Below are 126996 nucleotides of genomic sequence, written 5' to 3' on the forward strand. Positions count from 1 at the left end.
TCTCTTTGGACTACAAGTTCTGATGCATCCGGTGCGTGAGAGTGGCCCGATACACCTTGTCCCGGGCAGCCTCCTCCCCAGGGTGAGCTCCCCAGGGCTCACCCTGCTGTCACCCTGTACTGGGAAGGGGGAAAAAACCCAAACCGACAGGGCGAAATAGGAGTAGAAAAGAAAATTGAACAAGTACAAAAGTTAGCATCCCTTGCAAAAAAAGTAACTAATGGAAACCATGTGGAAAATAGCCTTCATGCAAAGCACAAATACTCTAATGAAGGTAACTGTAAAGAAGAAGTTAAGGCTTTGTTTTAACACAGGAGAATGGATTATTCTCTTTCATCTCTTCTAAGGCAATCTCCTCTTTTCTGCCAGATATAGGAGTCTACATCCACTTAACATCCACTGAAAAGGAGAAAAAAAATATATTCCCAAGATATATGTATATATATTTTTTTTTAAAAAAAAGAGGTGGAACGCGGCATAATTTCTGTGAAGACATCATGAAGAAGAGGCCGTGAGCTTTTTGTGAAGAAATGAAAACATTCCTGAGACAGACTGGCCGTGTTTTATGCAATGTCAGTAAGCCACTAGTTGTCGAAAAATCCACTAACACAGTTTTCACAAGATAATAGCTCACACTATTGTTTGACTAAAGTTTCAGGAAAAAAACGACTTTTCAGAATCACTAGCACAGAAAGAAAGGTACGAGATGGTGGTGTTTGGGAAAAAAAATATAAAGTGAGGACTGCTCGTATTAGAAGCAGGATTTAAAAAAACATTTTGCCAGGCTGCGAGAGTGACAGGTTTGGGAGAAGGGTGGGGAAGGGAGAACGGACTGAAAGGCGAGGAGGAGGTTTCCAGGGTAGGGACTTAAGGGGGTGCATTTAGAGGGTAGCTGGTGGGGCCGGGGCAGCCCCCCGGTCCCCGAAGCGCTGCAGCACCCTCCGGCAAACCCACGCGGGCGCCCCGGGGCAGAGGGAGCGGAGCTGCTGGCAGGAGGTAGGTTGGCGGCGGCGAGGGGCGCCCGGGGAGGCAGCGCAGCTCAGCCAGGCGGGGAGGGCGCAGGTGAATGCGCCCTTTGTCCAGCCGAGGCCTCAGCAGACTCATGGCCGGGCGCTTCTTGGGGCGGCCGGGTCGGGCATCGCGGCCGCGGGCGGTGCCGGAGGGGAGACCCCGAGACCACGCCGCTCCGGCGCTCCCCGCTGCGCGCCGCGGCTCGGGACGGGCGACGGGATTCCGGCTTGCATCCCGCCGGCGCGGAGAGGAGCGGGATGGGCACGGAAGGCGGGGCCGGGAGGGGAGGTGGAGGGTGCGGCCAGGTCTCCCCTCCCCCGCCGCTCCCCTCCTTAGAGCCCGGCCGGCGCTCCGCGGCGGACCCCAGTCCGCTCTCCTCGGCGGAGACACGCCGCGGTCGGACACCGGCTCCTGCGCCGCCGCCGGCGGGGGCTGCTCCTCTGCCGACTGAGCCGAGCCGAGCCGAGCCGAGCCGGGGCCGGCCGCTGTCCCTGACCCCCGCGAGGGGGCCCGGCCTCCGGCGGGAAGAAGCGGCTGCGCTGACGGCGGGCTGAGGTGGGTGAGCCCCGGCGCGGCGGGGGGCGGCGGCCGCTGGCGGAGCCGTCGGCGGGGCGTCCGCGCGCGCCCGCGTGGCCAAGCCGCGGCCGGGTTCCGGCGCGGGGCCCCGCTCGCTCCGCGGCCGCCGGGACGGGGCGGGACGGGACGGGTCCGGTCCCCACCCCGGGGAGCGCAGGCTCAGGCTCCCCGCGGCGCCCGGCCTCCCCCGGGCAGCGGCGCGAAGCCGCTGGGCGTCGGGCTGGCAGCCGCGGCGGCGCTGCCCCGGCCGGCGTGGTGCGGCCCGGGCGCACTCTGACCGCGGAGAAACGCTGAGTGACGCTGTCCCGCTCCAAACCACCAGGTTTGTATTAGTTTTTCCACAGAGCTCAGCAGAATTTCTGAAGAGCAGGGAAAGTTATTTACTCGTGTGCCGAGCGCTGACACCGTCCTGCGGCGCGGTGCAGCAGGCACTTCGCAAGCGACAGTTCTCGCCGACACTTTCCCGCTGTCATTTCCCGATGGTGCCAAAGGAGAGAGATGTAGTCGCTGTCCCGTGCCCCGTCCATCACCTCATCCGTATTATCATGGCCAGTTTATTTTGCCCATTTTTCTTTTTTCGTGGAGCCAGCCCTGAAACCCCTTACTCAGGAAAACCTCTCATTGACTCTGGGTGATGTTTTCTCGGGGTAATGTCTGCACAGTGTGGATCCCTGTTGAGATACGTAGTGAGCCTGTTTTCTCGGTACAAAATGCAGTAGCGTACTTGCAGCATTGGAAACTTGGCTTTCCGCAGCTGGACATCCTCCACCTTTATTCACTGCTGCCTCCCAGAGCAGAACGGGTGTGCACTGAGCATGGACATTACTAGAACCGTTTTCTTTCATAACAGTTGTGACTTAGATAGGGCTGTAACGGATTAGTTTCTGACTTTCACCGGACTCCTAAATTTTTTTCTTTAGATGTATTCGGAAAAAACACATGATGTAGATGACTCCTTTCTGGCAATTCATAAGGCACTGAATAGTGGAATTCCAAGTGTCTCGTATTTTGGATTTTCCAAGACTATTACTGTGCTTTGTTACTGGGTGTACCCAAGAAATAATTTTGTGTTAACTCTGGTATCAGAAGCCAAGTGGACTGTTAGAGTTCAGCACCAGTTTCCTTGCATGCAGTCGCATGGCTGTAACCCATCTTTCCGTGGATGAGCACATGCATTCATTCACACATACCTCCTTTTTTCTTTCCGTTTTGATTTCTGCTGCATAAACCATTAAAGCTGTATTTAACATTGTATTAAACATTATTTCCAGAAAGAACCAATAAATCAGCTGTTAGGATCAGCAACTGGCTTCTAGCTCATGGATTTTTTTTTCACATCATGATATCATTAACTATATCCTCATCAATACAAACCTTTAGCTAGAAGCTGTTACTAGACTCTTAATTTCTAAATTTTCTAAATGAAGAGTGATAGCAGCAGGGGAACCAGGCGAGTCGAGTTCTTTTACACAGAGCTTCCCAATCTAAATTATGTTTTTGGACCCCCAAGATAGTGTGGTAGCCAGAAGAGGAGAACTATGAAGCAGCTGGGATCACTGTGTAAGCTCATGTAGACTGGTGATATTAACAGTTGAAAGCTCAATGGTTAGATCAGTATAGGAAAAAAAAAATGAAAAGCAGCAAAGATCTGATCTACAAGCTGTTTTAACAATTTTAAGATGTTGATCTCATTACCTAAAAGGGTAAAAAGTCAGTCTATAAGTTTACATCCTTTTTCATTTTTTCCACATCAAACTTCAAAAATCAGAGGGTAGACCTCAAAAACAGTGTGACTGCCCTTCATATTCTGAGTTCTTTCAAAAACAGATCTGGAGCTCACTGTATTTATTATTGTTTTTTTCCAGGTAAGTACCTTATGCTGAGTTCTGTTTATAAACTATTCTTTGCCATTATAATTGCTAGAAATACAGTGTATTAAAACATATAGAAGTTCTTAACTAATGATGAGATTGCAGGAGCTGAGGTTTCATGAAGATATCTGATATTCCAAAACTTGTGATAAAATCACTGGGACTAGTCCTAGGAATAGGGGGAAAACCCAGAAATGTGCTTTCACCAGTCCAAGCTTTCTTGTGTGCAGGATACACAAACCATCCATTAGCTGGTATAGGAAAGGGTTAACAGCCTGACTTTCAGACAGAAGCTCTTGTTGACCCTACTCTGCAATACTTGACTGAAAGGTTATGCCCAAAGGGAGAGCTTGCTAGCAGGAGGGAAAAATCCACCGAGAAATACTTAGGAAAAGAATACTTTGGCTTCAGGAGTCTGGTGGCCTGGCAGAAAGCCAACCCTCATAGCAGACAGTACAAGACTGTTGGACTCATCCACTGAAGGAACCAGACTCAGTAAAAACGGTCAAAGTCTGATTTGTCCATACAATTTCCCAAAAGGTTTATGAATATAAAAGAATCAGTAGTTAGCAAAACAGTTTCATATCTAGTAATTCAATTGTTCGGTAGGAAGGTACGTGGAGGAGCTACCTAGCCACTTCTGAAAGGTAGCCACAGAAGGTCACCACGCTGTGGTATGGCACCTTGAGCTTCCAGTGGTGTGGTGCTAGTGCCTCTCCTGCAGTGTGCGGAAGTGCGATGCACACATGGGAAGTCCTTGTTGCAGGGTCCTTGCAGTCCTTGCAGTTAGTTATTGTACAGCCTTTAAGATACTGTCTTTCCTGCTATCCTAGGATTTCCAGAAACATCTCTGTTTATCCATTCTTTTCCTTTTTTTTTTTTCCTGGCTTCTAATTTCTTGTATTCCTTGATAGCTGAGAAACATTTCTACTGGTACTTGTGAGTGATGAGTGTTGCCAGTGTACCTTGGAACAGCATGAGTGAAGCTCCAGCTGGAGTTTCCTGACAATCTCAAAGGGAGAATACACTTCTGAAGCCATAGAGTGACTGTCAGGTAGACCAATCCTAAAACCTAAGTCCTAAAACCTGAAACATATTAGGAACAACACATTTGCATGAGTTTCTTTCATCAGCAAGTCTCATGAACTTACCAAAATCCATCTTCGTAACATTTTGCATGTTATTTCTGTAAACTGTTTCAAACTGATTGGTTTAATTTAAAAACTTTCAGCCTGAATTAATGCATTCGTTCCACTGGTGACATGGGCATTTAGCTTAAATATTATTTTTCATCAGTGATTTTGTCCTGTTGATTCATATCCTCTTTTAGTCTCTGCTTTACTTAAAAAACAAGCCGAGCTTTTCTGTTCTCTTCCGAGGGGGCAAACTTTCCTTTCCCTAGATTATTGTACCTTCTCCAGCAAATCGGTGGAGGAGAGGGAAGAAAACATTCTGAGGGAAAATAGGGCTGAAAGTTCCAGTAGGGCATTTCAAAACCAGTTTTACATCCTGTGATTGTTTTGCAGGGAGTTTCCGCAATGGAGAAGAGGGAAAGTGATAATCGTGCCATTGATCAGAATGCAGGTCAGAGCATCATGCTGAGAAGAAATACAGGAAGCCTTAGCAACCTGGTAATGTTTCTGTAAAAAAGCAGCTCATATGTCACACAGAATATTGCAATCTTTCGTTCAATTCTGTCCAGAAACACTTTGTTCCCGTCACACTGGCATATCATCAATACATCTGAAGTCTTGTCACAATATTGACATAAAGAGATAAAAAGATAAAGAGCATCTCATTCAATTTAATCACAGGCCATGCTAAAAAATACACAAAGTTTGGGTCAGCTAAAAACTACATGAGGTTAGTTGTTAGTTGCATTTTACCAGATGAGTAAATCTCTGTAGAAATAATTTGGGATTTTTATACAAGAATATAAAATTTATCTTCGGAGGAGTCTTCATCATTGCCACATTGCATTTAATGTCTGCCACATCACACAAAAAAGTCCAGCAAAAAATCCACTCCAACAGCATTTGCCTCTGTGACTGCTGATGCACTGAAGTAGCTCAAGCTGCAGCTTTCAGTTTTGACGTGAACTGTCTCGCAGACTGTGAAATACTGAATGAGGCTTTATAGACCATCTCCTCAAGAAGCAAGTATGTCTAGGTGAAACTTGGTTCAGACGTGAATCTCAGTTTGTATAATCTATACCAGCTTCTGATTCTGCAATGCATAGACTACACTCTACTTTTCTTCATAAATTAGAGAGTAAGTACTCAGGCTACACCTTCATTATTACAGAGGTATGGTTTTATCATCAGATAAACATGTATTAGCTATTCAGCTAAAAAATGCTAATGTCCTTTAATTTTACTGCGCGGCACTGTAGGCAAGTCAGTCAGACAAGTGGTGGGAAACAGGCTACCTTGTCTCCATTTAGGATTTTACAGCAAGATAGCAGTGTACATTTTTTTCTCTCTGTTAAAACAAAACAAAACAAGACATCTACATATCATCGAAGACAAACACAAGACTTGAACCCACTTACTTGCATTATTTACGAGTAGTACCTTGTTTGAATTGACCCCTTAATCAGCTTCAATGCCATATTTTATTCTTAAGAATAAAGCCAGGTGATATTGGTGAGATAGGAAGATCTCCTGTATCCTAGCAGAATGCTAACCTACAACTTTCAAACTACTAATATTTGCCTTTCTCAAAATGAACAGTGCCGTTTCGCTTTTGAAGGTCTGGACATCTGCCACATCAGTCATTCTGAAGCTGAGCCATTGCAGCATTAGTTCAGTTTTAATTTATATTTCACTAAACTATTAAAGGATTTACATGTTTATTACCTGATGTTGTCAGTTTTCTGTTCTCCACCCCTGGACAGGCGCAATGTCCTGCTGTTGGAGCATGTATTTTCATTTTGTATGTATCCTGATCATGTACCTCTTCCATGAACTATAACTATGGGACAATCTTTAAATATATTATCTCAATGTAAAACAGTTTATAATATTGCACTAAAATTTTATACTAGCTTAGCTCCCTCTATAGTCTGTGATAATTCTGCCAAGATCTTCTGTAGGACTAGAATCAAGCCGTGCCTACTTGGCAGCAGAAAATTCAGCTTTTTAAACTGAAGTGACTCGGTTTCACAAGGTGTCATAAAAGTTAAGAGGACACTTTTACATTTGTGAAGGAGAGGAAGAACAACACGAGACTTGATGCTGAAGTTGACAGATGTGCAGCTGGTCTAATATGCTGGATCCCAAACATTTCTACTTACAACCTTATTCACCCAATTAAATGTCATTAAAATAGCAGTGACTGAATGAAATATTTTATTGTCTTGACTCTAGATTCTGTTATTTTGCATATTATTTGGGCTACCTCATTAAGTCTGTAGCTGAAATTTGACATTTGAAATCTGTAGCTCATATCATAAGAAGCTATAATGATGGTTTACATAACACAATTCATCTTCCCTTGCACTGTAGTTAAATTGCTGGAATTAAAATCTGTTTTGAAATCACAACAGATAATGAATGAAAATGAGAAATCTATGCTAAAAGTGCCTTGCTCTACTACTGACTATACTGTTTGAAACATGTTTTCAAGCTACCTTGTTTTTAATAGTGTGTATGTTTAATTTGTGGTTTCAGTGCAGTATATTGTGAAAGCCATGATGGTAAATACTGTTATTACTGAAGTTTTTAATCTTCTTTTGAACTCACTAGGTAATTCCTTTCTGTTCTTTGCAGAATGTGGATATGCAAGCCAGCAATCCACCAGAAGCAGCTGCACTTTTTAATTTACATCAAGCACACCATTTTGGTGAGTTTGAACACTCTTCAGAACAACACTGCAAGCAGGATCTCTTCCCCAAGTGGCACTTGCCAGTGAAGATAGCATCTGTGGTCTCATTACTAGCATTTATTTACACTTGTGTGAGAGATGTCATATATCCTTTTATAACCAGAAAAGAAAATGTTTTCTATAGAATTCCAATCCTTGTCACAAACAAAGTTTTGCCAGTGGTTTCAATTACCCTTTTAGCACTAGTATATTTACCAGGAATATTAGCTGCTGGCTTCCAGCTGTACTCTGGCACCAAGTACAAAAGGTTTCCCCAGTGGCTGGATAGATGGATGTTATCAAGAAAGCAATTTGGACTTCTCAGTTTCTTCTTCGCTGCAATGCACGCCTGCTATAGCCTATGCTATCCAATGAGAAGATCATACAGATACAAGCTGCTGAACTGGGCATTCCAGCAGGTATGATGGGCACACAAATGCCAACCCTTCTGTATTCAGAAAGTCCTTGTTTTGGTCATTCAAGAAAAGCTGGATTGGGGGAAAGCTGTTTTCATTGCGTTCATGTGATTTTGAAGCAGATGCCCACAGAGCGCTGTTAAGAGATGGAGCAGGACCTAGTTGTTAAAGCACGTAATAGAGAGTCAAGAATCATCACAGCTGTGATCTATTCAGTGTCTATTCAATAAGTCATTTTCTTCATTTGGGATTTTTTCTCTCTCTGTAAAATGCACATAATTACACCTGCCTCGCAGGAACATTTAAGTCTTTGGCACACTATTAGTTTAATGCGGATTAATCTTCTCTGCACCAGTGGAATCTAACTGTCTGCAAAAACTGAGCGCACACCTTGTTTAGACATCTTTGTAAAGTGAATCAGCTAGCAGTGAAGGAGAGCTGAGCTAAATCACAATAATCTGTATTTGCAGCAAACTAATTTTGTGAATACTGATGGCTCCTTAATTGGGCTGCTGCATGCTAATTGTTGAAAGATAGTATTTCAGTCGTGCTTCTGAATCATGGGCAATAATTGACTTGCAAAGCTCTGCAAGATCCTCTATGACTAGAGAGTTCCTTATATTTGCATATAGCCTTGGGTGCCATGAGTATTGCAGTACAGGAATATTCCAATATAAGGTATAGACTGCAAATGTACGTTTTTATTACCCTCAAAATCTAATCTGATTTTATTAAAAACACAGGAGGACGTTAGCAGCTTTGTAAGAATTCTGTAAACAGTCAAACTACTTGTTGACAACTCTGAAATCAGCCTTACCAGTAATCTGACTTGAATGGGTTACCGAAATTTCCTTGAGATTCCAGTCCTCCAGATGAAGAAATTGATTGCATTTGGGGAATATTACGCCATGGCGATCACTAGCAGCATGAAAGGGCTGTTGCAAGTAGTTGTAAATAGAGAAGCTTTGACACTGGTTTATTAAAATCACAACCTTTTCATCCATACTAACCATCATATTCAGTGCAACTGAATGTACCAAGGTTTTGGTTTTAAAAAAATAGAGGTAAACAACTATCCGGGCAGGATACCATCGTTAAGAATACCTGCTGAATTAGCTCCCTAGAACAGTGCTGTTAATATTTATTTCCTGTTGTTATAATCTCCTAAATAAAGTATTTAGCTACAGATGGAGTTGTTTTTTGTCAAAGAATAAGATCTCTTCTGCTGTGAAGGCAGGCTAACAGGCCTCAGAACCAGTCTGTCCTGGGCCAAGATGCTGATGAAGTCTGAATTCTTCTCACTTAAAGCCCACCTTTGCGCTGCGCATACTAGTGGAGACTTTGTCATCAGAAGTAAATAGCAGTTACATTCAGAGACATTCAAAAAAACAAAAATACTGTGTTTCTTGGCTTTTTTTTCCCGAATATTATACTGAAAATAGCTGCATTTCACACAAACAGCTACATTTGCCAGTCTCTCACTTTAAATATGGTGTTCTTTTGACAGGTCAAACAAAAAAAGGAAAATGCCTGGATTGAACACGATGTTTGGAGAATGGAAATTTATGTGTCTCTAGGAATTCTGGGGCTTGCTTTGCTGGCCTTGCTGGCAATAACGTCAATCCCATCTGTCAGTCATTCGTTGACCTGGAGAGAGTTCCACTATATTCAGGTATGTATAAATGTCATTACTGCATTAATAGTCATTAGTTCTCATTTGTAGGATTGTATGTTATCAACTAAGACCATTAGGAGTTAGAAATATCAAACAGAGGAGTTGGTGAAACCAATCTAAAAGTTTGTTCCATACTCTTTGTTAATTGCTTTGCAAGAAATGCTCATTTCATTTGCTATTTTGTCAGGAGAAAAGGCTGTCAGGTTCAGGGTATAAAGTGGAAAGAAAGACAATTCCAAGCCCCTTTTTTGCTCCTCTGACTTTGTCACCAGCAGCAATTGTCCCTTCTGGACCTGTTCTTAGGTCAAAGACCTCTGGTGCTGAAGGCATTTCGGTCATCTTCTGGGCACCTTACGTTTCAGGAATGCCTTGTGTCCTGCTGAATTTGGAGTAGGTGGTATTGAACCAGCCAGTGCTGTTCCCGTACAACATGGTATTCCACTACACAAGGAGAATTGCTTGTTGCTCCCTTGGAGCTGTTCTGACAATTGTTTACTGCCTGAGCAGTACCAGGTGGCTGGAAAGTCCAGGAGAAGGCTTCTGCCCAATAATACATGCAAAGGTTTTCCATCTGCAGCATTATTACCTTCATAAGCCCCTCCAAAAACGTGTACTCTCTTAGAACAGGTGCATAATCAAATCCACCCAGCCCTGACTTTGCTACAGATGTGCTTGTTTCATTCACCTAAGTATCTGGTTCGCTCTAAGTTTCCCTGTATTATACACAGTAATAATCAGGGGTGGTTCTGCTGACATCAATATGATCACACTTAAGTTAAGCAACTGTTGAATTAGGTCCCTGAACACCAAAATCTGAAACTTCAATGACCTACTGGCATTTGAAAATTTGATCTTAATTTGAAAAGTAGATATGAAATGTATCTCTTCCTATAATTAGTGATTTGAAATTCTGCCCATTCTATGAAGTGCATCATTTGTAAGAAGAGTTTTCAGCTCTGTATGAGCTGAAGCTGTATGGATAGATCTAGTGCATGATTGCTTTCAGTATTAAATTAGCACAGTGAAGAAAGCCAGAAGAGTAATAATAATATATTGGATTAGTTTTATAAACAAATAACCTTTGTACTTGAAAGTCAGGTTATGTAGATTTAGCAGTTGGAAAAGCAGTGTTTGACTTCGCTGATGACTAATTCCATTTTTCTAACAATATCAAGATTGTTATGACACAAGAAACTCAAAATTGCTAGTAACTCTAGCATAACATTTCCTTTACTCCTGAATTTTGTAGACATCCTAAGCCAAATTTATCACTATAAGTGGAATGAAAGACTTCAGTTTCCTGTATCTGTGCAATTGCTTTTGTCATAGTACTAGACTTACTTAGTTTCTGATTTTAATTGACCTTAAAATTTTTCTTTGCAAACAATCAATTAAGCCATTTATAATTCTGCTTTTCAACTCATAATAGTTTATCACAGAAATGAAGGATACAGATGACATCTATACATTGAGATACTGAGAACTGACCCTTTTTCAAGAATAGCCTGTAATCCGTGATCCCTTCTGTATATTAGCTAACTGTCATAGCAGTAGCTGAAAAATGTGCCTCGTCTGTTTTCTCTTACGGTAGCATAGAGGGCTACAGTTGGATTCTTGAATTATAGTTCTTAAATTTTAATTCAAAGCCAGTGGTCTCTTTTCTTTGACTTAAGTGTGTTGGTTCAGGCCCTTCCTGATTTCCATATTTGCTTAACAGACTACTTGTTGCCACGTTGGAAAAAATAAATTGCTTACTAATTTCTTTCTCTTTTCAGAGCAAGATGGGATATTTAGCTCTGTTGCTATGCACTGTCCACGCACTGGTGTTTGCTTGGAATAAGTGGGTTGATGTTAACCAATTTATCTGGTATACACCACCTTCATTTATGGTAGCAGTTTTTCTTCCTATTGTAGTTATGCTTTGCAAATGCGTACTGCTCCTCCCATGTTTTAGGAAGAGGATAAAAAAGATCAGAAGAGGTTGGGAAGCTAACAAACAAACCAATCAAACCAGCATGACTTCCAGACTGTAGATCAAATATGGACATTTCCTGTCTGTGTATGTAAATATACTCAAGGCCATTAAATGTTCACTCACAAGCTCTGTTTTCGTATTTTCCATAGAAGTTCCTTTTTCACTTTTCATTTCAACTTCAGGAGTATGGAATATTTGACACAAATTGGACCTTTGCTAAGACAGAAGGGGGAAACGTTAATTTTACACTTCCATCTGTTATAGTGTTTGATCACTTCTTTCTTCTGACTCGCTGCTTTTAAAATCCAAGGGCTTCATTGCCTCAATCATAATTCTTTCGTAGGCAAAGCAATCATAAATCATTGCTCCAGGTGATCATGGAAAGTAAACAAATGATTACACCACAGAACAGAGGAACATTTTTTGCTTCCCATAGCCATGTTTGTGTCTTCTTTAAATCTCAGTATTATAATGGGACAACAATTAGAGTATTTATCATCCCATTCCCCTTATCACCTGCATCCTATGTTTCACTCTGCAGAATGGGGACCTTGTCACATGAGCCAGACAGAAACAGTGTATTCCCACCAGGTCTTGAACTTAGACAATTGGGCAAGAAGAATTGTAGGGAACTTTACAAGGTAAATCTCTCCTGAGGCTTGGGCACAGTCTAAAAAAAGAGGTTTTAGACTCAGATCTCCATCTTATGCAGGACTAGGTGTGTCTGTGTTTACTGGAAACGATAAAACATTTCCCATTTTTTATTCCATAAACACGTTCTTTTGTTTCTGATGCTGGAAATTTTCCATGCTTTTGATATAAGCCTGCAGCCCTTGACACGTGCTAAACTTTATTCGCACAAATTATTCCAGTGGGATAACTCACGTCAGGTACATGTATTTTAGTCTTTACTCTAGGGCCAGCACAATTGTGTGACTGGAAGAAAAACATTAAAAATAGACATTTGAATCTTGACATTGATCTGGTGAGATTTTTATGTAAAATGGCTTCTGAATGCATTTGCTTTTACAAACATTTTCATATGAGCTAATTAAACCTCACTTTCCTTATGTTGCATAGGTCTGGCTGAATGTTTTAAATGAATAATTCATTTGTAAGTTTCTATTTTTAAATATGTTATGCAGTAGTTAATATTTTCACCCAGCATCAGGAATATTTCTGCCAGTCTCCCTGCATGAGTCGACTGCAACATGGACTGATGATGCCACCTATTGCTGGGATCATCTGAATGAGAATTGTAATTGGTAATGACTGTGGTATTAAAATAAACAGGAAAACAGTATATGCGTAAAAAATACATTAATATGTGGTGCTAACGATTCTGCAGCTAATTATTCTGTTGTACGTTTGTGGATGTGGTACACTGAGCATAAATAACAGACAAATTAAATAGCTACAGGGATACTACATTTTGTATTTTCCTGGTTATAACTCCATTCAATTATTGCAACTTAAAAGTTGGCCTTGTTATTTGCACTTAATGTAGTACTGTGAAAATAACTGGGGACATGGAGGCCTGTATAATGTAGACTAAAGAGAAATGAGCGGCATTGGGTATCAAATCAGTAAAGCACGACAGAGACAAACACTCTCTAAAACACAGGAAGCTAGTCTGTAATGTGAATCTAAGAAATTTCTAACAGAACAGGAAAAGTGTGGTTATCAATGCATTAGTGTTTATGTTTCTATACATGAAATAAACAAAATCTTTTAGAATTCATATTAGGGATAAAGGATAATATTTGCCAAAAGCTTATTCATATTACCTGCACCTGCTTATCAGGAGTCATAAAAAAATAATATTTTTTTTTTTCTAATAGAATAGGATGAGGAAAGTGCAATGATAAAGAAATCCCTTTGTCTTCTGTATTGTCCAGTAGCTACCCATAAAGTGTCTCAAACTTATTACTTAGGACAAAGCTGAGACTGTAAGTACTCTGAATAACCCCTGTATGCATCCATTGAAGAGAACAACATTTGTTTTTATTGAAATATGTGTTAAATTGTGCTCTCCAGAATCAGCACTGCTGCTCCCTTACTTAGAAAGTCAGGAGAATTTAATTCAGTCTCCAACTTTGTTAAATTCTGGTCAAATAGTTGGATTTATTGTTTACAGCTGGTCATGGAAGCCAGTGCTTTGACACAGAGGAATATAAACAACTTCAGGGTAACAAAGCATGTGGCACAGAGAGCAGAACCTGACCCTTGGTAACTGAAAACTGAAAAGAGGTGAATGAAGACACTTCTTGGAAGAAGACATTCAAAGCTATTTGTATCGCATGTATAAAACAAAATCAAGGCAAATTAATATGTGTATGCATTTGGAAAGCAAAATAGTTCAGGGAAATTATAATGGGCTTCAAGACTTTTCACCTTATTATCAACATTACCAACTGTAATCTTTCGCACAAGCGCTCTGTCATGGATCACCTAGATCAGTAAGTATTGAGTAGAGGACTATGGTCAATATGGTTCTGAAATTAATAGAAGCTGAAAGTTGAAGTTCTGTGCCTTTGGAGTCTGCATCTTACTGCACAACAGTAGGATTAAGGCCACTAAGCTGTTTCTCTAGAAAGCACCATTGAATGCTTAGAGCCAGAATTTAAGACCTTGTGTCAAGTCTCTTCCCTGCTTTGTAAATCTTCAGTAAACTACTTCACCTCTAAATAACTCATTTCCGAATCTGCAGAACTAGGGTAGTAACAATTTACAAGATATTGCAACAGTTATGTTCAAGCTTTTAAGGCATTCAGTGAGGGAGTAGGGTCATGTAAGGGCTATAAAGGGCTACAGAAGAAGATGCTATTGACAGTATTTTATTCCTCGCTTTGTCATAGATATTATTTAGTTCAACACTAATTAAAATAAGTGCATATGTATCTTTTAATTTATGTTTATATGCCTATTTCAAAATTCATTGTACTAATATGCCTATACATGACTGTAATACATAAAATCAATGTGTGTGCAAATTTTACGCAGTTGTTTGTATAACACTGATTACTTTTATAAAACTATGCATCATTAAATGCTTCAATATATGCTGTATCTGCCGTTGTGTCATATACATCCAGGGTATAAGGGTAAAAAGACACAGCAGACTCTAGATTGTGGAGCTGCTGCCATGAACAATAAAAATGGCTTCAGTCAAGGGGAACCACTCTCTCCATGCTGGTGCAGAGCCTGGAGTCTCCAAAGGAGAGAAGACAAAGATGTGAAAAGCAAAATAGATACTTTCATAGGGGGATGTAATGAAAGCACATTTTTCCTGACAGATCTTTTAAATGACAGACTGCATCTTCTAGCATCCAGGGAAGATTTAGTGAGAAGGAAGAGAAAGTGGAGCTAGTTGTGGAGTGCTTTGGAGGGATACCTAAGATCCCTGAAAACACTGATCAAAGACCAGGAAAAGCTCAAGAATGATGGGGGCATTGGGGAGAGGAAAGGAATACAGGCATACTTTTGGGAAGAATCCCATCTCGCTCATGTAAAAGGTCTTGCAATGCCTCCACAAAGGCTGCAAAGTACTTTCTTCAGTTATTACATGTCTCTGATGTATTTAAATCAGAGACAGAGAACTGAAATTCCGGAGAGGTAAATTGTTGAAGAGACTTGAGGAGTTTTATGCCGAGTTTACCTGGGGTAGCCAAATCCCACAATACAAGAAGTGGTACCAACAGTCAGCGCCCAGGAAGCTAGAGGCAGGGCTGTGCTGGCTATGGTTTAATGTGAATTTCTATTGGCAGCAGCATTTACTGTAAGCAGTCCCTCCCTTTGGTAGCTCTTCTCTGTTCTCTCAGATCTGCAAGTGTTTAAAGCTGTGTAGTTAATCAGACCAGGGAATTAGATCCAGTTGAAAAGTAATGCAGGGAAAAGAATGATTCAGATAGATCCATACACTGGTCTGATTCACGCAACAGCCATGCACGTACGCCAGCAGGAAAGACAGGAGGAGGAACGGCATAAAGGGGCAGCTTAACTTAAACCAGCTTAAACTGCACAGTCGCAAGTGCTCCTAAAATTCAAAATTTAAAAGTTATTTCATCCTATTTCAATAGCAAGAACTTTTCATTGCTTCCTTTGTCATGTTCTTAGTTTTCCATGAATGAGTCGAAAAAAATGTATTCTAGAAATTGTTACCAAAACCAAACAAAACTGACTGACCTCTACATGACTATGGACTGTGTGGCTTCATTTGTAGAGACGATGATCATCTTCCCCTCTTTTCTGCTAAGTAAGTCTGTAGTTTCTAGTATTGTCCCTTGCTAACATAAAATGGTATGTTAACCATTTTTGAAATTCAGACTAATTTCTTTTAAGCTGATTTTCTTAAAAGGGCATTAAAAGAATCATTTAAAAGAAGAAAAGAAAACAAAATGACAGATTTTTGAAAACATGCTGAATCCACCCCTGGAGAGTGTAGTCAAGTGTCTGGCAATGGCTGATCACTGCCACTGATTTTTTTCAGTAGTGCCAGGATTTCTTGATCCCATCAGCATGCTCTGTTGCTGATGGCAAAATAATTTATTTTGGCAAAACCCTGGACTCCATAAAAAAATCTCACTTAATTCATTTGCCTCAAGGTTCAACTTTGCATTGTTTGAACTTTTCCATAGATTGAATGTATCATTTGAATGGGTGTGGTGAGGCTAACTTATTAAATATGCATAAGTTTTCAGAGGTTTTCAAATCACCAGTCAGTGAACCAAACTCTATATAAAAAAGAAGACCACAGCCACTTCTAAGAAAGATGATGCAACAGAGGATAGTTGTTTTGTCTTTTTGCTTGTTTCTTTTTATGAGTATTTCATCTTTGTAGTGTAAAAGTATATTACTGAGATAAATATGCTACATCCTTGACTTGGTTGAAGATGGGTAGTCCCTATGGGACTGTGTAGTCCCTGTGAGAATACTACCACTGCTACTGATGAATGTATTTGGTCCTTAAATTTCATCTTGTGGGCTCACTATTAAAAGAGAAGCAAGGCAAGTGTGGGTTTTTTTGAACTGGACAGTCAATCTTGTAGTTTGCAGTCGTGCAGTCTTTATATACATGCTTACACTGTTTTGTTGGATGTACTCTACTGAAAAAGAATTTTCCTTGTGAATGTCTCCATTACTGGAAATGCTGAGAAGTATCGTATTGCTGGACTTGAGGAATGGCCACATAACCCATATTTCTCTGCCTTTTTTTCTAGTCCTGTGACTCATATACAACTGAATGGCAGTTCTCTCTTCCTGTCCACCTGTACATGTGCATACACCAGAATAACTTTTGAACAGTGCATCTCATTGATTCAAAAATATTCTAAGTGTTCTAACAGGAAATCCTTAAAAAGAAAAAAAAAAAAAAACAAAAAACAAGAAGCTGGAATGGGAAAAAACCAAACCACTGCAGGATATCTCAAGCATCTCTGCAAGGGTTTAGCAGTCTAACAACTGTTTGATGGCATCCATAATTAAAATGATGGCTTTCTCTTGTGCCTTCTTATTTGCAGTAGACTTAATACATTCACAAGGATATGAACATTCTAAATTACTTATTCCCAGATAATTAATGACAGACAAAAGGGTATTCTGAGGGAGAGGAAGGCCAGGACTATGAAGCTATGTAAAGAGTCAATAGCATGGAATGGGAAGGAACAGAAGAACTGGAGATTTGGGACAAAAAGGAAAGGAGACATTGCAAGCACTCAGATTGTTTTATGAAAGTAAAGGCTAAAGGAGCCCACTGGATGATACGAGGAAAAATAAGTAGGTGGAGGATACTGAAAGAGATTAATGCAACATCATCAAGATAGTAGGGAACAGAAATCCTTAGTTGGGGAGATGGGTAAAATGGAGGACGAGTGAATGCCAGATGGAAGACAGTCTGAAAAAACTGACATGAATCCTTGAAACAGAGAGAATGGGAGGGTTGTTTATCCACATAGAGCTGGGGAATAAAATGAACAAATATAAAGAGCCCAGGTGTGTGCAGAGTTTGGCTTACAGAACCTATTAAGTTGCAACCACTTCTCCATTTCTGAAATACCATTTGAGGCATTTCTGGGGAAATCTGTTCAAATTCCACTGATATGTATGAACACCAGAAAGGTTTTAAATGGTTCTGTGACTTGGAGGAATTACTCTCTGAGATGTAGCCCTTCAATTTTATTATGGATTAAGAACATACTGTTTCTGAAGCTGGGGAGACATGAGTCATAGATATTGCTCCACTTTTCGTAAATATCTAAATATAATCTAAGTTATAATCTAAATATAAATGGAGTTATCTTCAAATAGATTGCGCTTATAGTGGAGCAGGCATGGCTGCTTTACTTCCTGGTAAAGTATACAGTATGCTGTGCTAAATGAAGGAAAATGTTTACGTAAAACAAAATGAAGCTAAACCATTTTTAAACATTACTTATGCAAAATAAGGAACCAACTGAAACCAGAGAATTAGCTGGTGCATTAGACTATATTTAGAAAATTAATTCCTAATAACTTCAGTTTTATCCTTGTTCTAATATCACTATTTTATTGCAAATACCTAATCCTCACCAGTTAGTTCTTGCAGAGGCAAAATTCCCAGTGAAATCAATGGGACTTCTACTTAGCTATTCAGAGTCAGATTTATCCCCTGCAGTCACATAAATACTTCAGGTCTGCCTTCTCCTTAACACAATTGCCAATAAACTGTTCACCTTCTCCAGTGTTTGAGATGGACTCTATTCTGCCATGCACCCTCCATCAAGGGAACAGCAATAAAATTTATTACCATTTTTCCATTACCAGAGCCTGGTCTGGAGCATTCCATATCACAACACAGCAGCTGAGCCTCAACAATCTCCTCACCAACTGTCCAGCTTCATTCAGCCCTGTTTTAATATCCCATGCTTGCTGGTTATTTCCAAGTTCCTCCCTGAAATCTCTTCCATATAATTGGGTTCTTACACCTTTCTGACACCAAGGTACTAAAAGAATAAAGGAAAATTAGTGGCCAGGAATGTCAGTGGTGAGGAATAGGAAAATGAAGTACATAGGGTAAGTGGGAATGGGATACATACACTTAGCTACTAGAACGAAAAGAGAGTGAGTTAATCAAGCAGGAGGAAACTAAGAGCCTACAAAAAGTCTGAGAGATGGAAGATGGGGTATAATAATGTACCAACTGGCCCTTTTAATGCCCTTTTCCTTTTCTTTTCTCATTCTTATTCCTCCCTGATCCACCTTGACCCCACCCTTTCCCCACCTTTGGTCCTTCCCCTAAACGTCCCACAGTAAGTCTTGCACATTCTCACAATCCCCTTAAAATAGTCCATAATAATTTTCACACAATTCTTTTCCCCTTGCATACCATAACAAGTCCCACATATCTTTAGGAAAACAGCTCTTTGGTCAGCATCACATTTCAGGAGAAAGAGTTTCTTCCCTTGATCACCTTGGTGGGTTTCATCCCAGGGACAATGATCTAGTCATTCCCCTTGCATGGTCTTGGCAGTAGGTAGCTTGCCTTCATTTTAGTTGATTAGCTTGCTAGGGTTCCTTTGCCTGTTATAGCTCCTCTGACCCTCATTGTGTCTTTGTGTGCACCACAATTGGCTTGGATCATTTAACCTAACAGTATAGAGAAGAGCATCGCAGATGATCAAGGTGTGGAACAGCTGCTTTACAGGTAGAGACTAAAAATGTGGAAGCTCTTCAACTGAGAGGGGAGAAGGTGGAAGGGGACAAAATCAAGGTTTACAAATTATCGAAAACAGTGGATAAGATAAACACAGAGTTGTTTTTCACCAAATCCACATTACCGGGACTAGAGAGGCTTCAATGAAACTAGTCAGAGATCTGTTTACAACTGATTAAGAAAGCACATTTTTATGCAGTGGGCAGAGAATCTCTGGAGCTTTCTGCCATGGAGGGCTGTGCAGACAAAGAGCATCAGCAGGTTCAAAAAGGGGTTAGACAAATTCAGAAACAACAGCTCCTAAACGACACTAAAAGGACTTTGCAGGCATGTACCCTATGACATCACTAAGACAAATATGGATTTGGGGGGAGAATGCAAAATACAGGAGCCAGGCTTGCACAATCTCCTTAACTAGCATTTCGTTTTGCTGCCCTTGATCATGTTCTAATTGGTTATATAGGCTATTGGTCTAACCAAGTAGGGTCTTTCTTATGTTCCTATACTTCAAGAGGAAATCTCTCTGACTGATACACTCCTCTAAGTTTTGCAGCTGGAAAACACATGTGTTGGGAAGGACAACTTAAATCCTGAAGAAAAAGCTATTGCCTTGATCTTGAAAAGTATTGCCTAACTCTCAGGCTCTGTAGCAACTCACTGGCCTCAGTTCATTTCTGTGGAGTTAACTACACAAATCTTCACAGGACCGTGAATAGAATTAGGATTTCATTGTTCTGTAAAGATACAGATTTTCCTCTCCCAGTGCTAAGTTGCTGTTGAATTATCACAGTTTCATTTTTATCTGTCAGGGAATATTTTACACAGCTGGCATGGTGAAACAGAATGTTCAGAATAAACTAACTGAAGATCTAACCTATGACAAAATACATGTAAGAAGGTTACAAATATTTTACATGTTAAATGACATATTTCTACGTTTTCACAACCATGATGCTACATACTACACAGTGTGATCTCGATTAATGTTCGTTTCGCTTCTGCTCTCAAGAAAAATCTGTGGCCTGCAGCTTTCAAAAGGAAATTTGAACTCAGAGTGCTAAAATCCTGTTAGTAAAACAAACGCGCTAGTCTTAGGCTGTCAAACGGTGTTCAAGCCAATCAGGCAAGTATTAATGAGTTTTACATGAGTTTTCCAGCTTTGCAATATCCATGCTTCACTAGGAAGAACGTGCATCTGTTCTTGGTTAACAAGTCAACTGACTGAAAGTTTTGCTCTGTATTTAATTGTTTGCATTATAAAAATAATCTATTTTTCCCCTGGCTTTGCATCCAACAGTTATTGTAGGCACAAGATCACACTTTTAGGACCTACTGTCTCACTTTATAGATGCCTTCTAAGACGAGCAGCCACAAACCAAGAAGAAAAATTCTGACCTTCTATAACTTACACCACAAAGCAAATGTTCTTTCAGACTTATAGGGAGAAGTGGAAAGGTAATACATGACCTCGTGCTCCATACAAAACCAAGAACAAAGGTCCTGAAACCTCTTAACTGGGCTTCAACAATAGCTATGGAAAACCATAGTCAGAGAAAGCTAGGAGAGGTTTCCTTCCTTCAGCTTCTTTCTGGTGAATAAAATTAACCTTCTAGATCATAAAAGCAGAAACAGTCCTCACTGTTTTTCTACTTGGATTGTCTCAGAAATAAAATTGTAAGCCTGGATCTCCTGTACATTTGGTTCCTTTGAGTTTGTTGGTTTTGTTTTTTTTTTTTTTTGTAGCAGTCCTCTGTTTTCATCAGATCACCCTTAATTTGTAATTCCTCTTGGGAAGAAGGAGATACCCTGTCTTGTTTCACATGACTTGCTAGGATTTCTCAACTATGGCTTATTAAATGTGGTCTATAAAGACTTCATTTCTTTCCTTCATTGTCTTTTTTTTCCTTTCCATTTTCTACTTTTTCTCTCTTTTCTTCTCTTCGCCCCTCATCCCTTTCCTTCCCTTCCCTTCTCCTCTCTCCCTCTCCTCGAAAGAATCTAAATGTTTTTATTTATATATTTCAGTTTGTCCTTCTTTCTTTACTTTTGACTACTGAAATTCAAATCCTACAGTGCCTGAAAGAAGTAATGATACCTGGACAGTTAGTGAAAAAGGGACATCATAAATTGATGAAATCCAAGCACTGAAAAAAGGGGAGATTTTAGTTGAGCTGTTTACCATTCATTTTTGTTCTTTGTTTAGTTAGTGGTTAGCTGTTGGGTTTTTTTTAAGAGTATCTTTATTAAAAAACATCTTTTCAAGTAAACAATATCAGATTAACTAAAAAATCAGAAAGAAGCAAAGAACAAAGCTACAATTTGTTTTTACTAAAAATTAGTTAAAATATGTTTCAATTTTCTAAATCTCTCAGATCCATTTTGCCCTTATAAAGAATGGGTAAGAAGAGTAAGTTTTATTTTTAGAGTAATTGCAGGCTGCCATAACAAAAAATTAGTTGGCCTGAATGTTCCTGGCTGGGAAATACTGTATTTTTCTGCTAAGTTACGAAATTAGCTTTGTTGAGGGTAGTATGCCAGGAACGATTGTATTTGGTTTTGTTGCCCTGATGATAGGAAACAAATTTTTGTGTGTTTGTTTTCACTCTTTTTCCACAAGGAAATCCCTGGGGCTTTGCTTTCCCCTTGCCAAGAGGAAGAACCAGAATATCTGTTTCCATTTGCCAATTGGAAACTCCTTTGTTGTGTTCCCTCCCTTAAAGGAAGAAATAATAGTGCTGCCCTGGAATTTGCTAAAGAAAGTAAAACACTTGCTAAGAGAAAATAATCTTTTTTTAACAGATTGTTTAAGACAGCCTTTTAACAGGATATCTGAGAATCATGTTGCCCATAGATCTTTGTATATAATTTGAGACAAATGTAACTATACAATTTCATCATCTCACTAAAGAGACATGGTCCAATTTTGCAGAGAGTTTAAGTATATAAAAGGTATGTATATACCCTTGCTGTCATGCTAAACTCCATGCAAAACCTGAACCTCTTTATTCTTCCTCTGCTTGAATGGATCAGTTACACAGCAATGAAAGGGGGGCTGTAGTTGTTTAAGTCCCTATTTCAAACAAGGATATTCAAACTGCAAAACCTCAAAAGGGTGACAGGAAAACATAGGATCAAGTGAAATCCTCCTAACTCCCTTGATTTTAATTTTTAAATATACTAGATATCAAGTTAGTGGTGTCTGTTCAACAGGCTGGTAAATGACCACGACTCAGAAGTCTCCTGCTCTACCCCTGTGCACAAAGACTAGGTACATTTGCACACAGTGAGAGGAGAAACAACTGGAGGAGAAATGACCACAATGACTGGTGAGAAATGACACTGAATGATATCCATGGAAACCCAGGCATGAAGGAGGCGGCACACCCTACATAGCACAGGCTGGAAGACAGAACCTGTGATGCTTTCGCATGGAAAACACAGTTAGTGACCAATGTCAGGCCAAACTGCTGCACAAGAAACAGGTAACAGATTTCAAGGATCATCAACCATACCATTTGTGTAAGAAAAAAGCCCTCTCCTCATCACAAAATGAACACAAATCTTCTAATGCATCATCTCCTAAAGATCTAAGTCGTCTGTTCAAGACTTTATGCTGCAGTAATAATATAAAAAAATATCTCACAGGAAAACAATCACAAACATTCAGATTTACAGCCTTCTTATTAAGGCTGTAATTCAAATAAATTAAGAATTATACGATTGTGACTAGTCTTATTATGTATGACACATTTACATTTCGAGGTGCATGAGTTAGTCTCATGACTAAATATGCCTATTTTAATGTACATACTTTTATGGCTACCAGAGTCATATAAAGTAGCATACAAGGAGAATCAATCACAAATAATACAGAAAAGAATATTCCGCTTTTTTTCTTTTGATACATTTGTTGGTTGGACTAAAATTTTTGTCTTCATACTACTGTAGTTGTACTGGCTACAGAGACAACTTTTGATTCACTAGCAAAGGAGAATATAAGAACAAGCAAAAAAAACCTACAGAATTTTTTCTTGTCGCCCGTGATGTTCCTGGCCAGATTTAATTCTGTCAGGGCTTTAGCTTTCCTAACTGATCCCTGGTTGCTTGGACAGCTTCTCTGAATTCCTGCTAGGCTACGTGTCCTTGCTTCCACCCTCTGTAGGCTTCCCTTTTGTACTTGAGTTTGTCGAAGAGCTCCTTGTTCATTCATACAGGCCTCCTGGTGCTTCTGCCTGACTTCCTCTTTGTTGGGATGCACCACTCCTGAGCTTGGAGGAGGTGATCCTTGAATATTAACCAGCTTTCTTGGGCCCCTCTTCCCTCCAGGGCTTTATCCCATAGTACTCTACCAAGCAGAGCCCTGAAGAGGCCAAAGTCTGCTCTCCTGAAATCCAGGGTAGTGAGCTTGCTGAACACCCTCCTTGCCACCCTAAGGATCGTGAACTCCACCATTGCATGGTCACTACAGCCAAGGCTGCTCTTGAGCTTCACATTCCCCATTGGCCCTTCTCGTTGGTGAGAATAAGGTCCAGCATAGCACTTCTCCTCATTGGCTCCTTTATCACTTGGAGAAGAAAGTTGTCATCAACGCATTCCAGGAACCTCCTGGATTACTTACATCCTCCTGTGTTGTCCCTCCAACAGATATTGAGGTGTCTGAAGTCCCCCCCTGAGGACCAAGGCTTGTGAACATTGAGGCTTCTCCTATGTTATCTATAGAGCGCCTCATCCACTGAGTCTTCCTAGTCAGGTGGCCTATAGCAGACCCCACTATAGGGTCAGGTGTCCCTGTCCTCCCTTTAATCCTGACCCATAAGCTCTGGGTCAGCTCCTCATCCATCCCCAGGTGCAGCTCCATGCACTTCAGCTGGTCTTTGATGTAGAGGGCGACACCTCCTCCTCACCTCCTCTGCCTGTCCTTCCTAAAGAGCCTGTATGCTTCCATGCCAACACTCCAGTTCTAGGATTCATCTCACCACATCTTCGTGATGCAAATAAGATCACAGCCCTGCAGGTGTGCACACACCTCTAACTCCTCTTGTTGATTCCCCATGCTACATACATAGCAAGTCCTCACTTAGTGCACTACAGAAACAAGTCAAGCATGCACACACAGAGGATGGAAACAGGTGCATTCAGTGTTTCCCTGCGATCATATGGCTCCTTTTCAACAATCTGTGCATGTGCTAGTTCTTTGCTGCAACATGAGCGACATACATCATAGTATGTGTTGGTCCATTTTAAACATGTTAAACAGAAGGGACAGAGGATTACACATTGCTACATATACAGCACGGTTTAATGAAAGATGGAATTTGTTTGGTAAATCAGAAAACGTCAAACTTAGAAGCTACACTTTTTCAGGAAAAAGCTCCATTTGTCTTCATCTAGAAATTCCCGTGGCCAAGCAATGTATAATTCAGATCCTGGGGTTTAGCTTCGCTTTTATGTGGTTGAATCCCGTATGTCCTCTCATTTTGTGCAACACCGAAATCAGAGCACAACGCCCACCCATGCAGAGAACACTGGGTGCACAGCAAACATGGGGAGCGACGCCCCCACTACCTGCACCCAGGGCAGCCAGACTGGGCCGTAGGGACATCCAATAGCCCCTCGGAATGATTTTTTTTACAATGAGGGTGGTGAAACACTGGCACAGGTTGCCCAGAGAGGTGGTAGACGCCCCACCCCTGGAAACATTCAAAGTCAGGTTGGATGGGGCTCTGAGCAACCTCATCTAGTTGAAGATGTCTCTGCTCACTGCAGGAGAGTTGGACCAGATGACCTTTAAAGGTCTCTTCCAACCCAAACCATTCTAACAGCCTATGACTACGATTCCTCACCCACAGCCCTGCCGCCGGCACCAGCTGCAGGCGAGAAGCATCCTTCTGCCACCAGAGAACAAGAAAAAGCGGCCAGAAGAGGTTTCCCGCTGAAGACCCACCCCGGGACGGCGCAGCAGCGGCGGGGCAGAACCCAGCACGCAGGGTGCGCTTCGCCCTCAGCGCCGTGAGCCCGCCGGGGGACCCGCGACGCCCCTGCGCGGTGCCGGCGGGACCCGGGTCTGGGTCTGGTGGTGCTGCGCGGGCCCGGGAGGTTCGTGGCCGGAGCGCAGGGGCCGGGACCCTCTCCTTCACCGCATTCCGACCCCGCTGCCGCCGCCCCGCCGCCGCCTCAGCTCCACGATAGTCCCCGGCCGCTGCGCTGGCGGAGCGGCCACAGGGGGCGGGGGCAGGAGAGGCACCGCCTTCCCGCCCGCCCGCCTGCCACTGCGCGGACGGAGTCAAGGAGAAGAAGCGGCGGCGCTGGTTTTCCTGGCGGGCGGCAGGAGGTGAGCAGCGCCGGGGCTGGGGCGGGAGCTGGAGGGAGCCCCATCCGCGCCGGGCTCCTCCTCAGGCCAGCCGTGCCCGCCGTCGCCCCGCGGGGTGCCCCCGCTGCCCCTTGCCGTGGCGGCGGCCTCGCGCCGCGGCTGCTCCCATCGCCGGCAGGCTCTGGCGGGCCTGGCGGCGTCGGGGACCCCCTGGAGCGGGTCAGGCAGCGGGGCGGGGTGCGGCCCGGACCCCGGCAGCCGCGAGGGGCTTTGTATCCGGGGTGCCTCCGCCCCGCGGCGGCCGGGCCTGCCCGAGCTGCCCCGGCTCTGCTCGGGGAGACGGAGGCGGCCGGTGCGGCGGCCGGCCAGGTGGGGGGGTCGCCGCGCTCGTCACGGGCGGTACTGTTGTTGCAGCTGGACATGCCGGCCCGGACCCGGGCCCCGCCGAGCTCCCGTGGGGCAGATACCCGCACCGCGCTGCCGCCTGCTGCCCTCCCCAGCGGGCACCGGCCTGCGCCCGGCGCCCGGCCAGCCCCTCGCCTCAGCCCTCAGCCCGTAAGTTCCCGCCCGAGCCGGTGGTCACACATACAGTGACTGCCCGGCTTTCTGTCTGTTTGCTGTGTTTCTCCTCCAGTAGTTATTCTGCCAAGAGCAGTTTTTCACGTCCGTGTCACCTTCTGGCTGACATAGCTTTGTAGTGTTTTCTTAGCTTATCTAAGGGCAAGTGTCAAATTTATGTTGTTTCTACTGTTTTTTTTTTTTATATCTGTGAAGCCAGGTATTTTGTAAAAAAAGGTTGTTTTTTTTGCAGCGTCTTCCTGAATAACCCACCTTGGCTACTTCTTATCATCTGCTTCCCATCTATTTACACACTGATTGCTCAGTAACTTGTAAAATCTGTCCAGAGGCTGAAGTTAGGCTAACAAGTCTTTGCTTTCCTCAGTCCTCCTCCTCCCCTCTTCTAGAAGTACATGCTAGTCTACCTCTCTTGTCCTCTTTTGAGTTCTCAAGATGTCACTTCGACAGCATTTTAAGCATCAAGGGTAGATTTCCTAAGTGTCTGCTGACTTGAAAATCTTTATCTTACCTTTAACTTTATCCTTTACTTTTAACTTACCGTTTTCCACTTTGACCTCACCTTCTGTCTCCTTGTAAAAGGAATTTTATTGAATATCTATTCACAATTAACCTTTCTGCTGAGGGCTGAAATAAGATATTTAACACTTTATCCTACTTTGTGGTACCTATAATTTGTTCCTTTTCCTCTTAAGTTATAAACCTTGCCTTCTGTCCTTTACTGTATTTATGGAACCTTTACTTGTTACCCTTTATGGCCTTCACTAGTTATAGCTCATTTCTGTACTGTTGTTGCGGTGGTTTTGTCCCTGCATGATAGCACTGTCTTTTTATACTGTTCCTTAGCCATGCATGCACCCTCTCTTTTTTTTTTTAACTTTTTATGTTTTTTTTTTTTTTCAGGTCATTAAAGCTCTCCTGATGCAGTTAAAACAGTCTTATACACTCTCTTTCCTCTGAATTACTGTTGCGTATTTAATATAGTCCCTTTCAGTAACTGCCAGCTCTCTGATCTCTTTGATCTCTTGGATTATTTGCCCAAGAATCATGTCTGCCTGTTCCCTGAGGGTTTTTTATGAAATCCGGTAGTTTTATTCTGTTCCTCACACTCTACTTTCCTTAGAACAGGCAGTGAGAAAATTTGGCCAGTGGGCCAAATTCAACTCACCGGAGCAATTCATCATGTCCAAATCCCTGATGCCCACTCTCCTAAGGATCTTTTGGACAAAAACTGAAAGTAGGCTGCGGTATGGTTAAATGGTTCTGGTAGCCCGTTTCATCGTGGCAGTTCCCTTTCTATCCCAAAGTTCTGCAGCACCTTTATATCACATGGCATGAACTGAAATGGACCTCTGTAATCACATTGTGAAAACATACGTGTTCTGACATACCCATTGATGTATATCTCTTATCTGATCAAAATACAGCTATTCTTGTTATGTTCCTGGGTGCGAACTCATCATGGTACAAGAAATACTGGTATTTCGGTCGTGTGTTAGATACATTGCAGGTCATGTGGTAAGAAATTGGTAAGAAATAAGTCAATGTTTTTTCAGTGCATACATAAAAATCTGCATGGTTTTTCTCTGCAAGAAAGATTCATTTTTAGAATCTTTTCTTAGAATACTGATTTTGTGGTCACTTTCACATCTTGCTTTCTGTCTTTGGAGTCTCAGTCCAGTTTCAGTGAGTTCTTCCCTTCTAGTCAAAGCTGAAATGAAAAAGGCCCATTCTTCTAGTAGCTTCCTTTAATTTCTGAAACACAAAGTTAACTTTAATTGTTGGAAGCTGTTCACACAAACTGTATTCCTAGTCAATGGCTGGGTAAAATCCCCTGCTGGTGATCAGTTATCATCCCATCAGCTCTTGGATGGTGGCTCAGGAAGAGGTTCATTCAGGTCCTCCTTTCTGTGTGGTCTGTTGTTGATTGCTCCCAAGATAGCAACCTCATGGTTTCTCTTTGCTGCTTCTTAGCCTGCCTTTCCGTCTTCATTTTCAGAACTCATTCCTGTTCTACAGTGCAGAACCACTTATGTGGTAACTGTGGTTTCATGTGAAGACTTCTCTCCTGGGTTGTTTTGTTGGTTTTTTTTAATGTCCTTTTGTCGTTGTTACAGCGTTACTGCGGTTCTGTGACCTCTTCAAAGCTGTAGCAATATTTCTTTTAATTTTCTGTAAGCCTTAGCCTCTGTTCTTCAAAGCCTCCCTCGCAGCAGTGAATTTGAGTCCTAAAACTCTCTTCTCTTTTATTATTGCATGAAATCTATCTGTTCCTGCCAGTAGCATTTCATGGAAAGCTGTCCCATGTGTTTGTCTCTTTTAATGGAATTCAGCTTCCATGAACTTACTGTCCTTGTGCACAGGTGAGCCACCTCTACCTTATAAAATTTTCCATAATTACCCAGTTTTCCTTACATGTTTATTCTCATTATTCCATTGACCATTAGTTTCAGGAGCACAGAGTTATCTTGTGGTCTAATATTCCTGAGCAGTGGAAGATAAGGAATAGGAGGAGATGGAAAAAAATATAATTTACTTCTGTGATTGTATTATTGAAGTGCTTGAATTATTTTATGTTTCTTCTTGTATTCTATGATTGGTGACACATTGCAGGACAAAATTGATTAGCACATACTTTATTAAGGACAAAATATAGCATGAAACCTAGAACCACTATTTTAATCCCAGAGATGTTTATGGATTCTGATGTCTTGTAAAACTGTGGGGTGCTGCATTTTTCCTTTTATTGCTTTCTCCTTTTTTTTTCCCAGAAGAAATCATTATAGGTTTGGTGCCTTGGAAGTATGGAATCAATCTCTATGATGGGAAGTCCTAAGAACCTCAATGAAACTTTTCTACCAAACGTTGCCAATGGCATCAAGGATGCCAGTAAGGTCACAATAGGCATCATTGGAAGTGGAGACTTTGCTAAGTCATTGACAATTAGGCTTATCAGATGTGGCTACCATGTGGTCGTAGGAAGCAGAAATCCTAAACTTGCTGCCGAGTTTTTTCCCCATGTAGTTGATGTCACTCACCATGAAGATGCAGTAGCAAAAACAAACATCATTTTTGTAGCTATACACAGAGAACATTATTCCTCGTTGTGGGACCTCAAGCATTTACTCGCTGGTAAAATTCTCATTGATGTCAGCAATAATACAAGAGTAGACCAATATCCAGACTCCAATGCAGAGTATTTGGCATCGCTTTTCCCAGATTCTCTGATTGTCAAAGGATTCAATGTCATTTCAGCTTGGTCACTGCAGTTAGGACCAAAGGATGCCAGCAGACAGGTAAATATTATATTTGTATTAATTTAACGTGTTTGTAAGACAAAAATGACAGGAACTGAATGTAAGCAGCCAGAACTCATGGGATTCATCCTGCCTGACTTGATGTACCTAAAAATGTTGGGCCTTTAACTAAAGCTTTAGTAGCCAATAAAACTAGTAAGAGTCTAGTTCATCCACTGTACAACATAGAGAGTAAGTGGTCCAAATTGTCCCCAGGGATGCGTGTTTATCTTGAAAGATTGCAGAGGAAAAGTGGATGCTAGCTTAGACTAGACAGCTGACCTTTAGATGACTACAGACAGAGGAGAGGAGTTGAGTCTTAATGTCTCTTTTCTTAGGAAATAATGTTAATTTTTATCTTTATGCCTTATACAAGGACAGAGGCAGTATTTCCCAGTATATTTTAGTTTCAGTATTGTTTTACGTGGGGTGAATTATTGAAAGAGGTGCTGATCACAGGTCCTGATCCCAAGGCTCAAGAGTCAGCTGCCTAAAAATGCTTTCATTCAATGTAACAGCGAAGAATGAAAAGAATGAAAGAAATTATCTCGCTTTTAGAATACCCCGAGATCATAAATGTGAGGAAACAGAAGGAGGCACATATGTTTCTAAGTGATCATTCGTTTGATCTAGGACTGCTTGGGAACATCATGTTCAAATTCCTTCCCAGTATGTTTCCCAAATCCATCCTGCATATAGAAAAGGCAGCTTTATGTTTTTCCTGCTTTGCTGAAGTGATGTAAAGGATTTAAGCCTATGCAAGAATGCAGTCTGTCACAGTTTTCTGGACTCTTGAGAAACGCATGAGAAATGACTGGTGTAATGTGACTACTGGAGACTAAATTGAGTTTTCTGACACTTCAAGTAGATTTTAAGTTGAATGCAATTCATATAGAGTTAGCACAGTTTAAAAAATAATCTCACCGTACTATTTTTATCCCCATTCAGAATAGCACCGCACTGTAAGTAATTAACTTCTGTCAAAACCAATCATATTTACTCTAATGCAGATGATCAGCAAACAGCGTTGGGCGAACTATAGGTCACTGTAAATTTAAAAAGAACTTTAAAGTACTTTGTAGCAGTGCATTTCTTTCACTATGTAACAAACGTATTAGGAAGGAGTTATTGTTTGGATGCTAGTCTTTCTTTTCTGTTAAACATTCAATTTTTGTGGAAGTCCGGATTGTGAAATTAAGCTAAAATTGTTATATATGGAGAGGTACACGGGGATTCTCTGCTTTGCATTCTGTTTATGCTACAGCTGGTTTAGAGTCATTGTTCAAGATTCTTATGTTTTTGAGAGGCTTGTGATTTTCTGAAGTGCTTTTAGCCATAGTTTCAAGTTCAATCCAGTCCTGTAGACATTTCTGTGATGAGGGTTTGGCATGCAAATTACCAGGGCATCCCACAATCAGCTTATTATTAACTCGAAGAAAAAGCCAGTTTTCTTTTGGTTGCTCTGTTAATAAACCAGTGTGCATATTTTCACTTTGGCTGGATTTGTATATGGTTTTGTTCTTGTCCTGATGATATAAGCTGGGATAACAGTGTACGGTTTTAGCAGTAGTGCTGTGGTTTTGTCCTGAATGCCTTTGTTTTTTTTTGTCTTTGTTGTGGGTTTTGTTTGGTTTTTTTTTTTTACCTTTGATTCTCTTTCTCTGACTCCAGACAATTCACTTGACTTTCCCAACAGGTCTATATATGCAGTAACAATGTTCAGGCTCGCCATCAAGTTATTGAGCTTGCCCGCGAGCTCGGTTTCATTCCTATTGATTTGGGTGCGTTGTCGTCTTCAAGGGAGATTGAAAACTTACCTCTGCGACTGTTCACACTGTGGAAGGGGCCTGTAGTGATTGCCATTAGCCTGGCAACGTTTTTCTTCATCTACTCCTTCGTCAGAGATGTAATCCATCCGTACGTGAGGAATCAGCAGAGTGACTTTTACAAGATCCCCATTGAGATTGTGAACAAGACTCTCCCGATTGTTGCTATCACTTTACTTTCTCTAGTGTATTTATCAGGACTTATTGCAGCTGCTTATCAGCTTTGCTATGGTACTAAGTATCGGCGATTTCCTCCTTGGCTGGACAACTGGCTTCAGTGTCGAAAGCAGCTCGGTCTGCTCGGTTTTTTCTTTGCAACAGTGCATGTGGCATACAGCCTCTGCTTACCCATGAGGAGATCGGAGCGATACTTGTTCCTCAATATGGCATATCAACAGGTAAGCCAATCTTTAGTTCAGGAAGCCAAAAAAGCCTTGGCTGTGCGCATATGGTTCATGAATGCAATATACACATTTGCTTAATCTGTTCCACTGTTTTTAGCAGAAAAAGTTGTGGATTATTTTATGTATAGCCAGTGCTGAGTAAGAAGGGGGATTAAAAGAAACATCTGTGCATTGTGCTCACCTCGTGGGTCAAGCTGCAGTCAAGTTTGTGTGGTAGGAGGAATCAAGTATGTGTCCTACTTAAATCCCTGATACTAATATACACAAGGAGAATGTAGGGTAGACAGGATAAGAGCAATAGCAAGAAACTTCTGAGTTTCTGAGGTATGTTACTCTGTATGTGTACTTAACATATGAGGGAAGTATGTATATCATAAGTGCATTTACAGGTGTGAAAAAAATGTAAAGGTAGATACTGTAATAATGCCTACAGATACATCTATGTTTGCAAAATGAAAATGCCATTACTTTGTAACGTTTTGGACCAGTGGTAAAAATATTCATTAAAAATTCTGTGAATATCATCTCTTACAGGCAACAGAAATTGACTCACAGTTGCCGGGAGCAATTGGTCTTACATAACCCTGAAACAATCTCCGTCAAATTTTTCATCCTTTAGAAGAGGGTCTGATGCTCTTGTCTGTCAGTGAGGTGGCTTATTGTCACCTTTAAAGTAACGGAAAATCGGCATTACCAGAAAAGCAGCATTGTCATTCAGCACACAAAATCTGCAGGAAAGAGAGATGGGATGGAACAGAAAGAAAAGCAAACTAAGGAAATCAAATCAATTGGAACAAATTAACAGAGACTGGGTCCACAAATTCTAAAAGGGCTAGCATGAAAAACTGAACTTAAGAGAAAGGCAGAAAGAGCAAAACTATACAAGGCAGCAAGAAACTGTAATTGTTCACACTTAGTAAAGGACCCACTGATACTTTTACTAAGAAATTATCTTGGTTTTAATAATATTGTAAAACTCTCACTTGCTAATATTCCTTGTGAACCTCTTTCAAGACATGCCACATCACAATAATTCACCTGAAAGTGGAAAAATAATTGAATATCCAAGCCTCTTAATTGTCAAGGACCTGAGGTGTTTCTTTTTTCTGGTGGAGCTCTCCAACGGGAACAATCTTGGATGTATCTGATGTCAACAGTAAAAGAAGCAAAATAACTTGAACTCAGCATAGTTAGCTGAAGCAAAAACAGGAAATGAGGCTAAACTATTTCTAAATGTAACAAACTGAAAACAAATTGCAGGTTTACACAATTTGTGTTGTATAATGTAGGTTTTCGGGGTCCGAAGAACACAACTGCTTTTCTACAGTATATAGGAATGCACAGATTTATCTCTTTTTATAACATAATTGTTATAAATAGTATGTAATATTACATTTTCTTTTAACAAGTCATGTAAGTTTCTATGTTTAATATATTTTTAATCTAACAAGAGGCAGTACCAGCAGTAAGGAAATAGTTGTTTTTCTTCAAGACATGAGGAAACCTCTGAAGTATTTGACCTCATTTTATAGTTATCCTGTGACTGTAGAGTTTTACTCAGCAAAATAACTTCTGTTGATATTTTAAATATTCTGTAGAATAAAGTGCTTCCTTTCTGCTCTTTCATCAGGTTCATGCAAATGTTGAAAATTCTTGGAACGAGGAAGAAGTGTGGCGAATCGAAATGTATATCTCCTTTGGAATAATGAGTCTTGGATTGCTTTCTTTGCTGGCAGTAACTTCCATCCCTTCAGTAAACAGTGCCTTAAACTGGAGGGAGTTCAGTTTTATTCAGGTGTGTTGCTTTTTAAATAAGGGGATTTTATTGTTACCGAGAATTCCTTGAGGATGGTCATGATGATCAGCAGCAGCATGATAGTGATCACAGAAAAAAGCAGTTTGCAACATGATGAGTGCGCTTTTTTTTCCCCTTTCTCTGATGAGTGAATAAAAACAATGTATCTTTACTCAGCAGATGTATTGCTATGAAGACACATTAAGCATTTCATAGGATAGGAGTTTGCGTTTTACGCTCTTGGTCTTAAATAACCAACATAGCTAAGACCAAATGAGCTCTAATCTATTCCTCTTCCATTGTTACAATTTCTTGCTAAATTCAAATTAGGTAAATTTGGACAAACTCATTAAAGGCAACGAAACTGATGAAATACCACTGTATGCTGTATATAGATGCATACAACTTAAAATTGAAGACTTAATTTGTCCTGCAGGATTTTTATTGCATAGCCCTCTGACAGCCATGGTGTCACTGATTCAGTTTTGCTTCCCCTCCACTGTGTGAGGAAGTGATTTGCTCTCCTCCCTCAGGGAGGGAGAGCAAATAGAAGCTCCTGTGATCCAAGAGGAATGGGTCAAGGATCTGCTTCATCGGCTGGATACCCACAAGTCTATGGGGCCTGATGGTATCCACCCGAGAGTCCTGAGAGAGCTGGCGGATGTCTTTGCCAAATCCCTGTCCATTATCTTTGGGCAGTCTTGGCTCACTGGGGAAGTTCCGCTGGACTGGAGGCTGGTGGATGTTACCCCCATTTACAAAAAAGGGCAGAAGGAGGATTCAGGGACCTACAGGCCTGTCAGTCTGACCTCGGTGATGGGCAAAGTCATGGAACAGGTTATCTTGAGTGCTATTAATGAGCACATAAAGGTTAACCGGGTGATCAGGCCCAGTCAACATGGGTTTATGAAAGGCAGGTCTTGCCAATCAAACCTGATCACCTCCTATGATGGGGTGACCCGCCGGGCTGAGGAGGGAAGGGCTGTGGATGTAGTTTTCCTTGACCTCAGTAAAGCCTTTGATACAGTTTCTCATAGTGTTCTGGTGGAGAAACTGATAACTGCTGGCCTGGATAGGCACACCCTCCTTTGGGTTAAAAACTGGCTGGATGGCCGGGCCCAAAGAGTGGTGGTAAATGGGACTAAATCCAGCTGGTGGCCGGTCACCAGTGGGGTTCCCCAGGGCTCAGTGCTGGGTCCAGTTCTGTTTAACATCTTTATCAATGACCTGGATGAGGGGATTGAATGTACCCTCAGTAAATTTGCAGACGACACCAAGCTGGGAGGCTGTGTCGATCTGCTCGAGGCTAGGGAGGCCCTTCAGAGGGATTTGAACAGACTGGATCGTTGGGCTGAGGCCAATGGCATGAGCTTTAATAAGGCCAAGTGCAGAGTCCTTCACTTGGGGTATAAAAACCCCAAGCATCGCTATAGGCTCGGGGAAGAGTGGCTGGAGAGCTGCCTGGCGGAGAAGGACCTGGGGGTGTTGGTTGACTACTGGCTTGATATGAGCCATCAGTGTGCCCAGGTGGCCAAAAAGGCCAATGGGATACTGGCATGTATCAAGAATAGTGTAACCAGCAGGAGCAGGGAAGTGATCCTGCCCCTGTACTCGGCACTGGTGAGGCCGCACCTGGAATATTGTGTCCAGTTTTGGGCCCCTCGCTTTAAGAGAGATATTGAGCTCCTGGAGCGAGTCCAAAGAAGGGCGACTAAACTGGTCAAGGGGCTGGAAAATAAAACTTATGAGGAGCGGCTGAGGGAGTTGGGGCTGTTTAGCCTGGAGACGAGGAGGCTGAGGGGAGACCTGATTACAGCCTACAAATACTTGAGAAGGGATGGTGGGGAGGTAGGGGAAGGGCTCTTTACATTAGTGATGGGTGATAGAACAAGAGGAAATGGGTATAAGCTTAGTCAGGGGAGATTCAGGTTGGATGTTAGGAAGTATTTCTTCTCTGAAAGGGTTGTCAGCCACTGGAATAGGCTGCCCAGGGAGGTGGTTGAGTCCCCATCCCTGGATGTGTTTAAGAAAAGGGTGGATGATCTACTTGAGGATATGGTTTAATGGGGATTAGGGATGGTTGGACTGGATGATCTCTAAGGTCTTTTCCAACCTAGAAATCTATGAATCTATGATTAATAGAGCTCTCAACTGTGTTATTCCCATTAGCTGAAAATACCCATTAGTAAAATAGGAAGCTTTGTTTATTAAAAGCAGAGGCTTTTCCAGGTCCTGGAATGCCTTCTGCTGCTTGCCTTCCTCAGATAAATATCTATAACAGGTAGACCTAACCAGCATAAAATACTGAGAAATACAGGCTTTAATAAACATATTAATGTTTGCTTCCAAACAAAATTGCTGTTAGTTTTTGCTCTTAATCGAATTTTCTGGTGCAGATCTGCCCTGTCTAAACAAAGCACAGGCTGCAGAATGCTGAGTTGTGTGGAGGACTTCCTCTTTCTGGCTAAGCGATGTTATTACTGTCAAAAGTACAGCACAGAAATATGGCCGTTAAGGGCCTGGTAGAAGAAAATAGGACAGAAGCTCCTGTAGGGGTGTCTTTGTTGTCAGATTTTTAGATGAGTGGTTGAAATGATCCAGTACACACTAGCACACGCCCTACCAGCACTTCAAAGAAGCATATGGCAACTTTCCACAGGGAAAAAAAAACAACTTCATAGAGGTGCATCATATGTTTTTCTTGTCCTTGTGCTGTTAGTTCAAAATGTACTGATAAATATACTGATGTACTTAGTTTCCATTTTGGCCATTAGATAGAAAGACATACATACATAGATGTCTCAAAACTGTAGTTTTGGATGGAATTTAAATAGGCATTAAAATTAAAAAAAAAAAAAATGGGAAGAGTGTGTATAACACTTCCCTCCTGTTTCTTTTTCAATAGTTGTTATAGTTCTCATCAGTAGGCCTGATGAAGAAATAAGGGATATGGTGCCCTTTTCCCTGCTGGCAGTGATATAACAACAATGATTTCAAGACAGTCATACCAGCAAAATTCTGCAATAACATATTCAAACGTCAGGTTTGATAGGATTGTTTGCTGTCCAAATTTCTTACCAGAACTTCCGCTCACATAACTGAATATGCCATTTTCATATCCACAAGTGGTTGTCTGATTGGTCTGTTTCCTATGGCATATTTTGGGAGCAAATTGTTCTGTTTTAAAAAGGGGTGCAGCACATCTAAAACGTACCAATGTGGCTCTGAAACCATTGGCAAAACAATGCATAAATATTGGCAAGTTAAAAACATGGTATTGTTTTCTAGATATTAACAAAAGTATTTTCCTTTTCCTTTATCTGTGAATCCTTGCAGATGGTATTAGCTCAGACAGTCTCCTTCCCTAGAAACTGGTTAATCTTGAAGTAGAAAGAATTATTTTGTTCACTCACTATCATAGACCCTTAGGCTGCATTTTTCTTTGCCTCTCTGTTTACTGGAATTAAACCTAACTTTGGAAGCCAGTTACCTTTCTTCATATTAACTCTGTTTCAATGATTTTCTACAAATGTTTCCCAACCAAGTTAGTCACTACATGAGTTTTGGCCAAAAAGAGTTTTTCTTCATTTGCTTACCACCAGATTTCAAAGCACAGTAGTCTTTTTCCTTTTTTTTTACCATGGTTTGGGAAAGTCAAGGTTAATAACATTTAACACAAGTCTGCAGAGCAATAAAACTACAAGGTTCTTAAAAGTGCAGATTCATAGAAACGGTGAATGGCCCCTATTAGCATTACCTTCTGTGGCATGCTCTAGATGACATGATATGAGGTCCTCTGCAGGGTGCAGTGGGAACCTTCTACTTCACATTTCATTCAGCACTACCTGTGTATGATAAACTACATCATTGCCTTGTGCCGTTATACCCATTAACCAGCAGGCAACAGCTGATGGAGAAAGGTAGGGGATGGTTTACGCTAACTTCAGACAAGTGAGTGTAGGCCATCATGAGGAAGAAGCAAACCGCACCTCTCAGAGTGATAAAAATCTGGAGTGTTAGGCTCAGATTTCTTCCAGCAGAATTGCATTTATTCCATAATTACAAATCTTGGAAGTGATCTACCCTCATAGTTAAGAAACAGGGAACTTAGTTTTGAGTCACAACTGATGTTGTTCCAGTAACTTCACTGGATTTGTTCCTTATTCACCTATGTATCCTGAGATTACTTCCATTGCTTAGAATTTAGGCAAGCAGGATCTTCATTTCAGCTTTGACTAAGGCCTATAGATGCTAGCAGAGATATGTTGTAAATCAGCGTTCAGTTGAGTCCATAGTGAACTTAAAACCGCATATTGCTAATTTTAAATAGTGTATAGGTAAGAGATTTTTAACATGATGTCTAGTAGATATGTTAAAATAATGGGTTAGAGCTGTTGGATGAAGGACTAAGTACTGTTATCTCTTCTTTTTTCCGTTTTCTTTTTTCAAAGTCTACGCTTGGATACGTTGCTCTGCTCATAAGTACTTTCCATGTACTGATTTACGGATGGAAAAGAGCTTTTGAAGAAGAGTATTACAGATTTTACACACCACCAAATTTTGTTCTTGCCCTTGTTCTGCCTTCCATTGTAATTCTAGGTAAGATCATTTTACTTTTGCCGTGCGTGAGTAGGAAACTGAGAAGAATTCGAAGAGGATGGGAGAAAAGCCATGGTATAGAAGAAGCAAGTGGCTCTGTTCCACATCTCTCCCCGGAAAGGATAACTGTGATGTGATGATAGATTAATATTTGTTAGCACTGTTGTAGATGTTTGGGATTGGTTTTTTTGTCTTAAACTTGTATTTTTAGGAGTTTAGTTAAAGAATGAGTAAAGTCACTGTGCACTTGCTTGGCATATAGTACAAGCTCTCAACCAAACTATGAGAAATTTATAACTAGAAGACTAGTACATCAGATAACTACAAAAATATTTTGTTTTGAATTACAGAGGGCAGATGATTATGAAATCAGAATTTTTTTAATGCTCTTTTGCACAGTTATATTACAACAGTACTTTATTATAACCATGCTTTCCAGATATTTCTTTGACTTAGAGCGTATGTGTCAGAGTGCTGTTTATTAATACCACATTTTCTGGGCAGTGTTTCTTTTAATAAAAAGCACGCTTCTGGGTTAGTGAGTTTAGAATACAGAATAATAGAGTTAATAATTTAGGAAATAATCTGGTTTTGAAACAACTCAAATTAGTTCATAATGATATATTGCACATATACAGTATATTTATTTGTGTGTGGTCTTATACCATTCCATGATTTGAATATGCAAAACCAGTTTCAATTATAGTGTAATCATTCCTCTTGTAAGCAAATGTTATTGTACTAAGAGTCAGTTTTTGTTGTTTTTTTTTGCAAAGTATCACATAGGATTTTAGACCTTTGGCATCTCTTTATTTCTATACATCATATAATGAAAATTCAGAACAGTGTTACACATTCTATACATAGAAAGACTTGCAGATATGTGTGCAAGCAACTACGTTTTGATTTTAGAATGATTTCAAAATACCAGGAAAAATTAAAAAAAAAACCCCTGAGAAATCTGCAACAATAAAAATCCATTTTCACTGTGAAACTTCCAATATGTTGATAAAACAGGGAAGCATCACAATACTCATGTTCTATATGTTTCTACACTGGCATTTCAGTTATTACATATGAATTTCCCATAGTCTGTCTTAAATGCTTAGTATCTTTTTCTGCAAATCCGATCTTCTATTTTATATAAAAGTCTTACTTTTAGAACAAGCGTCTCTGGGATATGCCTGGATTTTTGAGAAACAAAATTACTATTCTTATACTTAAAAATGAATTTATCTCTAAAACTTGACGTTTGCATTTCCTGTGGGATTCAAAAGAATGTTCACAATTACTTGTTACTACTGCTTTGTCAGGTTCTACTCTTCTCTAACAAAATAGCCAAGCTCAACTCATACCTTCAGGCTGCTCCTGCTTAATTAGCAGAACCTTTATTTCAGTGAACCAATGTGTATTGGTCCTAATCTTCTATACTTGTATGAAATCATATTTTTCTTATCTATATTTGCACTGGTCAGGATCTCTGACTTTCTTACCTGAACCTTCACTTACTATGTATTACTTTGAAAGAATTTGTCATCAGAAATAGAGAGCACTTAAGCTTGAATTTATCCTTAAAAATCACTAGTCCTGTAAACCTCATTACTTGTTTGTAACGAAACCAACACCTCCACAGAACAAGAAGAAACTCTGCTCCCAGTTGCACCAACCTAAACCTAAACAGTTCACGTTAGTTGCTTTTAATTTCATTTCAAATTCAGAAAATCTACAACAATTTTATTTTCATTGTAGCATCTGTGTTCCCCGAATTTATACATCAAGCCTGTCTATATTCTGGGTTTGTTGTAAATCAAGAGGCGGTTCAACTTCCTTTCATTTTAAGCATTTCAAACCTAGAGATGAAAACTAAAATATTTGCATTATTTTTTCCAGAATTAAAGCATTTTTATATGTCTTCAAGCATCTTTTGTATTGAATGAGAGATTAGTGAATAATTTTTTTATCAACAAATTTGAGAATTTTTTTTTCAGTTCATGAATTTTCAGTTTCAAATAATTGGAAAATTCAATTTTATCCTCTTTTTTTAAGCTACAGGGGGAAGCAATTGGAAAGAGAAAAATTCATTTTATTTCACCATTTTTTGAAAAGTAAACAATAACAGCTATAACTGGTCAGACTAAGGTCTTTGATACTTGTCTCCAATAGATGACAAGTGGCAGATGCTTCCAAAAAGGTGTGTGTCCAGTGATTATCCTCCTGACATAACCTCTCAGCCTCTTGCAAATCAATAATTCAGGACTTATTTGAGGCAGGTGCTGCCTCTGGACTATTTTATTTAATAGCTACTTCCTCCAGAAATTTATCTTAACTTTTTTAGAAATTTGAAACTTTCCCAGTTTTTTATGGGAAAAGAAGGGAAAAGGTGGAAGAGGGAAAAAAATAGTTTAATAAATCTGTCGAATTAATTTAAAAAGTTTGCATTCTTTCCATTTTCCGAAAACAAGTCATTCAGGTTCACGGTATTAATTTTAATGTCCCTCCTCCACTATGCAGCTGTTTCAGTGATACTTGTGGTAATACACAAGTAAAATACTATTTTATCCAACATTCTAGACATTAAGTAAAAACCTGTCTTTGTTGGAGATAGACAGGAGCCTAAATTAGTAGGAATGAGATTTTCACACAAAAATGAAGAGCGAGTGACGATTACAACTTCTAACTTACTTTGCCTGTCTGTAAATACATTCCAATACAGAAAGCTGTGTATTCCTTGAAAGGTTTGCAGAATTACATGTATTGCATGCAATTTCTTGGCCTGTTGCCTATTCCGTTATTGCAGAGGGAAACCTCACAAACAAATAAAAATCAATTTAAGAAAATCTTGGAATATCCAAAGTCTTGGAGAATTTTAATGGGATAAATACTATGCTGCATTCTACCCCGTCCTGTGCATGAAACCCGATTAAAATCACTAGAATGGGATGGTATAACTGAGAGCAGAATTTCATACCTCTGACCAAATCAGGGGCAGAAACCATTACTGCTGACAATCTGATTACATTTCAAAATTAAATATGCTGCTATTATTTTATAGTAATTCTGCACTTCTGTAGAATAGGTAATTAACATTCATGTTCCCTACAGTTACCTAATTCGTTTGATGCAACAGTGATAATGTTGCAGAACTAAGACATTGTACTAATTGAAAATTGCTATCAAAGTCCATATGTATATATTGTACTGTAATGCAACCGCTGACAGTATATACAGAAATGTATTAGCCCTCTTTCCTATGCAAAAAGTTGTTTCATCATTAAATTTCTTCAAGAATGTTTAAACACTTAAATTTTGAACTGCCAAAGGTGTCTGGAGACAATAATGATGTGGTGTTCCTTTTTCCAAACTGCGTGTAGAAAATGAAAAATGTGGTTTTATTTTATAAGTTACTCGAAAGGTTGAAATACTGAAGGTACTAATAAATAGATTATATTCTTAGATCAAATATATGAAGAGGTTTTGTGAAATATTTGTGCTACAGAATGACGTATGGTTTCCCATTAGGCCATGCATTTACTTCTAACTGGAATAACAAGTTGACTTGTGATTTAATATTTTGTAGTGCTCTTTAAGGACCAGTTCACTTTAACAAGACACGATTGAGTCTGAAAGTAGAATGGCACTCATGCATTTACTGCGCATTATGTGTCACATCATGCGTGTGTTTAGTCACATAAGGAATCTTTATTCATGTGATCAAACACAGTGATTTCTATAGAACTCACATTAGGACTTCTCATCGGAAAAAGACCTGAGGCTAAAGGTTTAGTTTAGATTGCCTAAATATAACCAACTAAATTCATTTAGATGTCTTATTTACTTAGGAGAATAAATACATATTTTGAGGAATAGCCTGCTATAAAAATATTTTTGTGTAGCTTTATATGAATTGCTTACTGCCTAATGAAAAATGACAAAATAAGCTTCATTACTCTTCATTACTGTTCAGCTTAAAAAAAAAAAAGTGCTTCATATGTAATACAGAGCCATACACATCATATTAGAAAGTGGAGACTTCTGTGTATTTAGCAACAGGTTATTTGTTTTCTATGGATATACCTTCTTAACATTGTCTAAAATACAGTTCTATGACAGGTTCCATATGTGTCTTTAGTTTTATCTTACAATTCTATTAACTGTGGCAACTATGTACAAGTCAATTCTTGAATTATTTAGAGATTAAATATTTTGTAATTGTTTTGCAAGTTCTTTGCATATCTAGCTTGTGGTAATGGTTGCTGTGAATTGGTGCTGCATTTAACTTTTTGTTCCAGTGTTGCGCATTATATATATGATGTGCCAACATGAGAAAGGACATTCATAGCTTATTTGACATTAATTGCCTATAAAATACTGTGTCTCTGTGTGTGTGTCTGTGTGTTATTAGCTATACATGCTGCCCAACTAGCACTAAGGGAAATTACGTAATTAATAAAAGGCCATCAGTTCCCAAGTGGCTATAAATTTCACAGGTATGAATATAGTTAGGAAACAGCTTTCCTCTGAATATGAAGATTTCCTCTGAAAGTTAGATATATCAGGTGCATAAAAATTAGATAGATTGAGGTTTTCAGTATAATATTTTCATATATGCAGTGGTAATAGATGCATACGCATAGTTCTTCCAGGTAGTGCATCTCCTAATACACAAGTTTTTGATTTCTTGGCTGTTCATCCTGCAGTATTTTCTATCAATGTAATGAGTAATGTTGCAGTACTGATATTGTATCAGTATATGATACTGCTTGAATTAATTAGATTGCAGCCTTTAAAATAAGTGATACATTGGACTGACTTGAACAGTGATCTCTATCATCATATATTGTTTCTCATGCCTTGCTGACAGTGTCTTGCAGTGAGCATAGTATGTCTCCCATGCGCAATATTCTCTTTGTAGTTGTGTTTGTCAATTTGTTTGTGCTGTCTCTCTGAACAGGGCTATTAGAAATTATTAGTACTGCTTTTATCTATTTTTCCATACACTTGTGTTTTATACAAAAAACAATAAAAAAAGTCAATGTCAGGTGTTTGGCTTTTTCTTCTGTGCTTATGCATAATAAATTTAACTTGCTTTTCTTTATAATACATGTGTGCTCTGATCAATGTTTCCTCTGAGAGGTAGAAATTCAGTGTGAGTTCATTAAAAAAAAAAAATTCTAAGGGGCAATTTGTTTCTTTTGCAATGGCTGCATAACAGGTATTTCACACAGACACACTGGAATGCTATATCCCATATCCTACTGTAAGGTATTCTCCATGTTTTCAAAACACAGAGTGAACACTACAGTGCTGTCAACATATATTCAGTCCACTTTTCATTCGACAAACAAAAAGTTTGGCAAAAGTGAGGCTGCTAGGCTCAAGTAAGTTTGCCAGGTGGAGACACTCCTCCTGTTTGGTTGTGTGTGTGAGAAAGCATTACTGTTTAAATGAGAAAAACAGGTGAACCACCTTGCAATCCTTCATTTGAAATGCGTAACTTTTTTCCAAAGAGGCTTATGCCAACATAAGAGGAAAGAGGAAAAGAATATATGAGAGGTGAAATCCTGCTTAACTAGAGGTCAGCAGCACAAACCATTCTGAGTTCAGAGAAGTCAAGATGGACGCGTCAGTGAAGCTGGCAGGATTAGCATTGCTTTCACATTAAGTTACATAGCCTTCCCAAATTCCCAAAAGGAATTTAGGTATTTTTAAAATTAAAAATATTTAATATCTAGTTGTGCCATGCCTGACATACCAGTAATATTTTAGTCCTTGAAATCTGTCTTTTCTTAGCTTTTTTTTTAAAATCTCACCCTCTGTCACCCTTACATCTCTGCATCACAGTGCTTGTTTTGCTGAGTGTTGATACTACGCTAGCAGCTGGGACCCCAAGCTTACCCCTTTGTCCAGCCATACCTTGTACTGTAGAAAGTGTGAGTTCTGTCTACTGTCACTTACTGCGTTTCCTTACAACAGTAAAGATCATCATGAAAGTCCCCCTCAAATCTATACCACCCAATGACTTGAACACTGTATTTAACAGTAGGTAAATCCAAATGTTGCAAGCTCTGTTGACTTTACAGGTTTCAGGTTGAGCCTGCTGCCAGCCACTTCACAGGTCTTTTTTCTATGGATATCAAACGCAGGAGGTCTGGCAGGACGGTTCTGCACTTTCCTGTTCCTATGCTCCCTCTTTTTCCCCTTCCTACTGACCAGAAAAAGAAATGAGAATGAAAAGGAAGAGAATGAGTAAAGAGACTGATTCTTAGCAAGACTCTGGTTTCTGTACTATAAAGAGCTCAGTGTCATATGTGATAAACCATGCCGGTGGCTTTGGAAAACATCTACAGGTTCAATACTGCCAAGGAAAGGACATCCCTTGGTTAGGGCTGGCAACCCCCACTGCAGCACATGAAAGGCATATCCTGTACTGAGTAATAGTCCTTCAAGACCTTGCAACCTCATTTGTAAGACAGCAAATATAGAGTGGTAGAGGAAATAATAATCACAGAATGTGAGGGATTGGAAGGGACCTCAAAGGATCATCTAGTCCAATCCCCCTGCCGGAGCAGGACCACCTAGATCAGATCACACAAGAAGACGTCCAGGCGGGTTTTGAACACCTCCAGAGAAGGAGACTCCACAACCTCTCTGGGCAGCCTGTTCCAGTGTTCTGTTACCCTTACTGTGAAGAAGTTCTTCCTCATGTTTAAGCGGAACCTCCTATGTTCCAGCTTATATCCATTTCCCCTTGTCCTATCATTGGATGCCACTGAGAAGAGCGTGGCTCCATCCTCATGGCAGTCACCCTTTACATATTTATAAACCCTTTACATGTTTATAAACATTAATGAGGTCCCCCCTCAGTCTCCTCTTCTCCAAGCTAAAGAGACCCAGCTCCCTCAGCCTTTCCTCATAAGGGAGATGCTCCACTCCCTTAATTCACTCAGCAAAGTCAACAGGAGATTAATGGCAGACCTAGATGTGGAACCTTGATCTTCTAACGCACAGCTGTGTCCTACATGTTTGACTACACAGTCCTGTAGTTTTATGAAATTTAACTTCACCTCAAGAATAGAGTTTGCTGAAATGTCTCTTCACACCAAAAGATCTTGTCCTTGGTCAAAACAGAAATCCTCTCTACATCGAGTCTACTTTTTAAACATATTTCTTAGCTTTTGTAACACGTAACATTTAATATGTGTGAATTAATACTCTCAGCAGTAAGATACTACAGCCTTTGATATCTTGCATGCTATTTTTTACCAATAAAAGAGAGAGATGTGATAAAAATACAATATAAGCCTGTTTGGGGCAGAAAACTGTTAAGTAAATATTTTCACAGTTGATTGCAAGTTTCTGAGGATGGACATTTGCCAAGGGCAGCAGAATCCCTGCAATCAAACTTGCACAGTGTAGCTTTCATTCCAATTTTTTAAAGCTGCATTTATGAAGAAGCTGCACAGTGAGCAAATGAAGCTTTGCAATACGATCTTTGGAACTGTCAGCCAATAAATGGCATGTGACCTGAGCTTATAATTTACAGACCAAATTGCCCAATTTAGGTATGTTCTCTATACATTGGTCACTCACAAGCAACAGAACTTAAAACCACTTCAACCACAGCAAAAGTAAATTTTAGTGCCTTTTTTTTTTTCATAAGCTTAAAAACTTTATGTACATACAGGTTTGGTAAGTATCTGGGCACCAAGCAAAAAAAAAATATGCCATCCAGTTTGTTCACCACTAACTGCTTGCAGATATATAGGCATTGTCATTGCAATTAATCTCAAATGCTTAATAAAAAAATCTTGTTTCATCCAGGGTAGGCCCAGACACAAGACAGTCACTGAGAACGTTCACAGAAGTTTAAGTAGAACATGGAAGGGCTAGTAAACTGGTTAGAGGAATGGGGAAATGTGTGTACATGGATGAAAAGTGTCGTGGGTTAGGTTGAAAACTCCCCCCACACACACACAGCCAGTCACTCTCCCTCCCCCACCCCCAGGAATGAGGGAGAGAATTAAAGGATAAATGGGAAACCCGTGGGTTGAGATAAGAATGATTTAATACAGATGATTTAATACAGTGTAGGTGCTCACCACCCCCTCGTATGCGAAGCCCGTCTCGTCCCAAAGCTGCAATCCCGGACAAACGCGAGGCCCCGAAATAGAGAGGGGCAGAGAGAGAGAGAGAGAGAGAGAAAAGAAAGAAAAACAGCAGAGCAACAGCGCAGAAGCGCGAAAGAGCAAAAGTGCAAAAGAGCCAAAGCGCCAAAGCCCTTCTTCCCGGCTGACCCTCACTTTTATACTGGGCATGACGCTGCATGATATGGAATACTAATTGGCCAGTTTGGCCCTCAGTCTTAAGTTCCACCACAAATCACAACGGGAATCGTGTCCCCCTTGTCCCAGCTATGCTCCCCCCTTATCCCGCCATGTTTCTGCACTCCGCACACTGAAAAGTCCTTGGAGTTTCACTTCCAACCACAAACATCAGCTTGCTATCAACATTCTTCTCAGAGTGAGCCTCTGAGTAAAACCAAAACATGGAGCTCTTCTGGCTGTTAAAAACTCTGTCCCAGCTAAAACTAGGACAAAAGCGTCAAACACAGCTCTGAGACTGGCAGCTCTATCATTGCATTAGGTAAATGCACTATAATGTCCTTTAGGTCCTGCTTTCGTATGGGCTGTGTTCCTGTGAAAGCAAATCAGGGCGTTACGGGTGTCAAAGCGGTCCATTGCATTTTCCAAACGGAGTCCCATTCTATGCTAGGCTATATTTTTGCGATCATTCTGGGGTGTGTGCAGGATGAACTTCTACAAAATGCAGAGTGTGGATGGGTACATGCGGTATTGTGTACTTGCCCTTTGATGGAAGGAGATAGGTATAGCACATGTGAGTGCTAAACATGATACACATCTTATTATTTCTGAAGAAGCCAGGCATGAAATGGGAAGAGGCATAGCGTGCCAGCTGGGAAGAATGAAAGCAACTGTGTTGGTTATAGTTGGAGCCATAAAGGTTTCTTTCTTGTTTCTGTTATCAATCACTTCTTTTCCCATAAAAGCTGTCTGGACAGTCACACAGCTACCTTAGTATTAAATAAATTTACTAATGTATTCAAATGTTTCTTTGGAAGTTAACAATTATTTATTAATGAAAACGGAAGTTGGTATCAACAGTGCCTGTAGTAAAAGACTTGGGACCTTGGGACTTGTGCATATCCAAAGCTGCGTATGTGCAATTTCTCCAAAGTGTATCCAGACCTTGTGAAGGGTGGCTGAAGGGAGCAGCTCAGCAGAGTGCCTGCGACCACACCATGGGGGGCCATCTTTTGCTGCAGCCACTTTGGGATACCCAGTTGTCTTCCTCTAGGCATAAACGCAGCAAAGGGCCTGGTGTTCCTGGAGTTTGGTGTTGATGGGCTCAGTCACACCCCTGTCTTGGAGACAGTGTTTCCAAAGCCGGCTGTGCACCCATTAGGTGTACATGTACCACCACAGGAGCTGCTGTGCTCGCAGCCAAGAGATCCCGTAGCAAACCTGAGGATGAAAACTGTGAGCAAGTAGAAAATGTCCAAGTCCCCTTATGCTTCTGTCCCCACTTTATTACTTTCCAGGCATTAGCCAGCTGTTTCGTGTCGCTCTATGCAGCGAAGAGATTCCTTTCCCCCACTTCCACCCAACCAGGCTACCCCAAACAGGGCCGTCCCATCTGCCCTGGGCTTTGCCACGGTGGTCTCGCATGGTGGATTTTTTCATGATCAGGAGTTACGGATCGACCAGTCTCTCTCTTCCAGCTCCTTAGCAAGCAGGAAAAGCCCACCCTGTGCGCTGCACGTGCGTGGGGAAACGGTTTTCTCACTGAGGAAGCGTTTTATAACGGGGTATGGAATGGCATTACTGGTAGGGTGGAGGAGAGTATAAAACACGGGAGCGGCAGGGGTGTAGCTGTGGCACGGGAAGGCGGCAGGAGGGGCAGGCCGGGGGAGGCGCGGGGCGCTCCGCGGACGCGGCTCCGCGCACCCTGGCGGTGCCCACCGGCCGGCGGGACCCCCGCTGCCCGCCGCCCGGCAGGGGGGCCCGGCAGGCGGCGCCGGCGCGGCGCAGCGAGCGCGGTACCACACGCGCGGCCGCCATAGGCCGGGGCCGCGGCGCCGGGAGGCGGCACCGCCCCGCTCCCATGGCAACGGCGCGGGGCGGCGAGCGGCGGCGGCGGCGCGGCACCATGTCCTCCTTGGCCGGGGCCGAGCCCCCCCGGTCCCGAGCGCCCTCTCGCTCCCCGGCCCGCTCCCCCGCGCTGTCGCCGGCCTCCGGGCCCTCTCGCTGTGGCGGGGAGCGGCGCCGGAACGCCGCGGGCGCCGGCGCGGACTTCGGCGCCGTCCAGGTGAGCTCTCCCGCGGCCAGGGGTCACTCGCCAGCCCCGCCGCCTGGGTCGCCGCCGGCCGGTAGGCCCGGCCCGGCCCGGCCCCGGCGTGCCCTGGCTCCTCTTGGCTTGGGCGCCGCGCTGGGCCGAGAGCGAGCCCCGGTTCGTGCTCCACACGCAGCCCGGATTTTCCCGTCCGTGGGTAGATCCACGTTGGCTCAAGGCGGCGCTTTTACGTTTTAAAGTTTTAACACTTTTTAAGCACAGTCTGAAAAAAAAAACAGTTACAACTGTGACTCTTCCAGGACACACAGTTAAGATCAGTGGATCTGGATCACGTCATCAAACTGTTGGGAGATTCAGACTCAGTAAGTAAGCCTGATTCCTTGTTACTTCAGTTACACAAGTAGGAATGGGGCTCAGGAAAATGTTCTGTAGACTTCAGCACCTGCCCTACATAAACCAGGTTGCGCTGGTGGCTGGTGCTACAGAGCACAAAGCCGAAGTACTTGTACCAGTATTTGAATACTTCTTCTAAAGATGGTCGTTGTAATAGAGAATGGCATCAATGATGTTTTTATATTAAAACATATATGTCATGTAAAATCCAGTATGTCCTCACACAAGCACCTTCCTCACCCCCCCCCAAAAAAAAACCACTCAACCAACCAAAAGCCTGTGCATTTACAAACCAGATGTGCAAAATTTCTAGCTTATCTAGGAGGTTTTGAGTGCTGAAACCTACAGATGAGAAACAGAAATAAATACACAGTTACTGAAAGTATGTCAGGAATTTATGTAATTGCCCGTGTTAACTGCTAACGTTTCTCCAGGGAGGTGTTTTTAAAGGAAGGAGAAATACACAAAGTTCAACGCTGAGGAGCAAATTTGACTACCTGGGCACAAGGGAGAGCAGCATCTTGCGGACTTCCACAAGACTGTTTTTGGTCTCCACAAGATTTGACAGACTAAATGCACTAAGCAAACAGTTATTCTTGATCTAAAAACCTAATAATTTATATTCTTAAAACAAGAATTTGATTAAACATACCACATTTTAAGTTAATGTCCTACAGAGAAGTAGTTCGTGTCCTCTTCCCCCCCCCCCCCCCCCCTTTTCATACAAAGCTGATAGAATAAACTTACTCTCAAGAGTATAAGATATATGATAAAATGCCATTAGGATTCTGGGCTTAGAGATTTCTGAAAAAACTTTCTGGCCTGCCTCAAGGTGCAGTGCTCTTGCCCAGCATGGAGGTACTTAGAAGAGCTGCAATGAATGCCATGTCAGTGACACACCCTGACGTTTCCCTGCTTCTGTTGTTTTCAACTTTGAATTTGCAGACTGTTCCCTCGTGGTGGCAGAGCTCCACTCTAAGCCACTTAGATCTACATTTTTACACATTTATGTCATGTGTGACATTGGTTTAGTTTTCTTAGTTGTCTTTCACAGAATCCCAAAGAATTTAAGAGAAAGAGCCCAGCATTTGAACAAAAGATAGAGCTTTAAGAAGCCTCTTCGGTTACGAGAGTGCAGATTCTGTAGTTGGAAATGAGGCTTGATCAAGGAGCTAATCCTTCTGCAAAGCACTTTTAGAATTTAATTGTGTCTTGTAATTTTTAAATCTGGTTTCCGCTTTCATTTAAACTTACAAGGGAATAAAAATAATCATTTAATGTTCTAAGGCAAACTGCAATTAAAACCTGTTTTTTGTTCTTTTATTTAAGAAAGACTTGGAAGAAGAGCAGCTGAAGACTCTCAAGAAGGTAGTCAAGCATTTTGAAAATGGGCTTGTATCCTTTTTGCCACTGTGTAGAATTCTGGAGTCATGGTATATGTATGAATGATAATACTCTGACTTTTCAGCAAAGCATTTTATGATGTGCTCTGCTTCCACAGGGAGAGCATTGATGGTCCACATACGTTCACATCATTGTTTGGTAGATTAGCAAGATGCTTGGATGCTAGATTCATCTGCTACGAAAGTCAATACAGGGATCTCACCTGTACAGTGGTTGAAAGTGTTCAAAATTTAATTAATGGACTTTCAACTCAAAATAGACAAGCATAATAATTGTCACTACATAAGAAGCAGCAGATAAAATAGCAATGACTTCCAGTGAGGAGATGTTTGAAAAAAAATAAAGTCAGACTAATTTATCTTAAACTTTTTTCATATTTGCGGTACAAATTGAAAGGCTTCCAATAATCAGAAGTACTAAGGAAGGTGTAGGAGTAAGGAAAAATGAAATTAATTTCGTACAATTCAGTTGATTGCCACAGTAATTTAAACTATCATATTACTTCAAAACTGAGTTGTGACTAAGCACTTACAGGCAGTTTCCACGAGCCAGTGGATTGGTAGTAACTTCTCAGTCTCAGTAATCTGTTCAGTTTCGATCTCGTGCCTCTGCCCTAAATTAAATAATATCTCAGATCATTTTGGGTCCAGATTTTCCAACTTTAGTTGGTCACTTGGAACTAGAGTAGGAAAGAATTTGAATATCTCAAGGCTGTCTCAGAATTTAGATAGGTAAATCTGACACTGTGATGTAAAAGATTTTCATCCTGTATTTTTAGATACTCAGTGCTGAACTTTCAGTGAGCTCAGCTAATAAGAAAGCTAAATCAGATTTGCAAGAGTTGTAGTTCTGTACGAGTGAGACTACTTTGAAAAGCTTAAGTATCGACTCATATGCTTCATTTCAGACATCTGACTTGGAAAGCATTGGCCTTGTTTTTTCTTGGTTGTGTCTTTGAAGTATGATGAATACTGTTTTCAACTTTTTCTTCTGATTCATAGCAGTAGAAACAATCTGATTTCCTTAACTTTAAAAGCCCCTTAAGGATTTAGCACAAATAATTGAAATTCTTAACCTGTGTGCAGAAAAAATGAATGAACAAGAAGCTTTCACTGAGCTTTTATGTGAACTTATTAAATTATGTGGGTAAGTACTTCAGCCTTTCTTTTAGATATTTAAACGCTGCTTATTAACATGTTAATTCATTTTCTAAGGCAACTGACATATCCATACAGCATCTATCTACAGGACATCTATATCTGCAAGGCATCTATTATATCTCCCTTCCTTTTCATGAACTGTTTTCCTTGAGTCCAACACATGTTGGCACGAAGGAAGGACCCATTTTAGCAGTTCAGCGTCCGTGGAGCTACGTATTACATCATTCGAAACCGTATTGTAATTGGCCCCAGTTTGCTTGGAAGCAAGATTCCCCAGGGTGTCTTACTAACTGAAGTTGTTCTGGGACTGCTAGCCTCAAAAGATTCAGCAGCTAAGTCCTGCTGAGGTATGTTTGGCTGTTTCAAACAAGCTCTCTAATTGAGTTTAAAAACCTGCGGTTACACAAAGACACTTTAATACTTGAAGATAAGCTTTACAAAATGACAAGCCGTATTGCAAGAGAGAAAGAACCACAACAACTGGAGGATTTGAGATTTATAATTAATTAAAAAATATAGTGCATGAACTTTTGGGCCTCTTCCTTGTCATACTGTACTTTATATTATTTGTGGAATAGAATTTAGATGTTATCCACACTTTTCAGTAGTTTTCTCCTCCTCAATAATTTAATAAGGTTACTTACGGAATGCTTGTAACCACAGTTACTCTTGTATTTATTTGTAATTCTGTATAGGAGAATAAGGAGAGAAAAGCTATGCCAGACAGAAAATGAGTCGCATAGTAAACCAGATATTCAAATAGGTTTTTGCATAGCCGCCTCTCAGCTGTTATGTTCAATGAACATAGAACTTCTCAGCTGAATCTTTGAGTTCCCGGAGCACATCAGTTGTACTGCTTTCCTTTGCTGCCACACAGTGGAGAACGAGAAAGTACATCATCAAGTTTCATTTTCTTCAGTGTTTGGCAGAAGCGTGACAAAACTGAGAAGGAACATATAAAGTCAATAAAATGTAGTTGGTAAGACTTTTCGTCTCTTACAGCAGTTGAGCAATAATTGTGGTTTCTGCAATGAATGTATTTTGGAAGATTGCATCCTTTGGTTTTGCTTTAATTTCTCTGCCATGGAAATTTCCCCACAATTCACTACTACTTCATATGACAAAGAGAAGTCTGTAACTAGAGGGAGGGGCTGTTTGTTAAAATTTCCTTTCAGATACTAGAGCTCCTGTAGTAAAATTTTCCGCTATTTCATAACTGCTTGTTTACTTGTCGTCTTCTCACTATTTTTCAATGTCTGCTTCTTCCCCCACTTCCTGCCCCTATTTATTCCATTATTTGTTCTCTCCTTTCTTTTTTTCCAGCTGTGTTTACAGTGGGAAACACAGCAGAAAGCTGCTTCTATACTATGAGCTACAGAGACCTGAGCATAATATTGTAATGTTTACTGTGAGAGAATTTCTAGCACTTACATGTTTGTGTTATATCTGAGTATTTTGCAAATGTTATTGGATATTTCTTAATATCCTGTGTTTAAAAAATAAATTTGCTGTTGGGCTATTGGGAGTCAGTTTATTTATTTTTATCAGTTTCAAGAGGTCTTGCCCAGGGGTATGATCCTTTTTTCCCACCTCTGCACATGTCTATACATAGTCTAGCTCTGCAATAGCCTGATGGTGCCTAGGTTGCAGGATTTAATCTTCCACAGTTAAATAACATTTGTTTATTCAGTATTTCTTATTGCACCAAATATGAATTATGAAAATGTTTTCTATGCATGGGTACCAGTAATTGTCAAAATGTAATTGCCAGATTATGGAACTGGAACTTTCAGTGTAGAATCAGCATTGCAAAGAATGTATTTGTATTTGCAAATAAGTGTCCTTATCTGCAAAAAAATGTCAAGGAAGAAGAGAAAAGCTATTGAGCTTTTCTGGTGACTTGATTAAAATGTTCTTCTGCAGTGTTTTAATATTTTTAATTTCATTTTGCAGGTTCCCATTTCAAAAAAAGAAATTATCTGATGAAATAAGCTATTCCATGGCAGTTTCAAAATCCATTGCACAACTGGGTGAGTGTGAACTGATACGCTGCAATAAAATTATTATTATGCCATAGTAAAATTAACGGTATTATCAGCACTATTTTATTTGCTTGTTACCTCCTTAGTAAATGTAAGTAATTTCTTTCAATTATTCATTCAGTCCTCTGTGCTTTTTAGTAGTAGAAACCATTCTTACTTTGCTGTGCAGCTAACCTGCAGATTAGCTGGCAGAATCACCTGTTTGCCAATGTCAGAAGCTACGTGAGATAACTTTATCAGTACAGCTAAAGAAGTAAACCTCTCTATAGCCTGTTTCATTTCATTTTGCTCTGAGAAACTGGTGCGGAACAAGTGAGAAACAGTAACTCCTGACTCCCAACTGAAACCTTCAAAAACCTGAGACCTATCACCTACTAAGGCAGAACACAGCAAGCCAGTTTAATGCCCTTACCCCCTACCAGGGGTAGCAGTTTCTGACTTCAGCCTCCTGCATCTGAGCTATAAGCTTCTGTCTTTCAGGAATCTATTTTAACAGACCTGTTGAGGAAAGGGTGCCAAAGCAATGTCTTAATGTCACTGGACCTCTTAGTACCAGAATATCTTTTTACGACCTTCGCAGATTTCATAGATTTCATAGATTTCTAGGTTGGAAAAGACCTTAGAGATCATCCAGTCCAACCGTCCCTAATCCCCATTAAACCATATCCCTAAGTAGTTCATCCACCCTTTTCTTAAACACATCCAGGGATGGGGACTCAACCACCTCCCTGGGCAGCCTATTCCAGTGGCTGACAACCCTTTCAGAGAAGAAATACTTCCTAACATCCAACCTGAATCTCCCCTGACTAAGCTTATACCCATTTCCTCTTGTTCTATCACCCATCACTAATGTAAAGAGCCCTTCCCCTACCTCCCCACCATCCCTTCTCAAGTATTTGTAGGCTGTAATCAGGTCTCCCCTCAGCCTCCTCATCTCCAGGCTAAACAGCCCCAACTCCCTCAGCCGCTCCTCATAAGTTTTATTTTCCAGCCCCTTGACCAGTTTAGTTGCCCTTCTTTGGACTCGCTCCAGGAGCTCAATATCTCTCTTAAAGCGAGGGGCCCAAAACTGGGACCTTGTGTGTCCCATTTGCGGTTTTCGAAGAGAATCCTGCAAGCACTGTAGGTCAAAAAGGATTCAGAATAGAACCGGAGTGATATGTCAGCTCACTTAATGGTAAGATTTAAATGATAAAGAGGTAGTGCAATCAGCTTGTCATACATGAAAAAAAGATTATCCTTGAAATTGGTGAGAAAAAAAGTATTTTTAGAAGTCTGTATTTTCACGGGTCCTAGATACTCTTTAGAGTAGCATGTCCAAAAAGACACTGAAATCTGAAAGATTGTTTATATTATCCATGTTGCGCACTAGTAGCTCTCGATGGAATCCTCTTCATCTTGTGGAAAAGAATCTCTTTCTGTGCTTCCTTTATGTCATATCATGTCTGCTGGAAGAAGAGTTTCTGACATGATAATGATAATGACAGCCTAGGGTAGTAGCTTTTTTCTGAATTCCACAACTTCTGGAATAACATCCAATCTCTTACAAGGGTCTGTAGCCATAAAGCGTAGGAGGTCCCTTTTTGATTAAGCTTATGCTACGCCTCCAAGACCCCTTTGTCCTCCTCAGTGTGGGAGTCCTTGTCCCTTGAGTATTTTATAATCAAGTTTTGCATGAAATGATGGATTTTTAGGAGGCATGACCAAAGATAAACTTTGTAAATTACATTTTTTTTTCTGTTTCTGACAGGTTATTTGATGAAGGTGCCAAGTTCTCAAGTTAGGATACAAATCTGTAAATGTGTTGTTAACTTTTATAATATGGAGCTACCGAGAAAACTACTCTCAGGTAAAGCACAGTATTTTCAAGTATCACTAGAAATCCAATGCGTATGATCCCAGCTACTTTGAAATCGCTGTTTTACTTAGCTATGGATTAATTTTTCTTTAAAACTATAGTTACTGAATCTCACAGATTAAATATATAGCATTGGCAAATGTGCAATTAACATATTTTTGTAGAAATGCGTACCCAAAATGTGAAATTAGTTCATCAATGTACGAGGAATTATTACACTTATGGGATTAGGATTAAATCGTATCCAGAAAATGTGAAGTGGTCACAAATTCTCTGAAACGTGGATAAAGGAGGAAGAAAGAGTAGTTAGGATCAGAATTATAAGAAGGGACATGTAATTTTCAACTTTGCATATGTAGCCTGGAGAGAAGCAGCTCTACTTTCACTTGTGTTGCTTGTGAGGGATAGATCTGAGCCCATGTAAATTTGACTGAGTCCATATTATATGGACACATTTGAGCATAAGCTTTGAATAAATTGTGTGACTTGTCTCTGCAGAAAGAGGCTGATGATGCCTGCATATGAGCTCAAGCATGATCCTCTGGGATGGCGAACAGGCATGCAAACTGACAGCAGAGTCCACTACTATTTATTTCTTTCACCCTTATGGTGGTGCCAGCGCCTGTTGTCAGGCAAAGTCAGTCGTGAATACCCTCCTAGAGCGGCACAGTCACGTGCTGTGAGACAGCACTACATTTGTAGACAGCCAAGCTGCAGGTGAACATTGTCACAGTGTGGATTCACAGCGCAGGTGAGGGAGCATGCTGCATGTCAGTGTGCTCCCTTCCTGTGCTCCTGCAGCGTGGCACTAGTTTCTGTGCCCTCTGGCTAGTTTTCATTTATTTTAGAAGGCCTAAAGAAGCTGCATCTGCAACAAGCCTCACAAGATTCTAGAAGTATGAAACCATATAAATCTGGTTTTACTTTACAAACAAGACTGAAATCCTGCAAGCAGCTATGTGTGCATTTAGTTGTAAATCTGTAAATAATTCCATCAAGATAAGTGAATGTTAAATATTGAGAGATTTTTCTTCTCCTCCAGATGAGGAGAATAAGATATGTTATCTCAAAAATAAAGAATGTATTGCAGTCAGATTTTTTCAAGTCAAATTCTTCATCTCTAAGCATGTATGTAAATCTTGCCAAAGTTTGATCTTGCAGAGCTCTTTAACCTACGAAGTAATAACCAACTTAGAGCCTATCAGAGTTTATGCTTAGTTAAAACTCATTTCACCATGTGCATTATCTGCATTTACCAATCTTGCATTTCATGTCATTTGATATATATTTTCTTAGGCTATTTAAGATAAACGTTACTTTCATGAGTTAGCATATATAAATATGAATTTATTTTTTCAATGCTTCCCCTTCCTCCATAATTCAGTAATGAAATACAGATTTGCATATACATGGACAAAAGTAAAACCAGGGACACGTTAGAGAGTCAAGCTTATAAATCAAAGGTTGGATTCATATATTTTAAGTAATATGATAACAGAAGGCATTCATTCTCTAGTGAATAGGCTACAGAAAAGAACTAGGTCCTGCACCCACAACTTATTGCATGACCTGAAGAATGTTTTTCACCTCTATAACACTGCTTTTTTTTTCCATTCTGTAAATTCTAGGAAAAAATTAATGTGTTTATACAGCCTTTTAGTCTTCTTGTGGGTAAGTCTGTTGGATATGCTTTAGGCACTATTAATAGATATAAGAAAAGCAGTTCTTGTTGTTTATTAGATTTTATTTTCAATTGGTTTTAGGACTGAGGAAATTTGGTACTCAATTCTCAATCCTTTCTTGAGAAAGGATTAATATTTTATGAAGTAACCAAAATTCTGAATATATACTGCATTATAACTAAAACTATTGTATATGCAGGTTACCAGCCAACAAGTGCAAACTATAAAATTCAGATGGCTGAATTAGGAGGATTGGCAGAAATTCTCGTTTCATCACTAGCATTAGTTGAAAATCAACTTACCGAGAAGTTGTGGGTACTTAAAGCTCTCCAGCATCTCTCCAGCTCTGGTTAGTACAAACCGTTCTTTCAACAGTCTCCTTACCTCTGATCTTAGATCATTTGTTCTCTGAACATGCCTAAAACAGTTGCTGACTTGCAAGGGATTAATTATTGAGATTTTCATAATTTCAGGAGTAAATTGCAGGCTTATGATGAAGGCCCAAGCAGCCAGTAGACTCTGTTTGTATCTAAATGGCGTTGATCCCTCAGGACAGCTGGTGTTCCGCTCCTCAGAAATCCTATGGAACCTGTTAGAAAACACCTCAAAAGAAGAAGTTGTTAATCAGCTCAGTAGCTTGGAATGTGTACAGTAAGTACAGCAAAGCATTTTATGAATTAATATTGTAATTTTGGAGACATCTAAAGCATTACTATTGCGTAGCATTTTGTTTGAAATTAATTGAGAGAAAATACAAACAGGGAATGGAGGTCTCTCATTAAGTCCTCGTTAAGTTTTCAGTATTAACACATGTGATTCTCCAAAATAGAAGCACTACTGGATCAAACCTCATAGCCAAGCAGCCCCTGATTTAGACCCCTCAGGCATCTGCTTTGGTTTCAGCAAGTTAGATATCACTGTAGCCTGTGGGATGCTAGGAAATGATATATGATCCAAGATGTGCCTGCCAGGTTGCCTACAAACTCAGTGGCCAGGGTCCAGCTAAAAGCACATCCAGTCACCTTCAAAACTGTTTCATTGTCAAGCCTCAATTTGTTTCATGAACACAGCAATCCACCACCAGTTGTTTCTGTTACAGGGCAAGAGGGAGATGAAGGTGCTCTGCTGCATAGTGCAGGAGGTATAGCCCTATCTATTGCTTTGTAGGATGAAAAAGTTAATTGCGCTATTTTGAGGCTCACAGGTTAGGCTCAGTAGGCCAGTATTACTACGCTGTTGAAATGCTTATGTTATAGAATCAGTAGGAACTTCTTTGCTATGGTATACAAAACTTAGTTCTAGATCCTCTGCTGAGTTTATAACAGGTTCTCCCTTCGTGAGTTACACTGGTTTAATTATTTAGGATTAGATCATTTCTTCTTAATAATCATTCAACATCATCAGTTCCATGCTTGAGTAAATATTACGTCTTTCTATGTATTAATTGTAACACAGACAGTGGAAGGTGCAATTTGTAATAGATGCACCTTGTATATATGCTTAAATTGGATGTCTAGTGGTACACATAAGAATCCATTCCATAGTAAAGTTTTAAGTTATTTCTCTTATAGTTAAACCTGAGGCTTTGAAAAGTATCATGCTGAATGAGGATTCATATAGCTAGAGCTGTCTGAAATTAGAGTATGAAAAGAAAAGGTAAAATGCATTTCACTTTCTTTTGAGTGCTCTGAAAGAAGTATTTGTAGACCTTCTCATGCATGGTTTCCGGCATTATGATCGTCAGCTACGAAATGACCTCTTGGTCATTGCCACATTACTAGTTGAAAACCCTGCAGCACCTATGATTGTAAGTATTTATAGTTACATTCCAGAGACTAGTAACTTCTCCTTTGCTATTAGATACTCAGTATTTTTCCCCATTAGGGTTCTAATATTTGTTCTACTCCATCTCCAGTGCTTTCCTCTTTCTTAGATTTGCTGAGCAAGAAACCATTTTTCTTTCTGCAATTCCCTTTACCTCAAAGAGACTTCAAGTCTGTAGGTCATTAGCCTGGAGTACTAGTATCAACCTTATTTAATACTTAGAAAATTGCACTAACACTATTGATGTGCAAAAGTTGACATTAACTCCTGTATTCTTGTACAGATTCTCAGATGTGCCATTCTGTTACAGTGAGTTTTGCACAAATCTCATTTGTTGTTGGAAGATGTAGGAGTACCGGCTATATTCAGATGGCTCAAATTCAGCTGAAGTATCAGTGCCTTATAACCAGGAACAAGAAGAGTCCTCCAGAAATGAGCTCAGAATCTCTAAATCAGATGCTGAGAAAATAATTACTCAGATCCAGTTGATAAGAGGCACTTAAATTCTTTATAAGACTAGGTCATATAAATGTAGTCCAGAATCCACTATCATGACTTGCCTAAAAAGTAGAAGTCTCATTCTTCTGTAATACTCCAGAATTTTTATGAGGAAGCTGCAGAGAAGTTAACTTTTTATAGATGTTAATATTCTTTTACTCTCTTGTTGAGATTCAGAACTTTAAATAAAGTTGTGACATAAATACTGAATAATTAAGCAATAAAATTCCTGTAGATCTATTGGCTGTTCAGGAATGGATTACTTTCAGGGAATTAATTTCTCGACTTGAGTAGAAGTTTCCTAATTGGCTGTATTACTAAATAGACTTTATACTCTGTAATGAAGATTACAGATTTTTCATTCAAGCTTTCAATTTGATAACTAATCATTATGAAGCGTCTGTTATACTATTGCAGCAACATATTTGATGTCTAAAACATTCAAATTTTTTATCTGGCTGTTGAAACAGGGCAGTAGTTTTCCTACAAGATAAATAACCAGGACACATATTGTTAATATATTATACTACAGGGAAGAAAAATTGTTCCAATGCAAGGAAAAAATGGAAACGTTTTAATTTACATTCTATATTCTCAGCCTCCTTAGAGATTTTACTTCACTTTTGGAGATACGGTACAAGTTATAAATATCAGCTGAACAAAAACACTAACATTAACATTGAATCCTGTCTTTCGATAATACCAGAGAAATTTTCATCAGAATGTTATCTTTTTTTCTTACTATACTATCCAAGAAACTTCAGAAAACTCAGTCTTGTATTTAACATAACTCAGAAATCAGCACAGGAATCTGAGCCTTTGAAAAGGAAAATCATTTTCTCACCACAAGTGTCCTGGTTCTAGCAGGGACAGAGTTAGCTCTTCTTTTTAGCAGCTAGAAGAGCTCTAGCTCTTGGTTTTGGTTTTACTCAGAGGCTCACTCTGAGAAGAATGTTGATAGCAAGCTGATATTTGTAGTTGGAAGTGAAACTCCAAGGACTTTTCAGTGTGCGGAGTGCAGAAACATGGCGGGATAAGGGGGGAGCATAGCCGGGACAAGGGGACCACAATTCCCCTTGTGATTTGTGGTTGAACTTAAGACTGAGGGCCAAACTGGCCAACTAGTATTCCATATCATGCAGCGTCATGGCCAGTATAAAAGTGAGGGTCAGCCGGGAAGAAGGGCTTTTGCGCTTTGGCTCTTTAGCCGCTTCTGCTCTTTTGCGCTTCTGCGCTTTTGCTCTATTGCCTTTTTTCCTCTCACAGTACTCTCACTCTTGGAGTACTCTCTCTCTCTCTCCCCCCCTCTCTATTTCGGGGCCTCACGTTCGTCTGGGATTGCAGCTTCGGGACGAGACGGGCTTTGCATACGAGGGGGTGGTGAGCATCTACACTGTGTATTACTTATCTGTATTAAATTGTTCTTATCTCAACTCACGGGTTTCCCATTTCTCCTTTAATTCTGTCCCTCATCCCTGGGGCTGGGGGAGGGTGAGTGAGCGACTGTGTAGGGTTTGTTTGCTGGAGCAGCCTAACCCATGACACCAAGTAAACTGGAAAATGCATGTAAAGTAAAGCTCGTAATGGTATTAATTATGATTACCTCTGTGTTAGAATAAAATTAATCTGTTTGGTAATTACCTACTGGTTTCCATGAGAATTTTGTACTGCAATAATCAGCAAAGAGAAAACATTAATAAGTTTTAGTGTTGTTTTTTTTAGCGTTGTTTTTTATTTAACCACTTTGCAGTGGCTTTTTACAGAGAATATAGATACCATAGAGACAAAAGCTAACAGGCAATATAGTTGTGTACTTCAGTATTTTCTTTAAAATTAGTTTTGCAATTTTTTTCTGATGGTTAAAATCGTTTGGGTGTATGCTAACTTCCAGAGCTAGGCCAAACAAATCTGAGCCCAGCTTTTTTGGGATGCATCTAAAAAGCTGCTGCAAAACTAACAGAACCACTTGATTTGGTGGGGATGTCTGTGTAGTGTTCTGTGAGCTCTGCTCCTGTCGGGAGCTGGTGGGAAGCTCTGTGGTGCCTTTGCTGGGGTACTGAGGCAAAGCTAATGTATTTTGTTGCTCAAGAAGAGCAATATCCTAGTAACCATGGCTTCTAATCACCTCAGAAACAAAGCTCTTTTGCCTCTAGTGTGCTGCCTAGACACACCCTGGCCTTGGTCCTATCTGTAGTCATATTAGACATAATTATCCTTCTGTTAGCACTCTAGGAGCTGTGAATTACAAGATTTTGTTTTCTGAATTTTTTAATATGTAATATTAAATAATAAATATTTAATATTTTTAATGCATGATAATATTTATTAATGCATAATAAATATAATAAATGCATGTTGCTTATACGTGCGATTTTCATGTGCTTACTTGTAAATGCACTGAAATTGGATGTAAGTGCATTAGTATGCACAACTGAAGGCACAAAATCGTATGTACTGATGACCCTGATATATAAATTTACACATGTACAAATGCACTTTAAAAGCCACAACTCTAACAGTACTGAGAATACGATTTTCTTGTGTGGTAGGTTACAGTAGTAAACACAGATGTTTGGGACTTGGCCATGAGAATTCAGACATACTGAATGAGACGTGAGTTTAACTAATTGTACCCTTGGGGCTGTAGTTAGTTAGTGTTGTACAATGTCCAAATGGCTGATCTCTTCTTTGATAAAAATCTCTTCTTTGATAAAAATCTCTTTATTCTGCCATAGGATACATTAAACTCTGTGTTCTGACAAAAAAAAAAAAAAATAAAATTAAATCATAAGTCTTAATTTCACTGCAATTAAATTGATGTATGTTTTTTGAATGCCTGTTAGGAAAGTGGATTTGCAAAGCTGTTAATAGTACTTGCAACGTTTACTGAAGGTAAGAGATTTCACAATGCATAATTACACTATTTTTACTTTTAATCATTATTTTCTTGTAACTTATCTACAATTTCTTTCATAGTTAAAATTCCCAATCCCTTGGTAAAAGGTCTTAAACTTACCTACTCTTACGAGGACTTTGAGCTGAAGAAGTTACTATTTAATGTAATAGGAGTCTTATCTAAAGATCCACGTGCTGTACAGGTAAGTTGTAACAAAACAGAAGATACAGTAATCTAAAAAAAAAAGTAAAAGATCAGAGAATCACAGGAATATTATTTAGCTGTCCATCTGGTGTAGTCCAGTAAACTGAAAACAGCTTCTCTGAATCTACATAGCTTCAGGCCAAGTCCTGCTGTTTGAAAGCAGCGTAAAGTTCCTTGTTTAGAAAAGTTACAAACCCAGACCATGCTAGGAAAATTACCTGACAAGTGACTGCAAAGCATTATTGAAATACATGTGAAGAAGATAATAAAGTTTAACAAACCACAGTCTGTGGGAATGTTACATAATATAAAAAGTTTGTCTGTACTTGTAGCGTTCATGACACACTTTCTCAATAAAAAATAATTTTCTTATTGTGAGACAGATAAATTTGACTCATTGCTTTAGGTTTTTCTTATTTGCATGTGAAACCTGTGAGTTGTCTTTCTTTCTCTTTGTCTTGACTCTGCAGCTTCTCAGTGAAAATAACGTGATGCCAGCTTTGCTTTATTATGTAAAACCATATCAAAAGCCTGGATTTCATGACTGGTCTGCTGCCCAATATGAAGAATTACAGCTTCATGCCATTGCTATTTTGGCTTCAGTGGCTCCCTTGTTAGTAGATAATTATTTGTCCTGCCAAGCAAATACTCTTCTCCTTGTGTTTCTTGAATGGTGTATAGGCCAAGGTCAGTAGGTGCTCATGGCTTTCATACACAGTAACCTGAAAACACAACTCAACTGAACTTACTTGCTTTGACAGAAAGGACAAGTGTAAAACTTGTGAAGTCAGAATGATTCTTTTTCAATAGGTCACTTAGGAAACTAATCTTTCTTAAAAAAGCAACCATAATTATTTTTTTTTTTCTGCTGAAGGATAAGCTGGTGCAGCATTCTCAGTGTATGACTATATTGGTATTCCTTCAGTTGTGTGACTCTCTACTGTCTATGTTTTAAGCTAGTCAGATACACTTATTGTGGCAACAAGTTCAACCAGTAATTCCTGCCATGAGGCAGGACAGGTTAACTCAGACTTAGAGCTGTATACAGTAAGACAGCTTCCAGACTAAAGCTGGCTTGTGGCCATCAGCTAAGAGTATAGGCTAAGCGAAAAGATAACTAACTGCACCCAGTTTCATGGACTGGATTTCTGGGGATGAATAGTTTTCATCATAAAATTGCTGTGCTTTCCTAGGAAGCATTTTTCATTTGGGTCTAGTGAAGATCAAAAGGTTGATATTACATGTCGTGCTAGAGAAGATATTTTGAATTTTGGAGACTGCTCATTAACCTAGTAAGGTTAAAAAAAAAAAGTAGTCATTTTAAATGTTCACCAAAATCATACCTTTCTTATGAGTGTAAAAAGTATAGCCCTACACAGAAAAGCTTATTACTAGATGGTTTTAAACAAGACGACTTTCTAACATTAAGGGGTTTCGTTTCTTTGTTTTTAGCTTTCACTGATAAGCCTTTTTTTTTCCTGAGCACATTATTATTCTGAACATACATTATCTGCCAAAAAAAACGTTCATTGTGATTGTTCTGCAGATCCTTTCTTTGGCCAAGGTAACAGTTTCCATGGAACAGGTGGTCGTGGCAACAAACTTGCACAAATGCGCTACAGCCTGAGAGTGCTGAGATCTGTTGTGTCCCTTTATGATGACGCTGTGAACCTTAATTTGTGTGACCAGGGAGCAATTAGCCAGCTACTGGGTAAAGCACAATTTGCACTGCTGTACTTAAATGAGTACCTTGCTGTTGACACCAAGAATGTTCATGCTTTTTCATGTGCTGTGTTTTTAGTGTTACTTCTTTGACTGTTGAAAAACTAAAGAACGTAAAACAATTAATCCAAGATGTAATTGATTTGATTTTGAACTTTTTTACACTTTAATACACAGAATTGAAAGCATTAAGCAAAACAGACAGCTGTAAAAGCCTAGGTGTTTAATTTCAGAGTGAAAGCTGCCCTTTCTCTCTTTATTATACTGAATTTGTTACATCTTATTTTCATTGTGGTAGCCCCTAGGAACTCCAGCCGTGAGTCGTCTTCTACCTAAGTCTATTATGGTGTCACTCTCCACAACTTCTCTTTAGAGTAAGACAAAATTAATAACAAGGTACTTTTATGTGAATGACACTATGAAGAATAAAAGCAGAATAAAACTGCTTAACCACTCCTCCTGAACTTTAGAGCATTTTCTTGTTCAGTAACACATTCCTACTTCTCCATTTGGTTCCAGTGCACAGTTTTTAAGTTCTTTTCTTAAAATAATAAAAAGTTTCCAGTACTCCAAAAGAGTCATACTGGAAGAAACAAAATAGGTAAGATCGTTTGGAATTCAAAGAGTATGTTCTAATAGAAAGCCTAGAAATAAAATATTTTATATCCTCAGTTGAAAGTTGAACTCCAGTGAAAACTCTGTGGAAACTTACAGATTTTACTGAAAGCAAAATTAACACTGTACCTTACATACCAGATTCAAGTAACTTTCCGTACTTTGGAGGAGTTCTGTGTCTGAATGTCCTCTTTCACATAGTGGTTCCAAAGCTGATTTTCTAAGCAGTGGTGGTATATCATAGAATCATAGAATGGTTTGGGTTGGAAGGGACTGTAAAGATCATCTAGTTTCAACCCCCCTGCCGTAGGCAGGAACATCTTCCTCTAGACCAGGTTGCTCAGGCCCCATCCAACCTGGCCTTGAACACTTCCAGGACTGGGGCATGTCTCTCCCACATTTCCAGTCCGTGCAAATGTTTGTGAGGCTGTACAGTAGAGCAAATCAGTAAGTTCATTGCCTTCTTCTGAAAGTTCCTTAATTTGGTCAGTTCCCTGAATTCATTGCACTGACTCAATACAAGCAGCAGCACAGAGACTGAACAAGGAAGAAGTCAGTTTGAGCTGCTGTCATTAAGTCTGTCTTCAAGGGTAAAGTCCATGAAACTACAGCATCAGAGTGCTGCACTCCTGTAAGCTGATACAAAACACAGGAGATAAAACTGAATAGCATAACCAGATTCCTTTAAAAATCCCGTAGCATAAATTTGATTTTTTAGAAAATTCAGCAGCTGTAATAGAATTCTGGCTTGTGTGTAGGACATTGACATGTATAAAATATATTCATTTATAGACATCCTACAGTATGCAGCAAACAAATCCAAAGAGAAAGAAGATGCCCTTCTACTGGAAATCCAAGCTGATATATTATTTCTTTTGTCTGCTCTCTGTGAAAATGATCTCCATAGAAAGGTATGTACCTTTCTACCTCATACTGTGCAGAAACTGTCAAAATATGATATATTTTCATTGAAATGATACTGCATTTTTTTTAATTCAAAATCAGATGTCAGTTGTAGTTTATCGCTGACAAGTCAGGGCTAATAACTGCTTTCTGTGACATTGACAGTTAAAATGCAAAATCACGCAGAAATCCACTAGCAACTGTCTCATCTATTTAAATGCTAATTTACGTAATTTTAAAATTAATATTTATGAAAAGATGCTAACAAATGGGATTAACAGATTGGAAAACTTGAAAAAATAATTTCTTACATATATCATAAGGAATATATCCTGCTCTAACAAATAGACCAAATTTATTACAATATAAATATTTACATTTTCCAGTTTCCTTTCTATTTTCTTGTATGTATCTATTAAGTAAATATTTAAGAAACATATTGCTTTAATTAACATTTGACAGGAACTCTTCAGCTATGAAGGAGTGGATATACTTATCCCATTGATTCAGATGGATCCAAAGAAGTTATGTAGTGGATTAGGCCACAATCGTCTCCTCTTCAGTGCACTTGACTGCTTGTGGTTAGTAAAGAAGTATTTTAGCAGCAGTAACTCTTCAAAAATGGCAGGTCTTATGTTTCAGGTCTTCAGTACTATGGCCTTTCTCTGCACATATAGGCCTTTCTTCTATTTAAAATGTGTAAAAAACCTTCATACAATTTGGCCAATTAAGAATGATACAAAATAAACTGAATACTCTGCATGTATTCTCTTCTAAATAGGGGTTCAGTATGACAACCTAACTCCCTACACAGCAGTCTAACTCCCCACAGGAGTGACCTCCTGACAGGCAGAGTTGCCTAAGACTTCCTAAGAGAGGTGTGTGGTGAGAGCCTGTAAACAACTTCAGAGAAGTAAACAGAAGGCAAGAACAGACCAATATTAGCTAAAAACTGTGTAAGCACAGGAAGGTGGGCTAGAAATTTTTGAAAGATTGCTATCAGAGAACGTTAATACGTACAAGGATAATCAAAAGTTAATTTGTTTTAAGGCAGAGGTTGATAAATGCATTGAAAGCTGAGTGATATGTTTGTCTGGGAGAAAAGGCTCAGTGATGCTGGAGTTTCCTTCAGTTTCTGTGTTAAAGACCGTAAGTGAGGGAAGCAATAGCACCATGAATGCTGGTTTTATGATCGTTTTAAGCTGGGAGAAGCAAACATTGTTGGCAAAAAAAGAGTCTTGCTTGTCTGACCCCCTTGATTCTGCTGGCAGAAATATTCACATAGCCCTGCAATAAGCCAGATCAGGGACATGATGTTAATAAATTTTAGCCTCTTCAGTTAGTTTCAGTTCAAATCCATATTCTAATCCAATTCATTGTGAACCTGCCAAATTTCTTGGGCTGCTACAAGGAAGGTGTGCCGCCTGCAAGAGAAGAAAGAGTAATCAAGTCGGGTATATTTAGTTATAAACTGTAAATGAAGAGGCATGTGAAACATGATTTTTCTGCTCCCTGAAGGTATGAACCGTATTGCATGCCAAATATATTTATGCAATTCAGTAAAATAAATGAGATGCCTGTAGAATGTTCTAAAGCATAAAAATGTTTCTATTTCTGTTTAAGGTCCTGTGTCATTGGATGTTACATAGCAGAGGATTATTTTCTTGAAAAACACGGCATTTTTCTCCTTCTGGATTTGTTGGCAGTAGGTATTTTTACCATTGTTGTAGCGGAATGAAAGAGTGGTAAAACAACAAGGAAAATTGCATTATTTTTGTTACAGTATCTCCTAAGACTATTATAATACTAACAAGAAGACCAGCATATGTAATTCCCTGAGATAGGAAGGAAATCACAAACCGGGGTATCTGCTCAGAAATGATGGATGGGTTTTCCATGTGTCTTTATTAAAAATAAGTATTTGACAGAGGGATTTTTAAATTTATGAAAAATACACGGTTTTTAAAAAGAAAACTAAACTATGCTCTTATTTTGGATGACATCTCTTTTTAGAAAAGCACCACAGTTCTTAATTGTATTGAAGTTAGTAAGAGGAGAGTTAGTATACACTTCAAGGCTTTAAAAGTTTCAATGTTTAAAGTTATTTTGTACATGTATTTTGTATGTATAGCTTCTTCGGTGGGTCTTGGACATTGAGCTGGCACTGGCGTTTCACCTCTCACAAAATGAGCATGCACCTTCTTTGATTGCTTCTTTCCCTCCTCATTCTCGCCAGCTGTAGTGCCAGCCTCTGATGCCCCTGCTGCAAACCCTTTCCTACTCTCAGCTGCTGCTAAAAGATCTGCCCACAAAATAGAACAGGTGCTTTGTGGTACTTCTCAGCCACTACCTTCCCAGTCTTTTTCTCACAAAAATAAATCTTGGTAGCTGTACATTCTTCAGCATGTGAGTCTGGAGGCATGTATGCAAAACGTATTGTGTAATTCTGCACGCAGGTGTGGGCATCTTACATGATCTTACACTCATTCCCCTCATGTTCCTTGATTTATAGAACTTTGCACGGCAAGATTCCAGAAGCTTGAAAGGTTTACACTTCATACACGAATTTTGTGTAAATAGCTGTGATGAAAAGCTTGCAGTCACTTGATTACATGTTACACAATTTCTCTATGTTTTTTTGAAGACAGACATCACTGGGTTTTGAACAGTTTAAAACATTTTTTCCTTTTCCCTTCACCAAGTTAAAGCAAAAGAACCTGTGCAATATGATTCTTGGAATCTTGGTTGAATTTTGTGACAACCCTAAAACCGTTTTGCACATCAGTACCTGGCGAGGGGAGAAAGATGAAACAGCAGCTAACCTTCTGATACAGTTGTGGATACAGGAGGAGTTGGATCTAGGAGTCAAACGTGATCGATATGGAAGGATTGTTGGTAAGTTTTATGATGCATGTGAAACTGTGAGCAGTTCCACTGAATAAAGTAAAACAAAGATAGTATTTGCTTTTCCAGTCTGAATCCTGATGAAAGTAAATTACAATATTTATAGCTTTACACTGTAGTTCTTACCAAACCCAAAATATCATCTCTCTATTTCTATTAGAGTTGGGCTGCCAGATGGCATTTTCTACATCAGTGGGGAATGACCCAGATAACAAACAGAACCATGACTAGTATCCTGAACAGCTTTTCTAATGCTGGACAGTTGAACTATTTAATTTCTTCCACAAACGGCATTTCATTTTGTTATATGTTGTAAAAAGAAGTGAAGAGAGTGCTATGGTCTTGCAAATGTTTAGTCATGCTAATGAATATTTCCTGGCCAAGCTGTCAAAATTATTTACATAGTGTCCACAAAGTAAGATGGAACCATCTTCTTTTGGAGGAGGCATCACAGAAAAGAATATATGTGTAGCTGCCTGCTGAAGATCGTCGTACTTCATTACACAGATAGCATATCCTTTAAGTTTAATAGCTGTGGGAACATACCGCCTCTACATTCTTCTACTTTTGTTTTGTGGTTTGAAATTATTAGACATGAAGAGACCTATTGCTAGCAGCTTCCAGAAACAGCAAGAGGTCATCCCCATGCCTGCCAACTGTCCCAGCTTTGCCATCATGGAAATTTCAGAAAACATACGGGCAAAACTTTATTCATTATTGTACAAGCTAGGTAAGTCAAGTCAATTGCCTTGTCACTGTCATATTTGTCCTTAAACTGAACTTGTTCACTGGCAATCAATAAAGTCACTATAAAAAAAAAGGTCAAAGGAAACGTTGAGATGCATCATCAACACTCTGTTACTAATAGATGCTTGCTTTTCCTGTTCTTTAAAGTCCCTATTGATGGCGATTCCCCAGTACTTAACTGCTCCTACCATTATGAAGAGTTTTCCTAGACCTAAACCTAAAATTTGCTTGAAATTTTCTGAAATTTGTTTTCCCACACATAGTATCTCTTTCAGATATTTTCATACTTTTACATTTAATTTTATTTTCCTAGATTAAGAAATACTACTTTCTGCAGACGTAACTCACAGGTCTCATTTTCTAGCATAACCTCTAATTATTCTCTTTTCTTTTTCTTCAGTCTTTCCAATTGGTTCACATTCTTCTTGATCTGTAGTGTCCCAAAACTGGACACAGTAATCCAGCAGAAGCCTCACAGCCAAACAGAGCTGCGTTCCTCTATTCATCTTGTAAATAAACATTCCAACATTCATATAACAATTGCTATATTCGTAGTGGCATGATGCTGCTTGCTCGTTTGACTTAGGATCTCATACAGTCATCTTCCATCCTGGACTTGTACAGATGTCTATTCCTACATTTTAAGTTTTTTGTTTGTCCTTACTGAATTAAATTCTGTGGGTTTAGATAATTTTTCAGATTGGCAAGATTAATTTACATTCTAATATTTTCCTTCAAAATACTGCAGTCCCTCCTAATTCTATTGTGTTTGCACACTGAATATGCATACTCATTACACCCCGTCTAAAAATGTAAACTGAAGTTAAGTTACATGATAAACTCTTCCACATCCATAAAATTTATTATCTGGCTGTAGACAAAAGCTAGGTCTTAGTTTTTACTAATTCATGTTGGATATTAATGTTTTCACTGTTACCATTTAGCTGCATAAACATTATTTGTTTAATTATTTGCTTCAGTCTATTTTTAGGAACTGAACTGAACTAATATTCTCTGGCTTATCCTTTAAAAATAGGCATTATATTTGTTTTCTCACGTCCATCCTCCACAGGTTCAAAGATGATCAGTAATTGCTTTGAGTTGCTTCAACTGTTTCCCTGGGTAACTGAGAGAACCAACTGGTTTGAAAATATCCTTAGTTTCTCTAAGAAACTATAGGTATTTCTTCCTCTGTTGTAACCCAGGTTCTTTCTAATTTTTGTTAATTATGTTAAATGTTGGATCACAGCTAAATTCTTTATTAAAGCAAAAATGCATGAGATTTTGTTCCAGCATTCTCCTGTATTCACACATACTTCATGTTAGTTATATAGATTGTAATGTCTCCTGTGAAGTACCGAAATGACACGAAAGTGTCAGCATCTTCCTCTTACATGCTGCGTTAACAGCTTGTAGCATGGTGATCTAGAAGAACAGTGTTAACTGGTCTTTATTTATGGTATTTCTTAACTTCAAAACATGATGTAATTGTACCCTAATAGATAGATGCTACGTTCCCCATTACCACACAGATGGTATGAAGCAGTCTAGAATGAGATTTGATAGACTATATAGAGATACGTTTTTTTAAAAAATCAAGTCTAATTAACATGCAGCATGCAAAAAATGAGGCATAGTCTCAGCAACCATACTTCTCTATCTTATTCTTTTACACATATCATAGAATCATAGAATCATAGAATCGTTAGGACTGGAAGGGACCTTCAAAGGTCATCTAGTCCAACCCCCCTGCAAGGAACAGGGATATCTCCAACTAGATCAGGTTGCTCAGGGCCTCGTCCAACCTGGCCTTAAACGTCTCCAGGGATGGAGCATCCACCACCTCTCTGGGCAACCTGTTCCAGTGTTCTACAACTCTCATGGTAAAAAATTTTTTCCTAATATCCAACCTGAATCTACCTCCCTCTATTTTAAAACCATTACCCCTTGTCCTATCACAACAGGCCCTCCTGAACAGCCTCTCCCCATCTTTCCTGTAGGCCCCCTTGAGGTACTGGAAGACCGCTATAAGGTCACCCCGGAGCCTCCTTTTCTCCAGGCTGAACAGCCCCAACTCTTTCAGCCTGTCCTCATAGGAAAGGTGCTCCAGCCCTCTTATCATCTTCGTGGCCCTCCTCTGGACCCTCTCTAACTGGTCCCTGTCCTTCTTATGTTGGGGGCTCCAGAACTGGACGCAGTACTCCAGGTGAGGTCTCACAAGGGCAGAGTAGAGGGGAAGAATCACCTCCCTCGACCTGCTGGCCACGCTCCTCTTGATGCAGCCCAGGACGCGGTTGGCCTTCTGGGCCGCAAGAGCACATTGCCGGCTCATATTGAGCTTCTCGTCCACCAGTACTCCCAAGTCCTTCTCCTCAGGGCTGCTCTCGATCCATTCTCCGCCCAGTCTGTATTTGTGCCTGGGATTGCCACGACCCAGATGTAGGACCTTGCATTTGGATATTGTAAACTTATTTTTGAAAGATGGAGTCATGATGCTCAAGGCATTATACTCAAGGCTCATGTCTATGAAATGGTGGAGACCCTCACTACAAAGCTTTGAAACAAAGTACTGGACACTCTGTAATATGATTCCTGTTGGCTGCTTCACACCTAAAGCAAACTCTTATTTGTGCTGAATTGCTTCTTTAGAAACTATTGACCTGTGGGCTCAACTGCTTGTCTGCTTTAATGGAAGATCAAACCCTTACCACGAAAGTGTAGCAAATGCAGTACTATCCTGGCTTTCCAAGTGATCGGAAGGTCACTGGAGCCACTCATAAGTAAAGAGTTAGTATAGAGTGAATGTGTTACAGAGAAAACTGGGATTTTATCACCCAGAGCCTGCTCAGGATTAGAAGAGTGACTGACTGACTGACTGTATGTGTGATGAAGATTTTGCATGTGATTATGTGACAAATAAGATGGTGTCTTTTTTAGAATGTTTATACTTTAAGATAAATTCATCATGCTGTTAATACTGACATGATTAATATTCTTTAGGTTTTGAAAATTTACCCGGCTTATCTGCTAAGGATTTTGTCACACTTGCTGTCATACGGCGTTATATTGACTTTAAAGTGAGTATTGTGGAAGAAAATATTACTACCGTATCTGTGTTTGCAAAAATCACAAGTAGATCTCAAGGTACAAGAAACAAATCAACCTTCAAAAGCTGTCACCTGTGGTGCAAGTCACCTATAGTTTCACAGAGTGTAAGCCAGTTTTTACCATCAAAAGAGACAATCCCACCTCCACCATTGCAGCACTCCCCAGGCCCTTCCTTTGTGCTGCTGCAAATGTTTGTGACTGCATAGAAAATAAGACTAGAAACCAATACTAGTTAAAAATAACTCAGAAAAAAAAATAGTTTCAACTGTTTGCCGGCTCCTGAAATAGGAATGTGCCAGGATAGGAGTAAGAAACTGGGGAAGGGCTGGAGAGTAGGACTGCCTCTTTGTGCAGTAAGGTCCGTTTAGAGAGGGGCGGTTTGCTATTAAAAATTACATTAAATACACATTCTGATAAAGGTTTTTCTGTGCTTTCCCACTTTTGTCCACACATGCAGTATCCACTCATAGTGTCAAAAGTTAAAAATGATGTGCCTATAGGAAGCAAGAACAGGATAACAAGCTTTGTGGGAGCCATACTGCTCAAAAAACGCTTCAGTTTATGCCAATTTTCTGCGTAGGAACAAAGTCTGTGAGAGCTTGAAGTGTTCAGGAACTAGCAAGACTTGATCCTTGGTTGATATTTCCAGCTTCCATTTATGTCTCATGTTGCGGTTTCCTCTGATAATGTGCGCAACTTGAGATTTTAAGAAGCAGCCAGTAGGACACAACACTTCACTCTTGTGATTTGGTATCTTGTAGCTATCTGTATTTCTTCTGAGTTTCTGTAGTTAATCAGCATTCCTGTTACTCCTCTGTAGAGTAAAGCTTGGGCTTGGGAAGGCTTAAGGAGGATAATCGTGAATGAATTTGGCATAGCATTACTGAAGTCTAACCTTGCATAAAAATTCTGGGAAGTGGAACAACAGTAAGGAGAGATTCATAGATTCGTAGATTTCTAGGTTGGAAAAGACCTTAGAGATCATCCAGTCCAACCGTCCCTAATCCCCATTAAACCATATCCCTAAGTAGATCATCCACCCTTTTCTTAAACACATCCAGGGATGGGGACTCAACCACCTCCCTGGGCAGCCTATTCCAGTGGCTGACAACCCTTTCAGAGAAGAAATACTTCCTAACATCCAACCTGAATCTCCCCTGACTAAGCTTATACCCATTTCCTCTTGTTCTATCACCCATCACTAATGTAAAGAGCCCTTCCCCTACCTCCCCACCATCCCTTCTCAAGTATTTGTAAGCTGCAATCAGGTCTCCCCTCAGCCTCCTCTTCTCCAGGCTAAACAGCCCCAACTCCCTCAGCCGCTCCTCATAAGTTTTATTTTCTAGCCCCTTGACCAGTTTAGTCGCCCTTCTTTGGACTCGCTCCAGGAGCTCAATATCTCTCTTAAAGCGAGGGGCCCAAAACTGGACACAATATTCCAGGTGCGGCCTCACCAGTGCCGAGTACAGGGGCAGGATCACTTCCCTGTTCCTGCTGGTCACACTATTCTTGATACACACCAGTATCCCATTGGCCTTTTTGGCCACCTGGGCACACTGCTGGCTCATATCAAGCCGGTAGTCAACCAACACCCCCAGGTCCTTCTCCGCCAGGCAGCTCTCCAGCCACTCTTCGAGCCTATAGCGATGCTTGGGGTTTTTATGCCCCAAGTGAAGGACTCTGCACTTGGCCTTATTAAAGCTCATGCCATTGGCCTCAGCCCAACGATCCAGTCTGTTCAAATCCCTCTGAAGGGCCTCCCTACCCTCGAGCAGATCGACACAGCCTCCCAGCTTGGTGTCATCCGCAAATTTACTGAGGGTAAGAGAGAGAGATTGTTGCTCTATTATATTTTAAATAATTGGAACTGAAAAAAAGAGATAATTATCAGATGGTGTGGTATGTGTTTCACACACAGGTTGGAGAAGTTTGGAGTGAACTATGTGCAGAACTAAAAGAAGAATTCAGGCCTGTTACATCGGATGAGGAAGCCCTGAAAGTTATTTCAGGGGTATTAGAAGATACTGGAAGAATGGTTGCTGCTCTGCAGACTGAAGTGCTTGAAAGTCAACACAACCAAGAAATCCAAGAAGAGGAAAAAGCATATACAAAAGTAAGACAAGGAGTATTTAAACAAGTAAAGCCCATGAAGATTTTCTTATTATATAATGTTGAGAATCCTGTATGTGCACACTGCTTGAAGATATTTTAATCTGTTTCAGCAGTAAAATTTTAACTTTGAATTAAAGGTTAACCTCAGTTCTCCCAATTTGTATAATTTTGCCAGTATTTAGAGAGTAACATGAAAAAATGAAGCAGTATCATCAGTGATGCATCAGCAACCGTGTAATGAGAAATGATCATTATGTTACTGTAGAGTTGCACCCGTGTTCATCTGTAGCAGATAACAATTTACGTATTACAACTACATCTGTTTCTTAAAATGAAGCCTCTGTTATAAGCTCTCTTGGCTGAATATTCACAGAGCTTCATTACTTCAGAAAGTAAGGCTTTGTGCTTTCCAGTGTGCTGAGAGTGAGCAGGTATAGACATTTTCCAGCTTTCGTTATAAGGCAAGCATTTGGCATTTTTACTTATCTACTGTCTCATCCTCTCCTCCTTTCTGAGAAGTAAGATCTGTTGGTCCACTTCTCTAAAATCTCATGCTAGTGTTTTTGAGGGATTGTCATGCATGATGATGCCTGCACTTTTGTCATCAGAACTGATTCCATCTCTGTTATTCAGCATTTGAGAATGAGAATATACAGAAAGCATTCCTGAAAGAGCTGGGGCTTTTCCGACATCTATGTTGGAAGAGGGAAAAATTAGTTTGCACAGAAAAGGTAAGCCTTTTTTTTTCAAAGGCAGCACATAAGTGAGGTTTTTAAAGGACAAGTACATTACTACAACATCATCATCCAATCTCAGGTGAGAAGGATGAGCTAAGGTATCCAAAGGGGCATAGCTGAACATACTATTCAAACAGCCCAAGCAAAGAATTCAGAAGAGCTCGTGAGAAGAGGATTGTTGCATCTTGTAAATCTCATTTATATTACAGATCCAAGCTATCCATAAGCAGAGAGAAATAGTAAATAAATCTTGGGAAAATTTCTTGACTCGGACATCAAACTATGAGGCATTGAAGGTAAGAAGTCTGAGTGATGGAGCAAAATTTACATTCACAGAGTAGTTATAATTGCAAAGTTCCAAAAATATTTCATAATTAATCATGAGGTATTCAAGTAGAAGTTACAGTAAATTTTGTATTCACACACAGACCTAGAAGAATGAACCAGATGTATTGGCAAAGCTGTGCAATCTTTGATTCTTCTGCTCTTCTGATGACAGTCACTAATTGGGGATCAACGTTGTTTATGCACTTGCAATTGGAGCAGAGGGGGGTGTGTGTATGACTAAAAGTCTGATCATTCTTACTTTTCTTTATTTTTTCTAATACTTCATTTGCTATTTTTAGTACAACAAACATCTTTCAAGATGGGGAATATTGTATGATGAAAGGAGTTTCTTTTAGCAGTATTTGCACTTTTCCAAAAGAACATAAAAAATACTAGAGTCCTAGTTGGTTAAGCAATCAGACTACATTGGAGAATGAATGAAATCAGACTTAAAAGAAATGCATTGGCAGCTGAATTTAATTTTTCTTCATTTCTCAAAGGAGATGCAAAAGAGAACAATTTTCTTCATGTGCGAGCATGTCCCTGGCCTGTGGTAAAGATCTATGCTAGAATTAGAAATGGAAAAGGGCCAGAAGAAGGATTTGGAGAACTACAGGCTGGTTAGTTTTAGCTAAGTCCCTGGGAAGCTGTTTTAGGTACATTAGGGACAAGAAGGTGATTGGTGATGTCTGTCATGGATTTACCGTGCCAATGTGGTTGCCTTTTGTGATAAAATTATTTGCTCTGGAGAAGGAGGAAGAGGGATGTTGTTTCCCTTGGCTTTAGCAAGGCTTTCAGCACAGTCTTGTATAGCGTCCTTTTAGCCAAAATGGGGAGATATGAACTGGACTACATACAGGTGGACTACCAGTTGGATGAGAAACTGGCTGGACTGACAGACTCAAAGGACAGTGGTCAGTGACTGACGTTTAGTTAGCAGTCAGTTTTAAGTGATATACCTCAGAGTTAATTATAGGGTTAATACTATTTAACATTTTCATCAATTACTTGGATATTGGCTCGGTGTGCTTCCTCATCACGTTCACGCATGGCACTGAGCTGGAGGAAGCAATCCATATGCTGGGAGGTAGCGTTGCTATTCAGAGGGACCTTGAGAAGCTGAAGGGACGGGCCGACCGAAAGCTCACGAAGTTCGGGAAACTGTGAATTCATGCGTCTGGGATGTATTAAGGTTCTCATGCGTCAGTGCAGCCTGGGGAGTGACTGGCTGTGTAGATGTGTACTGTGGATGGAGTGACAAGCTGAACATGAGGCAACAGTGTGCTCTAGTGGTGATGAAGGCTAACAGCACATACGGCTTCATTGGAAAGAACGCAGCCCGCAGGTCATAGCAAGTGATTTTTTCCCTTCTCACCCTTGTGAAGCCATTTCCATTTATTCTGTTTTCAGGTCCCCGGAGAGTCACAAACGAGAGGGAGGGTACTTACAATTAAAGGTCATAGGAATTATCACCTCATTTGTCATTTTGTTTGTATATTTTCTAACAAGTGCAAATGGTACAATTCATTCTGGTGAAAACAATTTTACCTTTTTTCTAACTATCTTTAGAAAGCAAAAAGGCTTCAGGAAAAATCAATAGAGGCTTCCAGATCTAAATCAAAGACTCAAAACGAAGCAGTCCATTCTACTGATATCAAAGGCCTCGGTACGACAGTAAGTAATCCCCAATGATACTGTTTTATTTTCATTAATGTGTAATGAAATGAACACAATCCAAATGAATGGTTTGGATTTTTTTCTGGCTGTGTATGTGCTGTTGCTTGCTCTTTCTTTAATAATGTTTTTGTTGACAAGCTCCAAGTACGTAAGAAAGAATCCGTATCTCCTGCAAAGCACCGCTTCCCCTTCTGACATACCCTCAGACAACAGGTAGTTGACCAGAATGAGATTCTGATCTGCAAATTACTCATAAAAAGTGTGGGCAAGATAGTCCCTGTGCTACTTGACATGTACCTCTTGTGGGACAGCCTTTTGTGAAAACCTTGCTGAGGTCAAGACCTCCTTCCTTTCTCGTTGGGTAAATCTGTGTGATCTCTAATACATCAGTAGAGGTGTCCTTTGTCAGTAGATGTGTTCCTGACTGTCTGCAGATAAGCCAGTCATTGCATCTGCAGAAAAGATTTTTTTTTTCTCATTTGTATCAGTTAATTGAAGTGTGAGAAAATACAAGCCATTGTTAAGATCTTATTTGGGTGTAACAGTATATTTAGATGTTGAATTTTGACAAGCTGAGGTAAGACATGAGAGAATCTCCATGCCAGTCAGTAACTGCATTTGAGCTAGCTGGGTGAGTTCTGTGTAACCATCACGGCTAAGGAGGATTTAGTGGGAGGGATAGCTTCTTGATTGCTTATAATTTACTCTTACATGTAAGGATAAATGAGGAACTAAAACCATGAGGTGCTGCTTTCACACTTGCACAAAGGCAAGAGATTCTATTGTCATGGTCTCTCTGGCATAAATGAGTAATGACAACTAAGGTGGCTGCATCCTGAAAAAGAAAAGAGGCAGTTCACGTTTGATGTGATGAAGAAACGAGCTTAATAGGAAGCAAGGGATAGTTTCAGAGTGCTGGAGTAGGATTTTTATCAAATTATCTTTGCCCTAAAGTTCTGAAAGATATGGAGGGACACAACTGTGAATGCAAGATGCAGGGAACTAGAAAAACTAGTTATGTGCGTATATCAGTAAGACTGTTAATGAGCAATATTTTGCAGAAAGTATCTGAAAAATTCAGATATAAACATGAGTATTCTGCTAATTGTTAGTAGAGAGAAATACATTAATAGATTTTATTTTAAAGACTTGGACCTCAAGCCATGATTTTAATTTCTTTGGAGGGAGAGGATTTGACAAGAAAATATCTTCATGGTTCTATAGTCAGTATTTCAACAACTGTAGACAGAAACAAGGAAAAGGTTAGTCCATTTTGCAGAATAAATGTGTTAAGAAAACAAACACATCAGCAACATCAGATAAAATTTCTTGGGTACATTGCTTAGAAGAATTACAAATGACAGATATGGCTGGCAATTTTTTTTCATGGGACTATCTTCTTCTCTCCTCTCTGCCAAATATCTTTAGTAAGGAGAGGTGAAAATTAAGCTAAGATGGTTGTTGCAAACCAAAGTCAAGTAAACAAACGTGTGAGCCACATTCACTCAAAGAGTTGCATTATTTGGTTTACTAGGTTATGGTTAGAAGATAGAGGGATTTTTTTTCAAAGACCTGCATTCTGAGGGAAACAGTCTGTTTCCTTTTTTGTCTTTGTATAGTGAAATTCTGTACTAATTTCACTATATTTCACGTTATTTCACTAATGTATAGTGAAATTCTGAGGACAAAAACTGTGGCTGATACATACAAATTCAAATAACATTGCACAACAAACTAATAATATTGTAATAAAGGCTTGATTTTCTTTTTCTCTATTCGTAAGATCAGACATGAAGGCAGAAGAGCAGGGTACATAAAGGTACCTGCTGAAAAACCACTCTGTCCTTTCCTTTGTATTGATGGGAACAATTTGTGAATATAGTATAAAGGATAGTTTGAGTGGACCTCAGAAACCTCAGCAAGCAGCTCCACCAGCTGAATAATATTTGTGAAAGCCAGTTCACGATTTAACTCTCATCTCATTTTAAATGCTAACATGAATGTCAAGCAATGCATTTATTTTGTTTTTCAGATTGGACCTGGTCGCTTAGTAACTGTGGAAAGTACACCTCCTCAGTTAATTGGAGGGCCACTGGCTGTTACAGACCTTGCTCTTAGAAAGCCCTCTGCTTGTCAAGGAGCCTTAAAAAAGATCAAAAGAGTTAAAACATTAGACCCAGTCAAGAAAGATTCAGTACCCATAGAATAGATAGTGTTCTGAACAGTGCTTTTAATAGTTAACTGTATGTATACTTCAGATACACAATAAAATCTGTTTGTAATGCTTTGATTAATTGCTTAGAACATCTTGAGAGTAAAATTAGATTTTGTCTTAACTCATACGAACATGGGGATGATTTATTAATAAAGTACCCCGTACAGTATGGTACAAAGCTATGTTGAGTCTAATTATTTTGTGTGCTAGTGCCAGGTTACCCTGATCCACTATCAGTAGGTTCACTGTTTAGATTTCCATCTCTTGTTGACACATTCCACACATTGCAGTTGGAGTATGTCTTCCTTTCAGCAGGGTGCTGAACCTTCACATAAACATGTTCGATTCTTCATTTTCCTGCATGTCGTACCCACATGGGTTTTGTCCACGTCCATTTTGTTTCTTGAATCGTTGCCTTTATCATTGGGACTTCTGACTTCTCTCAGTTTTTATCTGAAGACTCACTAAGAAGCTTGTCGTTGCCAACAGTTTCTCCAAGCCTGTTGGACAGACATGGTGAAATGTCCTGCTCCTCATGAGTTTCTTACAGCTCTTTAACTGATCTTACTATTCTAATTATTTCTTGGGTTATTGCGCTTACTGTCTCCAAGAAGAACTCATCCTCTTCTGCCCTAGCACCTCTAGAATACCGACACAAACTTGCGAGCAGCGGACCTTTTTGTAGATGACTCTGTTTCTAAGCTATTGTCTCCTTTCCTTGCTTGGGCAAAGCCTGAGGCTGAAAGCAGTTGCTGTCCAGTGCTATGACAGAAATTGCTGTGACATTGCAAGGGGTTCTGTGACATACAAGCTCTGGCACTAGTCTGTCATTTTTGCCTGTGAGCAACGTTTTGAGAAAAGTACAAGCTTTCACTTTGAAAAATGAGAATAAATTTGAGCTCAACAGGTAGAACTTAGTTTCTGACTCCCTTTTTTACTTCTTGAAAGAGGGATCGGGTGGAGTGGGGTGTATAAGCGTTTCCTAAAAATGTGTTCGTCCCTGTAGCAAGATATAGCAGTCCTGGCATTAAAAGTGAAGGCAGATATTTTTGTTTAAAAATTGCCTACTTAAATTCTATAAAAAGGAGAACCCAAAGAAAATAATGAAATAAAACAAAACACCCATATGAAATGATGCTTAAACTAAGTTTAGATATGTTTTCTTAGACAAGCCTGTATGCGTATTTCTTGCCTACCAACAAGAAAGATAACAGTGACATCACTGTTACATCTCTTGTAGAGATGCCAGGAATAGGCAGCTGGCTTTCCATGACTCTGTCATAGACAAAACAGGTGTATCTGCCTGGAATTTGTTTTGCTGCTGCTTATGGTGCTGTTGTTCGCAATCACCTGCCCCTTTGGCAGACACTACAGAGTGACCGTAGCAATAGATTGTTCAAACATTCTGATGCCAGTTATGGTAAATGCTAAGCACTTTTGCCTCCAATACAATCAAAATAAAGACAGTCTGAGGAAAGATGGAGCTTTAAAACTGCATAGGATACTTTGCTCTGGCATTCAATTAAAAGATCACTAATATAGGAAACATTACCTTTAAAACGTTATTATGGTTTTACAGTTCTGTAGGTGATGAATAATATTTGTAGGTGTGAACAAGGGGAATTTATTTATCTGGTTTATAACAGTTAAAACACTTGATCTGTTGCAAATCCAATACAATACACAGCTTTATAAACTGCATATTGCTGGAACAGATTAGACGATGACTCTCAAATAGCTGTTCATCATGATGTATCAATTCCTGAAACTGCTGGGTTTGGGTGTGAAATGACTCTCTCTAGTTCCTCAAAAGAAAAGGTGTCTTTAACGTATTTTTTGTATCAGGGACTTATGGTGATATTCATGGGTAAGAGTAATTTCTCACTATTTTTGTACCCTCTCCAGAATACTGTAGGAGAAATATTTTACAAGATGCAGTTCAATATTGTATTTACGTAAATGAACATTTACAAACTGATGAAAATTGTTGGGTATTTTACAAACTATATATGAGCTAGGCATTATGTGGGATGGATTTCTTGTTACTTATGAAGGTTTATGTGCTGATACTGCATAAGTACTGTTTCCTACAAACCAGGAAACCTATAAACCCAGTTGGGATCTCATAAAAGGCTAGAACCCAACAGGGACCGAGCAAGCTGCATTGCCTAAGGAGCAAAGCAGAGAACAGTCAGCATCTCTGAGTGTTTCCATTTGTTCTTAGGCTTTCTGTGCTCAGGAGAAATGGATTAACTAGATGGTTAATCTCCCTGAATTAGTTTACCCATGCGGGATGGTTTCTTACAATGGGAGCAGTACTCAAGCCAATCTCTCCCTCTTTTAAACCACTTGATGCATGGGTCTCTTCTCAACTGCGATGTTGCCTGCTATGACCGGGATGGATTGTGTCACTTTATTTACCTGTATAAATGTGTAAATAAAAAGCAGCCTAAGTACTGTTCTTAATGTAATGTAGTAGTGGATTTGCAAACAACATGCTGACAAGAAAATTACTACTATTCAGACCTTGCTGCATAGAAAAATACTTTAATTAATCCACAGCCTAGACTAAGCAGTGATAAAATACAAAGTTTAGACTGCACAGGACGTTACAATGAGCATAATCCTTCCCTTGAGCTTGATGACACACTTTTTTGCATCAAGCACTTTTGCACTTCACTTAAAAGTGAAGTTGGTAGTATGTGCCAGACACTATATAAAATATGTTTGTTGACATTTTCTCCACTGCTTAATGTATAAAAATATATTGGGTTTCCATCAAAATTGACTTTTAAAAAGAGAATTATTGGAAAAGATGAGCCTCTACAAAAATACGACACTGGTTCAGCCTTACAAGCTTACCTGAGAGAACTAAGGTGTTGACTCAAAACACAAAAACATTCACACATGCAGTGGGAAAAAGACAACTTGGGTAGATCACAAGATAGGAAAGCAAAAGTGGCAATGTGGGAGCTCACGTACTTATCATTTTAGCAGTGATTAAGTACTTTATACAAAGAAAAGAAAAAAAAAAGGTTGAACAATGCCAATGGATTTGTCTAAGCATCTGCAGTATATGCTGTGCTTTTGTGCCTCTTCATTTTGATGTTGCCTTGCTGAGGTATCTTCATTTTCTCCTCTTTTGGCCTAGAATGGGTTGGTGAAAGCAGACCCTGCAAGATTATGAAGAAAGGTAGTTATTTTCCAAGCAATATGGTTAGGAATGCTAGGATTAAATTATCTCCACTTTCGGTCTGGAAACACCTGACTGGGTATATCAGAAAAAAGTCTGTTGCTGAGAAGGAAGGAAGCACACAGATCTGGGGCTGGTTAATAAGATGTAAAGCCAATCACCAATATGATCTCAGTTCAGATTCATCCCAGACCATGAGGACCAGAATTTGTCACTGTTTGATGATTCACAGTGACCATGAGATCACATTGTGTGTCAATAATTTTAATGGGAAGACAGGGTTCAAGCAGTCAGGGATTTAAGCTTCCCTTCTCACAGAGGGTTGATAGCCCAAAGTTCAGACAGAAATCCAAATATCAGGAAACTTTTAGTGTTGTAATGTCATTTGTATGCACACAGTGATAAACAGAGAATGCAGCATCCATTTCCACACACTCCCACTTGCATACCCGACATTTTTTACTTTCTTAAATGCAGAAATGTCGTACCCTAACTACTTTTGACTCATATATTGTGAAAGGAGGTTCCACTGAAAGATGCAAGTGCTTTTGACAAGTAGAGACAGAAAACTGGAAATGACTGTGTTGATTTGCCTAAACAATCAAGGACGAGGATGGAACAGTGGTTCAGTTTAACGTCAGTGCATCACAGAGTAACACCATATCCTGTATTACCTTCTAACGTTCTATGTGAATATGTGGAAGAGTATTTGGCAGACATTAATTGTCTTCTGCCCATTCCATGGGATCTTGAGAGCACACAGTCTACATACATATCCCAAAAGTCCTGGGCTAAATCATTGAAGAGTTCATTGTGCTTGGGCTTAGGGGATTCCTTTAGGAACATCATGAAGTCCCAGAGAGCAATGACCGTATCTGCTACCTTGAGTTTCTTCATTTCCACCAGCCCATGGGACGACACCTCCCAGCACTGATGGTCAATCTGACCCAGGCTTGGAGGAGTTTCTTTTTGATAGTCTAGATTGGCATAAACCAAATTCAGTGTCAATATATAGCCCAGCTGAAGGAACCACCTTCGTTTCCATACAAATTCCATACTCCAAGAAGATACCTGAAAGAAAGCGTATAAAATTACAGTGATTTTACAATTTATGCAGTTCATTCTTACATAACTTTCAAGGATACCTCAAGAGATGATTTATGCATATATACAGAAAAACATTTATTTTCAAAGCATAGAATGAATATCAGTAACCCTAATGCTGGAGGTAGGCTTGCACCTATAAATTGTTAATGCTGTTTAGAACATGAAAACCTGAAGCAGAAAGTTTGACATGATTGTAGCCTATGTCAGACGTGCTCCTTGAGCTCAAGACTTCTCCCTTAAGTTCCTGTGCTTGGATCATCAGTAAAATCAGATTAATAGCAGGTGCTGAAAAAATCATAGTGGTATTCTATTTTAAATGATTGCAAACAAGAAACAGAGCTATATAAATAGTCTTTCGTGGCACAGCCCAACTCAAGAAGGTGGTGAGGAAGGAACAGTAAACCAGACCTTTGCACTGTATTGGATGAGCGTAGGCAGGTTACGAACTCGTTCAGTAGCTGTTGCAAGACCAGAAAAAGGCATATTCCTTTCTGGTTTATGTTAAAAGATTAAGCCAACTTTTGGCACAGTTACTTCTAGCATGTATGCAAAACATAGAAACTATCTGGAGAATTGGAGATGGAAGGAGTAGTAACACAGGAGGCATAATGAGAATGTAAAATGCAACAGAATACGTAGTCATTATTATACACGGATTCCCTCTGGGAAAGCTGCAGTTTTCCTATGATGCATATTCCATATGCTTGAAGCAAGTTTAGACAGAACATCACTAAAACACCTGAAGATTTTTTTTTCTTGGTCCTTTCTACCAAGATCAAGTGCAGTGGAAGAGGACAGTAAACATAAAAGGGAAAACAAACCAAAAAAAAAGACAAGTGAACACAGGAAGAAGTCTGAAGAAAACGATGACAGTCAAGACTCAGATAGTGCCCCTTATTTTGGTGTCCTAAATTGGTTCTGTGTCAAGTAGTTGGTGCCATGCTCATTCCCACAGTTCCCAATCCCCTTGCCAATTCAGAATGTAAAATACAATTACAAAATGATGTGAGGTTTTGTACAGATTCAAGGCAATGTTTTGGGCAACTGTGCAAATCTTACTGGGAACTTGGCCAAAATTGCAGGTGCTCTCCCACTCAGAATAGCTTTGGGCACTGGCAATACAAAAAGTCAGTCTATGATGTCTTCAAAGTGTTAACACGCTCATGTCCTCTCTGCAACTCCTAGTGATGTGATTACAGAGAGGATAATGCACAGATAATACAACATATATGGGAACTGTCTGTGAGAAGACAGCGTTGAGGTGACACCATCAAGTTCACAGTCATACCAAGCTGGGTCTTGAAACAGGCCCTTTTGCTGTGGCCTCAGGGTCCTGGGATGCTTTTTAGTTTGAATGTGCCATTACACTGCTGCAGCCATCTGAGGTCCCTGAACACATGTATTCCTTAACTTCACCTTTAGGACACAAGGGAATGAGACAGACAGATACCCCCCACCCTGGCTCCTTTCTAAAACTGCCCTTGCTAGCTACATTTCAGCAGGCAGCAAGATTACCTGCCTCAGCATCCTGACAGCTTCTGAATATGCATTAAAGTTTCTCTTTCATGGTTTGTTAGAAAACTGGCTCCAGCAAACAAGCAGGGATGGAAATGCTTCTCTTCTCCCTTCCGCTTCACTAGGCACCGGCATTTAGAGGAAGGACACCCTAGCAGTTTAGCTACAAAATAGGAAAACGGCAGCCGGGAAGCCACCAACATTTTGAGTCGTTTTGATTTCATGTTTTAATCCAGCTAAAAACTAAAATGCAAAGGGTCCATTTGAAGACCTCGAACGGGAGCAGAGACCACAAGCCTCACAGAGACTTTGAACCAGTAACTCCTACTATTCAGTACAAGACAGATGAGTTTCACAAAGGCAGTAACTAGAGAGCCAGAGCAGCAGTTATACTTACAGTGCTTCTGTGATGAGGTGGAAAACAGTAGCCTTGAAACAACAGTAGTCAGCCACTTGGAGAAAAGGAACAAAATTCCTGAGAGGGCTGCAAGTGCCCGGCAGCTGCTGGATGCTCCAAGGATGCCAGGATCACACCGCACAGGGACGACTCTGCCACTGGCGAAGCAGCAGCAGCAGCAGCAGCATGAACTGAGGGCAGTGGGAGAGGCGGGAGGGGGCTGTGGCTGTGACAGCCCCACCTCTCCTGCAGCAGGCACCGAGTGTCAGCCAGCCCGGGGCTGGGGTCCCACCTGGAGAGGCTGCGTCTGCAGGGGGGGGGTGCGTTTGAGAGGGGAGAGGCAGAGGGCTCTCAGACGGACAGAAATACAATGGAGAGCAAACCTTTCTCCAGATCAGTAACAAGACCGCTCTCCTTGTTTTATAAAGTCAGGTTTCCGTCCGCAATCCTGTCTGCCCAGCAGGACATACACCCATCAAAGACCACATTTCAAAATAATGGAAAACAGACATACAGCCCAGGATTTATAGGCACAATGTGCACCCACTATTCCAGTTCCCTTTTTGTAGAAACTCCCTGACTTGAGATTGATTTTACACTTTTTTTTTTTTTAAATCTCCTGTAACTTGGTTGCCAGGGAGGTTTTCAATGCCTTTTTTTTTTGTTGTTTTGGTTTTTTACTTGACAATATCCCCTTCAGAGGCTGCTACCAGCGCCGGAATTGCCATCTCACATTTTCCAGCCAGCAGCAGCCCAGCTGGGCCAGTGGTTAAAGATTTCTTTTCTGTTGTTTTGTTTCTGGCTAGTTATTTTCTGTGCTACAAAACTAGGATCACGTTTAGGAGACCTCAGTTTCCTCTGAGAGAGAGAAGGTTATGAAGGAGCTTACTTAGATTCACTTAGATTCTAATTGTTTCTTCCATACATGTTCTTATGATACACCAGTTGTGATGTCTCATCACACACTGAAGTGTGAGACCAAAAATAGAGATTCTTGTTGCAGCTGCTGTGGATTTTCCATGTGTCTGTATGTTGTGGGTTGATGAAGCCAGACCCAGTGCACTATATAAAAGAACTTCTATGTCCTAAATGAGGTTATATCAGTAAAATGAGGTTACAACCACTGTTTTAATTGACAAGAGTGGCAGGGATTTGTAAAAGGCCTTGAGATCCTTTGATGGAACATCTTTTAGTGCAAAGTCTGCTCCTAAGGGCAAACTTCTTCCCATAAATTTGCAATTCCTCAGTCCCTGCGACTCCACATTCACTGAGAGCTGGATTTCTGAACCCTGTTCTAGGTATCTCTTGTGCCTAATTCAGGACAGGTTGCCCAAAACTGAATTGTACAAGGATGGGGATTACGGCAGCTATCATTCAAATCATCTCTGAGATCACCAAGGGAAATGGATTGCTTTGTACTCTGAAATGTAGATGATTTTTGAGAGAACTCCTCATACATTGCACACCTGCTTTTTTAAACCCTGCAAGGAGACTCTCTTTCAAGGAAGGTCATCGGTCTTTCACCTTCAAAGGCACTAGAGTGTATTCAAAGTCTGTCAACAAGTAAAACCATCATCAACCAACATCATTAAACTCAAAGCATTTTTGCAAAAACACTGAAATTCTGTGCTTCTTTCTAACCTGCTGCAGTTTGATGTCATTATAACTCTGTATGTAGCTGCCTCTCTTTAGGTCACAAATCCCTACAGCTGGGGATATGCAACAAAATCAGTTATGAAAAATGGCAGTCCTGTCCATCATGGCTCAGAAACGTTCCAGGATTGCTGTGCCCACTTCTGCACTAAAGGGTTGGATCCGAAACGCTGAAGTCCCCCACTTCACTGATGTCTCAGTGCAGCTCATCACTGTGCAAGGGAAGAGGGGTTCATAACCTGAGGACTACTGCACGAGGGATGTCCCAGTCCTTTTCCTATTGCATATAACGGAAGGAAGTTGGTTTACTTTCTCCTTACCTGCTGAGGCCTGGAAATGGCTCTCACCAAGAGAAAATGGCCGGGAGCTCCTGTGGCCCAGTGCCAGCAGTACTTAAAACCAAGTGCTCTAAATATCATCGGTCCAGTGACTGCCTTACAGAAACTATGACTTTGTAAAGGCTGTTTGAAGGTCCACAGTACATGTCAGGTGTCTGAGGCACTGGCACAAGTTGGGCTCCCCCACAGCTTCACTCCTCAAAGTATAATTAAAATGCTGCACCTGGCAAACAGCAGAAAATCGCTTCCCTCCACAAGACCGGGACCATCTAGAAATCACACCCCACCGCACCTGTGCACAAAACCAAGAGCTCTCTCCAAGGCCGTGTGTCCAGTTCAGTGTCAGTAACTCTCCTGCATGAGACGTTTGCCCGAAGGAACCGTCTGCTCTACAGCAGGAGAGGGCTGATGTAACTAAATTGCAGCTGCTCCTTTCAAGTGCCACCCAACAGCTCTGGACTGTAATTTAAACTTCATTTCTCTGTGCACTGCATCACCACGTATGAAAAATGGTGTTCCCAAAATCGTGATGTCTGAAGCACTTAGGCATGTGACACCGTTAGCTGTTCCAGAGAACCTCCCCTCTCCAAAGGCAGGCATGGCTGATGAGAACATACGTGGAAAAATCAGGTCTATTAGGGTTTCACAACATGCTTTGGTGGAACACGGCATGGCAGGAACGGCCCGTTCTTTCAAGTGGCCATGTAATAATTTCTGTCATGAAGACAATATACACAGTACTTAAAGGCAAATACAAAGCTGCTCCGAAATGGCAACATTCAGAATAACTAAGTATCTTCTGGAAGCCCTTCCAGCTGAGCAGCGTAAACACTGTTTCAAAATCTTGTTTCAAAAAAATAAGCCATGTTTGAACCTACACAGCCATACAGAAAAAACCATGGGCAAGACTGGTATATAGTTAGGTTATCTCTGAACTCTTTGAAGCGAAAGCTGTATTGGATGTAATTACGCTTTGAAAGCAGCGTTCACAACCAAGGAGATTAAAGCGTTAGGAAGGCTGTACAAGGAACCCACCTTTAAGAAAGCTCCTTGGTATCACTAATCAAAACCGCTTTCAGGAAGTTTCCAAGTTAAGAAAAAGCTTTTCCTCTTTTTGTTTGCTTTATGCGCTATCAGATTTATTAGCGTGATCAGTCTCAGAGTGAAACAGCCAACATTTCAGAGGCATTTAAAGGCACGTAAGGAAGCAGGTAGTTGCACAGCTGTTTGGGCACTGCACCAATTCCTTCCTCTCATCTAATTCCCGCTTACAACACCCAGGTGTAGCAGCACCGGATACTGGTGCAAGCACAGTGATTTCATTCTACTCCAAGCGCCACTGCCGGCAGCCCTCAACCCCTTTTCTTTGTCATGCAGGTTTATTTTTATCACGCTCCTCTTGCTTTTCCTAATCTAGTTAATAAATTCACCATTTTTAGTCTTAAAATGAGGTATTCATAGAACACAACTATAGAAATCAAAATGCTAAGGAACAGATTTTTCTTGGGAAAATCCTTTCAAATAAAAAATTCTCTTTTTAAAGTGCCACCTCATCAACAATGTTCTCTTAAGAATCTATTTATGTGAAAAATCTTTGATAACATCTAGAAATTCACCTCCCCAAGTGAAAATGGTTCTGAAGGCTGACTTTCATATTTCATTTTCCTCTACGGCATTATGCATCTTAGTCAGTCAAGCACTGAGGGATCATCACCTATGGGAGAATGACACCTGGAACAAGGACTAACCCATGAATTTGAATTGACAGAGATCAAAATTATTGGCAACTAATAGCCCTGCAGGATGTTACATGAAGTTTGTAGGATGGAAGCACCATGAAGAAAGACACCGATCATGTTTATTAGGCAAGTATTTTTGGTACAATGTCTATTTCAGTTTATTAGGCAAGTATTTTTGGTAAAATGTCTATTTCAGAACAGAACAGGAAAGTCAATCTGTGTCCATCTTCATAAAATCTAATGTACCTGAAAGCTACGTAAAAGCTTGGGATGTAGGTGAAAGCCCGTAAAACCAGAGACCCTGTCCACACACTTGGGAAAGCAGATTTTTTTTTCAGTTGGTGACTAAATATCAATGGGATTTCGAGAAAAATTGTGTTGGGTTCTCCATTCTGCAGGGGTTCAGGAAGAATTCTAAAGATGCAGCATATGCCACATGTAAACCCACAGACCAGCACAGCCGTTTCACACAGTAAATTCTTCTAAGATAGGATTAAAGGCAAAAGTGGCTATTTCTGTGATTTTGAGTTGTTTAATTGATAACCAAACTTAGGCAAATTAAAATGTTTCCCTCAAAATTCTTCCAACATCAGTAGTTTTTCTATAGCACGAGTTTAGAACTGTTGTACTTCAGCTTATTCTTTTTATTATCGCAGTTGAGGTGCCTCCATCTAGTGGCACTTTATTGTACTGAAGAGTGTATTCTTGGAGTCGGTTAAATCTCTTTGTTAATTTTTTTCTTTTTAAATAAAACTGTAAAAGTTCGATTTTTTACAACATCTGGACCTCTGAACCTCGGATATGTTTGTGTAATTATTTTTTTCAGCTACAAAGACCTTTATGCCAGCTTCCCAGCAATGCAGTGAACTGTTGTGTGCATGTTCAGAAAGGCAAGGAAAGAAAATTTGCAAAAGACTTGCATTTTTTAATTATTTCAACTCTACTTTAAAATAAAGTTATGTTGCTAAAATATTTCAGCTTAATTTTTAAGTATTTCCACCAAAGTTAGTTCTTCTCTACATTGAGAAAAACAGCACATAAAGTGCAAATTAAAAAAAAAAAAATGCTGCTGGAAGCTTTAAAATTGTTGTGGAAAGAGATTTTATGTCTTCTTCTTGATAGAGTTGATGACAGCGCACTAGCTAGTGCTTTATATCATGAGAGAAAAGACACAGTGTGGTAGAACTGTGATTTGATGTAGCAGCAACCTTGTGATTTTCAAGCTATCATATACAAGTGTTTGAAGCACACAATGAGAACGGAAAGAGCAGGAACTAAGGCATTATTTAGGACGGAACTCAGAATATGCACTGACTACATATAAATCCGTTTGGAGAGTTTTAAAATGCCATCAGCCTTTTGTAGGCCTGAAATATACCTCTGTGACTACACATCTGCACACTCTTACGTAAACAGGGTTCACTGGAGATAAAGAATTGAGTCACCCTCTGCATCACTGACGAGCAGCGTCTGAAGTAAAGAAATAACAGAGTGATGTTCTGCCGTCAGGGCCGACAGCAAAGTGCTCACAGCCCTGTTACTGAAGTTCCAGTACGGCACACCCACTAGTGATTACGCAGCCAATGCAAATCAGATGGAAAAGATGAGAGACTCAATGCTGCCTTGGCAAAACGGAGTGTCTCTTCAGGTGACCGGATACATTTTTGAAGCAAAGTATTTAGAAAATAAACCACCTAAATATCCTCAAACTTTGGAGTCATAAATTACTCAGTTTCAGTAATTTTTAGCATTCTGTATGTCTGATCATGTGCTTACTGGAATAAAAGGTTCCAGAAAACGCACAATGGCGCATTTCAAATGAAATGTTCCTTAATTCCCTGCTGGTATGAGCGTGTTGGCATGAGCTTGCTCAGTGCTGAAATAAACCTAGTGCTATGTCAACTCACAACATACGTAGGAGACCAGTTTTAATTAATTTCTCTTTTTTGAGGGTGAGTTGTGAATTGATTACATGAGCTGATTAACATTGGTTGATAGCTCTGCTGGCACCTCTGGACCAGCCTACGCTCTAACCTGTTGTTGGATTTGACCTCCTGCTGCGTGTTAAGGAAGTGCAGCCCACTGAATATAAGGCTGTGCGAAGTCGACAAGCTACAGACCCTGCTGCTCTCAACAGCCATAGTGATTCGACAGTACTAAATTCAAACAGTATGCATCACAAAAGCAGGAAAACACCGGTAATTTGATATAAACTTGTACTGGTATCCAAGGAGAGCTCAGGGCCTATGACGTGATCCTTGAAGAACTTCGCTGACAGCCTTCTTGCCATCTGCAACTTCCCCGCGCTTTCTTTGTCTCACTTAAAAGTTCTTTTGCTTATCTCCTTTTCTCTATTAGTTTCTACATAGCGCCGACATCATGTGCTTCACTGAACTCACAGTAGCGCAATCTAACTTTTGCATACGTAAGGACTTCTGAACCTCGCCTACTATTCCGATCGGACTGACAAGTCCTTCCCATATTGTGAACCATAAATCTGGACAAAATGTTCTGCTGTTTGTACTACAAATTGGCATGGTAACACAGAACAGAAATGTCCTCCTGAATGAGCGGGCCTCCCTGCTGCTGCAGAGCGCTCTGCTGTACAACCGCCTCATAAATTCATCAAGCGCCACATTAAAAACAGGTATATTTTTGCTCCCACTAATTCCACGGAAAAGCTGTTTCAAAATTTGATTGCTGAAATGACTAGAAACATTCTTCTAATTTCCTGATATATTTAATGAACAGTACATATCTGTTTGTTCTTGTGTCAACATTGCCCTGCAAATTAAATGGTTTTCATCCTTCATGTTTACTTTCCCGATATATTTATAGACAGCACTTGTATCTCCTCTCTGTTTCTGTTTTATGGAAGTAAACAAGCCAAGCCATCCTAAAATCTGTTTGTACAAAAGGCTCTCAAGCTCTCTGGTGATGCACCTAACTCTGCTCTACCCCTCTTTTAGCTGAACCTTAGCCCAGCTATAGAATGATTAATTAGAAGTTTTCACAGTACCCCAGTGAGATTTCGCCAGGGCCTTAAATAATGAAATTATTACCTCTCTACTTTAAATGAAAATACATCTCCTGAGATACTCTCTGTACTTACGATGATTCCTAAATATATATCATTACCAGGTTTTATCAGCATGCTCTTAATGATTTTATCAGGGCTACTTCAAAAAATATCAAATAAGACCATCCTAAAACCAACACTTTAAGCCTGACATCCTCCTTTTCAACCTTATTTGTGGCTATCGCACTTCACAATTTCCCTCCTAACTCCCATATTCTCATTCCTTCCCAGCTGATACTACATCAAATGTTTTATCAATAGGATATTAATATGGCAAACTCCTTTTTTCCAAAGCTTTGCATGAGATTGAGACCAGGCTTCGGGGTATGTGGTTGGTCAGGTCACTTTTCTTCTTTTCAAAGATAAGCAATTACACTCCCGGTTCAGCCCACCTAACTTCAAAGACTTAACAGAGAGAGATGGGGATCCACAGGGAGCCATTCATGATGTGTCTTGTCCTCTGGAGACACCTCTTGCCACTGAGCATACAAGGAGTTTCAGCCAACAAGCCTCTCATCTAAGACCCCTCAGTTTCATGCCTCCCGTACAAGGCCAGACCCACATTTTCTATTTTCCAGTCATCTTATAACATTCTTAACAGATCTGTTCAGAACACTTGCTGCTAGATTTTACTTATCACATGTTTCAGAGCTGCAGATGCAGTCACTGTGATCTGGAAGCATGACAAGGAGGTTTGCATTTTTTGCTGTTGTAATTATTACTATTCTGCCACTCAAATGATCCATCTTGCCTTTGTCCGCCTGGCGAAGCTACTTTGGCACTGAGGAAAGGCATACTTTGAATTTGGGGGATTTAACTTAGGCTCACTAGACGACAGTCACATCTTCTCCTGCTCTCCCATTTATATAGCTGAAAAATCCTCTGCTCTAAAAATTCCGTAACGGTATGAATCAAGCATGTCCAGAAATTAGAAGTATTTTTAGCTGAAACAGAATACGTAGCTGATTGATAAAAATAACACGGAACAGCAGAAAAAGCAGGTCAGTAATAGTCAACAGAGTGAAAAGCTTTTGAATGTATTTTTTCCGTACATGTAGGTGGAAATAAAAGGTTCATAAAGGGGACTAAGGTCTTCTAAAAATACTACTAAAAATTCCCACGGAATATGACACTTCAAGACAAAAAACTCCAACATCTTGTACTGTAGTATCTTGTAAAATTGTATTGAATTGAAGTATGTTATTATTTTATTAATTCATCAAGATCAAAAGCCATCAAGAATAATAATTCTAAATAGCAGCCACGCTTCTTCTGTACCTGCTTCTGAACAACCCAAAGTAATTCAAGTAAACGGTTTGCTTTTTTAAGTCAGAGAGAGAAGTGTGAGAAAAGCACAGGATTGGAATTTGGAGGTTTTATTCATTCTTCCCTGATTACTTTTAGAAATATTTTTTTCCTAATTTATGTCTAAAAATTTATCAGATCAAAGGTTCCTTTACCTTTACTAACTAACGACTATGTAGAACTATATATAGGTAGGTTTTTTAAATGTAGGTATTGATCTACCTTTTATAGTGTACAAAACAAAGCAGAATTAAAGCAAACATAAAGATCAAACAATAATACACAGAAGAATCGAACTATGTAGCTAATATTTTGCATATAGTTTGTAAACCCAGTTTCCAAATCAAGTGTCCTAGGCCATGAAGCAACTAAGAAACAAAACTCATAAACAACTAACAAAACCAAATTTACATGCTTAAAATGGAACTGGACAACACTCACATGTTGTGAGACATCCTGGATACTGCTTAAATGATCTGTTGGGCCATTTAGCATGTATATGGCACACCACTGTTTTCTTTTTTTTTTATTACGTAACCGAATAAAATCTCTTATTGAACTTATTTTTAGTACTAAGTTACTTTAAATGATAATGATTCTCCTCAGGTAGCTAACAAGTGCAACTGAGAATGTAAGACCTTGTGGAAAGGCTGTAAGAAGCCTGGAGAAGAGAAGGCTCCAGGCAGACCTTACAGCAGGCTTCCAGTACTTAAAGGGGGCCTACAGGAAGGCTGGAGAGAGACTTTTTACAAGGGCATGTAGTGATAGGACAAGGGGCAGTGGATTTAAACTGAAAGAGGGCAGATTTAGATTGGACATAAGGAAGAAATTCTTCACTGAGGGTGGTAAGGCAGTGGAACAGGTTGCCCAGAGAAGTTGTGTGAATGCCCCATCCCTGGACGTGTTCAAGGCCAGATTGGATGAGGCTTTGGGCAACCTGGTGTAGTGGAGGGTTTCCCTGCCCATGTCAGGGGGGTTGGAACTAGATGATCTTTAAGGTCCCTTCCAACCCTAACCATTCAATGATTCTGTGATTTGCTTTTTCATGAGAATTTGTGCTTTCCAAAAACCACAACACTAAAAATATGCTTATATTGTCTGAAAAATACTTTTCTCTAAAATAAAAACTTGTGAAAGAACTAATTTGGGGGCATTTTTTCACTAATTTTATCCTTCTGACCTTACTAATATCATGATTTACAAAATAATTTCTCACTTGTGCCCATTTAAGAAATGCAAAGCACTATAAGCCTTATTAAAGCCATGTACTTTCCACACGGTCATCGTTATCCTGAAAATTAGCCTTGTTGAAAGGTCAGGTCTCAATTTCTTGAAGGAAAGCACATTAACAACAGGGCCAACACACTAAAGGGTTCAACTGCATGGGCAAGGCCAACAGCACGTGCCGTATCCAGTCAGCATACAGCTCCCAGGGACAACACGCTGCTGGAGACCGCGGAACTTGCCAAAACCCTCGCGGCTCGGGCAGCCGAGGCCTTGCTCTCCCCTCAGGTGCCTCTGCCCACACCCCGGCCCGAAATGCCCGAGCGCCTCTGGGCTGTGGGGGGCAGGGAAGACCGGAGCGAGGGGCTGACGGGTTGCAGCAAAGCACACCCGGCCCTCACCGCTCCGGGCTGACCCAACCCGCAGAACGACCAGCCCGAGCCACGGCGGGAAGATGGCGAGGGGCCGCCCCGCCCTGCGCGGCCGATGCGGGAAGTGCGGCGCATGCGCACCTGCGCCGGACACGCTCCCGCCGCGCCGCGGCTGCCATGGCGGCTGCTGCCGAGATAGGAGTTGGGGTGGTCGGTCGGTGGCCTCCGCGCTCCACCGGCCGGCCACCAGACCCCCGTGGCCTGGGCGCTGCCCCCGCCCGACATCTTGCCCCGTCCTCTCCACGCAGCCCGCTGGGGCCTGCGCCCTCCCGCCCTGCGCCTCAGAGTCCGCCGTTCCTGCCTCGCCCCGCCCCGCCCCTCCCACCGCAGGCCGGGCCCGGGCGGCGGTGGCGGCTGCAGCCATGGTGCGGCGCGGCGGTTCGCTGCTGCGGCAGGTCGGTGCGCCCGGCGCGGGGAGCGGTGGGGGGAGGCCATGCGTGCTCGCAGCCCCACGCAGGGAGGGCTCGGGCGGCGGCAAGGGCTGGCGGTGAACCGCGGCTCCGCTCCCGGCCCCGCGGCCTCCCCGGGGTGGGCTGGCGGGCCGCTCCCGTCCCCCGGGCTGACCCGCGGTCCGCTGGGGACCCCGCGCTTGCTTGCCAGCGCTCCCCAGGCACCGTGTCGGTGGAGCGGCCTCCTCGCAGGAGGCCTGTACGTGCCGGGCCGGGGCCGCGGAGCCGGGCCGGGGGCGCGGGGAGGCGCCGCCGCGGTGCCCCGCATGTCGCGGCGGGCGCTGGCGGCCGGAGCGGAGGCAGAACCTGCCCCGTCCCGGTGCCCGGGGCTCTTCAGGCCGGGCGGGCGCGCCGCGAGGTACCGCTGCCGGGCCAGAAACGTCAGGCGTTTCTTTTGCTAAAAGAATATCTCGGAGGGTCACCTGTCTATTTTCTGAAGGTTCATTATTGCCATCACAGTTCTTCCTAAGCAGTTTTAGCCACGTTATTTCCAATGACTGCAAAATGAAATATAAACAGAATGTAATACTGCTATGAAACTCCTTGTTTTATTTAGTATGGCAACTTTATAGACGATTTACGGCTGTATGTGAGAGGAGGAACTGGTGGAATGGGTTATCCTCGTCTAGGTGGGGAAGGAGGGAGAGGAGGCGATGTCTGGTTCGTCGCCCGAGAAAGAACTACCTTAAAGAGCATAAGGGACAGATATCCCCAGAAGCGATTTGTAGCTGGAACAGGAGCCAACAGCAGGTAGGAGTCTGTGTGATGAAAGTAGTTAATATGCATCTTTTCCAGAGAGCAAAATGTCAGCTAAAATTACTAAAGCCTGGTTTAATTTCTCCCAGTGTTAAAGCACTAAAAGGTCAAAAAGGAAAAGACTGTGAAGTTCATGTGCCTCTGGGAATTTCAGTTCTTTGTGATGATGGCAAGCAGATTGGTAAGAACTTTTGCTTTGTTTTAATGTATCTAGTAGATACTGTCATATTTATTGATAGCATCTAGTAGACTTCTAACACTAGCATGTTTTAAGGTTACACATCTCCCAAAATTTGTGTGTGTTTTCCTTTGTGTGGACAAAAATTACACTGTAGAAGTTGTTGAAAAAGCAAGGACCCCTTCCAGAAAGTAGCAGTAGTTTGTATCACTATATGCAGCAGAAGAAAAATTGCCCTTGCGAACCTATGTTAAAGGCCGGAAGCCATACTGATCCTCCACAGAATCATGAATGACTTAAGTAAATTACACTCAGGTAAGTGTCCCTATAACTTTACTGAGTTATGACATTGCTTAAAAGATAAAAAGATCCTTGTTGAGTGTCAACATTTCAGATTATCTGAAATACTTACCTGTTTTTCAATCTTTTAAAGTACCACTTGGTACTTTACTTGGTAGTAAACAGGGAGGTCTCTTTCAATATAGTGCTCTTGGAATAGCTCTCAATGGTTCCCTTGCAATTGATCAGAGTTTTTCTTCTCATACTGTTCAGAGTTCAAACTAAATACACAAATGACTCTGATTTGGATGTTTAACAAAATTGGATGTATGGCAAGAACTGTTCGTGATGTAGGCACGTCTGTCTGAAAGTATCCTTGAATTATATACTCAAATGTTGCGTAATTAATTTTTAGTATTATTATTATAACATTCCAACCCTAAGGGAGATACTATAGCTTGCATCTTAATGAAAAAATGTGGAACATCTGAAGAATTTGCTGTAGCCACATCTCTGTCAATGCAGATTTTTCCCTGCATTCTTGAATTCAAGTATTGGAGGCTTCAGAACTAACCCTTTGGCCGTACTTTGCCTGTCTGTGCTTGGCATTGTTCTTGAAGCAACTGACTGTATGACAGAAGGGAATACTGGGGTGTGATTGCTCTCATTTGTTTCCAAAGAAACAAAAATACTATGACCCTAATTGCACAGCTCTTGCAAGAAATCGTACAGAAAACTCTCTCTTCATTGAAGATAGATTTGAACTACTGCAGTGATTGTGCTTTTTCACTAGTAAATTTATTTTCAGGAGAGCTTAATGCAGCAGGAGAGCGATTCCTAGCAGCTCGCGGAGGTCTTGGAGGCTCTTTGGCCACAAACTTCGTGCCTTGTAAAGGCCAGAGGCGAATTGTGCGTCTTGATTTGAAACTTATAGCAGATGTTGGCTTAGTTGGGTAAGTACTGTAGTTTGAGAACTGACATTAGAAAATGAAGTAGTAAATTTCAAATGAGATTTCAAAGAAATTTCAGAGCTTGGAGGATGAGCGTTGCTGTACATTTGCATTGCCACTTAAATTACTTGCAGTTTGCAAAACTCAGAGTTTAAACCTATTAAAATTAATTTTAAAATTTGGAATGTATTGGTTATGCCCTTTGGATGAAGGACCAGCTCTTCCGTATAAACAGCTTGGAACGTTGCAAGGAAGTAATTACAAACAGGAACAGTGGGACTTGCGTTTCAATGTTGCTGCCTTATAACAATGCAGATAAATGTATTTTTATTTGGAGAAGGCTTTCAACAAACTACAGTTGTAGAAGTATTGATCTACTCAGCATCTACTACCTTCACCCGCCCTGTGGTCCTTATTAAGCAAAACCATAGAAAATGTAAAATGATGAGGGGTTTGAGGTGGAAATAGTCTAATTAATATATATCATTAAAGAATAGAAACTTGAAGACAGCATGGTTTTCTACCTACTTTTTTTTTTTGCTTATTAGAAATAATTCTGTTAATATCAGATTTATCTAAAGTTACATAATTTTCAAGTGGTCTTCAGTAATTACACAATAGAGAATTTTTCTTGTTTTAGAGTGTATGGAAATACAGTTTTATGACACTGGTGCTTCTTTAATCTTGCATTTTGGCTTGTATTTTATCTGACAGTTTACCTTTAAAATGGATTAAGAGAATCATCAATTAATTAGAGGAGCATATTGTTTTCTTGTTGAGAGTATGAATCAGCCTCTGATAGTTTGTGACTGTACTTTGATCTCTTTGTGTTTGTTGTTTTTTCTTCAGTAGATTTGCAAGTGGTTTGCTATTAGATCGGGTAAAAAGCATATAGACTTGAGAAAGGCCCATCAGGTTTGGGTACAGGTTGTGATGTGTTGTGTAGGTTGCAATTTAAACTTCAAAGAGCATATTGTACATCAGTAAAAATAAAATATCCCTTTGAGGAGATGACCAGAGTAACCTTCCAGAATGTCTGTGAGGCACCTATCAACATCAGAGCGCATTAAAACTACCCTCAATAGTTTTCCTGTTGTATCAAGAGTCATTATGTCTCTTTCAAGAAAGCCCTGTATACAACCCCTTTAATAAGTCTCTTGATGTCATACTAGTCTTGTTTTCATTCACTTATGTTCTTATTAGTTGTCCCCATTAACAGGTCATGATTCCACATGTATTCAAGCAGAGTGTGCGTGGTTTTCTGCGTGACGCAAGCCTTTGTATCTTGTGACCAATGTTCAGTTGCCTGTAGACACAGTTTTCTTTGATCACTGTTGTGCTGAAACGTTGTACTGAATAACTGTCAGTGAATTTGGCTGGAACACAAGTCTTGTGTGGTCTTCTGTACGGAACAGGTGCTGTGAATAAGAACTATAGTCTATCCTTTGATGTCAGCATTAGCTTCAAGTTTGACATGGATCAAGGCTATTGCGCCTTTTACAGCTCAGATTAATCTTTAAAATAAGCACGTGTTATAATTTCAGTTTTAATGTAGGTTTCCATTTCAATGGGTAGATGTATTCTGTGAAGAAGCTTTTGTAGAAGCTACCATGTCCCTTAAGGAGCATTTTTGTTGCAGTACGCAGACAGAGCTATCCCTTGTAAAGAGTAAAGGTTGCAACAGTCAGGTCTGCACAGACCAGCTCGTGGGGCTTCACTGGTATTCTTTGTGATTTACTTGGTAAAAAGCAGGTTAGTCCTGATTTCAGGATCCCTCATACAACTTTATTGCCTTAAAAACATGCACAGTCTGTGCATGTCTATATACACAAAGCCTCTCTCTCTCACCCTTCCCCTCTCCGCCCCTTATATATGTGCTTACAGAGTCTCTATATACTTTGCTACATTAGCTAAACTGTAGCATAGATATCATCAGTACTTTAATTGTAGGCGGTTTTGTTAACCATGATTTGTGTCCCAAAAGACCGTAAATCCAACTGATAAGATGCATTTGCATGACAGGTGTTTAGAATGTAAACGTAATTCACAAAATTAGCTATAGCACATGAAGGCTGAATTCAAGTAGACCTGGATGCTTATGCTGTATTTCCACCCAAGTGACTTTGAAAGATTTCCCTTACATCTATCACACATATATTTACATACCTCTCCTGCCTCCATCCTTGGGAAGCATTGCTAGATTTAGAGCAATTATTCAGATATGATTAAAAAAACCCATGATCATCTGGGTTTTGTTGGGTTTTTTTAAAAAAAAAAAAGTCTGAGTAAATGAGTCTGCAAAAATTAGTTGATAGCATTGAGTTTGACTAAGGTAATATAGTGTATTTGGTAATAAAATATACAGGAATCACATGTGTTTATTCAATATCTAAATTCTGACTTTCCTTCTAGGTTTCCAAATGCGGGAAAATCATCCTTGTTAAGCAAGATTTCTCATGCCAAGCCTGAGATTGCAAGTTATGCATGTAAGTTCATACTCTTATTTTTAGAGCAATAATATTTAATGAGAGCAAAAAGTCTTTTCGCTGACTTGGTTTGCAGGTTTATTATAGAGGATAGGGGATAACCATGTTGTCTGCTGAAGTTACACAGATTTTTAATTATAAGAAGTACTTCAGAGACACTTGCTGTTTCATTGTCCAGTGCCTTTCATGTGTACACCCTCATAGTACTTCAGCCTGTTGATGCAGGATCTATTTGATGTTTATTTTAGCCTCAGCCCATTTTATTGCAGACTCTCCATGGTGTGTAATATCCTCAGTCTACTGAGTATGCACCAAGTCCCTTTGCATAAACATCTCATATGCTTTGGAAATAGAGCTAACAACTGTTCTTTCAACAGTGAGATTTTGGTTTTGAATCTGTCCACTGAAAAATGGACAGAAAAATTTTATTTTTCTGTCAGTCAATTAGAATCAGTTGTCTGATCATTCTTTAATTAAAAAGCAAGAATATAAGTACTGATAATTCCTACTGACCTTCTTGCACCACTCCTGATTTTCTACAACCTCTTTATATTTTTCTTCAGTTGCCTTTCATTATTTTTCCCTATTTGGAAGCAATTCTGTAGTCTGGATAACCATTTTTGTCTCTGAGACTTCTCTAGTTCCCTTGTTCCCTTTTTGGATGATGGGAACAGAACTGCAGATGGTGCCAAGATTTGGTGAACCGCTGGCTTTTTAGTGATCTAGTTTTATTCTGTCTTGTTTTGCTTTTTCTGTATTCCTTTTTTGAGTCATTCTTAACATCTCATTTGCCTTATTTTTTTTCTGCTACTGAACGGTTGTTTCATTTAAATGTGAAGTGAGAAAGTCCTGCAACATTTAAATGTCTTGTAACATTAACATTTTTTAAAATGTTAAAAGTTTGGTTTTCTTCCCCTTCTCTTTTTCCTGTGTCATAGTTACAACAATACAGCCTGAACTAGGAAAGATCATGTATGCAGATTATAAGCAGGTTGGTATGAAAGTTCATTCTAGTTGTTCATTAAAGTTGTATATAATGATTATTTATGTTGCTTAACATAATTTGAGAAAGAAAAAGGAAACTTGTAAATTTTTTCATATGTCTATCTATAATATATACATATAAAATGCAATTCCATGGACTTAAGGAGAGTTGTGGAGAAAGTACTATTTTTATGAATTAATAAGAGAGCTTTATAGCCAAGTGATTTCAAGTCACTTTAATAAATGGCTTCTCATTTTCCCTTGTCTTCTTTCTGTGATTCTAATCTTGCTTTATAATCTTAGAGCTGTGAGCTTATGTATGGAATTGAGATTGCTTGTGTCCTAGTATACTCTTGTTAAGTTTAGGACTTTAAAAAAATCATTTTTTCAAAGACTGACCTGTTATTTTTATTTAGAAGAGGCAAATTTTCTACAAGTTGGCTGTACAGAGAGCTCTGGAATGAAGCAGTTCATTTTCAGAACAGAGTTTAAACAGTGAAAGATTTCAGATAGCTGCAGAATGACAGGGAATTTAGTGAATATAACTCAGTTACCATAACTTACTGTTCTGGCTTTCTAGGTTGGCTGCTCTAACTTCCTTTTGTGGTTTGGTTTGGGTTTTGTGGTTTGGTTTGTTTTTTGGTTTTTTTTTTTTTTTATAAAAAGCTAAAATAAATGAAGTGATAGCAATTGCCTGAACAGCCAGGATAGCACACTACCTGGGAGGTGAGGTACTCCAGAGTACTGAGTTCTTCCAGAGCTACTGCCCTACCACCTTAATTTTTGTGAACCAAATTCCACTCAGCTTCTTCAGGTAAACTTGTCAGATAATTGTGTGGTGCCTGGAATCCTTTCTACAGTATCCACTGAGGGGGAAAACCAACGCTAAATGAGACTCTTACATGAACTTCGGGTCCAGAATCTAGTAGTAAGGTTACAGCAAACGTTTTGATTCCTCAAGCTGGAATCTTCTTTGATGTGCTTTTGTTTTCTTTTTAAACGCATGGTCCATGCACTTCCAAGATAAAAGGCAAATGCATAAAAGGGTTTCAGATGAGTTAACCAGAAAAGCATACCGCTCAGATGTGAAAAAACAGAAAACTCCTCTTTTCACTTTCAGGAGCAATAATCTTAGGGGGATTCAGTAGCTGATGCTTGAAACCTTCATGTAACAACCTTTAACAAAACTGTGTATTAAAGGCAGTAAGTCTAGTTTGTCAGGTTCCCTGTAGACATGCACATGACTAAGGGAAATTTTTTTGTATATTCATTTCATTTGCTGGTTTAGGGTAACTTATCCTAGAAAGCTCTTGCTGCAAATAACAGGATTGTTTATAGCCTTTTTAAAAAAACTGCCTGCCATGAATCAGGACCTCTTGCTCTTAGTGGTGTATCTTTCTTCAACAGGAGAACTACTTGCACTCCTGGCTTTCTTTTCTGCAGTCTGTTTCACGTCATAGCCAATGACCCGTATTGTTGTCAGCTGTTTCTGCAGTTCATGGTTTTTATACTACAGTGTTGGGTGCTCTGTGGGAACTGTATGGACAAAATATCTCTTTTCTAAAATCAAAGGAACTAGTGATTGTATTCACTGGGAATGTCTGTGAGTAAGAGGAAGTACTTCAGCTCTCAGTATTGGAACTGCTGAGAACAAAACAACATAAGCATGTAAGAGCAATATTTGGGGTGACTGTCCTGTATCACTCAAGGGAGACTGGCTTGTATCTTTTTTTTTTTTTCCCCTCTACAGAACATTGATGTTTTTTAGAAAATACGTAACAATTTGCTTATTTTATCTTAGTACATTATAAACAAGAAAATACATGTGAGTTACTTGGTGCTGTCTGTCATTGCTTCTTGCAAAAGAAAAGACACACAAGTACAGGATCAGAGTATGATTCTGGGTTCAGGTCTTAGTACCAGATCATGGAAGCTAGCAGAACCATTTACATTTTCTACCCGAATATCTGAACCAAATGCTGTTTTGAGAGAATATGAGTTTCTTTATGAGCTCTGTAAAAAATATTCTTTGAAAGAGAAATAAAGTTGGGGAAAAAAAAGTGGTGATGATGGTACTACAGCACTCAAACACACCACACCAGGAAGTGGATGTTTCAGTTCTAACTCTCTGGATATTCTCTCCCTGTTTCAGTGATTCTCTCTCTGTTTCTGGTTAAGAGTCTGTGGTTCACCCAGTTACATCTCATGTCTCTGTAGATAGAAAATTCTGAAGCAAGGCTTCAAATATTTAGGAAATGCATAATGGTTAAAAGTTAGTGTGACACATGAGCAGGAGCGTAACTCACTCATAGCAGAAAGCCCCCTTCTGCAGGAAGGTAGCCCACTGAAAATTTTACTGTGTATTGGCATTGGGCATCGCTTAATTGAATCCAGTTGCTGTTTAAATGGGTTAGACAGATTTGGAGACCCTACTTTTGCTCTTCTTTGCTTCACCATCTGTCTTAGCTTTTTATGAGTTACTGAGTAGATGTTTGGCGTTTTTAGTATTCTGCTCTTTCTGGGTCTCAGCTCTCCTTTACAACTGTGTACAACCCGCCCAACCAGCAGAGAAAATGACAAGATCCGTTTCTGTTGTGGCAGTCTTTGCTGGTCTCTGGTTGGAAGCTGATGTACTAATCAAAATTCTACTTCAGTGGAAGAGCAGAAGACAAATTCTTGGAGCTTCTGATGCTCAGGGGAACAATGTTAAGTGGGTTTGTGTTTGGAATAATGATGCTCTGTAGCCACAAGGAACAGGCTTTATTTTCTTTTCCAGTGACAATTTGGATTCTATACAAACGTAATAGCCTAATCTTCTTACCTTTCAGGGTCTGTTTTATTCTCAGGTAATAGGTAAATTGTGCAAGATCTCTGCCAAGGTGTTGCTACCTTCTGTTTTCTACTTTGCAGGCAGCTATAAATAAATAGACAGGGGAGCACGAGGAGCACAATGTCTGTGTAATAGCAGCATTTTGTTTAAATCTGCTTCTGATGATAGATTGTAAATGCATTGAAACAGCCAATGCACGCTGCCAGAGAACCAATCCCCTGCACAATTCCAAGAAACACACATAGTTGTAAAAAGAGTCTCAAAATAGATATTCCTGACATTACTTAGTCTGAGTTCTTTTGTTTATATAAAATGATAATAGGTGTTGATAGTTTAAAATCACTGTTTTTTGCTTGTTGGAAATCTTTTGTTTGAAACTTTTGTTTTCCTAGATTTCGGTAGCTGATCTCCCAGGACTGATTGAAGGTGCACATGCAAACAAAGGGAGGGGCCACAAATTTCTCAAACATGTAGAAAGAACCAAACAGCTTCTCTTAGTTGTAAGTTAAACAGAATGTACAGCTTACTGAAATCAAAGGCAGTGCAGTAAATAAAATGTGTTTTAATTGCAGTGTAGTTGGAATTTAGGAAATCATTTGTAATTTGCATGTTTTGTGATAAATATAGCTGTAATACTGTTTTCAGAATGAAATGCTCAAAGGACTGATGATAAATTTAATCCTTAAATAGAATTTATCATTAAAACTTGTCAGTTACTTTAGAGTAGTGAAGTGTTCCAAGCATAATTTTTTGTCTCTTTTTTTTCTGTAAAATCCCTTTAGAAAAGAGGTGTAAAAATCAGACCTTTGAGAAACACTATCAGAACCAACCAGTCTGTGCTTCCAGTGTCTGTGTTGTTACTTTGGTGTGTAGTTGCCCTCTGTTGCTTGCCCAGGAACAAGGGCATGTACATGGTCAGTTTACCGCAAAATAGTTGGAGAGTACCTTGATACTGTAACATAATTTAATACCACAAAGCTTGGTTTTGTGTAACTTTTTCAGGTTGATATTTCTGGGTTTCGGCTGTCTCTTAAGACTGAGTTCAGAACAGCCTTTGAAACTATATTGCTTCTAACAAAGGTAAGTTCTCATCTTCCTAGTAGTTGTAGTTATGTGTTGAGCCAAGAAAGAGGCTCAGTTTTGATTAAGAACTTTTGAATGTTAGTATGTCTTCTAAATTTATAATATACGGCCAGTTAACAAGCTTAGGATTCTCTGACATGATGACATCTTTACTTTTAACTATCCAGGTGAAACGGCTGTATTTTACATTGGGCACAACTGTTCTTCGTTAATCTGTGCAACATATAGGATATTTCCTACAGTCAAGCAAAACTGAAAAGGCACATAATTTTCAGCTGCCCAGTCTGGTAGCATTTTAGGAAGTAGAAAGACATGGGTATAGTTAAATCCCTGCCTTGATGGCCTTACTGCATAACCTAATGGAGATGAGACATAAGGCCCCAACTTTGTAGGCATTCAGTGTTTCCGTCTGTTACCATTGCTTCTGATTCAAATAATACATTTTATGTAATTTCAAGTTTAGCAGCTGTTCTTTCTCTAGCATTACGACTTAAGATGATGCATCTTCTGAATTTCAGCTATTGCTGTTTATTTTTAGCTGATTCACAGTTGTGATTTTATTTCTTAAAATGCTTAAGAATGAGAAAACTTTCCAAAGAATTTGCTTACACGTTTATAGATCTGAACTTTTTCTGAAATTGATTTTGTGTTTGTGGATATCAGAAAAACAAAACCAAAACTGTCATTCTTTTTATAGGAGGCTGTTTCAGAATCTGCCAGCCTGTTTACCCGAAATATCTGTGTCTGAGTAAAAAAATCACTGAATCACTCACTAAACGTTATTTTCTTCTGTCAGACTGCTTCAGTGCATCAGCCTTGAGCACCTGAGTAAATCTCACAGCTGCCTCAGCATGAAAGACTATTTAGGCAATTAAACAAATGAGAGAAGAGGCGTAAAATTGAAGTGGCACTTCTAAACTGCAAATACTTAAGGCAAATTTACTTGTCTTTTAAGGAGCTAGAGCTGTACAAAGAGGAACTTGTAACAAAGCCTGCACTTCTTGCCATTAATAAAATGGATTTGCCTTGTGCAAAGGATAACTTGAATGAACTTACGAAACAACTGCAGAATCCTCAAGGTAAATTAATTTTCAACACTTACCTTTGACAAAAGTAGTAATAAGATTTCATCAGGGGTAACTGCATTGGCAAGGAGTTGTTTGAAACTGAAGTGAAGTCAGCTATTAAATGTATTGCTTGAACATATGTTTTAAAGCAACTTCCTGCATTTAAAGCTCTGTTTATATGCATCTGTAGTGCTGGCTTCACTCTTGGGGAGATATTTTAATTAAATAGAGATATCCTAGAAGATCTTTCCCAAATATGATCTGGGAGTGTAAATTTCCAGTCTCGGTGTCTTGGATAACAGTAATGTCTGTTGAGGGTCCCCTTGCAGACATTGGTGTATGTACAATTTATCATGTGACTTTCACCAGAACACATGGAAATTCTGGACAGGCCTACGTAGGTTTACTTCAATTTTGCTGTTACGTTGGGGTGAATTTCTTCCTATTTCCTGGAGTGCATAAAAACCAGGAAGGCTTAAAACCATCCGTCTTCCATGTTCTACAACTCGGGATTTCTTTGTACTCATCTTAAAGGAAGGGTATAGAGTCTTCTTATGAGAGCATAAGTATGGTATAACTGCTGTGTTAGTCTTGTCTTCTGAGACTTTAGCTATTTTTTTAGAGATTGATTAGGCAAATAATACTTCTATATTAATTGCAGTTATGTTCATTACTGTAATTTATTCAAGTTTCTTTTCTAAATTTAATGTGATTTTATGGGCTTTGTACACTATTTGGGCGTTGTACTGACTCTTTCAATATGATTTTTCAGACTTCTTACACTTACTGGAGGAAGAAATGATTCCTGCAAATACACTTCAATTCAAGGATATAATTCCTATATCTACATACACCGGAGAAGGAATTGAAGAACTAAAAGCATGTATAAGAAAATCCATAGATGAGGAAGCAGAGCAAGAGAATGAAGAATATCGGAAAAAGAAACTATTACTTTTACAAACTTCAGAAGAACAAACGAATAGAAGCTAGCATTCTTGCCTGGATCCAACGCATTTTGATATTTTTAGTACGTACGTGAACCCATTGCTATGCAGACCTTCCATTTAATTTTTGTTCTCTCTGCCACCACTGCCCAGTCCTCTGCTCCCCCCATGGTCTTGATCTCTTTTGGCACTCGGGTAGAGCGCAGTGGGAAAACAAACAGGTTTTTCTGATTTACGTTGGCTGCTAACTCAATGGAGTAAAGTCCGAAGTATGTGCAATTCAACAGCTTAACAACTGGTGATCCCTGGAATGTTTTTTGCCAAATAAGATGAATAGAAGGAATATAACCCACACCGGTAGCAAAGGAGCAAGTTCAGCCACTCTACATCTTCTGCCACGGGCATCAGAAAGACCAAGGGAAATTTCTGACGGAGCAGTTTTCCAGGGTCTAGTACTTCTAAGGTGAACCAGTTCTGCTACTTTGACAGGCATTGAATCCTGAGGTTTTTGTTATTTTTAAAGATTTAAAGGAAAACACAAATAAATGGCTGCAAGGCAGTGACTCGTAGGAGCATGAAAAAGCAAGGCCGATGTGTAATGTTGGGGTTTTTTTCCACACCTGTTGGTGCCTACTGTAGTCCTCTTGATCATATAAATCCTGAGTTCAAATTCCCAAACTTAATTTGAGATTCCCTCCGTTTATGGAGTTGTGGGTATATGTTACTTTTTGGTGAAGATGACTGCTTTTTAACAGAGCTGTACATTTTTAGGAATAGTTAATGTTCCAGTTTTTGCATTACAAGCAGGCACACTGACATTTTACCAAAAATTAGAAGTCCTTTATTGTACAGGGTGTTTTCTACTTTAAAGCTATTAAACTAATTGCAAAGCAAAATAAGACTGAATACATCGACGGCTTCTCAACTTGATCTTGTTTTGTTTTGTAAGTATACTTGCCAAACCCTATTTCTCTAAATTTTGTTAAAGCAGTCACTGAGGAGAAAGGTAGGATTTCTCATAATACAATTCTTTTATCATTAGTATTGGTTCTCATTCTGATTTTCCTCTAATTTTATCAGGGCTAACAGGCTTTCACCAAAGCTAAGTATGGGCTGTCAACAATTTTTGATACTGTGTTTGTTTCATAGTTGAAAATAACTTTTTTTTTTTTGTCAGACTTCTTGAACACTGGTCTTAATCTCACACGTAAATGAGGGGGGAAAAAAGTTTGAAACAAGAGCCAGCTTGGATTTATTTCGACTGTGTGTGAAGAGTTACAGGAGCTTCCGTGATGAATAGATAATGAGTAAGTGCAACATTGAGCCAGTCTTAAGAGCTGTAGCTTGCAGGACTAGTACTGGCCTTTGCGCTTCTTGTGGCGTTGACCCAGGCCAGCAGCTAAGCACTCGCTTGCCAGGACAGGGAGAATCCCGTGAGAAAATGCAGGGTAACTTGTGGATTAAGGTTTAATAGGTGAGGGAAAGAAGGGGAAGAAAAAAAAAAAATGCAAAAGCAATCGCTTATCGCCTGCCACCACCAGGCTGATACCCAACCACTCTCCCAGTGAATGGCTACTTTGGGAAGACCAAACCCCTGGTTTTTGTTGCTGACACGGTCTGGCCAGGGCTGTCCCTGTGGCCAGTTTGTCCGGCTGTCCCCGGCTTGGGGGAGTGGGTCCGACCGAGGCAAGTTAGAGGGCAGGTGGCTGTGTGCTTCCTTCAGCACTTGGAAATAAATGGTCCTGAGACCCATCAAAAGCTCATGCAGGATTATAAAGACCAAGTTGTGTTTGATGCCTCATGAAGCGCTGGTGAGAGTAACGGCGCTGATAGCTCTAACTTTACTAACGTATTTAAGGAATATATTGTAAAGCATCGTTGTCTCCAGCCGCGGGGCTGCGTGCGAATCGCAGTGCTCCTTAAAAATTGACAAAACCTGAGCGGCCGGCTAGTCCCCGCGGAAAGGGCGTGAAGGCGGGCCCCGGGGAACCGGCCCCGGCTGACCCGGCCCCGCCTTGCGACTCAGCCCTGAGCACCGCCCTGCGGGGGCGCCGCGAGGGATGCTGGGAGTTGTAGTGCGCGGGGGGCGCGCGGGGCCGGCACTGCGGCGGCGCTGCACTACAACCCCACAAGCCTCCGGGCGCGCCGCGACCGGCCGCGGCCTCCGAGAGCCTGGGCGGGGAGGAGCTGCTCCGGCTGGCGGAGAGCGGGCAGTGCGATGGTGCCTTCTCTGTGTGCCCCCGTGCCCTGACGGGAGGGCGAGCGGTGAGAGCGGGCGTGTGGTGGCGGTGGGCGCGGCTCCAGCTCCGTCCCTGTCCCAGTGGCGCCCCGCGGGAGCTGCCCGCGGCGCCGGGCCGTGAGGGCGCCGCCGCTGAGGGGGCTGCCCGCCCGCCGCCGTTAGGCCGGGGAGGGAGGGAGGGACGGTGATTTCTGCAGCCCTCCCCGATTCTCCCCTGCGCCTCTGTACATCTCGCTTCGCAGTGGGGCCGGTTTCGTGCGCCTTGGCGGGGGTGCGCTCCCCGTGAGCGGGTGTCGGCGGTGCCGCACCGCGGGTGCCGGTGCGCTGGCGGCAGCTGCCGGGCGCCTGGGGCGGAGCATGTTTTCCGCTTCAGCCGCGGCCGTGCGTCATCTGTGTTTTCCACATCGGCTGGTAAAATAATTACCCGTGCTGCGAGTCTTTCTTGAACCTCCCAGTGTATCAGCTAGGAGTGTTAATTCTAATCCTTTACGTCGGGATTTGATTTTTAATAGGAGTTTCGTAGAGCTTGGGACTGTGTGATTGGTTTCTGGAAGAAAAAACTGACTGGTGGCACTGATTCTGTATGAGTTACTTCCAGTTATCTTAAAACAGGACACACGTTGGTCTCCTCTTTCTGGTGGTCAGTTCTCCAAAACTCATAATGTTTTTTGAAAACTGATAATACTGTTGTGGATAGCATTTGTTTATAAATTGTGTTTACTGTGACCTCCCTCCTGCAGGGCTTTAGAGAACAGTAGTGATTCCCAGATTATGGTCTTCTCAACGCTGTGCAAGAGAACAGAGATGGCTTTACTCATCACTAAATTATGTCTCTAGTAAATAAATGCCTTTTTAAAATTTGCTTCTTTTTTTTTTTTGGCTTGTGGGCAGTTAGTGATTTGTCAGTTTTTAACCAGCGTGTCTTGTTACAGTAATGTGGATCTTTAGAATAGCAGCTGTGGTAAAATCTGTCCCTGAAGTGGTATTAGGATTGGTAACTTTTGTGGGTCAGTTCTAAGAGCTTTGAGTATTACAGCTGTAAAATGCTTGGGATGTAGGAATGTTGAATCTAGAATCTAAGGCAAGACAGGGTTTCACCAATGCTGGCCAAAGTGTGCTTGCTTTCCTTGGACGCCTAGTTCAGAAGTGGCTGAGGTCTCTAGTGACAGAATAAAATCAGATGCACTAAATAGCTCGAGGAAGAAAAGAGAAACTATGTCTGCAGAAATGGAGGTCTTTCCGAGTTGGCTGTTGTTGAATGTTTCATACCTGTTCTGTGTCTGTTTATTACAACAGCTGGTGGCCACAGCTTTTCATCATTTAATGGGAGTGACTCTTGGACTGGGCACAGCTCCCTTTCTGACAGGTTTGTTTGCCAGTAGCAGTTTACCAGTACTAGTTTTCCACTTAATTATGGTTGTTACTGAGCACTGGCTGGTATTTTGGGGTGTGACCCTGCAGAGGGAGATCTGTATGTTTATTTTAGCTTGGGTTGCTGCTGAACACACAGAAAGCTTGAAAATTGTTCAGAAATTTTAGTGAATTAAAACCACTGCTCTGAGCTGTGTAGTAATACCTTTTTTATTTTGAGTTCCAAAGTCAGAAAAAAAAAAAAAGGCTGCTACTTCTCCTCCAAATGCAATCAAACGTGTTTACGCTGACCTCTGCAGCCCTGCATAGTTACTTTGCCGAAATTGCTGCATTTACACATAACTGTCTTGGTTGATTAACCTGGCAGTGGAAACCCAGTGGGATGCTTCATTTGATTGTGTCTGACTTTCTGTGTCTTGTATGCAGTAGCATTCATATTGGAGGACTCTAGACTTGGAAATTCGCTTTCTCATTCAGTGAAGAATTTTACTCGCCTGAGTGTGGGCTCTAAGGTCTCTCTGTTGCCTAGATGGTTTGACAGAAGTATTTCTTTGATGTTGCACCCTAGGAGACTATGCATATATAAATGTTAAAATGTTTCAGGATTAGATCATTTAGAATAACCTCTATGTCCTTGAACATGTTAGCACAGCAAACTCACAGTTAGATTGCAGCTCTTAACAGTTACATAATTACATGCTTGACACTGTCCAGTAGAAAAGTGATTTTCCTATTATGACCTGCAAAGCTGCTCTTGGGGCTCGGTGATGCGCATCCCAGAAGTGGATGTATAGAGAATCCACAAGAAGTCCTTTCTCTTCCTCTGGAAAAGCTTGGCAGCCATTGAAAACGCATCAGCAGTACTTCCTGCCTCTCTGCCTTTTCCTTCAAACCTTTGCACAGAAGCCAGGAAGGAGTAGAGAACAAGTATATAAACAGTTTACAGTCTGTGTTTTGTTCTCTGACTTAAAAAAAAATTGTTGCACCCATTTCTCCCTGCTGTTTAAGCACAGCCTACAACCTAACATCTGAAATAATAATTCTAAATTACTTTATATGGATTTTTTTTTTTCTAGAAATGTAAAATTCAGGATGTGAACATCTCCATGTCTTGGAAGACCCATAAGAAAAAGAGTTTTTTTCACCCTTCTTATCTATTGCATGAAGACAGAGATGAGTAGATAGAAAGAGAACGTGCTCTGAGGAGAAATCCTGGGGGAAGAAAAAAAGTAGTTTGAGGTGTTTTTAAAAAAAAAAAAAAAAAGAAGAGGAAATTGTAGAAAGGTGATGGATTTAGCCTGATGTAAGCATATCTGAAGTTCCTTATTTCTGAATTACAGTGTAAACAGTGTTGCTGGTATTGCATGAAACAAATGAGATGTTGACTCTCTCCTTGTTCTGTTTTCTAGATCCAGTAACACCTTTTTTCCTACTTCTAAAAGTTGCTAAGGTTTCTCTTGATTTGGACACACTGCTGGTAAGTACACTGGATCCATCTTAATTAAGACAGCATCTGTTTTGTTACTGTCTTAATCAGGGATCTGTAACTGAAGCTGTAATTACAGCTATAAAGCTAGCAGTATTTACAAGAAGGGACAAGTTTGCCCTGATGGGGGAAACGTGGATACCTTACCTACAAATTCACTTTTCCTTGGTACCCTGTAATGCGAAAATGAGCTATTTTGTGTGTCTTTCCCTTCTGACCCCAAGAGAAGGACTAAGGCAAACAAACAAACAACAGCCACCCTCCAAAACCAAATACTATCCCAACCACAAGAAAACCCAAAACAACCCCAAACCAAACCACCCCCAAACAATAACAACAACCCAACCAAAAAACCACCCTTGATGCATGTATTAGGAATGGCCAGCGAAATCAAGGTATGCAGGGTCGCCTAAACCCAGCTGGCAACTGTAGGATGAACTAGAAACTAAAGTCTTCTGTCAATGTAACTGGTACAGCAGAGGTACTAGAAAAATACAAATCTTCCCATGCTGCATAGTTCTTGCCATGGCTATACTTTGATATAGTATAAGGTTTTTTTGGCTTAAGGTACTAGAAAAATGCAAATCCTGAGTCCTGGCTGCATAGTTCTTGCCATGGCTATACTTTGATATAGTATAAGTTTTTTTCTTCCATTCTTTTGTATTAGAAAATATGAGTGAACCTCACCTCACCTCTTGCCCACTCTGCATTAACTCTGCCCAGATTTTCATCATCTACTGTTGCCAATGAATGTACATAAACAGTGGGTTTCTAAAAGCGGTCAGTCTTGTGCTTATTCTTACTGCTTCTGGTAGACCTCTGCCTCAGAGTATGTCCTGCCTGCATGAAAGGTTTATCCAGACAAAGGGAAACTCTTTATAGAAGAGCAAAAGTATCAAGCTTGAGGAGAGCAAAATTTGATGCTATATTAAATTTAAGCTCATTTGTTATAGTCCCATTTCCTTGCAAGTTGGCTGTGTTCACCTTGCTGAAGCTGAGGTTAAGCATAATATCAAATCAATTAAGATGGAAATAAGTCTTGGGTCCCCCTACCCAGGGAGTATGCTATTAATGACCTGCTATCTGAAAAGGTTATTGCTGTGAGAACAGTAGCTTGCCTACACTCAACTATTCTTAGCAAAAATATAATGCCATCTTTTTGATGAATAAGGTGCGTTTTTAGCATAAATGTGGTTGTCATGATTTCTTTTCAGCAGTGCTTCTTTAAAAGAGTATGATCAGCAGTTAAATGTGACCCACATACTATTGCAATTCTTCAGGATTAGATGGCATAAAAAGTAAATAATAAATGCCTAATGCCTTCTTATGAAATAAATCAGGCTTTATTTATTTGTCTATAAATCAATAAAATGCTGGCTAGCTGTATGGCTTTATAATGTTTGCAGTCTGCTTCTAGTATACATGGAAATTTCAGAAAAGTTTCCTGGGCATTTGATGTTTGCAGGTGTGGAAGGATAGTAAGGGATCAGATCCTGTTTCCTCTTTGGTTGCAACTATGTCTGTAACCTTTCTGAGATACAGATATTCAGTTATTTGTATATGCATTAGGTAGAACTTCTGGTACATAAAGAATTGTTTTGTGACTTTAGAGAAATAAGCACAATGCAGTATAATGATTTAAGAGAAGTATCAGTAGGAGTTTATGACTTAATGATTCTCAGTGAAAATTTTCAAAGTATCTGCTGATTTTTAGGTACTATAATTTTTGGTATCCTGCAAGTACACTCTGGGGTGGATGCTCAGTGCCTATTATGTATTAGGCCTCTTTAAAGTATCTCAGCCACCTAGAGATGGGATTACTTAAATTAGTAAGGTGGAGTTTTTTGTTTTGGAAATAATTATTTTTTTTAAAGACCCATCATTGAGACTGTTTCCTAGGATCTCTGCAGTCAAGAGGCTATACTCAGTATGCAGACAGTGGTTGAAAAGGAAGCAGTATTCTTTAACGCTTACTCTGAAGAGGAAAAGCCATCTGCTTTCCAGAATCGTGTGCTTGCACAGGTGGTTTTGAAAGGCAGAAGTAGTGTGGAAGAGCTGTTAATTGCATTTGAAAAAATAATAGTAAATTACTTAACAGCACCTTCTCTACTAGCTTGCAGCTCTCAACTACAACTCGGCCTGTGTAAAATGTGAATAACTGCCTACATTTGCATGCCTGTCCAGTCTAATGATGCTGGTTTTAAGCAATTCCCTTCTACTCAGGCAGCAGTGTGGTAGGACTGAGCACACACTCTGGTGTTACATCTGGCCTAAAGAAAGGGAGCTGCCAGTTAAGGAGATGTGAACATCTTAAATTGTGCTCGCTCAGTGATTCACCTCCCCCACTCAGACTCTGTAAAAGTCCATGCGGTAACACAGGGTGAAAGGCTGTGTAGTACTGCATGTTAAAGTGTTCCTTTTGATCTCGAACACAGCGAATTTAGCAGTCTGTCACTGAGCAGTCATAACAGTCTGTAAAATAATCTGCGCTTTCATTAAAGTGTGAACTGGGTAGCGTTACCTCCATGTAAGTGTGTAAGGCAAAAAAGGTGCCAGAGAGTTACTGCCTACCAGCTCCCACACAAGTTTATTAACCTGGCACAAGTCAACTAATGTCAGTCCTATCATAGAATCATAGAATGGTTTGGCTTAGAAGGGATCTTAAAGATCATCTAGTTCCAACCTCCCCTGCCATGGGCAAGGACACCTTTCACTAGATCAGGTTGCTCAAAGCCTCATCCAACCTGGCCTTGAACACTTCCAAGGATGGGGCATCCACAACTTCTGTGGGCAACCTGTTCCAGTGCCTCAACACCCTTAGAACAAAGAATTTCTTCCTTAGATCTAATTTAACTCTGGCTGTCTTTCAGTTTAAAGCCATTGCCCCTTGTCCTATTACTCCATGCCCTTGTAAAAAGTCCCTCTCCAGCTTTCCTGTAGGCCCCTTTTAAGTACTGGAAAGCTGCTAGAAGGTCTCCCTGGAGCCTTCTTTTCTCCAGGCTGGACAACCCCAACTTTCTCAGCCTGTCTTCATAGCAGAGGTGCTCCAGCTCTCAGATCATCTTCATGGCCCTCCTCTGGACCTGCTCCAATATGTCCATGTCCTTCTTATGTTGGGTATGCCAGAGCTGAATGCAGTACTGCAGGTAGGGTCTTAAAAGGGAAGAGCAGAGAGGCAGAATCACCTCTCTCGACCTGCTGGCCACGCTTCTTCAGATGCAGCCCAGGATGCGGTTGGCTTTCTGGGCTGCAAGAGCACGCTGCCGGCTCATGTTGAGCTTCTCATCAACCAGCATCCCCAAGTCCTTTTCCTCAGGGCTGCTCTCAATCCATTCTCCACCTGGCCTGTACTTGTGCTTGGGATTGCCCCGACCCACGTGCAGGACCTTGCACTTGGCCTTGTTGAACTTCATGAGGTTCTCACAGGCCCACCTCTGCAGCCTGTCAAGGTCCCTCTGGATGGCATCCCTTCCCTCCAGTGTGTTGCTCACACCACAAAGCTTGATCCCACTGTCCGTGTCACTGACAATGATGTTAAACAACACTGACCACAATCCTGACCCCTGAGGAAGGCCACTCGTCACTGGTCCCCACATGTACATCGAGCCATTGACCACAACTCTTTGAATGTGACTATCCAGCCAATTCCTTGTCCACCGAGTGGTCCATCAAATCCACATCTCTCTGATTTAGAGACAAGGATGTCGTGCAGGACAGTGTCAAATGCTTTGCACAAGTCCAGGTAGATGATATCAGTTGCTCTTCCCTTATCCACCAATGCTGTAACCCCGTCATGGAAGGCCACCAGATTTGTCAGGCACAATTTGCCCTTACTGAAGCCATGTTGGCTGTCACCAGTGACCTTTTTTTTTAACATGTGCCTTAGCATAATTGCCAGGAGGATCTGCTCCATGATCTTGCCAGGCACAGAGGCGAGACTGACTGGCCTGTAGTTCCCTGGGTCTTCCTTTTTTCCTGCTTTAAAAGTGGGGGCTATATTTCCTCTTTTTCAGTCGCTAGGAACTTCACTGAACTGCCATATCTTCTCAGATATGATGGATAGTGGCTTAGCAATTTCATCCACCAGTTCCCTTAGGATCTACGGATGCATCTCATCAGGTCTCATGGACTTTTGTACCTCCAGGTTCCTTCAATGATCTTGAACCTGATCTTCTCCTACAGTGGGCAGTTCTTCATACTGCCAGTCCCTGCCTTTGCCTTCTGTGACTTGGACAGTGTGACTAGAGCGTGTGCCAGTGAAGAGTGAGGCAAAAAAATCATTATGTCCATAAACTTTCACCTATTGATTTTTATTAATGTTTATTTTCTTAATTACAGGAAACGACTTCTGTGGGTAAGAATGGGCTGCCGGGATGTTCATGCAGCAACAGTACTGGCCTTCCTCAGTGGAACAGCCTCAGTAGCTGGACTCCTTGCAGCAGTCCTGCTTCCAAACTGGAGGCAAATGAGACTGTACACATTCAACAAGAATGAGAGAAACGTGACCGTTTACACTGGACTCTGGATTAAGTGTGCTCGCTTTGATGGGAGCCGGGACTGTGTGATATATGACCCGCAGTGGTACACGGCTGTCGATCAGCTGGATTTGCGTGTCCTTCAGTTTGCCCTTCCACTGAGCATGTTCACGGCTGCCGCCGCTCTGTTCCTCTGCTTGATTGGCATGTGCAACACCGCCTTTGTGTCCACTGTGCCAAACGTCAAACTGGCCAGGTGCCTCGTGAACAGCGCAGGCTGTCATCTCGTGGCCGGCCTCTTGTTCCTGCTTGCCTGTGCCATTTGTCTCACTCCGTCCATCTGGGTCATTTTTTATAACAATTATCTCAACAGAAAGTACGAGCCTGTCTTTAGCTTTGACATCTCTGTATTTATTGCCATTGCCAGCGCTGGCGGTCTGTTTTTCACTTCCATTCTGCTGTTTCTGTGGTACTGCGCATGTAAGAGCCTCCCGTCTCCTTTCTGGCAGCCCCTCTATTCCCATGCCCCCAGCATGCACAGCTATGCCTCTCAGCCCTATTCTGCACGCTCTCGCCTCTCTGCCATGGAAATTGACATTCCTGTTGTGACACATGCATCTTAAGGAGAAAAAGTCTTGGAAGCCAAGGTCTTGTGCTCATTCAAACTGTGAAAATCGCAGGCTTGATTCTCTCTGCTGCCTTGCACTGAGCATAATCGTTTGTAAGGTCAAGTTTCCCGAGGTGCAAAGCAATGGAGACCTGAGCTCAGCAAGTCCATTGCTGTTCTCATATGTTACTTCCTGACCAACTTTTTTTTTTTCTCTTTTTTTTTGTTTTTTAACTCTGAGCTCACTACAGACAAAACTGCTGCTAATGCTGGGACAGTACACTAACAATAGTATCCGTTCCTCCTTCTGCTTACTGACAAAGCAGGTTTGAACCTCTTTGCTACTTTGATAAGCTATGTCTAGGTTCTGATCCCATTTTAAGAGCTACATAGGTGGACCCTTGCACCCATGCATTATCCAAATGCAGGCAGTGGAACTGGGTGCAGGGGGTTCACTGAGTTTCGTGTTCGTCTAGACGCACGTATTTTAAGATGTGATGTCTGAAAAGGGTATTTTGGCAGACTAATTCGGTTCTGTAGCACTGGTCTTTGTTTTCCACTGCACAGAGAAAAAGCTACCTGCTTATGAACTTCTATAGTAGAATTAGTGTCAAATTACCCTTTATTTTTGAAGTAGCTATCAGAAGAAATGAAATTGATTTAACTAATAGTGTTCTTCTGTACTGTAATAGCATTTTGCAAATTACTGGAGGCTAGAAACTTTTTTGTGAATTTTATTTCTAGTCTGTTTTTTAATAAGTTAGCAAATTCACTAGATCAATTTTATGATTAAAACAAAAAAAAAACGTGTTTAAAAATTCTGTTTAGAAGCTTGAGTATTTTAGTTGAAGGCCATCTTAAAGATGGATTTTTCAAGTAGGCTTTAAAGTATTACTCAGTTCTGGAGAGAAACATCACTCACTGCAAAATGGATTAGGAAAACCATGAAGAATTCTGAAGGCTATGAAAGATTCTTTTGGAACACTGTACACAAGCTATAACAACATCTCTCTAGGAAGGGGGATTATAACCCTGGGGAGAGATTTTTAAATCTAGATTGTTTGGGTTTTTTTAATATATATACAAGTAATAATGAGCTTGTGTATTTTTCGGAGTTGATCTTTATGGTTGTTAGACTTTTCATGCTGTAGCTTATTTAATTACTGATTAAGATTTAACCTTTTTGGCCTTGTTCTTCAACACCTTTCAAGTCAAGCTGTCTTAAAATCCAGTGATTTCCTATGCTGCCACCTCACAACTGGAGAAAGTTCCTATTTTCTATAAGATGAGTTTTTGAATAACTTGTGAGCTTCATCTTGTAGCTCTATGAGGATGAGGAAGGATTATAAATTCCCAACCTGGTATGTCTTTAAATCATTTCTTTTTCCTCCTAAAATGCAGTGCAGGTCAGCCCTAAGGATCAAAGCTTTTCAATATGGGCTTTGAAATTACTTGGGAATTTGATGGCAGTGAGCTGAAGAGTGTTTGTAATTAAGGCAAGTATTTGATTTACTTCAATTTTGGCAAATTGAGATCTGATGTTTAAGATTGTCATTCCAGTAAGGAAAGTTATTTTGATTGGCGGCATTCTGGAGGTTAGTGAATAATGTGGTATTTTATTAATCCCAGAACAAATATTGCTTTGCTAAAAAAAAAATCAGAGTTCTTGAATTCCAGTTCTGCAAACTCATACAAGGTACTGAAAATCAGTTCATTTCCTTTTCCATGCATTAGAAATAGGAAGAAATGCTGTACTAGGCATACTTGTTCTGTTGCAGTCTGCACAACAACAGTATATTAAGAGGATTAATTTTTTCTTTACTGGTAGGCCTTGGACTTTAGTGGACTGAGTGAGGAGCTGATCTCTGTCGTAAATTCTCAGCATAGTCCGTGAAGTGACAGGCCTTTCAGACAGAGTGTTCAATTAAATTGCAGTCTAAGGACTTAACACGGTAGATGATAAAAGAATTACTTAAGGAGATAGGCCTCTGAAGTTACATGAATTTAATACTCTCTTAGGTCTACAAGGTATGATGTTAGAGGAAGTATCTTTTTTTTTTTCTTTTAATCGAGTCATAACTTATACGGGATTAGAACATGTATGACATGCAAGCCAGCTTTTTTTTCTTCAAAATTGAACTTGGCTTTACAGCTGCTCTGGTTGTCCAGCCATAGATACTGTTGCTGTTTCAGCTCCCCACATCATTAGATGCTTTGTCAGGTCAAAGCAAAGGGACCACTGGTTTGTGATTTCTCGTCAGCTTGCTTCTCCATTGCTCCAGTGTCTTTTCTTCTTTGTGCCTTGCTTAAGTTATGAGTTGGCCAGTAAATGTTAGTTTACAGTCAACGTCTGGTATGCTTTTTGAGCTTGAGTTTACAAAGCATTTTGATCATTTTGGAGGTATGATGAATACGTCTCTTGGTGACTTTAAAAGGAGCTGAGTCTTCAACATCTCCAGAGCAAGAAAGGCAGCCTGGCAAACTGATGTTTTCTACAAGAGAGTAAATGCAGCCAGTGTTTTGTTCTGTACACTTTAAACAGCAGATGTCTCTGACAGCTCTTTTGTATTCTGACTTCAATTTTTATGCACTAAACTTTCAATCAGTATTTGCTGCTGCCTAAGCTGCTGATTTGTTGCTTTGAAAATTGTGTCTTTTCAAAAGTCCAAGATGGATCTGAGTTATGAAAAGTGGGGATCCAAAAGTTAGTGGATTCCAGCATAGGTTTCACTTAAGATTGTCTTTATCAAAAAGACTGTTGCATCATATTCTGTCACCAAAGCACGGCTGGGTTTCTTTCAACAGTGCTGTTGATGTGAGTTTCTGCTGGATCCTAAGTGAAATTAACTGTGCTGTATTTCTCCTCCTTTACAGAAGAGGTGGCCAACCTGTGACACTTGAGCCGAGTGCCACTCCAGCATCTTTCTTGCCAAGGTTACTGTTGTGCCCAGTGGCAGGGCTGGAGAGTGGTTAGCACCCCTGCCTCTGACCATCTGCTCCTTCCTGGGTGCTTTGCTGTGCGCAGGACAGGCACTCTGCGTCTTGAGCACAGGAAGATTTTAATTTGTGGCTCATGCAGTCAAAGGTTGGGTGCTCTGGGATTACGGGAATCTGTAGTTTTTTCAAGTAATTCCTGTCCAACTTCTTAAGTTGTGTTTAATTACAGTGTTAGTTCTTTTTATGTGAAACAGAAGATATGTATTTTTAATAAAACGTTCTCATACAGATGCAGTTTATTTTGATTTAATTTTGTGGAAAACGGTAACAGCTAGAACATGGAAGACTTGACCTGTTTTGATTTTGATCACCAGACTGTTTCATATGCCTTAACAGGCCCTAACACATATAATGTGTATATTGCATTTTAACTCCTTATTTTATAGGACTCCTGCTTTAAACAAAACAAAAACAAACCCCAAAACCCAAACCAATCCTTCTGCCACCTTCTGAAAGCTCGACTGTGATTTGTAATTTCCCTTTATTTTTATTGTAAGATAGTCCTAAGAAGTTCTAGGATTCCTTTTCCCTGTGAGAGGAAGAGAGTGATTTCCTTTGATCTGGAGGATTCCCTGTCTCTGCCTGTGGCCAGGATGCAGGTTGGGGTCTGGTCCAGCCCCACAGCAGAGCCCAAGTATCAGTGTGACAGGGAGAAGAGCGCAGTCCTCGCCCCGCGCCGAAAGCCCTGTCTCCTTGTGTCAGTTCCGCTGCTTGCTCAGCTGTCGCTCACCCGGTTGCAGCTTCCTAACCCAGCTGGAAACTTCAGTGCTGGGTTAGTTTGTTCCTGGACTGCTGAGGTTTTCATTGTGTTAGTGTCACACGAGCAAGGCGGTGGTGGCATTAGCTATCCTCTGGCCCTCTCCCCTCTGCTCTGTTGGCTGTGCTGTCAGCTGGGGAATATGCTGCTGCCTTATGTGTGAAAGTCGTTTGGGCATCCCCGGGACTCGTGACATCCGGGACGGCGGTAATGGTGAGCAATGCTTCAGTTCTGTTGTGTGCTTCTCCTGGCAACTCCAGCTCGGGAGCATTATGGCAACCCAGAACTGAGCCTTTCCCCATTTTTATGAGGCAAAATACAAACTCTTCGAGCATTAGAAATGCTGATGCCGTAGCGCAAGTTCACAAAACAACCTGGATTATTTGTGCAGGATATAACAAGATTTGCTGGTAATTGCTCTGTAGTTTTCTAGTATTCTAAACTGGTGTTCTAGTAAGTTGGTTTTTTTTTTTCTCTGTTGGGAAAGTAATGTTTATATATTACATTATATTATATGAGAAAATTCTCATGCAATATGCACAGTATAGCACAGTTATTGCCAGTACTACAACTCACTTGAGGGGGTGGAAAAATGATTTTATATTTTCTGCTTCTGTGTGTTCATCTCCTCCTTTGCTGTCACTTTCAGACAGGCTTCCTGTCTCTGAGAACTGGTATAAACCTAAGGGCTACTTGAGTGTAGACCTAAATACTGGGATGTAGAGAACTCAATTTCTCCCCAAATATGAGAGTGCCTCATTTTTTTCATATTAAAATTCCTAAAAAACTACCCATGTATTTGCGCTCATTGAGAGCAAATGTCTTCTGGGCAAATTTTCCCCTCTTTTATTTCACAGGACTTGAGTTCACGTGTGTGGTTCAGCAGGTACATAACATTCCTTTGTGTATCTACTGAGCAGGCAGGTAACACACCTTAGAAGCTGCGTGGGCTTTCCTGTACGTTTTTTGTTCCACTGCTGCATCAGCATTCATCAAGATGGACACACAGAGGCCTCATTGAAAGGTAAGAGGGTGGTTTCTGATTTCCAAACTGCTTTTTATCTATATTCCTAATAATCAATTTGCTCATTTGGGTATTGGGCTGCTAACGATGGGGGCTTTGTCTTTTGGGTGTAGCAGCTGCAAGGAGATGTAAAGGCAGAGCACAGGGCAGTAGAAATTGTGGTGAGCTGGAGGGGTATGAGTGATTAAGGATGTTTTGAGGAGAGAGACCAGAAAGCTGGATTTCGAGAGCAGGGCTGTTGTCCTAGTTTCTGTTCTAACAAAGGCAAAAACATGTAATTAAAGCTCCAGGTATTCGAATAAGCTTCACCCAGCACCAAAGATTCCCAGAATACAATAAGCAAAATTTGAAAACACAGCGTGTGAGTACTGCCCAAGCAGTGTGTGTCCTTGGGAACCACAGAGGTTGACCCAAGTGGTGAGCACCGCTTCCTAGCTGCATGCCATGCCAGAAGCTGCTGTGTAACCACCACTGCCAAGGGTAGCATTTTAGCACCACAGCTTGGCGCTCCCCAGTCCCTCTGCAGTCTCACAGCCGTGTATTACAGCACTTCCACCAGGCAGAGGGTCTGTAACCATTGATACTGCACTAGTTTTTTTTCCCAAAGCCACAACATATTCGTGAACAAATATGTAAGATCACTTACTAATTCACATCGGAGTTTAATTAAATACTATTAGTTATGTCAAAAATAAGTTGTTTCCTAAAACAGGTCCTGGATGTACCTTAACTTAATGCAGACACTTTCCCACCAACTATTCAAAAGGCTTCAGCATGTGATTTTTTGATGGGCTTAAGCAGATGTAAATATTGCCTGATACCAGAAGATGAAATCCCATCTTCTTGCTCCTTTTGCTATTTATGTTCTTCTCTGTTTGGTTTTCAGCCTCCCAGATAGCTAATCTGGTCTGCCTCCTGGTCACGAGCTCTACACAAAGTAGGCAGCGGGATTATATGAGTGGAAGTAGAAGGGTAAGATCTCGGTCTTAGGTTGATCATGAAGCCTTATTTTGAGATGTCTGTTTTTTCACTTAATGAGCAATTTACATAAGAAAGACTATTAATTTGAAATTTTTTTAAGGCAGTTTGTGTTTATTAATTGTAGAAGTTGTTGAAAAATGCTGCATTTTGAGCAAAACTTTGAAATGTTTTGAAATATGATTTTTTGCCTTGCTAATAAACATTCATAGTTTGTTCCCTTTTCTTTCATTTAATCTTAATTCACTTAGAAAAATAAGGTATGGCAAGGACAGAAGGTAATGAAGCATAAAAAGGGGTTGACTTTGTTATTGAATTTGAAGGTTACACTGCTTTAAACTATGTATGTCTTAAGACATCTCAACTGATGATATTAGTAAGGAAAAGAGCTAATTTTTCAATAGATGAATAGTGCCAGATATTAAGATATTTGCATTAGCTTATAGGTCAGGTCTGAGTGGTTTAGTATTATCTCAGTTTGAAGACTCAGCATCATGGATGACTATTATTGCACTTTTTCAACTCTTTAATCAAGTCAGCAACAATTACATTCTCACAAAACAGGTTCACTGGGAGGGCATTTTTTTTACACTACAGCTGCAGATAAATCCGACTGCAAAAATTTGGCTACCTTCTGTGGCTGCCTTATTCTGCTTGATTCAGTTATACACCTCCCAGAGAAGGCCTTGAGACTACAAGCCCAGTAATCAAAAAAAAATATTCACCTTTCTGTTCTTTCTTAGGCTTGTGGTGCTGTTGACCTCCACAACTGCAGAGGTGAGGGCATTTCCCTTGCAAATAATTCGCAGAGTCAACCTACCAACTGGAAAAGAGCTGGCTCTGCAAGCCTGGTGGCATAGAGGCAGCCACAACACACAGAGTTTCTGGCTTTGCAGCTTAGCAAATAACTGAGGTGCTGGTGGGGCTTTCAGCAGTTCTTTTGTCAGCTGCCGCTGGGTTACAGAGTTCACCGTTCATTATGGTACGTTGGTTCCAGTTAGTTTGCATGCACACTTTCAAACAGCATGTGGTTCCACCTTAATTAGCCGAGGAGTTACAAGAACCTTGAGAACCACTAATCTTGGTGGCTGGTGCCTGTATGCTTCACTTGAGAAGTCATCTGAGAGTTATAATTCTCTCAGGCTCTCAGCACTAATCTGATTAGAGCTCTTGCAGGAGATCTTGAACGCTTGGCGGAACACGATTTGCTTGGACTAGATTTCACTACTCATGGTAAGATTCAAACACATCACAGAGACTTGGTTTAAAACACAGCAAAAGAACTCAAAAAGGTCTTATTAGATGGATAACATGAAAACAACATAATTTGATGAAACACGCCTCTGAGATGCTTGTATATGCATACTGAAGTACAAAAATCCTGCAGCTTTTGAGTTTGACTCTCGAGTCAGCTAAGTAAATTACCATTTCTTGAGAAGAAAGGTCGCCTTTGACAGTTTCTGTCCCTATAAAATTGTTCTTTTCTTCTGAGACCCTTTCTATGAATCATAGCTGTCTGTTTCATGGACAGCCCCATTCCCAAGAGAACTCCAGGCTCTTCTCCCTTCTTCCTTAGTGTGCATAAGTCAGTCCTCTGGGTCCAGATTTCCACAGCAGCCCTCCAGGATGCTTATTTTACAAGACAATGTCTCAGGTGATACCACCTTGTTTTTGCAGGGTGCCAGAGATGGCATGAGGGTCTGCAGAAGCTTCTGTATGGTTTGTCACAGATAATGCAGCCTATGACTGGATTTGCTTGAATAATATTATAAATTAGAAAACTAAAATTGACCGTGTTTCTTGGGTTGATTCTGGAAATTATTTTTTCTCCCAGCTATTTTCACAATGTTTTGCATTTCATTTTGTTATTGATAATTCTCTACTGTAGCAATTTAACACATTTTCTTTGGTTCTCCTAACAGGAATAAACACAAGTTCCTAATGGCTGAAAGCTATTAATTTGTTTTCTTGAGTTGTTAAAGTTTCCTATGTGGCTCAAAGTGATTATTATATTTCCTGAAAATATTGTCTGTGTCCAACCACCATGTGTATTGTGTCTTTTGCTGGATAAGTGCATAACTGTGACTGAACATAAGAAGGGAGAATGTAGCAGAATGCAGGACTTCCTTTTCCATTGGCACAGGCGTGGAGGAAAACACCAGAAATTTGGACATCGAGTTTAAATTGAAAATCCCCATTTGGTATATGATCCAGCCATAAACAAATCTGTTACCCACTGTCTAGAAAGAAACGATCTGTAAATCAAAACAAGAATTTGATCGGAGTTGTTTTGAAAATGTCTAGTGTGTAAAGGCAGACATTTGTGAACTCCCAAATTCTCGACATCACAGATCCGTACCACAAGCAAGGAGATTTGGGCAGGATGCTGTGTCCACTCAAACACTTCTAACGCTGCTATTTTCTGAAACAGTACTTCTCTGCTTTGGATAATACCGGTGAGTCTATATTGTGAAACTAAGTAACATCTTAACTTCTTCAAAGGAGCAGGATACAAGCGCTTGCTACAGTCAAGATTCCAGGTTAAGTAATTCTGGGATGTGTGCTGGAGTGATACATTCCTATTTTTAAATATGGTAATTTTATACTGCATATGAGAGAAGAATAGAAGGGATTCCTTTTCTGCAGTGGTGTAGAACTGGTATTGCACAAAACTCCTGGAAAATAACTAGGTACAGATACAGTTTCTTGATTAGCCTAAATTAAGGCAATGGAGAGAGGAAGATAGATCAAAGCTACAGCAAGATGTTTTGGTATTAGGATTCTTGAATTACTACAGTTGATTCAAGGAGCAAATTATATTAGCACTTTATATTGAAAATATTCAGAACAGAAATATATGAGATATCAGTTCTACAGTCTTTTAAAGCTACATCGCATTCTGAACCAAATCTGAGTCTGCAGCAGGAGGAAGAAAAGCTGGTGCTGACAAGCCAGGAAATACACAGTATTAAGAAAAAGATCCAGTGCCCAACTGAAACCCTATGTTAACTCATTTGATACAGATTGTGAAATACCAAGAGAAAATCTTGTCCCCTCCGTTTAGAAAATGGACTAAATGAGAGTGGCTATGTGGGTAAATACTCCTCCCATACTTTGGCATTAAATTGTTAGCTGATCTTTATCAGTTTTAACAAAGAAATCTTTCAGAGGTTAGATAAAGCCTGGGAAATAGCAGCCAAGGGATGTTTTTTGTCAGTTTGTGAAGCCAATAGCTTAAATCAAGTGGAGTTATTCATTGCTGGAATGCAACAAGACCCTTCTTTTGTTGGGCTGTTCTGTTCTGTGACTGTCCCGTTTACCCTACCCCAATTCACTGTAGCTCTGCAATGTGTCTCTTGCCCCGGCAGTGACTGAGGAGATTTAATAAGGCAAAGCCAATGACAAATACAAAAACATGCAATTAAGTCTCATTACATTAATTTATTCTGGGGGAAAAAAAAAAAAAGGCAGAATCTTGAAAATAGATTTCCTTAGGGACCAACAGCAATTTTAAACAGCAGAAAGTGAAACAATGTGATCCATGTGCCTTTATAGTCATGTTCCCAGGGAAGGCCTGTGCCTGGTTAAACCACAAGACAGAAGGCAACCCACAGGAAATCACGAGTTGCCTATCTTATTTCACAGCCGGATGAATGCTGTTCAGCACGGTTTTCAATTCCAGAGGCGCTGTGGCAAGAGCTGTGGAATTTAAGTTTTATGTGAGACATATGGATGAAAGTCACGTCGTCCTTTAGTTATAATTGTGGTGTAGCTGCGTCTTAGGGCTGTCCC

General features: G+C 40.4%; 6 protein-coding genes across 8 annotated transcripts; 5 read left to right on the top strand and 1 right to left on the bottom strand.

Moving 5' to 3' along the window:
- Positions 1 to 4996: 4996 nt before the first annotated feature.
- On the top strand, positions 4997 to 11446 carry STEAP1 (STEAP family member 1). The gene is made up of 4 exons (XM_009979186.2): positions 4997 to 5089; positions 7229 to 7741; positions 9246 to 9410; positions 11189 to 11446. Exons 1-4 carry the CDS (start codon positions 4997 to 4999, stop codon positions 11444 to 11446), a joined length of 1029 nt encoding a protein of 342 aa, XP_009977488.1.
- A 17322-nt stretch (positions 11447 to 28768) lies between these two features.
- On the top strand, positions 28769 to 38021 carry STEAP2 (STEAP2 metalloreductase). The gene is made up of 4 exons (XM_086614596.1): positions 28769 to 29260; positions 30957 to 31484; positions 33121 to 33285; positions 37737 to 38021. Exons 1-4 carry the CDS (start codon positions 28769 to 28771, stop codon positions 38019 to 38021), a joined length of 1470 nt encoding a protein of 489 aa, XP_086470722.1.
- A 10090-nt stretch (positions 38022 to 48111) lies between these two features.
- CFAP69 (cilia and flagella associated protein 69) lies at positions 48112 to 79277 on the top strand. The gene is made up of 23 exons (XM_086614630.1): positions 48112 to 48270; positions 48555 to 48617; positions 49978 to 50043; positions 51089 to 51198; positions 53166 to 53242; positions 55005 to 55103; positions 56994 to 57143; positions 57268 to 57445; positions 58478 to 58601; positions 61960 to 62008; positions 62093 to 62214; positions 62687 to 62903; positions 63763 to 63927; positions 65346 to 65464; positions 65919 to 66037; positions 67080 to 67161; positions 68159 to 68351; positions 68953 to 69090; positions 72108 to 72184; positions 74134 to 74328; positions 75274 to 75360; positions 76961 to 77065; positions 79101 to 79277. Exons 1-23 carry the CDS (start codon positions 48112 to 48114, stop codon positions 79275 to 79277), a joined length of 2871 nt encoding a protein of 956 aa, XP_086470756.1.
- Positions 79278 to 82430: 3153 nt separating this feature from the next.
- Positions 82431 to 83544, bottom strand: FAM237B (family with sequence similarity 237 member B). The gene is made up of 2 exons (XM_086615051.1): positions 83151 to 83544; positions 82431 to 82456 (listed from the first exon to the last, which is right to left on the bottom strand). Exons 1-2 carry the CDS (start codon positions 83530 to 83532, stop codon positions 82431 to 82433), a joined length of 408 nt encoding a protein of 135 aa, XP_086471177.1. The 5' UTR covers positions 83533 to 83544.
- A 12080-nt stretch (positions 83545 to 95624) lies between these two features.
- Positions 95625 to 108171, top strand: GTPBP10 (GTP binding protein 10). 2 transcript variants are annotated; one of them, XM_086614631.1, is made up of 10 exons: positions 95625 to 95659; positions 96270 to 96463; positions 96559 to 96650; positions 97735 to 97879; positions 100289 to 100362; positions 101301 to 101353; positions 104569 to 104676; positions 105179 to 105256; positions 106215 to 106338; positions 107099 to 108171. In XM_086614631.1, exons 1-10 carry the CDS (start codon positions 95627 to 95629, stop codon positions 107314 to 107316), a joined length of 1119 nt encoding a protein of 372 aa, XP_086470757.1. In that variant the 5' UTR covers positions 95625 to 95626; the 3' UTR covers positions 107317 to 108171. The 2 variants fall into 2 exon arrangements, with proteins under 2 accessions (XP_086470757.1, XP_086470758.1); XM_086614632.1 differs by lacking the exon at positions 104569 to 104676.
- A 1285-nt stretch (positions 108172 to 109456) lies between these two features.
- Positions 109457 to 120636, top strand: CLDN12 (claudin 12). Of its 2 annotated transcripts, none has more exons than XM_086614551.1 (3): positions 109457 to 109535; positions 112290 to 112357; positions 116705 to 120636. In XM_086614551.1, exon 3 carries the CDS (start codon positions 116727 to 116729, stop codon positions 117462 to 117464), a length of 738 nt encoding a protein of 245 aa, XP_086470677.1. In that variant the 5' UTR covers positions 109457 to 109535; positions 112290 to 112357; positions 116705 to 116726; the 3' UTR covers positions 117465 to 120636. The 2 variants fall into 2 exon arrangements, with proteins under 2 accessions (XP_086470677.1, XP_086470678.1); XM_086614552.1 differs by lacking the exon at positions 109457 to 109535 and adding an exon at positions 110822 to 110875.
- Positions 120637 to 126996: the final 6360 nt, after the last annotated feature.

This window comes from Tauraco erythrolophus, chromosome 7, assembly GCF_009769465.1.
Source record: "Tauraco erythrolophus isolate bTauEry1 chromosome 7, bTauEry1.pri, whole genome shotgun sequence".
In the NCBI taxonomy this organism is placed as follows: domain Eukaryota; kingdom Metazoa; phylum Chordata; class Aves; order Musophagiformes; family Musophagidae; genus Tauraco; species Tauraco erythrolophus.

Excerpts from the sequence above, each read along its gene's own strand:
- STEAP1 (XM_009979186.2), top strand. The coding sequence starts at position 4,997 with ATGGAGAAGAGGGAAAGTGATAATCGTGCCATTGATCAGAATGCAGGT. Across the intron at positions 5,090-7,228 it reads CAGGAAGCCTTAGCAACCTG|AATGTGGATATGCAAGCCAG; the intron begins GTAATGTTTCTG and ends TGTTCTTTGCAG. Across the intron at positions 9,411-11,188 it reads GAGAGTTCCACTATATTCAG|AGCAAGATGGGATATTTAGC; the intron begins GTATGTATAAAT and ends TTCTCTTTTCAG.
- STEAP2 (XM_086614596.1), top strand. The coding sequence starts at position 28,769 with ATGGAATCAATCTCTATGATGGGAAGTCCTAAGAACCTCAATGAAACT. Across the intron at positions 31,485-33,120 it reads TCAATATGGCATATCAACAG|GTTCATGCAAATGTTGAAAA; the intron begins GTAAGCCAATCT and ends CTCTTTCATCAG. Across the intron at positions 33,286-37,736 it reads GGGAGTTCAGTTTTATTCAG|TCTACGCTTGGATACGTTGC; the intron begins GTGTGTTGCTTT and ends CTTTTTTCAAAG.
- CFAP69 (XM_086614630.1), top strand. The coding sequence starts at position 48,112 with ATGTCCTCCTTGGCCGGGGCCGAGCCCCCCCGGTCCCGAGCGCCCTCT. Across the intron at positions 63,928-65,345 it reads AGCAATTAGCCAGCTACTGG|ACATCCTACAGTATGCAGCA; the intron begins GTAAAGCACAAT and ends ATTCATTTATAG. Across the intron at positions 74,329-75,273 it reads AGGAAAAAGCATATACAAAA|ATCCAAGCTATCCATAAGCA; the intron begins GTAAGACAAGGA and ends TTTATATTACAG.
- FAM237B (XM_086615051.1), bottom strand. The coding sequence starts at position 83,532 with ATGGAATTTGTATGGAAACGAAGGTGGTTCCTTCAGCTGGGCTATATA. Across the intron at positions 82,457-83,150 it reads TTCACATAGAACGTTAGAAG|GGTCTGCTTTCACCAACCCA; the intron begins GTAATACAGGAT and ends ATAATCTTGCAG.
- GTPBP10 (XM_086614631.1), top strand. The coding sequence starts at position 95,627 with ATGGTGCGGCGCGGCGGTTCGCTGCTGCGGCAG. Across the intron at positions 96,464-96,558 it reads GGAACAGGAGCCAACAGCAG|TGTTAAAGCACTAAAAGGTC; the intron begins GTAGGAGTCTGT and ends AATTTCTCCCAG. Across the intron at positions 97,880-100,288 it reads GCAGATGTTGGCTTAGTTGG|GTTTCCAAATGCGGGAAAAT; the intron begins GTAAGTACTGTA and ends CTTTCCTTCTAG.
- CLDN12 (XM_086614551.1), top strand. The coding sequence starts at position 116,727 with ATGGGCTGCCGGGATGTTCATGCAGCAACAGTACTGGCCTTCCTCAGT.